The following is a 144,179-nucleotide window of genomic DNA, read 5'->3' as shown; positions in this document are numbered from 1 at the left end:
ACACAGAACATCATAGAGATCTGACTTCTGCAAATTCACAAGCAAAACTGACTCAAACTGAGTAGGTTTTAATATTAACAAATAATAAAAGTGTCCCTGGAAAGAACTAGGGATATTATGGTGTTAGTAGCTACACATGTTCTGTGTAATATCTATTTTCCCTCAGTTTCTCATGATAGGATGTTACCATTAACTATTACCATGTATTTAATAAATTTAATTCATGATACAGCCCTCAAAATATTTTCTTTACTTTTAATTTGTAGGTTTCAGTCTCCATGATATATACTGAACTTCATAATCCTCAAATTATTTAAAGGTTGATTTTACATATAATGCAATGCTTGGTCAGACAACTTAATAGACGCAATCAGATATGCATGCAATGTTTCTTGATTGCCTTTGAGTAGATGAGGACATTATCTATCTTTATTGAGCTACAGTGAGCAGCAGAACATAGGTGAAAACAATGCTCTAGGACCTTTTTGCAACCTTTTGGAGCCTGGATCAGACTTTCATGAGTCTTCAGGTGATGCCTTTTTTAATATTTAATCAAAATTACTATTATTTCATAACATCTAAATGTGCACCACAAGTATTTTCATGCAATTAAGAATCACAGATTCACAAAATGACTGAGGTTGAAAGGGATCTCTGGAGGTCATATTGTCCAACCCCAACCTCCTCCACTCAAGCAGGGCCACCTAGAATGGATGTGGTGTCACTAGAGAGGACCACGTCCAGATGGCTTTTATCTCCAAGGAAATGCAGTTCAACATTTGTAATTCTTCCTAGCAAAATTGTAGGGACACAGTTGGAGTTGGAGGATAGAGATATTGCTATTAGGATCACACAGAGTATGGTGACACTAAATTTCATTTGTAGCTGTGCTTTTTTTGTCCATGCCTTAAAAGTGACAATGTTTTAAAGACAGCATAATACAAGAACTTTCATACTACCTGACTTTGGACACCCAAACTAAAAAGCTAAAAGTGAGTCGAGTGCTCTTAGTGTTTTCCAGTCATTTGAGATAGTTTTAAGGTACTATGAAGGAACCTACCTGATGTCTTCCTTGGATTACAGTCTAAAGGACCCCACTCTCTCTAGTTTTCCTGTAAAGGGAACCTAGGGAGAAAAACCACCTACCATAGCCTGGTAGTTATGACATCTCCCAGTCTAGCCCAGAGATACAATGCAGGAAAACAGAATACTGTGCATCATGTCTGCAGATCCTCACTCAGATTAGCTAAGAAACACCACATCATGCACTTCTGTTCTGCTGCCTGTTAAAAAATGATCTCTAAAATGATCTCTAGTGTCTGGGGTTATATGAATAAAACAGAAAAAAAAAATACAACTGTCATAATATAGATTTGAATGTGACAATCTGTGTTAATTCAAAAGGTCTATATTTCATGCTTATATTCATAACCTATTTAAAACCCCTTTGTACTAGAATAGACTCCATCAGAAATGAAAGGAGAGCTCTCAGCTGCAAATGCAAGAAACATCCTTTCATAAACTTTTTATAAACATACCTTGTGGGTCCTGTAAGGGTTATTTAAAGCAGAAAATTAATCTCTTTCTGATTCCAAACATACCTAAGAGTAGTAAGAAAGCTGTAAATGTACATCTTATTTTTCTTCTTCACTCTTAAGCCACCATAGCCATTGTACAAGCTTTTTCAGACCACAAACCAGATTTGTTTCTTTATCAGTAGTTAGTGAGGAGGTCTTGCTGAGCTCAGGAGGTTTTAGGATGATAGGCTCAGATTAAATTTACCAAAATCATTTAGATCAACAATTGATACTGTGAAGGCATTTCCGGTCCCAAAACTCAAATTGGAAAGGGCTGACTACAAGCAGATGTTTTCTGGGAAGGTGAGAACAGGATTGATACTTGAAAGTATTGCGTGATTCATTGCAGTGTTTCTGCAAGCTGCTATCAGAAAGTGGAAAGACTCCATTTTTGTGTATTGCTGGTTTTGTTCAATAAAATTTACATTTTAATCTACAGAGGAGTTCATGTTGTTCTGTCAGAGTAGCAGAAGATAGTCCAGAAAATGTTCAGTTTACTAGCACAACTACCTTGGCATTATTTTCTTTTCATGTAATGAAATCTTTTTTTTTTTTTTTTTGCCTTGAAATAACAGAGCAATCATATTTACCTTGTTCTTAAATTTTGTATTACAATGTGGCTAACCTTGGACTATCCCTGAAGCACAATTCTAAGCCCCTTTCCTATCTGTGCTTTCCCTTTTCTCACAGCAAGGTGAGTCAGTGTAAATATTTTACATGTCAATATTTTTAATTACATTTACATGTATGTATTTTTTTCTTTAATCATTACTTAATACATGTATTTACATTTTTAAATATTCACAAGTAAATGTTTTTACATGCTGTGTAGGTGCACGGTGAAATCTAATTTGTCAGCTGGTGTCCTGGGATTAAAGGTAGCCTCTCTGACTTCTGTACCCTCTCGTATCTTTTCTTGTTCTTTCCATTTTGTTAAGTCCATGCTTTGCCCTTCACTACTTCAACCCTTCCTCCATTAGACTGTTCAGTGTCACTTTTCTCTCCCTTTTTTTTTTTTGGTCATGACACTCACAAGCTTCCATATCTGCTTCTTAATGTTCCCTCATTACCCTGCATGTAAAAGAAATTGAGCTCTCTGCGGCATAGCACAGTCAGAGCACAAACTCTAATAGTATCATTTAAAAAAATGTTCAGAACAGTATTGCTAAAAACTATGCTTGAACGGCTCAAAACTACTGTTCTCATTAATAGGATGCTTTTCCTGAGCCAACTGAGAGAGAAAAAATCAGTGGATCTTTATAATGAAAGGTGCAGAAACATTAGCAAGAAAATGCAACAGCAACAACAAAATGTTGAAACGTTCTGGCATTGCAAGGTGTCAGTGCTCTGCTCTGACAGAATGGAAGTGAATACAAGTTTTGACATAGACTTTAATGGGAAAAGCCCTCGGTTTGTTGTAAAAACTAATGTCTATTTTTTGTTTGCTCTTTGTGACAAGCCTATGAAAACATACTACCTGCTGTCTGGCAGTGGGGCATATATATGCTATTTACATTAGAGTAGTTCCCCTTCAAAGTCAGTACAATGCATTTTGTGCAGGTTACGACATCAGCTTTGGGCAAGGATATGACAGTTCTAAAAGCATAGTATCCCCATGTGGGACGGCTCTGCTTTTCTTTAGCAAAATTAAATAGTCTGCACAGGATTGTGAATCCATTGTTTCTTTTTTTTAAAATTTCAGTAGGATTGCAGCTGGACGTGAGGAAAATATCCTTGCCTAAACTACTATATCTTATCCAGAAAGCACAACATGACAGCTAGAAGGCAGAATACCTGTGGTTAAAATAGAGATGACATACATGAATGCACTCACTTATTAAGACACCAAATTTAAGGAGGTTTTATTTTAAATCCCTAGTTTCTTTACTGAAATAAACAGGCATCCTAACCCTGCAGCTTCAAGAAAAAAAATGTAACTCGTAATACTCTGTGATGACTCTTTTTTGGCCTCAAAAAGGTCCTCTGGATATTTTCCACTTCATGCACTCTGTATGCAATGAGAGGGAAGGTGAGATAACATGCCCCACAAGCTTACATGTGACTGTGATGTTTGTCAGAGCTGTTACATTTGATGACAGCTGAAAGGTGTGCAGTCATCTGATTGTGCAGGCAAGTGAATCCCTTGTCATCACTCCGTAGTGCAAAAACTGCTTGGACCTATGCCAGAAGTGCTGCAGTTTTAGCAAATGCAGCGGCTTGATATACCAATACTGCTAAGACCTCGCAACACGCTTAGGTTAATGACAGCTGCTCTGTCAAACGCTTCCTGATGCAGCCTTGTTCGCAGATGGAGGAGTAAAGATAATGTTTTGACAGGTTATTTGTGGGTATTGCGTTTCACTATTTGTCCTGTTTTCTCGGTTTTGTTTGGCTGTTTCCTTTCTTGGTTAAGTTAGCACGTGAGGAAACTGGTAAAATATACTTCTATATATCACAAATAGATGAAAGTTGTTGCTATTGGGAGTTTTCAGACAATATTCACTTCTCTGGAACACTAAAACATGATTCTGTATTTCATCTACCCAAGAATAAGGAAAGAATAAGACCCTTTCCATCAGGATAACAGTATAACTATCCAAGTAGATGTTTAAATGCAGGCTGTTAAGGTTTTTTTTAATCTAACTTAGATAGTGGTTGGAATAATGATCCTACATGTACCATTGCTTCCTAAGAAGATGTGAATGCAGAATGAGAAAGAAAAATCTGCAGGTTCTCAAGCAGCCTACAGGGAGCTGCAGCATACGCCGGACACACAGGCAGCCCAAGGCCGCAAAAACAGCTTTTCATCTCTAAGCCCTGCTGTGCCATCCTGCTTTAGAAATTTTAATTACTACATTGTCTGTCTTTCCGTACATCAAAAAGCCACTAGGTTTCACTCAGATATGCTTTATCAGGTGAAAAAAAATTAGTTAGCAAAATATTTCAGTCTTCAGAAAAATTAAGACATGAGTTACAGGTAGGGCACAGCGGACACTAAGGAACTGCTGGTGCCCGAGGCCCTGTGCAGACAGGGAACTTCTGCTGCTGTCCCCGATCTTCCCTTTCAAGTTCTGCAAGGCCAGGGGGGGCCTCTCAGCCCTAACATTTTTCTTCTTCTTCTGATCTACATCTCTGGCTGAATTCATATCTTTCATGCCTGCAGGCACTAACCAGGACATCTGAATGGTAAAGGGAGAGCAGTATTAGTCAGATATGCTGACCCCCTACGAAAGGACCTTAAATAACAGAGAAGCACGGAGAGTGGTAGAGAACTTAACAAGAGTCTGCATCTCAAGATACGGAGGTACTGAATGAGGAGACGCATAAGCAACCTTTCACTAAGCAACACCCAGCAGAGATGAAGATTCTGTCTTGAATCTGTGCAGGAACTGGTTTTATTTGCCATTGGCACATATTGATGTCTACTGCTGTTAGCCAGAAACAAACACTATGCCCTCATGATCAGCAGAAGAAATCTATACACGTGTGATTTTTTTTTAAGTGCTCCTTAAACACTCTCCCCTTGCCCTTTGGTACTGGAATTATACACAATTTCTAAGTGCTTCACATTTTATCAAACCAGTATTTGCTGCCTTTAACATCTTCTGTTCATGATCTAGCAAGAGAAAGAGAATTATGACAGCCTAATCTTACAGGAATCATTTAATATTCTTACTTAGTCAGAATAAATAACCCTAACCAATGCTGAGCCTTCAATTTTCCTGGATCATTTTTTCAAAAATCTAAGAGAATTTTCAAGTGAAGAAAACCACATGTCTAAAACCACCTCTGTAAAAAGTGTTGCTGTCTCTTCTTATTTGCAAATGAAATTACCACCACATTTGCTAGTTTTCCAAACAAAAAAAATAAAATAAAAAAAAAAAAATTCTGGTTTTTTAGCAACAAAGATTCAATCTGGGCCCTAAAAGTCATTCCTCCCCCCGCCCCAGCATCAGTATCAAACAAGAATCAACTGATCGAAAAACATGGTCCTGTTTTTATCAGTCATCTTTTATGAAGTCTTGACTACAGTGATTGTACATAAATCAGAAAGCATGCAACAGGACTTTTTTTGGTCCCAAGGCCCCTTTAAGTCCAGTAGGAACAAAAGCATCTTTTTACTTGCGAAGGCAACAATTTCAATATGTTCTCAGTGGAAAATCATAAATAAGTCACTCCATTCAATCACTTTTACCAAATAATTTCAGCTTTTTTGACATACAGAGAACATGATATAAATAAGTTTTAAAAGTTTTGATAATAATTTGATAATAATAAAATATAATTTCTAAAGAGCTATGTATTTAAAAAAAAATAAATATGTTGAAATGGCCAGACAGTGAAATGGTTCTGCTCTGCCTTGTGCTGGATTAGATGCTGTTAATTTTTTATTTATTCATGAATTAAATGGAGGAATAGACAGTATAGAAAGGAAGTCTATTAACAAAAACAAGCTGAGAAGAACTGCGAATGTGCCAGAACAAAAGCTTCAAATTTTAAATGATTGTACAGTACTCAGTTTGGGGGTCTGGATCATATTGTTATGAAGAGAGGTTGAGGCAGCTCAACTTGCTTAGTGTGACAGTGAGGAGACTAAAGGAGTATCTACAACTACTTCAAGAGTGTTTCAAAGATAATGTACCCAAACTCTTCTTAATTGTGCTTTTTTTGTCAGCAAAAAAGGCAAATTGCATTGAGGAAGGTCATATTCGACATTAGGAAAACGTTTTTCACTATGAGGGCAGTGGATCACTGGAATGGGTTACTGCAAGAAGAATCTTCCTCTGTGGAGGTTTTCAAGACACAGCTAGACAAAGGCATAGCTGGCCAAGGATACACAATACTCACACTTCAAACTGGTCTGGACTAGATGACCTTGGAGAGTACCATCTAATCACCATTCCTGCAATTCTACAATTCTGCGAAAATAATCCTGTACTGACAATAGTATAATGAAAGGTATGCAGAACATGAAGAGGTGCAAGATAAAGCTAGACACTACTCACAATTCTGGAGTCTATTGCAGATCACAAAATAAACATTAGCTAATAATATCAAGCTAATAATATCAACAATATCACAAAACAAGGGAAAGTGTACTCGGGTGCATAAACAGACATGATGTCTGTAAGACATTGGAGGAATTCTTCCTGATTTATTTAACAATGTCTCAGTTGGAATATTGTATCAAGTTTTGGTCACTGTATTTCCAAAGAAATGTAGATTGATAGAGAGTTGAGAGGATGATAGGATAGGAAGTTACAAAACATGACGCCCAAGAAAACTGGAACTAAGATCATGTGGTCTAAAAAAAAAGAGATACATTTTGAAAGATATGTTGATTTGAGCCCTGCTTGGTTTGGGAGGTGAATAAATCTTAATTTCAGAGAAGCCTGCATGGAAACAGGACAACATGCTGTGTCCCTTTGAAGATGATTTTAAAATACCTTAGAGAAATCTTTGAAATTTCTCTTAGAGAGAAAAAGAAGATGACCGATTATTTCAAATAACCAACACTGGTTTCACTTTAGATTATATTTTTTTTCTGGAGTAACTGAAAAAAACCCAAACTTTAAGGAATTAATGTTCATTATTCTCAGGTTATAGGAAGAATAGATTCACACATGAAACAGACCAATGAAAGTTCATTGCCTACTCAGTTGAAGCATCTCGAAACGCTACTGCATTAGAGATACTTACTAAAAATGTCAATTTGACTTAAAGTGTTTTATACATCAGAGGGGTTTTTTTTATTTTATTTTTGTGTAATCCTAATTTCTAGTTCATATTGGCATGTTTGATTATTTTGATAAGAAATAATGCTTTTAGTAAAACATGTCTTCAATCATCATTGTGCATTTACCAAAGAGTAAAGTAGGAGGTGCAATTAAAATTAGATTTTGATTTAAATAACAACTTTCATTATGTTTAAAATGTAGAGTGCTACAAGAACTTGTCACACCTTTAAACATAGAATGAAGCCCTTTCCAATCTTAATGCCTTGATGTCTATCAAATATGCTTTTTCTAGTGGAAGTACCTAATCTTCAGGGTCATTCATGTGCAACTAGAGGAACAGCATTGCAAGAGCCAAACCCAGCATCCGTTGCTTTATTTCCAGTTCCCAGCTGGCCAAAGGAGATCTGGGGAGAAAAAAAAAAAAAAAAATTTACCACAGTTTCTTCTTTTTAAGAAAATTACTTAATACAGGATTCAGAAAATATGTCTACAGTTGAGCTTGCCAAATATTATTTATCAAATACATTATTCATTGATTTTTTGTCACTTTTCATTGACTAATTTATTCAACAAATACTTCTTATGATATTCAACCAATTCTGCAGCAGCCAAAATACTATTTGTCAAATAAATTATTTGATAAATAATGACAGTATTATTCAAATCCCTTAATCAACTGTTTTTCACGTATTTATTTATTTATTTTCAGCTAGCTGCAATCTCTGCCATGGAGTCAAGCTGCCTAAATACAAATTGATGGTGCACATTAAATGATAACTGACATAATGTTTCAGCCCACACATGGCTGTATTTTCCACCAGTCTGTATCTTGCAATTGTTCTTGTTTGTTTGTTTGTTTGTTTGTTTCCTCTGATCTTTCTTTCCTTACTCTTTTCTTCTTTCCAGCTTATCATATTATTTTCTATTGTCTTTTTTACATAGTTGGTATCCAGGAAGTGACTCAATACCATATTTGAGAAACGCTTATGATTTGCAATCTTTAACTATTGTTAAGGATTTAACTGCAATTTAACTACTCAGATACGACTTCATAAAAACAGAATTCTGAGAATGAATGTTATTTGTATACCAGACAATGATCTGAGCTCTGCTTCAGTCATTGCTGTGGCTGAAAAATGAGGAATGCATGATGCAGCAATATACAGGAAAAGAGGCTATTTTGCAGTTGGGAAAATGTTAGTATACACAACTGGACAGAAACTTTGTCCATGGGCAGGGTACTGAGCAAGTGGAACAAGAACTTTTACCAGTAATCATGTCTTCCTCCTTTTCTGCATGCCCAGTGTGAGACATCTGGAGCTACATTTGTAGAATCAGTGAGCATTTTATTATGCAATAAATTTGTATTATTTCTAAGCCACTTAAATGCTGTTTATGAGAGTCTTCTGGGTTGGTTTAAGAAGAAATTAATATTTCTTTGTTCAATGCGTAACTCGGACATTGTGCATTAAATATGGCTCATGACCCTTCATCAATTAAACAGGCTGAAAAGAAAGAGCAAATAGTTGCTTATTAAGACAGTAACCTTCTGGCAATATACTGATTCTGTATTGAAGGAGTGAGTATGGAGCATAACCAGGAAGACACTAATTTCAGCTTAAGTGTGCAGCAGAAGTTCTATGGTGAGGTTTGGGATTTGTTTGGGGTTTTTTTCCTTGTTTGGGGTTGTTTTTTTGTTTGTTTGTTTTTTCTTTCCTTTAGTTCTTTCTCTTTACAGCATTGCTAGCCTTTTGTTACGGGGCTTGGAGGAACAAGCATGTAACATGGTGCAGAAGGCTGAGCCTGGGGTAGAGCTGTCACAGGTAGGGGCCCATCAGAAGGGATGTCTGTTTTCCTGACTCCCTGGTGCAGGTCTGAAGTGGCCATGAGAGGCTGAGGCCATGGGTTGTGTAAGTGCATAGCGTGTGTTTTGTAAAACAGAAATTTTAAAGTAGAAATCACCATTCACCTGCTACACCCATCCTCCTTAATAAATAAATTGCAGGTTTTATGCCGCTGAGCACTGTAGCTCTGTTCTTTTGACTATCCCATCTAAATTCACCCCGGCGATGAACAATTTGACCAGGTTTTAAACACTGAAGTTCCTCCATTCCTTATGGGAATTGGCATTGAAAATTCAACAGTGACTCAAATACCTAAATTTCTTCTTTATTTTTAATAATTTAAAAATGCAATTACTAGTTTTATAATTAAAGGGACATAAAATTTAATATTATGAACAATTATTATATTGAACATTTGATTTTTTTGTAAATTCAAGCTGTTTCTGCAACAGTTAAATCCAACTACATATAGGTGAGGCTGCATCTTATTCGACGCATCTAATTATTCAGTTCAAACTCAAGAAAAATATAGTTAAGATGCTAAAAATATGTAACTGTAAAAGTAGCTATAAGTATCCTAAAATTACACCACCTCACAATCCCAAACTAGACTAGTTGACTTGCTCTGCTGAAAACAATTATAAATTTATTGGGATTTATATTTTATATTGTATCTCTTCAGTGGTTTTATTTTTTTTTTCTTTTAGAAAACTATAGGCATACCTGTTGAAGCAGTAATTCACTTAGCAGAAAATTTGTGAGATCTAACACTATAACCACCAAATAACAATATAAATCGGAGAGATAACACTTCTGCTCTGAGCCAGATAACCTTTCTGCTCTTAGTGATTAGGAGTAACACTGGTCCTTACCTGCAGCATCCTTTTATTAGCTTGTGTGACTTTAACACTGCTCTCAGGACTGGATGCATGCCCAGATCTGCTTTAGATCTTTTTTTTATCTCTGAACTTATTTGCTAACTACATGACTAGCCATCAGCTGTAGCAATCCAATCAAAAAAGTGAAGGAAATACAAAAAGAAATGCAACCCCTTCTTACCTAAATCACATTGTTTTACCCCTGTGCAACTTGTGTGTACTTTTCAATCTGACCCCCAGTGGCTAAGGCACAAATATTTATGTCAGAAATAATGAGATTTGAGCCTATATATCTGAAATATGGAAACCTATACACTGATGCTCTGACTCTAAGATTATCTCTATTTCCATAATGAAAAAATGGATGACTGTGATATTATAAACTCTGTCCCTATTGTATCAGTAGCATACAATTCTACAATAATTATTCATAGAGGATTGATATTAATAATCTCATATCCAAGAAAATCAACAAAATACCTTGATTTTTTTTCTTTACAATAAAATCTTCATGGAAGTTATGAATAACATTTGCAAGCACTGAAAGAATAGACTTTGGCATATATTGTAGGATGGCTCTGCAAGAAAAAAAATGTTATAAATGAAGTCAAAGTTGTTTAAAATGTACTTGATTCACAACCTGAAAGATTTTTCCCATGTGAGTAGGAAGATTTCTCAGAAAGTTATTAATCACAGCAAGTCTCATACAACCTTATATAGGGCAAGAGAAACTATATGGCTCTGCTTTCAGCTGATGGTGTCACTGAAAAGAAAAAGAAACTTCAGCTTACCTGAATATCAGAACCAAACACACAGTTCATGATGTTGTTTCTTTTGAGCTCTATGTATGGTGTTACCTTGAGTGTCAGGCGCAAATGATAATTTTGAGAAACAAAACAAACAAACCAAAACAAACAAAAAAAATAAAAGAAAATTTGTCAGAGAAGACAATAGAAATGAGGAAGAGTGAGCTGTAATTGGAGAAGACTCCAGAGCAACAAGAGAAAGATCTGCATATCCTACTCCTCAGAAGCACCAAGTCGCAAATTATCCCCAGCCGAAAGCCTGACTCTGAGTGACTGAGCTGAGATTCTGGCTCTTGATATTTAACTATGCTAACGATTCAACTGCGGGTAACAATGATCTCTCTCTCTCTGATGCTACAACTCACCTAGCAGTTGTGATGTTACTTCTAAAGATAAAAGTAACTGCACGAACTGAAAATTAAGAGTTATTTAACAAAACTGCTAATAACTATGCTTTAACTTCCTAAGTGGCTTTTATATAGAACTTAGAAACCAAAGTAATCTGCAATATTAGTATGATTTATTTACAAGCTTCTAATGACGTCTGATCATTGTTATACATAAAAAACATTTTGCAAATTCAGCAAGATAAAAGATTGCCTTCTGCAGTAAAAGTCGTCTTTATGAGTTGCTAATCTTTAATGAAAAAAGAAAAAAAAAATAAAAAGACCAAACAAAACAACCAAATCTGAACTGCATTATGCCTGGCTGGCTTGTTTCCGGTGCGTAGGATAATGAGCCATCTGTCTTTTTTCCTGTCCTAGAGAGCGAATAGGCCAGGCAAAACTGACCCTTCAACCCCTGAGCTGCTCTGAGGCTGCATACTGTTCCAAAGCGCAGAGTAAGGGGGAACAAACTGGCGAGGCTATAGCTAGGGAGAGAGAGCGTGCAGAGCGTTGCAACCCCACTGCGAGGCGGCAGTTTGTGCACAGCCTTGTACACAAATGAGCTCCAGGAGGCATCTTCTTCCAAATGACCCGGTGATGGTCTGAGCCGTACAGCTGTATGTCTTGACACTCTGGTATTCATATGCATATTTTTCGTATTTTATGCAGCCTTTGATCTGTAAGGGCACATTATGACACGAAGGGGAGAAAAAAAGATAAGATTCAGCAATTATACCAAGAAAAAAATATTACAAAGATGTAGGCTAATTTTCTTGGTGGGAGTTTGCTGTTTCAAACATATGGCAAATTAAGGGTCTCATTCTACATGTTTTGAAGCACCCTGCACCGCAACCTACGTAAATGCCAAAATACTGCTACCCTACACTGATGTGAATCAGTGGCAATTGTCCTGATAAATGAGATGTCTCCAGATTTGCTTCAGTAAACAAGGACAGCAGAACTTGGCCCACAGGGAGTTGAGGGGAGTCATCATTTGGTAGGAACAGAGCCAAATTCTGGGCATTTCCACAGCTGAAGAAAGTAGACAAAGCATATGCTGCCACTTGCGAACGAAATGTCACTCGTCTTCTAAAGCTGTCTTTACTGTAACGTTGCTATTACTTGTTTCCCCACAGTCCCCATAGTAACTATAAAAATTTCATTTCTACTCCAAATATTTAAATCCCAGTCAGACCTGTTAACATTTTGGAGAGTAAACAGAGAGGAACTGTGTGATTACTTTGCATTGTACCAGGGGTTGTATCAGCTATAATTCTGATTCTGATAGAGATTTCTGAGTAATTTCAAATATAATGTGTTCTGGGACAATCTAATTGTTCCAAGAAAAGCTAGTTACAAAACATTAGTGAACTGTTGGGTACTGAAGTGTTATTTCCTTCATGCTTTTTGTTGTTATTGTTGCAAATTGAAACATTTCTGAATCAAGGAGCATCACCTCATCAGGGAGTTAGACTTTTTCAAACATTTCCAGTGTTTGAGCTGACATCAGTTTAATTATTAGCATTTGTATTGCACATTATGGTTTTTTTCTCAGTTGTGATTAAAATTGAACATACAAGAAAAAACTTTCTCAGGTCACTGGAAGCCAGCGTTTTCTAACAGTCACTACAATTACTGCGTAATTGATCTTACAAGTGAATTCAGAGGTTCTCATCCATATAACAACACCATTGTGCTAGTACAAAAATATATGAAGACATGATGCCTATCAAAAAGGCTTTATAGTCAAATGAAATTAAATAGGACCAAAAAAGGTAAACAATCAAAAAGATTGATCTGAATGTTGAGGTTAACAAGAAAATCACATCGTTTTACAGGTTAAATATAGCCCAAATGTATCATTCCAGAAAATTTAGAAGTGGTTTCCATAGTTGCCTTTTAATGTAAAAAAAAAATGGAATTTATTTTAACAGATGAATAATGAACACCTTTAGCGCTAACAATTATCTGACTATTTTCCTTCTCAGAAAATTTGCATGGTTTATTATTGTTTTCTTCATAAAATTTGTTGGCTTAGTTAATAATAAAGCAAACAGCTGAAAATTAAGAACATTACTCTAAGTGCTTTTATATTGATCTCAGACCAGTCTTACTGAGCACATCAGTATAATATTTGTGCCATAGGCACATGTGTCAGTTGGTACAAAATCAATTTTACCTACTTTCATACTTGAAATCATATTTTATTAATGAGAAGTCCAAGAAAATACTTTTTGAAGCAAAATAACTCTGATCCCTCTTTAGGAGTTCCATTAATCTATGATGTTCTTCAGACCCTGAAAATTGTTCAGTTTTATCCTTTCAATGAATAGGGATTTTTTTCTTGTGACTATCAAGAAAAATTTCTTCAGGCAAGTTTCCCGGGACTCTCTAACACATCAATCATTACTCAAAGTAAAAGCATACTTTAAACAACCTCAGCATGTTTATACCCACAGGCACAATTTGGCCAACAGAAAGTTAATATCTGTGGAAAACAAAGAAATATTTCTGCTTGTTATTTGCATGAAACATGAAAGATGGCTGAAAAGGAACCATATGTTTATTTAAAATATTTTACAGCTTTTATTAATTGAATCTAAAAATTGGCAGCATATGTTCATTTGATCTGTTACGCAGCAGTGCAAATCTACTGTGCTAATATTAAAAAAGTAGTGACTAAAAAAAATCATGACGTTTACATTACTTGCACTATTTTTGGTCTCTTGAAAAAATACTATTATAAAATACTCAGCTGGTGTTCACTGAAGAACATAATGTGGGAGGGTGGAAGGGGAGATGAAACTAAAAACTAGAGTAGTTGAGGCAGCTTTAAGCCCCACCTGTGGCCTCCCGTGGGAGCAGCAGCTTTGCAGTAATAATGACAGCTACAAATGGCACTCGCCTCATCTACTGGCCCATCTTTGCACTGACAAAAATATCTGCCTTGTGCGGTGCACCAAAATTTCTGAGAAGTTCCTTGGTGGACAGAACTGTATACATTTTCTCATCCAGTGATGATATGTGCCAATTCTATTGTTTTACCCACCCAAAAAATGCAGCAAACGCTTTTTGAATCTGATGAACTGTACTTGAAGACTTACAGAGAAGGAGGGAGGGGAGCAGATTCCAGCTTCGCTTGCTACTCATATACTTTTGCAACTGCTTTTGCAGCAGATAATACTCTAGTTTGAGCCCATGACCCACCTGGCAGCTCACTCCCCCCCTCAACAGTGGGATAGGGGAAAAAAAAATAGGAAGAACACGGCTGCGGGGCTCAGCTGTGCCCGGCGGTGGGTCTGTTGGGACCATCTGTGCCCAGCACAGGGCAGCCCCAGCCTCTTCCCTCAGAGGCCACCCCTGCAGCCCCCCTGGCTGCCAATGCCTGGGCACCTGCACCCAGCCACCAGAACCTTACTTAAGCATTTCTCTCTCACGTGCTGGAACCTTTGGCTGTATGCCGCCTCCAATTTGAAACTGAGCAAGGCTTTTCTTCTGATATAAAATAAGCTGTACCTCTTCTTTTTTTTTTTTTTCCTTCTTTTTTCTTTTTCCCCTCAGAAAATTAATAAATCACAAAAAACCAAAACCAAAAACAAAAGACCAGCTCATTGCCTGGCATAACCCAACTGTGTACTATATAAATCATTTATTTTCTACTCATTCCTCCATCCATCCACAGGCTAATCTGTCCCTGAATTTATGTGTGTTTTTCTAGAAAAATGTAAAAGTCTTGATGGCTGATGTAAGAGGGCTGTATGTATTTGAGATCGATTGCAGTACATTGTTTTGAATGCAAGTTACACTATTTACAGAAGTCCCTCCTTGGTGCAGTGCTTAGTCAATGAAAGCCTCACATGTGTGCTGGCATCACATCTAAAATAAAGTAAATATAATAAAGACCAGCAAGTGAAATGTCACTACGTGTTTCAGACAGTTTGCTTGAAATCTACCAGGCCTTCATGCAAGACCATAATTTGCAAGTTTGTAGAGCACGACAGAAGATTACATCCTATAACAGATGAGACATCAGGATTTTGTAACTTTTTAAATATTCTTAGGCATAAGGGAAAGTATAGATTAAATATCTAAATAAATTAAAAGACATAAAAATGGCAAAAAGAAGAGGAAACATTTTATCATAACACCCTCTCCTCCTTGGGTGTCACTCATAATGGAAAAGGTATGCTGGAGAAGAAAACCTGGAGGTAGTTTGAGGAAGATATGGAAGATATCACAAAGAAATACTCTAGAACGGCTAAAGAGCAGGCACTTACATTTGCATTTAGAATCAAAGTTTTTATCATGCACAAAGGACAGAGAGCAGAAGCTTTAGCGTTTCTCTCAGGTGCTATTTGTCTGAATCAGAAACTATTGCTTTAAAACAAAAAAAAACCCTAGATCAATTGCATAAAAGACCCGAGCTGGGGTATAGTAGATGGGTCAGAAAATTGATAATCAGGAATGATTTTTCATAATACTCTGGCCTGAATGTGATTTGAGTTAGTAATGAAGAAAAGCTAATTTCATTTCATGGTTGTTTAGTGGACTGTGAGACACTTATGGAGAATCATTTCATATGTATTAAATTTGCAATGGGCAGTATTCCACGTGAGACCTGTAGACAGTAATCCCAGTAGAGCATCTAAGGATTAAAGGGACAATCTGCCTCCCTGAAGTAGTCCTAGCTCAGGAGAAGGCTGGATGAAACAGCAGCACAGAGATTTGTACTGTTCCTGAGCACCCTCTTTCATCTGGGGAGGTGAGAGGGGAGAGGAGGAGAAGGAAGCAATATTCCTTATAAATGAGGAAGAAAAAAAAAAAAAAAAAAAAAGTCCTCCAGTATGTTTCCTTACCAGTTGACCAGCTAAAAAAGTTTCTCATTCACCTATAATGACAGATGACTTCCGCTGATCTTGACAATTTTTTTTTGGTCCATTGAGACAGCATTCTATAGCAATTAAAGTATGAGTAATGCAAAAAGAAGAAACTTGTTATTTTTTTGTAATCTTAGTGTTTATAAAATTGAATTGATGATAACTGTAGATTCATAAATGAATTAAAATGAATTCTAGACCAATTTTTTGCAAGTGTTTTGTTTTATAATGATAATTATGATAATTATTTTAAATATTTTAAGAAATGGTTAAACCCAGGAGGTAGTCGTTTTTACTAGGAAAGCTGATCTGCTTGTCTGTTTTCACTCTTACTTCGTAAATAGAACACACAGTGCGAGGGTAAAAGAAGGGCAGGAATATGATTAATCTTAGAGCAAGCAGAACAAGCAAAACAATCTAAAAAGTTCTTGTAACTGGTGACACTTGTCAGTCTTTTCATCTTTAAAATGTTGAATAATTAGCAGTGAGAAGGGAAAAAAAAAAAAGATATTAGCAAACGTGAAAGATAAGAACCACTGTTCCTAGAGCAGAACCTGATGAAGTCAGAATCTACTGATTTTACAGCATCTACTTATTTTAAAATAAAAATGAGCTAAAGAATAGAAAACATCTTTCCAAAGGCCATTAACTCAAAATTTATGACTTACATTGCATTAACTCCCCACAGAATCATCTTTATGAGTAAAATCTTGTCAGAGTAGCTGTAAAAAGAACAGATGGAACTAGTATCATTCTTCAGCTTGTGAATCCACTGTTTACATGAGCATCTTTGCTACTATAAGAAGACATTATATCCAGAATCCTGTTTTGATAAAGGCTTCTGGTGTAGAAGTTTATCAGCTTAAGAAGTGAATTTTAAGTATGCAGGCACGAAAATTCTCAAAGACTTTAAAACTTGTATTTTTCAGCATCATCGAAGTATTCCATGAAGGAGTTTGTAAGACTTTAGTGACATGACTGGACAACTAGATGCAACTGAGTGCAAAGAAAGACAAGCTAACCAAATTAGCATACCCGACAAAGTGTTTCAGATATATTTCATAAAAAACCAGAAATACAGTAGTGTACACCCTGACATTCAGAAAGTTAGATATTTAAAAGGGAAAAAGTGGAGAAAGATCTGAAGCTAAGATTCTTTGCCTACAATAATTGTTCCCCAAGATTTTGCTCAAGGGACTGCAAAGATCAGAGGTGGCACTCAAAATGTCTCCTCAGACCTCTCCTTTACAAATTTGGGACTGCAGTTTACCAAGGGATATTCACAAGATGATAGACAATAAAACAAAAATGCTGAAATTTATCTCTTGGTATCTTAACTGACTCTGTGAGTTGCTCCTAACTGCATCCCATCAAAATCAGAGGAAATTATCAACTTAAATTCCTCTCTGCCCAAGAATACACATACAATCACTTTCGGATGTAGAAATAAGGTGAGATCGTAAAGAGAAATGGAGGAAAAAGCAATAGCACGTTGGAGCTTTCCTAGAACGCAATAAGAGCTGAGTGGTCTCTCAGGTCACGTCTGAGTTGTGCAAGGTGTCACCATATGGAGATGCCCCAATAAGCACTGAACACATTGACACAGCATAACCTTATACTCAGTGGTCTTACTAACTCGGATCCCAGGAAGAAGCTAGACATGTTCGCGTAGCAATGAGTAACAAAGGCTGTGCTATTTCTTTTTCAGGAGATGAGTTCAAGAGCTGACTTCAAGAGCTCACTTGGATAAAGCTGTGCAGACGATCTCTATATCTAGCTGCAGTAACCTTCTGTTATGCCTTAATTTACAAAGCATCACAAGTGTGGTAAAATGAAAAGGAACTGGACCAGCCATAGGATTCATGACCTCTCTCCCTTTCTTTAAATATTTAAGTCATAAATGTAGAACTGCAATGATCCTTCCAAAATTTTGTGAAAAAATATGCAAAAATAAAAAAAATTATTGGTAGCTGAGAATTATTATGTATGAGACACAGGAAAAGGTAATGCCTTTTTCTTTTTTTTTTTAAATTCATATGTCTATCTTGATAAAACATTTATATCTTCTTATTGACACTGATACAAATATTAAATATGCATAAACACATTTATATTGCAACCTACAGTTTAGGTTTTAAAGTCCAGAATTTAAGGAGTATGATGGCAGCCTAAAATGAGGGAGCTGCCTAAAATTATTTGGAAGACGATGTATGCTTTTATTGCATCTATAATAAAGTCATGAAAAGGATCAAATAAATTTCAGTAATCCCTTCAAGTACTTTGTTTAAAGATGACAAGATCAAGTATTCATTTGCTTCCGTTTCATCAAAAGATTTTCTGAAATCACTTAATGAATGGAAAAGTGAGAGGAAAAAAAGAGATCAAGACTACAACATGAGAGAAAGATAGGTAACTGAAGTTATACGAAGTGCATGCAGATGTTAATGATTATACTGTGTTTGTGGAATGGTTATAGTTCATTTGTTCTAACTTCAACATTAACAGCTTGTTTCATAATGCAAGTATATTTTTAAGGGGACAAAGAACAAGACAGACACCTATTTTTTCCAGTTATTTATTGCAGAATACAGATATTTGCATATAAACCACACAACATGCATGCATGCGCACACATACATATGCAGAATATGTGTGTGTATGCACATATATATCCCACCATTACAGAAATTGAAAATGCAGTCTGTATAGTAAAGCTTTTTGATAAAGCAGATACAACCGTTAACAGTTCAGATTACTATGGAACTGAATTGTTTAAAATTTTGCTTGCTGGCTAGTCCATAGCTCCAAGAAAAAATTGATCTGTCCGTAAAAGAAGATTCTATAGATTAGTAATACTGTGGATCTAATAAGAAACAAGATTTGACCTACAACCATTCAAGACGGAATGGTATCCGCCCCGTGTTTCTGTACTCATGTCCCATATGCCTGTTGAAAAAAAGAGAAACACCTCTATGGAGTCAGACCTGCGCTTTCTGTTATGGATGGGTAGTTTTACTCACCATATGCCAACCATCCTATGCTATTGTCCTTCCTAGAGTTGACCCACAGGATCGAGCCCTGATACGAATTTACGTTTCCAAATAGCATCTCTATGCTAGAAGGAAAAAGAAAAGCAATTTTACAATGGAAAGAGATTATATAGGTTCTTTCAGCATCTATTATCTAGGAATTTTTTATTCACATAAGTAATAGCTTCTTTTCAACAGCTACTGTATTCTAGGTGTGGTAGCTTCCTTAGGTCCTGATATACATATATATATATATATATATTTCCTTCTTGGCATCCTGTAACTCTGAGAGCAGTCAGTGAGAACAAATGGGTAAGTAAAGAAAGAAATAAAATCTCTCTAGATAGATAGAAATTACTGATATTGCATTGGTTCAGCTTTAAATATATTATTAGGTGCATAGAACCATCTAGAGAAACACTTCTGGGAAGATGTGATGTTTACTCTTAGCTGTAGAAGATGCTATTTTCACTGACTTCTGTTTTCTTAATATGACTTCTTTCATGGCATGAGCCCTGAAAGCAAGCACATTGGAGTACAGACATATCCTGTCCTGATACATCTTTTGAAAACTGAAAGAATCAGAAATCTGAAGATTTTTCTACTGAATTAAGTCCATGGCTATTAGAAGATTGCATTTGAATCATCACATATTAATAATCAGCTCTAAGCAGAGGCTTATAATATAATTTTCTATGCGTACTAAGGCACATTTAAATATTACCTATTAGTAATATGAAAAATGCACATACATTAAATTAAAAGCCTACTAATACTTATCTCTATGCAACAGATGGTTTAACAGAAAAAGAAAGGAAAATAGAATAATGAGTCAAAATTCAAGGTAGTAACATTTTCTCCATATCTGCAACATATTTGATTGCAAAGGTCTACATATCATAGAAAACAGTGAGGTCACCTTCATTGCATGTAACAGAAAACTGACCATAACTGCATCATAGTCATCACATTTCAGATAATACTCTCACAGCAAAACAGTAGCTCATATTTTCACTACATAAGAAGCTGTCTCTTGACAGCAGTCAATAGGAGCTGGATATAAGTAATTGACTTAATAACCCTGAAAGGAAAGCAGTTCAACCAGATCAAGGGATGAAAGAATAATTTTATCTTTAGGCAATCAGGACATCAAATGGGCAGCAGGAAGTGTGGAGGATTTTGGAAACAGTGAGGAATAAGACATATATATCCCATAGCTTTAGTGGAAATTACAGTGAATGAGAAGGTTTTGCACAGGTTTACAATAAGGTAGTTATAACTGGTTTAAGTTCATATTTATTCAAGTCCAATGCATGTTTCGGCATATTTTTCATTCTTTAAGAAAAGCAAAATGCTTTAATTTCAACAAGTGCAAAAATAAAGTCCTTCAAGAAAACAAAGGAACAAAGAAAGAAACATTGCTTTACAGTCACTCTAGCAGCCAGCTCCTATCCATAGCAACCATTTCTTGAAGTGGTGGTAAAAATGTTTACAGAAGTATCAGCTCATTGAGCTCATGTTGCTGCTTGGCACATTAGGAAGTGTGGAAATTTCCTTTAGCATTTGAACATATAAATGAAATGCTTCATTGGTTTTACTCTAGTTTCTTTTGGTACACCAAGAGAAAAGTTTATTTTGTTGAGTTTTATTTCAAGGATGACTGGCTGATGAATGAAGTCAGTCTAATTTCTCCTTAAGAGCTCAGTCATTAAAATGCTAAAGTTCTCCAATGTGTCCCAAAAAAGAATTACTTTATCTTCAACAACAAGAAAAAGAACGGATGTGGAAAGGAGAAGGTGTATGGTAGAAAAGGAGTAAAAGTCCCACTACATGCACATCTCACCAGCTGTAGTGGACACTAACTCTCCGTTGCTCCTTAGCTGCCATCTTCAGCACCCAACAGCTCTAGTTTCACGGTTCAGCCCATATCTTCTAAATACAGAAACAAATACCCCTTCAGTACAAATCGTGTCTATTTATGCTGTGAGAAATAAAGATGAGAAAATGAAGACAGGGCTCTAAACAATATAAGCAAGTGCATGAGTTGTTCATTGTCAGGAATAATACTCATTTTATTGGAACATGTATTCTTACCATAAAGCCAGGTAAAAGCAAATGCTGGGAGATAATTGTCATTGTTACTGTTGGTTTTTTTCAATCTGCAAGCCAAGAAATTACAGATTTGCTAGTAGCCTCTCATAGATAAGACACAAAATTACCATCCAGAGATGAAGTCCAAAATACTGTAGTCAGATTTATCCCTAGAAAGACAAGTGTGGTCCTACCTTGGTTGAAGGAAAGAAGAAAACTGTGCAGATTCAGCCACCACATCTGCAAAGGATGTGGAAGTAGATCCTGATATGGTAAAAGCAAATATTCTGTGAGGTGCCCCCAAAAATCTGCACCTTATGCCACCTTTCCCAGGGCAAAAGTGCAGTATAAGACTCGGCAGCTGATGGTGATCTATCAGAATATGTTTAGCAAGAGAGAGAACAGTTGCTATGATTCTGATCCTGCTTCCTATCTATGAAGCCCCACATATAGGGGGCTTTAGAAGAAAGGACATAAAAGAAACCAGTTCAAGATGTAGTAAGCATACACACATGGAGGCAGAGAGACCAGAGTTTCTTTATGTTAGCACCAAGTGAGCTGGGCATAGAGTTGTTATGGCCTGGAACATAGAGCAAAGATTGCTCAGTATTGGCTGAAACAATTCAAAAATTCAGCCTTCTGACCAAAAGAACACTGGAATGTTATTTTATTTTGCATATTAAGTTAGATGTTTTTCTAGCCAAGTAAGAAGACACAAGAAGCATGTTTTCTATCATGATTATGTCTTTAGTGTCTGGTTTGGATTTATTAAAATCCAGTGACCCTGTTATTGCTGTGGCAACATGACACTGTGAGTTATTATGACGTGCTGGCTTCAGAGCTGTAGTTAATTGGACAAGCAAGAATTCTGTTCCTGAGTAGTTGGAGTGGTTGAATGTGAGTTTGGGTAGTTGAAGAAGAACACAGTATACTGAGTAGCACAATCAATGCTGAATCTTTTACAGTATTCATTTTTATATCAAATTCCCCTGACGGACAAGCTGGGAAGGAATTTTGAAGTTGCAACTGGTGATACTACATAAAAATGATTGGTCATGGAATAATTAAAAGAGCTGACAGGAAGAATTAAGGGAACTGACATTTACACTATAACCTTAGGTTACAAAGCTAAATAGCTGAAGGGAACAGAGTACATCCTTAAATACAGCATTTTGAACTCTCTGTAGGTTCAGGAATGTAAGATCAGCAAGACAGATAGCTTGCCTACCAGTCTCATTTTCAAAATTCTTTCTGTTTCAGAAGGGGTTCAAAAAAGATTTTCCGTTGAGCATTTGTTTCCCCCTTCTAAGCTAAATTCTGGAGCAAGACTTTTGAGCAAGGCCTGAGTCCTAGATAAAACAAGTGGCTAGAAATCAAATGAAAACCTTAATTAGAGTTATGCTGATAAATTGGAATTAAAATGGATTCTATAGTGCACAGAAGCCTAAAGTTAGAAATCTTTAGAGCACTGCATAGTTGTTATTTTAATTTAAAAAAAGAAATACTCTAGTTATTTTAAAGAAACAAAATCTAACGATCAAACAACTAGATCTAAATCAGAAAAAGATCTGTTATACTCTTTGCACATTACAGCCAAAATATATGGTTTAAATTCAGGCCCTCCGTATCATAAATTGCAAGTATCATCAGTTATGGATGAATATCATCAAATGAAGAAATGTTCTTTTCTTGTCACATTATAATATAAAATGTCAACACACATGGATGATTTTTATGAACTTGCACGTATCTGAAATTTTCTGGTAGATTTATGCCATCAATAATACGGAGTATTTTCCAATCTGTACATAAATCCTTTTAAAGGTATAGTATTTTATTACTGATTGACGAGAACTGTTGAGGTTTTTCCTAGCACTAATATAGAGCCCCAAGGTACGAGAGAAGAGATTTTTGGATTTGTAACAGTGGTAAAGTACAGGCAGATTAAACCACCATTAATCATTTTTTGATGTGAATCATTGTTGGAAGCACAGTTTAGAACTGAAGATTAACTCTTGAAGAGCTCCATCCAGGTTCTTGCAGAGCTTTAGCACTACCTGCAGTGTTTTAACAGGGAAGAGTACAGCATTTCCCCATCAGGTGAAGGCTACTGAGGTGACAGAGCCTGCCTTCTGCCCCTCCCCAGCCACCAAGGGCCTCGCAAAGGACCACCTCCATGTGGGAAGAAACGGCAGAATGGTTGCTGTTATCCAGTAGTCTGTACCCTCAGCAATGGTCATGCCCTCTGATTCAAAACAACTACTCCTGAAGCCAAAATAACAGGAGTCACAGAGCGAGGGCCAAAACAGTTGGGAACGATACAGAAGTAAACGCAAAGCACAGATCAGACAGATCAGAAGATCAGGGTTGTATCGTCTGTTCTTTATATTTCTTTGACAAGATTTTCTGTATTTTCTGCTCTGAAATCTAAAAAGCCGATCTTTGTTTAGTAAATGAAAAGCTGACAGGAGGTTTTCAAGAAGATCTAATATATCCATTTGCTTCTTATCTGTAGAAAGCCTGTGAACTTTCATAGTGGAAAACCTTCAGGCTAGGAAAGCATCTCCCTCACCTCACTTCCCCAGTGGAAGAGGTCTTTAGTTTCCTGTGCATTATAAACTCCAATAATTGTCCTTCTGTGTGCATGCATTCCTGAAAAAAGCAAAGACTAATACTGAATGCTTTAACTTGACAAGTAAACAGCAACACAAAACCAGTAACACATCAATAAACATAGCACAGGGATTCCATGTTTTCCCCCCAGATGCTAAGAGCTTATAAATTTAATTTAGTTCCACTTTACACTGGGAAAAACACACTCACAGGTTTTCAACTGTTTTTCATTAAATGTAAATCTTAATAAATTACATAATCTTTCTACAAAAGTATCTTAAATGAGGGTTATTTAGGTTAAAAAGCTCAAATGTTAGGGCATGGCAGATTTACACTTCCTTGGACAATCGTAATTCCTTTGTCGTGCTTATGCAACATGACATGATCTTCAACTTCAGGATCACATATATTTACTACAGGCTGTTGTCTCTCTCAGGACTAAAGCTGCATAAGAAAATGAAAATCTCTTTGCCTTTGCAAACAAAATATTTCTGGACATCATCTTGTGATGTTTTTCAGTTTTCTTTTAGCCATATATTTTTGTGATTAGCAGCAGATTATCTACATTATTTTTCGAATTTACACTCAGGATAAATTAGGCATCTTTGTTTTATTTGATTTCATTTTGTATTAAGCTAGCACAAGCCTAGGAGCTTCCAGGACAAATTATCTTCATGCCTTTCTTAATGCCTCCATAACTGTGCCTGAGTTTATACACTTCATACAATACAGAATAACCAGACCTAAACCAAAATCAGTCAGTACTCTACTTGTTTTCCCTAAAATATTTCTTCCATCTAAACCACACGGTTTTATCAACATTTAAAGCTCATCTCAAAGAACCATAAGAACTTCTGCCCATACAGAAATTTCACGTGATACTGTTTTTCCAGCCATTACACGTGGCTTTCTGTACACCCTGCGAAGATACAAATATTTAAAAAAAACTTGTCAGTGCTCACCAGGTAGGAAACCAAAATGATAAATTACTTTCTGTGCCTAAACTATTTTGATATTCAGTCTTGCCAGGCTCTTCCTTTACCACCAAGAGGATGCACGGCAAGAAACAGTGCCCTTCTTGGGATTTAGAAATGTTATCATTAAAGGGTGCAGAGGGCTGTAGTTTGAAAATTAACACTACTCTGTTCAGTGTATTTTTAGCAGTTTTCTTCTTTCTTTGGAAAGAGAAATTGTAAGGAAATGACGTGTGCTAACTGACAGCTTGCCAGCAAGAGTATCATTGAGAACATTTAATATGAAATACCAAGGTAACATTTCTTTTCCTACAAACTGTAGCAGAAAGCTGTCAAATTCTGGTCTGTTTCTGTGTATAACAAACTTCTGCTGATGTTACTTTGTTCTGACTGATGAGGGGATTATAAATTATTCTTAGGTATGTACTTTTACCTTTGTCATTTGCATTTATTTTGAAAGTATTCTGAACATTTGTTATGCTTGTAACTAAGCTCCCTAAGCTATTCATCCCCTGTTCATCACCTGATGGGAATAAAAAGCCTATGTAAAAGCCACGGAAGGAACTTCTCTGTAAATGTAGACTTTCGGCTGTAACATCAAATTGATTTAGCTGTTTGCTTTATCTTCGCTCTTTTTCCATAGCTTATAGACTTCATGACTTTTAGTCACTTTTAATCTTCTTTCTGTTTACCTTCTATATTTCCCCCCACAGGTATTAAATCTTTTTGATGTTGGAATTTTTAAATGTCAGATAACAGCTTCCTCTCCAAAAATGTTTTTCCAAAATATATCCTACCAATTAAGGCCAAAATTCTTCAAATCAGACATGCCTTGTAATTGCCTTGATTTCTGAGTACCTGTTTATACTTGATTTTCTGAAACACAAAGTGTCACGGCCCTGGTAAACACAAAGGAGATTGTGTCAGAATGGTGCTTATAAAAACCAGAGACAAATGTCTGGCACTCACCTTTATTGAAATGGGCCTTTATCCAGAACCCACTGCAGTTACCTTGGTTAACTTCAGATAACTTGGTTATCTCAAGATAACATGTTAGTGAACACTTCGTTAGCTTAAGATCAAGGTTTCATCAGGGTATTCACCTGGTTCCCTGCTGAAAAAATTAGGGCATCATTTTCAAAACTGATTTAAAATCTACACCATGGAGAAGAGTCTGTAGGTATTAAGATATTTGTGTTCCAGCATATTTCCATCCTTTGTGGTACAGACTCCTAGATCACAACCAGGATAACCTGCACGTGACTCTCTAACCAGCCATTGCCAGCTTAGTATTTGGCAGCTAGTTCTTGCTGCTACATTGAACACAGCTTGTTTCCCTTCCCCCTTCAAAGTGGGAAAATAGCTCAACTTAAAATATTCAGGTTTGGTCATTTTAATTTTTTTTTTTTTTTTAATTTCCTGCATACTGTAGTCAGCTCTGGCTCCCTCAGCAACCTGTTTGCATAAGTAGAAAATGTTGAGTATCAAAGTTTCACTGCTGGCATTCAGTGAGGATGCATGAGAGGGAGGTAGGGTGCCAGCGATGGAAACTGGTTTCATTCATCTCCTCTGTTAAATTAAGCAGCTTTGAAACAAATAAAAAACCCTGGCCATTCTACTGCTAAGCATTTTAAAAATTTAATTGTAAGGGGCTACTGACAAGCCAGAACTATTTCTTTGCCTTATGGAAGCTGCTATTCTTGTAAGAGTCCCTAGAGAAATGGAGACATTCTAGGGTAATTTGTATATAAACCCTCCTCTGCTCCTTTGGTGACTCTTCATTTTGCAAGGCTCATCCTGCAAGCAGAGAGCAGATCTCTCCCTTTGAAATCTAACAACTTCCTTCATGGTCAGCTTCAGGGAGGTCACCACGTGATGCCAGGTACATGGGCAGCACTCCTGCCTGTTTCTGCGGGGCCCAGAACAGCCCTGCTGAATAAAAAAAATTAAAGAAGTAAACATTATCAGCATAGAAAAGAACAAAACAATTGCCAAATACAGCAGGATCAAAGAAAAAAATTGTGACTGTCTGTGAACCACACAATAGCACAAAACACTTTACACTGTGGTCTTTGCTGTAAGTCTGAAAAGCCTCAGAATTCAGAGCAATCGCCTAAGGCGTACAAAAGGATGCAGGAGAATTAACTGAAATTTGTGTAATATTTTAATGAAAAATGTTACCTTTGGTAAAAGCATAAGAGATTTTAGGTTTATTTTTTATGCTCAATAGTTTAACGATAAAGCAGGAAAAACAAATATTAATCTTTTTTCTGTTTAGTCCTTTTTATCAAACCCATTTGTTCTCACTGATAGGTAAAAGAAAGTAAAATATTGAAAGTGAACTATTTAAAAAATCCCATATATACTCACAAATAAAAAAATTCAAGAGAGATTAATTTTTTTTTATTATTTTCACATGATTCTATGCCTCTATTGTCTGACTAATCTGAAACCATAACTTTTAAATGCATTTCTTTATGGAAGGCAAGCTTTTAAAAATTCAGGGCTTTACAAGCTGCCGTAAAATACATAGGAAAGATAAATGTATAATGAATATTAAAACTGAGTAGTATGTTACATCTATTGTATAATATGTAATTACCTGTGCTACAATATAGGTAAGAATATTACCTGGTTATTAATAGTTTCGCAAAGGTCATTACTAACTTTCTCTCCTGACTCATGACAAATTTTATATGACAAAGCTGTGTGAAAAAGATCAACATGTAAATATTCAAGAAACTGAACTTTTAAGGGCACCCAGGCAAAATATCTGACAAGAGTTTCCAGGAAAAAATACTATGCCTTGTGCCAATAATACATTAGGTTCTTCATTGCACAAGCTCAGTATGTTTTGCTGATGAGTAAGTCTATTACAAGGCCATGCATGATTTTGTTGCGGGGTTTTTTTCCCTGTCATGCAGACTTTTTTTCTGAACAGAATTTGATAGCTTTGTGCATTTTCTGAAATCTATGGACATCTTGCAGTTTGGTTTGGTTCCTGGATTTCTGGAGATAATGGATAAGAAGTGACATTAGAATTGGATGCCACACCTACAGTAAAAAAATGTGATGCATTCAAGATCCTTTTTAATTATATTGTATATTCCATGTGCAGGAGTAAGTCAGACACATTAGATTTACAGTACCTGTATCACACCATGTGTAGGCACATAATACTATCCTGGAAATCCTGGACATAAAAATGTCAACCATTGCATTTAAGGAGAGGTACAGTGTGAAAGATCCACCTGCTCTCTGCTCATCCCTTCACCTTTTGTGCAAGGGAGTAGTGATCCTGTAGAAACAGTCTCTCCACTCTTTTTGAGGTTGGCAGATATGTCTATCCAGAGACATGCAGAATACTTTGATGGATTAGGAACTGTTGAATATGGGAGTGGAACAATTGTTATAATTGTTGCTGGTTTTATTTGATTTTCAATACTTTCCCTTTTAATTACTTTCTAGTACTCCAGATCAAATTTTCACAACAGTCATTTCCTGGGATCACAAATTTTACCCCCAAACTGTTAAACAATGAATAAATATGAGAAAAGTGTTACCTGCTTCAGCAGCATAGGTACAATTACTTATTTTCATCAGGTCAGTACCAGTCAGAACAGTGCAAACCACATTATTTGCTCTTGTTAAAGAAAACACTTCACATTTGGATGCACAGATGCGAGTATAGACAATCACACCACCAAGATTTAATCTCATTGGAACTGAGGCCTCGCCTCTCTGTGAACAACCAGCTGAATTATACTTACCGAGGTATATTCCAGGAACAAACTTTCTTTAGACAGCCAGAACTTCTTCCAAAGGAATCTTGAATTTTTATGGGAGCTGAATATCTTATGTCCCTTAGGACTTGTTTAGGTTGCTGTTCTGCTTTTTTATTTGTTTTCCAAAGTTAAAATTCGTACTGTTCCTAGTATCTTGTGTCTTTTTTCCAGTTTGAGATTCAAATCTACAGAATGCCACGTAAATCTGTTCTTTAGTTTGTGAAGTAAATTCCCAGATGCTTGTGAGGCAATCCAGTTGTATTTTCCTTCTTCAGCACAGAATAGGGACAAGGATAGTACATGAATCAGCAGAGAAAATGTACAGTGGAGTAATTCTTTTCTATACATGCATGTACAGTAACATTCTCACCCATGCGCCTAGTACAGAAATTGGCAGTGGAGCTGTGCTTCCTTTCCCATTTCAGCATGTTGCCTTGCCTTGAGAAAGGGGAAGGAGAAGGGCTGTGGTGGGGATGGGGAAGTATTTCTCCCTCTTTTCCATCCCATCAAACATAAAGTCATACGATCTACCTAATTTTAAATCTTTTCAAGCTCTATCCTTACATAAAGGAAAAAAAAAAATACATGCAGTTATAATACTTAGTCTGCCACAAATATGCACTCCAAATTCCAAAAAGCCTCTCAAACTATTAGACTCCATCAGCATCTGTGTACCAGCAATTAGGGTCCTTCAAGAACAGCAGAATCAATAGGACGCTAAGTCAGGAGTGTCCAACTGTTGCCCAAATTAGTATAATTATACTAGGACGTAAGAACAAAATGTCAGCTAGGTAATATTGCTCTCCACTCAATACCAGTCTGACCCGGACACAAGCATACCATCAAGTGTTGGGCGTTCTAATTGAGGAAAAAAATGAGGTTTAGGTAGGCAATGACCAGATGAGAGGAACAAGAACAATTAGTAATAAAAAATATAAAGTACTAGAAAATACTGAAAAAAGTTTTTATTAAGTGTGGGGAAAAAACAACCAACCAACCAAACCCCTCCCCTCTTTGACATGATCATATTTTTCAAATATATGAAAGGCTACTGCAAAGCATGCTCATTTCTTTTCCTCCTGGCCCCTGACGATAAAACGAAAAATACTGTGTGTCAGAAAAATTGTGGAATCATAATGGCAACTCAAGGAAACACTTTCTAGAAAGTACCGGGATAAACTCCCAAAGGAGCCTAAGCATTGGAGAAAGAGCAGTATTATATCTGTCAGGAAACTCCCAATCTGTCTGTCTGTCTAACTGTCTGGCTACTGGAATACAGTGTCAAAGAGAGATTAACTAAAGCACTTTTGTTTCCTCTGACACTGAGATTTTTCCCTTTTAACTCTTTTTTTTATATGAAGAAGCATTTTCAGTCCCTGCTGCCCCTGCCTATCAAAGAAAAACCCTGGGCAACAGCTGGCTGATCAGAAGTCAATATGACAATCAGAACAGAATGGCAATCAACAGAGCTACATCAGAGCACAACCAGTGTAAGATGAATACCATGTTCTGAATCTTGGCTTTTCTAACCATAACACAGTACACTTTTACCTAAGGCTTTCTTTAAGATCAAATGAAAATATGAGACAATGAGCTTAAGAAAAATCTTTCATATGCTCAGCCTTTACCTAGGGAGTTTATACAACTGCCATAGAAATCGAAGGAAACCCAAGCTTTATAAAACCTAACTTTAAGATTTAAGAAATCTTACTTTGATTTCCTATTCCCATATTGCAACTGTTCACAAAAAGATTCTGAATATTTCCACACACAGCCATACCTTTAGTTAGTTCAGACTGACGTACCTTCACTGACTTTGATGTGGAGACATACCTTGATCTGCATCAGGTGGAAATCTGATCCTTTGGCTTTTACACACTTTTGCTGTAAGTACTTGCGCTGATGATAAATTTTCTGGGTTAAATCACATAGAAAGTAATAAACCTTTTTTTTCCATTTCATATTCGTATTTACATCCTTTTTTCTGCAATCTTGCATTACAATACAACCACCTTTAATTTCATGAGACTTGCATACAAATGGAACATATGTAATTACAATTCAACAGAGGAAACAAAAAAGGGAGCATTTAACATCTGAAAAGACACCATAGGATAAGAAGTATGAATAGTCCTAATCTAGTTTTGTGACATGATGAAACATTACTCAAAGCATAAAAATGATGCATGTGGCTTTATTTTGACTAGTTCTGATTTGAGGATATGAGGGAAAAGGAAGATCAGTTATGCACACTGGGCTTGTTGGTGCTTATATGCTATGCATATAGGCCAACCAGACCTGGCCTTCGAATAGTCAGGTGAGATAACTAGCAGAAATATAGATGAATCAACCTAAAATTTAAAATACAGTATTCAAAACTTGTGGGTAACCCAGGGTAAATACTTACACAATCTGACCAAATGTAGACCTCTACAATCTAGATGTTTATGTCTTGCTAGTCATCTGGTTTCGCTTCATATCTAGTGGAGGCACATCTAGAGTACAATTCACCCTAACAAGGATGTCCAAAATGTCAGATGAATTACACCTTGCAAATATCTAGTTCTGTTTACTGACTGTAAAAAAGCCTATGCTGATTAGCTCAGAAGATCTACACAGTACTTATCTAAAATTAGGTGAGATTAATTCCATGATTAATCTGTTGTTATTACCCCAGCTAGCTATTTAAAGCTAGTTAAGAAATCTCAGGAGAGCTGCAAAACATACAAGCTATGCGTTTGTTTTGCAGTATCAACTTTCCCACAGTAGGAAAGCCAGGGCGAGAAGCAGGCCACTTCTCTAAAGTAAATCCACTGTCTCGATTAATGCAGACTTAGAATAAAAACTAATGGCTTTCCAACTCACTTCCAACCAGTGAGAACATGCTAAAATGTGATTTCTTAATGGCATTCCTGATTAAGCTACCTTCTGCTTTTGTCCACGAAATATCTGCAATTTTCTTGAATTTTCTGCTCTTTCAGTTTAGTAGGCAAGATATAGGGGGATTTTTGGTAGGAGACAGACAGAACAGTTAGAATAATAATCTTTCTAAACATGAGAGAAGCATACACTGCAGCAGTAACTAGTCAGCAGAGAGAGATGATGTTCTGTATTTTAGGAGACCAGGCAGTCATTTCCAGAAGAAAAATGATAAAAAGGGCCATTAAATATTCAGTTACAATTAATATTTCTAACATGTCTTTGAAACTCATTTTCCATAAAACTTAGTTATTCAGATGTTCACAGAGAATAAACGCAAAAGGAAATTGAGTAGGCTTTTACAAATTAGTTGAAAGCCTCTTATAGTATATTGATGGACATGTGCAAGAAGCTACATATAGCTATTTATTAAAAAAAAAAAAATCAAATCTTTGCGGACTTATTTTTTCATATTTTACCCAGATGCTACTGCCATGATTTCTGCTTAGGAGAGAGTTCCTTGTTTCTGAAGCATGAAAGTCTGTTTATCTAAACTCTTTGACTTTATTCAGCTGTGGCTCATTTATGTGGAGCTTCCTTATAACATGCTTAGGACAAATAACTTGGGGATCAGTCACCCAAAACCTGCTGTTGCTCGAAGTGCACATTTACAGTCATATCTGGTTTCAGTCAAAATGAAACAAACAAACAAACAAGTTAGATGTCTTAATTTGAGCTGAACTCAGTGCCCTGAGGTATCCAAGGCAGCCGCATGGGGCTTGCCATCACTCAGGAGCTGTAGGAAACCTGTGCCCTTCTGGGTCATCAGCTAGAGGCTGGGTCAGCACCCCAGAACATCTGAAACAATTTTAGATGTTAATCTCCAGGCACCTCCATCAAGGCACTGTTCTAAATAGAGAAATGCAGCTTATTTTGAAGAAGAACAGTTAGGCTGTCCCCTGGATGCACTTCAAGTTGAAAGACTTAATCTGTCTGAAGTCTGTGGAAAATTTCAGAAGAGTGGTGGTCTATAAAGGCTAACAGAGGCACAGGAAGGAGGGACCCTCTGGGAGTGCTCTGTGGCGAAGGCTAGAAAGGTTAACGCTAATAGATGCAACTTGAAATATAATATACACTCAAAGAAGACACCTTGATAAATGTTTTGTTAGAAGAAGAAGAAAATAAAATCATCGGAAAGAGGGAGAAAGGAAGGGGGAAAAGGAGGAGAGAAATCTTCTAATTTGTTCTTAAGCAATTTAAACTTTTTTTCATATCTCTATGTCTTTTACAAATATTCTTAACTGTTTCCCTATTTTGGATATTCTAGGCAAATACTTCTATCAAAATTTTATCTTAATCTGGATTGCAGGGACTGTGATTTTAAGATAAATTGATAACAGTAAGACTATATTGTGTTGAGTATGTAACCCAAAGCACTGAGGCCTCTCAACTGGCAGAGAGCTGGCACTGCAGGAGACACAGAGAAGTCTTTGAATGACGAAACGTAGTTAGGAGGACACTCCAGCACGCAGTAAGATATCAGCTGCAAAGTTACCCTCATGCCAGCCCAGTTCTAAACTGTAAAGGGATAAGGCATTCTTCAGACACAGCATTAGCTGAAAATTTATACTGTACAATACGATATTTTACCAAGACAAGTGCAAAACATTCTCAAGCGCAAGCAACACAGTTTTTAAATAGGTTGACATTTTTTCATTGCTTTTTTCTCTTCTTCATGCCCTTTCAGGAGGAACATATTTGCAAGTACCATATTTCATTCCTTCATTTCTGTGTCAGATCTATAACACTCCTTCAGATTTCTTCTTAAACTCCAAGGCTGATCCCTTTTATAATAATAAATTGTTTCATATCTATTCTGGTCTAGGAGTTATTAGTTAAAGTGTATGCTTTCCTCAACTGCTAAGTCAGGAGTTTGCTTTCTTGCCACAGTCAAAGCATTTCTGTGTCAGCCTGAAAGACTGTATAGCACCATCCTGGTTAACAAGCTACCAAAGTTCAATGTAGCTTGAATCAATCGTTTTTCACTTACTGTAGATTTTACCTGTTAAAGATTTCTTGGAACACTAATTCCCCAAAATTACCATCTGAGGAGTTTAACAGGAAGCCTTTCTATTATGAATAAAAAAAAAAAAAAAAGGAACTAATGCTTGCACTAAAAGTGACTTTTAAATTAATTTCAACAGGAAAGTAAAATGTGCAGGTGTGAGAGACTGTGGTGATACAAGATGAGAGAAAATTAACAGGAGAAGGATTCTTGTCTGGCTGATTTCATATTATATACATTACAAATGGGTCAAAAATTCCACTCTGCCCTGTGCTGAAGTGTTCTTTACAGTATAATTTAGGTTGTTTCTTTAGAATTGAGTTTCTATCAGGGACCTTATGTGTTCACAGTATTACTTCTATTACTTTATATCTTGTCAACAAGGAAATTGAATTTCATATTTGTAAAGAAGGCCTGCATTTTATTTCATTTGTTTTCATATTAAGCTGTTTAATTATATCATTAGAAAATAAATTAGTATTGTACTGCCTCTTTACCAGTTCTACATTGAAGATTAAACTTGCATATGTAAGACATAGTGACACTGCGTCAGCAAAGATTCTGTAACCGTGATCCTTGGATGTCCAAGTAGATTTGGTTTGTAACATCCTACTGAGCAGCAAATCTTTATATTCACTTGTCACATTCCAATAAGAAACATCTATTTCTGAAAAATATATTTTTAGAGACTAACCTCCTAACAGGGGCAGAACAATAGAGAAGTATAATTTTTTTTTTTCTTTTAGGAAGAGGATGAATAATCATGGAAAACAAAAATAAAGTATTAAAAATGCTCCCAAATAATCATCGAAATTTTTCCCTGCTGCTTTTCAACAAAACTAAATACATATCTATGTTTAAAAGTTTCATTTCAAATAACCTATGAAGAAAAATTGGTAAGTGGGAAAAAAAAAAATCAAACAGTAGAAGGAAAGTGACGAGAGAGATTAAATAGAGTAATTCTTCAGAGAACCAAATATGGATTTAACCATTCAATAATTCATATATATATAATAATATATTTGGAATTCCAGGGTTATAAATTATGCAAAAATTATAAGGTTTCTCTGACTATGTAAATATTCTCATTTAGTTGTATCTTCACAAGTAATCATGCTCACTGCAATGGCATTGGCACTGCTATTAGAATTCTTTAACAGATTTTGTTCTTTTGTAAAATGGTAGTAAGCCAAACATGTTTTAAAAGTTAGTCAATGAGTGTTCCTGCATGTTAAACATTAATATATTACATGTAAATGACTAATTACAGACACTGAAGATTTTAACTTTCATTAGATATTTATGATTTATGCAGAAGATTAGATGCCATTGATAGAGAAATGAATTAAAAAGCAGTATGGCTCAGTAATATGCTTACTCAATGCACTGGTAACGTGAGGTTATGGCTAGTCGCAAACACTTACAAGAGATGATCAACTTAAGAAGTTCTGTTATTTCCTCTACCAGGTTCATACCTGAATGCCTGGTTCCTATGAGCACTCTTATAGTTTGTCTGGTAAGTTTTACATAATGTTGCTCAATGACATATGCCAAGTGCCAAAGCAGATATTGAGGGTCCTCTGTACTAGGCACAACAAGGAACATGAAGATCAGGGCCAAAGGGGAGGAAAAAAAAAAGAATCTCGGAAATCCCACTTCTCATGCAAGAATCCACAGCAACCCAGAATCCCTAAAAACTGTGCCCATGGGCTTTTTTTTTTTTTTTTTTTTTTTGGCCATTTTCCACTAGCATGAGACCTACAGAGGGAGCTGGGGGACAGATTGGGGGAAATGTTCTCCCGCATGTGTAGTTTGTTCACATCCTCTAAATACTGTTACAGTACTGAAAAGGGACAAGGGCAGAGAAATAACTTGCTCTTCCTTAAATGCACTCAAGTGCCAAAGAACTTCCTTTCGAAATCAGTGTGATATGAATGTGTTATAGCTATTACAATTACTGCTAATTGCCAGTTATGGATCTTCTCCCAGCTTTATAGTTTGAGCTTCTGCCTGCTGCTACACCAGTGCACAAATCTGAAACAAATGAGCAGAGAAGCTATTTCCTCCTGTCTGTTGCATGAGAGAATAGACTGGCTCTATCTATAACACAGTGAAATACACCAGGAGGGTTGCCTAGCTAATGAACCAATCCAGCCAACGTCTGGCATGAAACAGGGCACAAACTGCTGAAAGAGGTACACATCATCTCCTGGCAAGCTAGCATATCGTCTGCTATAAAGCTATCTATCACGCTGTCAAAGGTATGAGATCAGCCCTGCTGTGGAGGGATCTCTGCCACTGTGACAGAGACATTTTCCTACCGTGTAGTGCCACCTAACTATTAGACAGCTAGCTTAGATTTAACTTTTGGTCCAATGCATACCCATCACTGCTTTTCTCCCTTGCAACCTTTCTCCTTCCTCACATTTCTGGGAAAAATTTCCTGAAAAAATAGGAAACAGTTTACACTTGTTGATTAATCACTCAAGTCAGATATTAATCTGTTAATGGAAAATTAACAGGCAACATGAAATAATCTTTGAAATCTATCATCTAAGCAAAAGCTGTGGACATTTCTGCTTTTGCTTTCTGGCAGGTAGCTGAAATAACTTAGAGTAAAACTGAGATAACTTTTCCAGGTAATAAATCTAGTCTGTTCTGATGCTGACATATTTCATATCTTCTTGATATTAAATTTTGAAAATAATTTTGTTTGGGAGAATTTTCTGGACAGAGGTGTTATGACAGCTTTATTTTTTTTAATTTTGAGTTCTATAAAGAAAATTCATTAAATTCTGACAAACCGAATTGCCAACATTGCATAGGAACTAACCATAATAATGGATAAAGCTCATGTCTGATGCAGAAAACAAACTTGAAAGAAATTTGGATATGACCCTCTTGTTATGATGTTATGAGCCATTATATCAATGTAACAGCAACCTCTGTGTGAGGGAGAGGAGCAGTCTGAAGATAATAAAGCTGACGATGCAAAGCGTGTGTGGGAGCTTAACCAAGAAATACAGGCCATTCAAACACCATATGCCGTAACTGGAGAGGTGAGTTCTCCTTTTAAGCCTTATGAGTTACTCTTTGGATATGTCTGACTTCTCTCTTGACTGCTTACAGAGATTAAGTTCCCAGCTAATAATTACTCCACCAAGCCAAATTCTTATTATTAAGGGATCAAAAACCATAAATTAGTCACTTTGAGTAGAAATTGAGAATACAGACTTGTAATCTCAGCAGGCACTACTTCTGTTGCTGTCTGTCTTCACTGCTTCTACCATCTTACCAGGATGAAAGGTAGCTATCATATTTATTAGCGTTTTAAAGAAGTTTAAAATCCCACATGTAATAAAGACATGCTTGCTGACAGCTACTATCGGTCTAGTAGACTAATAAAGTCACAAATCTGGCCTAAATTACCTTCCCTAACAGAAAAAAAAACCCAAAAGATACACACATTTTCAAATACGTTTGATAAAAAAGCCCATAATTAAGTGCAATGGTTCATAAGATCAAGGTTTAAATGTGAACACTTGGTGTTGATACTGATATATTTAAGCATGCACTTAGAATCTTAACTGTCATTCACTACTTTAAATCCATTAGAATTATTTAGCCTTTTAAAATTAGAGTTAATCTGGTTGCCGTGACATATACTGCGGATGATCATTTAAGGCACAGCTAGTGTTAAGTGCTGTGTTAACAGTTCAGTAGTTTTGATATTGATAGTGTGAGTATCATCCTTCTAAAACAGCAAATTACATGATATTAGCATTTTAAGATGAGGTTTAGATTATTGAGTATTGAACTAATTAAATTGCATGACAATTTCTTGTTAAACCTTTGAACATTTCATGCTAAATGAATATTCATTGGACAAATTTATGTCACCTCTGAGACAACAATGTGTGCCGCATGGAGGGGGTGGAGGGCAGCACCGGCTGCATAGGAGAGGTCACAGAGCTTCTGCACTACACCTCCATGTGCACCAGGGAGGGTCCTGCACACCGACGTAGCTGGCACACTTTCTCGCACAGACCTGGAACCAGGCAGACAGAAGGGATGTTGTCTCTTAGATGTAGCCTCTTTGACAGCACTCAGACTCCTGGCGTGGTAACCAACACAGCCCTTCTCCTCCTATTCTGCAGTTTATACAACTATACAAAAGAGGTTTAATCTCAGCAGGCAAAAAAAAAAAAATCTTACTAAAGACCAGTCTGGGGAAAATTTGTTAGAACTGATTGACTTTGAGACTCCCTGACAATCCTGAGTATTATAGCTAAATGTCCTTCCCTGTCTCTGTCTCTCTCACACACTTTCCCACTTACTAGCAAACCAAATAAATCAGTAGAATGCATTAACATATAATAGGAATCAGAAAACTTCACTTCCTGCTCCCAAGTGATATCTTTTCTTCCCCAGACTCTCTCTTTTCTCTATCTTGTCCCTCGCTCTAAGAATCTAGTTCTTGCTGCCTAGTGCTGCAAGTTCAACAGTGAAATTAAAGCATCTCCTATCAGCTTAGTGGTTACAGCATTCTCAGGAGCAGAAGCAGCATACTCGAGCAGAGGAGGACTAAAAACTCGTATTTCACTTTCTAGGGATGTGCTCTGACTTTTAAGTTGTTTTAAAAAAGGTAACAATTCCAATGCTGGTTTTGTAACTATTCTGAACCAAACTCTGATGCCTCCACCCTGGCTATGTTACTTGAAGTGTCCACTCTACATGCTATTGCTGAGCAGCATATTTCTGAGAGCAAACAGGCTTTACACTGCCTTCACTAAGAAGGCAACATGTTATTGTGTCTGAACAAATAGCCCAGCTTACATTTTTCTTTAAAGATTTTGATATTCCTTTTAAGACATATAGAAACACACCTTGATAATAAGAAACTTAATGCTTCTTCATGACAGGTGTTGCTCTCCCAAATGTGCTCATTTCTTTAATTTTATTTTATTTTTTCCTCTTAATTTCCTCAATTTCCAGTTAGCAATTCATCATATATCTCATATTATAACCCATGACAGCTATCCTTCACCTTCCTAAGCCCAATTCCAGCTTTTACTGGTGCCAGCAAATGCCTCACCTAGGATTTCCTAGAGGCATGAAATGATTGTATTTTATGTTGAGTTCATTGGAATAGATATGCTTTCTCCCTTTTCAAGCTCTAAATATGAGATGGGATGCACAAGTGCCTTCCTTACTTGTATATCCTGGCAGGTGATTTAACTAGCCAGGTTCTGCAAAACTATATGACCAACTTTGCAGTCAGTCATATAATGCAGTCAGTGCTGTATACTCAGTAACAAATACTCAGCCTACAAGCTGCCACTTCTTTTATAGCACGTCTGCGGTCAAAAATCTATAGTCCTGAGCTTAGATATCTTATTTACTTTCCATCTACCATTTGCCATATAGGGACTCAGAATGATTCTACAGAGGCAGATGCTCATCTATTTTTTGGTATCAGTAGTGGGTAGGCTGAGTATAATCCTGAGAAACTTAAGTTTGATTTTATATAGATTTAGAGGATTGTCCTTACATAGGATGATTCACAAAAGAATTGCTGCTTGGGAACCAGAGTGTACTGCCTACATGTTTGCTGCAAGGCACGCTTTAGGTCTCTCAGGTTTTGCTGGTGTACATGCCAAGATGCATTATTTTCTTGGCTGAGCTGAAGCATACATCAAGCACATAATCACATTCCTATGACTGAACAAGTTATCAAGTGTCTTTTAATCCACTAAATATGTACATGTATTTACTCCAAGCTTTCAGTAAATATGAGGAAACTTGGCTATGTTATTAGACTTGTCATTAGAGAAGAATATACGTCCATGATCGATATCACTTCCTCCATTCAAAAGACGTACTGAAGAGCACCTACTTAATATTCCTGGCACTGCCCAGGAGAGATGTGAGAGCGAAACCCACAGCCAATACAGTTAAGGTTGCAGGTGCAGACCATGAGTGAAAGGGCATCCGGAATGGAGGCAGGTGAGACAAACTGCCTCAATGCTGCTTACTTGTGAGCATTTCACCCATTGTATCCTAATGGTGTATCCTAATAGATGGATGCTATGATCTTCCCACATGACAACTAATCTCAGTTTGGGGTTCATTCAAAAAAGTATATTCTCTTTCCTAGATAGAGACAGGAGGAAAAAGAGGCTTCATACAGCTTTTCATAAACATCTTAGTTGCAAAAATGGATTTCTTTGCAAATCCAGACAAGGGTGATTTGCATCTAGGTTCCAATGCAATAGATCTCCTATCTCTAAAGAAGAAGGAGATATTACTGATATGCAGCCATATCAGTATCAGGCTGGAGAGCACTCCAGCCAAGTGTTTTCACAAAGAACAATGCATGGTTAGACATGTTTGGATGCCTAACTAAATAACTAAAGAGAAATCATTTGAATACTCCAGGATAAATGTTGTAGTTATAAAGGCTGAATCCACAAATGAATTGCTAAGAAGCTTTTTAGAAATGCTGTATTATACCTAGCACTGTTTCAGCATATGCCCAGCTGTGAATTGTTCTGATGTCTCTCAGTGCGGGCTGCCATTTTAATGCAACTTCCTCAGCGGGAATTCTAATCTGTGACCCATGTTTTCTGCCAAAGGAAATGCAACAGCAATCACCAGATGAATAGATGTAGGGATCAACGGATGAATGATGGAGTATTTCACTGACAGGGTTTTAAGATAAACTCTGTTGTTGACTAAATTTCCTACACTTAGTTTCTTTACTGCGTTTTCGCAGAATAGCTTGTCAAGCAACGTAAGTTGAAAAAGTAGCCAAGAACCATTTTATTTTTCTCCTGGATTACCTGTATACCTTCCTTGTTTCTGCTTAATTGTTGCTTGATAATTTCAGAACTTCATATTTAGCCAAATACAACCTCACAGACACAGAAATACAGACCTGTCTGAACTGCCTTCTCCATCAGTGCCTAGTGACATAATAAGTAACAGAGATGAGGAGACACATCACACACTCATGGTATGCAACACAGTAATAGGTCCACAACAGGACTAGGTGCCTAAGGATGTTCCTTAGTGCCTATATCCAATGTGGGTGAGTCGATGTCATTCAAATGCCCTTCTTCTTCTTCTTCAATCACTTAAGCCTGGGGTCAGATGTTAACTAGATCAGATCATTGAATGGTGAGATGACCAGGCAGTAGAAATGACAAAACTGTGCACTTCGGTGCATCAGAGGGAAGGCACATCCACATCACACAGTATACTAAAGATGTCATTCATGAGTTATGCACTGAGCTCATCACTTACAAAGGCAGGAAACTAATATGAAAGTAACATAAAACTTTAAGGGGATAGCTTGATACCTGCATCTTCTCTTCTCCCTGACAATTATATAAAACAAAATAAGAACTGGACTGTGCCATACCAAAAGGTTGATCAGGCCCTATATGCTGCCCAGCAGTCCCTACAGAAAGTTACGTGAAAAAGACAAGCCCAGTACAGCCTGTTCAGGTTCCTCACCATAGCGCCCATGGGCAGAGTCACAGCAGGCTTTGCTCGCATGGAATCTCCCAGGAGGCCTCTGTACCACACTGCTGCTTGTCCGCTGTGGGATGCTAAGAAGGATACATGAGCCAATGGAATTGCAGCTGATGACAAAAGGAAGGTAACAAAATCCTACTTAACATTAACTAGCATTGCAGATGATGTCTTCTCACCTAAATGAACTATTCCCTCTCTGAACATGACTGAGCAGTATTTTCAGTAAAACATATGACATTATAGGCTTGCTGTGGCCAGCTCACACCATCCTTTTAAACATTGCATACATTTGCATAGTGTAGGTTTTATCTCCTCTAGATCAACTTACCAACTTCCGGTCTTTCTTCAAAACATGTTCATCATGCTTTTGGTTGTTGTGTATAGGTATCACAGGGATGTAGCTTCATTCAGAGTTACTGAAATTCATTAACTCAGAAAAAAAAAAAAAAAAAGAAAAAAAAGAAAAAATGTAAAAAAAGTAAAAAAGTAAAAAAAAAAAAAAAGTAGACTTTTGTCTCTCCATGCTCTCTTAAATTCATCATTGTAGCAGACACCGAAATTCCCAACCTGACAGATGAAGGGCTAGATCCAAGGATCTCTGAGGGATTCAGGGAAAAGGTGAAAGCAGACACTGACAGCCTAACTGATGAACTTTTTGATACTCTGTTAGAAGCTCTCAAACTTTATGATGTAGTGATGAACCTTTTCACATCAGGTCAGCAGAGAGACCCTAGTCAGCGTGTCCTGTGGGCATCCCTAATGCGATCTGATCCAATTCCTCATAGTAGAGCCAAAACAACAAACTGAACTGAATCATCCACTGTTATATAACAGCAATCCCACCATTATTCCTGGATTTTTTCTAGATTTTTCTCAAAAGCTTCACTGTGGCTGTATAGAGCTCACTAAACATCCACACTAAAATATTGGCAAAGATGGCATAGTACATCATACCACCTCAAATGACAGCCATGATGTCTCCCTGCATGAATACTTTCCCCTACAGTCTCAGCTGGTTACGTACCTTACCCCAGAGTGACCTTCAAGCATATCATTTTCTTACAGGCAATCATGGCTCTGGGTTCGAGATGGTCTCTGACTATAGTTTCGGTTTTAGCTGAACACCACTGTCAGACTGTGCATTGAACAACAATGCCATTTTAGTAGATACAGACATACACCAGCTTCACAGGAAGACTACAGTCTTGGAGCACAGAGGACAAGAGTCAAAAGAGTACACTAGCAAAAATAAATAAATAAATCCCATCTCAAGGGGAGTCTGTTTAGAGAGGCCATTCAACACTTAATATTTTCATTGGTAGGAGGACAGTTTTAGTACTCTCCCCAGTAGGTTTTTTAAAGGTTTGATGTGTTGGTTATTTTTTACATAAGCAAAGAAATTTACATCATACAGAAGCAGTCCTCATAGCGGTTGCTCTAGAACCAGACATTCTACAGTTGTTGCATTATACCAAAGTGAGCTCTTGCAAAAGTAAGTTTTCAAAGAAATACAGACAGAAGAATACTATTGAGAGGGAGAAGTAACTAAAGTTCTCTGGCAATACTGCAGAATCATGGACAAGATTTAAGCAGGCTTTTGAATCTATGCATGACCAGCTGGACTCAAAAACAGTCACAAACGGTAGCTATTTTTTGATAGAAGTATCTGAAGTTCTCCCTTTCTTTGTCAGTATGGCACTAAAAGAGAAAGGAAGAACTGCCTCTGAGATTGTGCAGGAAAAACATTGTACTCCTAAGAAAAGTGAAACTTTTGAAGGACATCATTGTTATCATACGCACCTCTCAAAGAACAGAATTTCTTTCATTTCTCTAAATTTGAGGAATGTTTGACTGGCAGTCACTTAACAAGTCAGCCGTGTAATTATGGCATACTGACTGATTCCATTAGAAGAGATCAAATAGTGATTGGAATCAAAGATACAAAGCTACTGGAACGACAGCTACAAAATAGAAACCTAAATCAGGAAAAGCAGTAAGGGCATGTCAAAAAGATGCTATAAGAAAACTGAGATGCAGTTACACTGGATAAACAGATTATCACAAGGGGAAATTGGAAAATGGAAAGACAAAATAAAGTGAGAAACATCACAGAATAGCAAGAAGCTGTGATGGACAGAAAGTGCATTAGCTGTAGAAACATGCACAGATCCAAACATCCAACATCTGTATTTAGATGGCATGAACTTAACAATTTTACAATATTTTGCAATTTAGCAAGCATATCACTGCTCAGTATTAAGAGAAAAAGTGTGCAAAAAATCTGAAAAAAACTTCTAGAGGGAGCCTAGATTTCAAAAGCTGAAGGCAGGAGTGACAGAGGGCTGATGTCTGGCCCTACACACTGAGGGAACACTTCTGAACTATAGGTTGGATATTGATAGCAAAGCAAATATTGGACAGGAAACATAGCTGTGAGCTTTTGAGTGAGAGAACAAGTCCGCTACAATCCCCGTCAAAAATACCTTCAGGGGGAAAAATAATTCTTCCTGAAGAATAACATGATCTTGAACTGAAAATCAAAAGTGAAAATCAAGCTGGTTACATTTGTTGTAATTTCTAAGTCCATAAACATGCTAAGAATTTACCAGTAGGTTAAATTCAAAAGTCAAGGAGAGATCCTGAAGCTGTGATGCACAATTACAAATTTGGTCTATGTTTACAGATACTGGCTAAAACAATTTGATGTTGTATCATTATCCACATTTGTTTGAGACTGGAATCTTGGAGGACCAAACATGAAAATCTTAGTGTACATTTGTGTTATAGTTAAGGGGCATAGTGTAATGTGTCATAAGTGTACATTAAATCTGTATTTACAGTACATGAAATTCCAGAAATTTTTGTCTGGTGATGGTTCACATTTTAATGAACAAAAGAAACAATTTCTCCTGGAAACTGTTTAAACTTTCACAATAGCCTGTATTTCAGCATTTATCATAACAGGTATCTGTGACTGAACAGTTTGATGAACAAAGAAGTGAAGACTGTTAAAAGATAATTCAAAAGGTTACAGAGGTTGGAAGGGTTTAGCTCTGCTAAACTTAAGGGCATCACCTTTACAGCACAATACATCACCATTGAAATTGCGTTTAGTAGGGGAAAGCAGATTCTCAATTTAGCAGAACTGCAGCAGACAGTAGAACAAATTGTAACGTGCAGCAAGAAAAACTGATAAAGACATAAAAAAATGCATGGTGTAACAGGGATTCAAAAGTATGAAATCCATTATAAATTGGAGCTACAGTTCATATCTACACAGATATTTCATGAACTTTAAAAGACTACATCTATCAGAAAGGTTACTCCTTATTTCTGTGAAGTACAGAATTCTGAAGATGAGATTTGGGGAAAACAAGAAGTAGATGACAACCAGTTCTAAGCAACAAGCAGATAGACAGGTAGAATTTGCAGATACAGCCCCACTCAAAGCAATGACTCTACCGAGACCCCAAAGAAACAGTAGCAGAGACGGCAAAGGAGCAGAAACAGGAACATTTCATAGGATTTCAACTGGAATTCAGTAAAGATTCATTTAACATTGCTAAAACAGTCAATGGAGCTGTAGTGGTGTTTGACAAAAGGAATATGTACTGTCATTTTTAGTAACTGAACGACATCGTCAGGAGGCAAATCAGATACATAGTTAACATGAATATCTAGTCAGCCTATGCCCAGTTTTAAGAAACACAGATTGAACAACTCACAAATAAAGAAGAGCCTCCGTTCCCTTGTGGTTTTGTGGCATTTTCCTTGGGGCGCTTATGTCACATTGTCCTCCTTTCGTTAAGTTATTGCATAGTCCTATCAAACTACCTTGGCGAACTCTTTTCTTTAGGTCACTAAGGTCTCAAGTTTTTGAGACTGATTATTTTCCTCTTTCTGCTCCTTAAGATGTGAATTGCTGGTTCAGCTGTCCTTTGACTGCTGCCAACTACCAGCAGACTCCATGACTGCTGCTGACTCCAGGCAGGCAGTTTTGCTGCTGGATCTTGCCCTGCCTGTTGAACAACCATGCTGCTTTGTGTTGCCGACTCAGCTCACCTTATTCTCTCTAATGACTCTTGCTGAGCCGTGCCAAACTCCCCTCAAACTGTGACTTCAGCTGCAAAAATGTCTAAGTTTTCTAAATAAATGTTATGTTAATTTACATTAAATTTTGCTGTGAATTATGCAAATTATGTAAATTACAGGGAGCCTTAAATCCTCTGGAAATGTCCTCAAGTGTCCTACAGTGTCAAAATATTTGCTTGATCTAGGCCTATACATGTGTGAAGAATCTCTGGGAAATGTAAATTTATCCGTAATTCATTTTGCAACATGGACAAATTGAAACAGCATGAGAATATCTTGACTGTGACAACAAGTGGGCGAGATATTCCAACATTCACTTCCAAAACACTTCATCTTGAATAATTTATTGCATGTGATACAGGTTTAGGAATTTGTATCTTAAATGTCTAAGTACAAATGTAGGGATCGCTTAGTAAATGTTAATATTCATCTGGAAATGCATACTTCAACAATCAAGGAGTGTGCCAGCCTTGCAGAACAGGTCTGCTTTTATGCAAACTGTGATGTTTTCAACATGTCAGTCAATTGGTATAGAAGGGACTACAGCTGAACTGAGAAAAGCAGTGAAAAATTCATGCACAGCTTCATCTATGTTCATTATAGTTGTTTTAGAAGCCATGATAAGGTTATCAATTACTGTAGATCTCTCCTGTCTGAAACATGGGCATAAAGTGTGATAGTTCAGATTACTGTGATGCTGCTAACTATTAAAATATATATTTTAATTGTGATCACTCTACCACTGCATTAGCAACAATAACAAGTTCAAAATCACAGTTTGAGTAAGGGGGAGCTCAGAACTGGACACAAGACTCCAGGTGTGGCCTCACCAGTGCTGAGTAGAGGGGAAGGAGTAGTGGGGAAGGATCACCTCCCTCAACCTGCTGGCAACACTTCCTGATGCAGCTGAGGACACCATTAGCCTTCTCTGCTACAAGGGCACATTGCTGGCTTATGGTCAAATTGGTGTCCACCAGGTCCTTTTCTGCAAAGCTGCTTTCCAGGCACACAGCCCTGAACATATATTAGTGCATGGGTTGTTTCTCCCCAGATGCAGGACTTTGCATTTCCCTTTATTGAACTTCATGAGGCTCCTGGCAGTCCATTTTTCCAGCCCGTTAAAGTCCCTGTGGATGGCAGCACAATCCTCTGACATATAAGACATTCCGCCCAGTTTTGCATCATCAGCAAATCTGCTGAGGGTCCACATACTCTGCACCATTATTCAGACCATTAATGAAGATGTTGAACAGTTTTGGACCCACTATTGACCCCTGGGGTACACTGCTAATTACTGGCCTCCAACCAGGCTTTGTACCACTGATCACCACCCTCTGAACCAGGCTGTTCAGCCAGTTTTCAATCCACCTCACTGTCTGCTCATCCAGCCCATGCTTCTACAGCTTTTCTATGAGGATCTTAAGGGAGACAACATAGAAATCATTACCGAAGTCTAGGAAACATCTACTGTTCTCTCCTCATCTACCAAGCCACCCATTTCATTGTGGAAGGTTATCAAGCTGGTCAAACATGAGTCCTCCTTGGTGGATCCATGCTGACTACTCCTGATCACTTTCTTGTCCTTCATGTGCCTAGAAATGGTTTCCAGGATTGGCTGTTCTATCACCTTCCCAGGGACTGAGGTGAGGATGATCAGTCAAATATTTCAAATGTTTTCCTCATAGTAGCAGAGAATGGCTCTTTTGGTGATTCTTCATGGAGGGTCGATTTAGATTAGATGTTAGAAAGAAATTCTTTCCTGTTAGAGTGGTGAGGCACTGGAACAGGTTGCCCAGAGAGGTTGTGGAGGCCCCATCCCGGGAAGTGTTTAAGACCAGGTCAGATGAGGCTTTGGGCAACATGATCTAGTGGAGGGTGTCCCTGCTTGCAGCAGGGGGGTTGGAACTAGATGATCTTTGAGGTCCCTTCCAACCCAAACCATTCTATGATTCTATTACTGGACAATGATCCCCTAATTCCAATATTTCTGTTCATGTTAGTTCACACCAACAGCTTTTTTACTTGTTATGTTTTAAAACACTCTTTGTCTCCATCTGGTTGCTAAGCCATAACTTACAGATGCACAAAGCCTTTTTATGTGGGGGAGCTAGTGAAGAAATTTCAGGATGAATACCCTTGTTTGCACAAAAATATGATCGTTCATGCTCCAGTAACCTTATTCACATGCATAGAAGCTCTTCTCCAAATATTTGTGTGAACAAAAGGAGTTTGTATGAATTTTTATGGGAATAGTGAACAAATAAAGCTGTGTCCATTGCTGAATCGTAGAGAAATTAGAATTTGTAAAAAATACTCATGATCAAAATTATTCTTACTATACCTCAGTTGAGATAGCAATCCTCAAAACTTAGCCATTTTCAATAAGTTCTGGACTTCATTTCTATGTATTAATTATACCAATATCAGTAGAAATTGATCTCTTACCTGAAAGAAGTTGGGCTAATCCTTGACATTTGTAAGGCCACCGAGCTATGTCTGTCCAAATCCACCTGTTAGATATTAAATTCCTTTATTCAGATCCCAGCTCTAGATCAGTAAATTTGTAACCTTTTATTAATTTGAGGAGATTCCACTGATGTGTCCATCAATTTTGCCATGCAGCTCCTGGGCCATACAATTTCTGGATATATATTTTGAACACAGATTCAAAGATAAAATCTATCTTACTTTAGATACATGAATCTGAAAAACAAACAAGAAACCAAAAACCACAAAAAATCCCAAAACAACAACAACAACAAAACCCCACAACCAAAACCATGATGCCTGCCAGAGCAAGCTAGGAAATTATTTTTATTATTTAAAATTACTTTTACTCTCCATGAAATGAAACTTTCACAATAGAAGTGAGGGAAAAGACAGGGAGAAGAGCCAGAAGAAAGAAGGTTAGTAAGAATGCAGCTAGTCCAGCTGATTTGGGGAAGCTGGAAGTTCAAGTCAAGAAAGTTCAGGGTTTCACATATTGAATTACTTACAAAAGGTGGAAAATCTCCAGCAAAGATGAATGAGCAGATTTTATTCTGTGATGATCTATAACCTAATAGGAGAAGTATTTGCTTGAAACAAACATAAGAGATTTAAGCATCTATTGCAAGGCATGACAATTCCAAGTGTGATTCTCTCACCTACCAAGTAAATACCATGAGCATCTGTGCATTAAGCCATAGGCTAATCTGAGTCCTTACTCCTTTCCTCATTTCAGGTCCATCCAAGCCTGATACATACATCATGTGGAAGTTATTAAGCTTTGACACATACATATTTCACTAAAACAACAAAAAGTTTTCCAAGAAAATGCTTAGTTGTCTCGTCTCTGTGTCCCTCCTTTTCTTTACAGTCCTTATCACCCTGGAGGCAGAGGAGATCTCTGCCACTCCCCTCCAGAAAACAGCTCATGTGTCTTTCTTAAATCATGATGTTACCTAGGCCTCAGTAATTATCTGACAGTTATGACCTATCCTTAAGGCAACATTTCCTATGATCCTAAAGTAAATCTCTTTGTCTTTCTTTGTAAATCCTTCTGTGATTTGGAATGATAATAAGAAACGCACTGTTCTACTTTTGAGGAACATCCCTTGTTCCTGGTGCAATGAAACTTCCACCATTTTGTCTGGTCATCACCCGCAATCATCCCACGTTCTAATTTTCTGAGGAAGACTGATGTACAGCACAGGTCCTTGCATTACACCAAGCCTTCAGTCTTGGAACATACCACTGGGAACTGTTGACAAATTTACAGCAGCCTTGGTGCAATAATATACAGTCCTTAAATCCTGTTTAGCACCAGGGAGTGCCGCCTTCCATGCCAGGCCATGCACCCCACAGTCATTCTCAAAACGCTGGCAGCTATATTTGAATGCACATGCTGCATAGTTTGTGCCCAAAATTACTGAACTTTGCTTCACTTTAGGTGAATAGGAGTCCCCGAGTTCACTGTGTTCTGGCCCTCATCAGTGTTGAGAAAGACCATTTTATTAGCAGAGGTCACAGAGATGTAGCTTGGGAACAGCTTCTAACTCGTGGTCTAATGGCGTAACATTGGTTAGTGGTTACAAAATTGATTTGTTTTATAAGGCAAATTAATTGGCCGTGAAAGGGAAGAAAGGAAAACTGTACACTTTAGTTAATTATCAAATAAAATAGACTGAAAGTTCCTTCTATAGGCAGCAAAACACTTTAATAAAGTTTTCAGTGCTAAAGGTTGGCAGCTGATTCAGAAAACTACAAAAACTATATTAAATAGTACTAACTAAAGGCAGCCAGATTTTTCTAAGTCTTCTAGTCCATTTTTCCTTTTTTTTTTTTTTCTCCCAGAACTGTAAATGCCATAATGTATTGGAAAGTCCCTATGATACACTGTGTTACACTGCATATTTCTCAAACTGCAGTGAAAAATATTCTAATGGTGTCTCAGCAGTTGTATGAACTATGCACCATGTGATAATACTGTAATTCCAACTAATGCCTCTAAAGTCAGTAAGGTTAAGCTAGGCTGTGATTAGTTCAACAACACTAAGTCCAAGGTTTTCAGAAGCAACAACAATAAAAAACGCTGGGTTTAAGTGATGAAAGGGGGGGGGAAACCCAAACAAATTTATGTTAAAGGTTATTTAATGCTTGGTTGATAGATTTTTTTTTTTTTCCTGTTTCATGCTGAAAAGAAGAGGTGGCAGTTGTAGTGCCTTGCTAAAAGGAAATGGAAACCACTGTGTTTAATGCTTGCCTACAGCTGTGGAACACTGCATTTAAGGGCTCAGTGATTACTTTCTTCCAGTCTCTGCTCCTATATAAAAAGCTAGAACAACAATTTTTTAAAGGATCATTATTACCAGTGAGAGGGGTGAGGGATCTCCATGCTCAATAAACAAACCATGTATTTAGGTGCTTAAAGATTAAGTAAAATGTTTGGTTCAGGTGACCAGCTGAACATCACATATGGAAGCACTATGAATAGGACTACTCTGGCAGATAGATGGATCTAGAAAGTTTATCTGCCTGTTGCCCAACAATCTCTGCTCACCAGAAGTAACTGAGAGTTTAGATCAAACTCTGTTGTTATGGGCACAACAAATCATTCTAATTAGCGTATAATTCTAGGTGGTTTTGTTAATTTTATTGTGTTTCTTAACTGTTATTGCATTGTTATACAGGCAGCATTTATATGTTTTCTTGCTATTTTCCCTCATTACATACTTCTAAGATGAATGTAAATGTGATAAAGACCATTATTTTTCATGCTAATGAACAACTCAGACCGCTGAGAAACATCTGAATTATTGCCAAATTCATATCAAACTCAGTGTTGCTTAATTATATTTTATTGCACTATGAAAATTGCTTTAATGTTACAGAGAATGCCCACTGTACAGTGCCTGGGAGGGGTTTAGACTTTTATTGCACTTTAGCAAACATGGGGCAATCGATCAGTACTATGGCTACTACCATGTGACTGTGTTAGCCCTTCTATGTGTACAGAAGTTCTTTCACTCTGTCCAGCTTCTCAAATGTCCCATGAAAGGACCTGAAGTGATAGCAACTTCTGCATTCATGTCAGATGCTCTCAACAGCTGTGAGGAAAATCCAGCAATTCCATCTACTAATTTTTAATGATGAAGAGCATGTAGTGAGAAAAGCCGCTCCCTCACGGCAGAAGCCTCCTGTTGTATAAGGAGCGCTCTGGAGCTGTCGCTAGGTTGAACAGCATTACTATCTGTACCTAAATATTGCTAAGTAAGTCAGTCCACTTCACCTTTTCCAAGTTGTTATACCTGGCTTCCTGAAGAAACCACAAACATTGCTTTATAGCACAAGTGAAGTTTTACTGGGTGGTTTCTTGCTTTCAAGAGCAAGTTCCTGCATTTACTGTTGCTCTGGCTCACCTCTTTCCATGGGTTGTAACTAATGATGTCATGGTAGTTAGCTGTAACAGTTACCTTACGTATTTTTACAACACTCGCTAAAAATGCAAAAAGTTCATAATTACAGTATTTACTTCATTTTCCTCTTTTCATCTTCATGAACCTTATATGGTTACATGACATGCAACTAATATATGCAGAAAACATGAAAAAACTAGACCTTACCCCTAGCAACAAATATATATCAGAGAAACATATATCCATGATCTTTGCTGCTGTATAAGAAGGTAAAAATAAATCAATTTCCATTTGTAGAAACATGTATGTAGCAAGAACATGAATCCACATGCAGTTAGACCTTTTTTTGAAAGTCTGAAATCAGTTATTAGAACTGATGTTAAAACTAAAATCCCACCTCAGATTGGTATTCGACCTAATCTTTCAGCCCACTGAGTCTCAATATGCATATGTGTCTAACCATAGCATGTATCAAACATATGACCTGTTAAAATTCATACTATATTTGGATTTTTGCAATGAAGAAGATAAAGCACCAGTACATTGTATCATTTGAACAACATATTCCCTTCACGTGTACAGAAGAGATCATAAAGTAAACTTAGAATATACTAAGGTTGTTCCTCATAATTTTTCAGTATTTGTCATGAATACTAGAATCATGGACTTCAGTATTATTTATCTTTCCTGTTCTCTGAAGTCTTTCTTTTAATAATGAAGTAATTGGTTCAAAGTCTTGTTGCCATGAAAATCGGGGGGGGCAGGGCAGAGAAATCACAAACTCACTCAAAGGTCATAAAATCTATAAATTCAGTGCTTTCTTACATTATGAAGGTCACCTTTAGGTCACAGTTCTATGCTCAGGTGAACAACAAAATCTAGAGACTCATTTTTTGTTACTTCGTCAGGAGCGCAAATACCAAACCTGTCAGAAACTCTAATAGCAAGAGCTATGTTGCACCAAATACAGCTAAACTAGACTTGCTATCACCATCTCATTTTACTGAAAAAAAATATACAGTGTCCACTGTATGAAAATGTTGTCCAAGCCATCTACTTTTGGGCAATATTCATGGTGAGGAGTGAAGTTATCTAGAATATTTCACATACTGGAGGTCCAACAGTGCTTCTATTAATATCAATGTCTAAATTCACATCTACTTCAAAGACAGCTGGAGCCATGATGTGTTAACTAGAATAAAGGAGTCTAAATGTATCTGTGGGAGGAAGAAAAACAAAAAATAATCTCGGCCTTTGGGCTTCATTCATTGTTTTCTGGCACTCTGGTAGCACTCAGGGCTCTATGACGTGTAAAATGGTTCCACATTACAGAACTTTGTCTCCCCACTACCTGCATGACATGAACAGATCTACAATTTTTTCCTTTTTTTAATGAAATGTTAACATTTTAAATAATGAATTAGAATAAAGTTTTTAATATACTGGTACTATATGTTACCGGTAGGTAATGTAGTCACTATGAAAAAAATCAGGGTAGCTTTCTATTCCTCAGTGATAACCAGTTTGGGGTTTTGATGTTGTTTTTTTTCTTAACGTTTCCTCATTTGAGAGCAATCCAGCTATTCTCTTTGTTATATTCAGATATTATTTATTATGTAGTTGCTAAAAATACAGTAGAGAACAATGACAGCAAGGTCTGCTACAGTGACAAATGACATCCCATTTCTCATTAAAAAGAAAGTGGCTGCTAATCAGTGTGTATAAATACTTCTTAGTGCCTGTGGCAAAATGACATTTTAAAGGCTATCTTCCTTTCTCTACTCATAAGCGAGGTCTTTGCCACTCCATCCCAAATCACAGTAAAGAAAAATTCCCTAGACAGTAGAATGTGAGTCTGTATGGCTTAAGAAAAGTGAAAGTTTAAAAAAAAAAAAGAAAAAGTATTATTTGTCTTTGCTATCTCCTTTTCAATCATTCTCTGCCTAGGTCACACCTTCCTTGATATGGAACAGGTTAATACACCTCTCTGGTTTTGATCAGGTTCTTGAAAGTCTGACATTCTGCTCATATTTGAGATTATGTCTACTCATTCCTGCCTCCACCCCTTTTTCCCTCCAGACCTAACTTATTGCCAAATAAACAATACAGTTCCCTGCTGTTTAACCACAAGGATTATTCTGACACTGTAATAAGGAAGGAAGAAGAAAACCACTGCAGAGTTACAAAAAACATCTAGGAACTTGCTAGATCAACTAGCAATTCATCTACTCTGGTGAGGGGTTATTGCATATAACAGAGGCAGCATTTCATGCAGAAGGGCACACAGAAGGGGCCAGAAACACACCTGAGGACAGCATATGTGCTGCTCAGCAGTGGTGGAGACTGGAGCATTTCCCTCAGCACATCTGAGGTCTCAAGTGCAGATGGATCTCTTCAGGTCTGGGGCTGCAGGGACGCCTGGGCTCTCTCGCTGAGGCTGGGGCAGCAGGAGGTACCTGCTCCTTGCCCACAGGAGGAGTGCACTGGTGGAGGGTCTGTCTCGCCAAGTAAAGGAGCTGTGACCAGAGATCAGCATACTGCGCAGCATCAGAAATGACGAGAAAGAGTCTAAAGTCCTTGTCAACTGCTCTGACCTTTTGCCTGTGCTGGTTTGCTGCTTGCCAGGCCTCAGATTTGGGATACTGCAAAAAGATTGATGGGGCTTCCCCTACCCTTAGGCTATTAGCTCTGCTGCTCTTCCATGTGCCAGGAAAGACCTGGAGCAGTACATCAATTGTGATTATATGGCTCTGGGGTGAGGGTGATTTTTCTCCTCGATCCCGCTGGTGACTCACTGATTCTGTGGGTCAACAGCCAGCTGCACGGCTGGTGTTGTAAAGAAGGGTATGTTTTTTATGACCATAGGACTCTCCAAGGATTGAGGACTGCTGGGAAGAGACAGGATCCACCAGGTCAAAAGCATCTTTGCCAGGCTGTGTAAGTGAGTGAGGAGACCTTTAAAATAGGAACAACAGGAAAGAGAGTCAACAACCAATAATCAAGTGAGGAAATGGTAGACCAGGTTGACAAGCAAAGGGTTCAGAGTGGTGTGGACTGGAGCATCCTCATGATCAAGAAAACAAGGTTGAAAGGGGTCCATTTCAAACATATGCACAGAAATAAAGGAGTGCCTGCTAGAGAAGACAGTATGATGGGGGAGGCATTTGTACCTTTTCTGCGAAATAAGCACAGCTGGGTGCCTCTCTGAAGTACCTGTACACTAATGCGTGCAACTTGGGGAACAAATGAGGAATTAGAGGTCAGTGTGCAGTTGCAGGGCTAAGAAGTCCTCACATAGGTGTAGTAAGATAACTCACACAAATGAAGTGCTGCAATGGATGAATACATGTTCCACTTTAGAAAGGGCAAGCCAGGATGGGGTGAAAGGACAGTCACTCTTTATGGGAAAGGAGCAGGAATGCATGGAGCTCTGCCTTCAGAAAGATGGTGAACTAGCTGAGACCTTATGGGTCAGGATTAGAGGCCATACCAAAGTGGGTGATATTGTTGCGTGTGTCTGCTGCAGAACACCTGATCTGGAAAAAGTAGATGAAGTCTCCAGATAGCTTCACTTTTTCAGGCCATGATCCTCACAGGGAACTTGAACAACCCCAGTATCTCCTGGAGAAACACAGAGAAGGACACCAGCAATCGAAGAGACACTAGTTGTGTACCCCAAGGGTCAATACTGGTGTAAATACTGTTTAACATCTTCATTAATGACTTGGATGATGGGACACAGTGTATCCTCAGCAAGTTTGGACATGTTACAAAAACTGGGAGAAGTGGTTGATAAACCATACATTCATGCTGTTATTCAAAGGGACCTCAACAGGCTGGAAAAATGGGCTGAGAGGAATCTCGTGAAGTAGGGGAAAGAGAGGACTTCCTGAACCTGCATAGGAATAACCCTATGCACCAGTACAGGCTGCAGACTGGGTGGAAAACAGCTTTGCCAAAAATGACCCAGGGGGTCTTGGTGGACAAGTTGAACATCAGCCAAGGCCCATGGGCCCCTGTGGCACAGAAAGCCAAGAACCTCCTGCACTGTATTAGGAAGAACGTTGCCAGAAGTTTGAGATGATACTTCCCCTCTGCTCAGCCTTGGTGAGACACATCTGAAGTCCTGTGTCTAGGTCTGTTCTCTCCAGTACAAGACAGGGACATACTAGAGTGGGTCCAGCAAAGGGCCACAAAGATGATTAAGGGACTGGAGCATCTGTCATACAAGGAGAGGCTGAAATTGCTGGGACTATCCTGAAGAAGAAATAGCCCAGAGATCTTTTCAATGTTTATAAATACCTGATGGGGAAGTAAAGAAGATGGAGCCAGACTTTTCTCCACGGGACCCAATGACTAAACAAGACGGCACAAACTAAAATACATGAAATTCTTTTTAAACACAAGAAAAATCTTTTGTTTTATTGGGAGGGTGACAGCACTGCACAGGTTGCCCAGACAGGTTGTGTAGTGTCCCTCCTTGGCGATATTCAAAAACCTCACCAGACACAACCCTGAGCAACCTGCTCTAGGTGACCCTACTTGGAGCAGGGGTTGGACTAGATGATCTCCAGAGGTGTCTGTCAAGCTCAAATGTTCTGTGAATCTGTGATATAGTAGCAATAGTGATATAACGTAGGCTGCCAAGGTGCATGTAGAACTGTGTGCACAGTAAAAGCAAATTTTGAGACTGTAAACCAAACATCTACATCTGTAAATCTGTAAGTATGAATATAATATATCTGAAAATAAATATGGTGAGAAATTGTCACGTGGATTGTAGTGGTAATCTGTTTAAATCATTCTTGTAGATGGAGGAAAGGGGAAAGGGAAGGGCAACGGGAAGAAAGGGAAATAGTTACAGTTTGTCATTGAACCAGACACAATCAGCAGTTTGAGTTTATCAGGTGTCATGACAGCAATAAAAATTAAAGGATATAATAGGTTATATTTTATCACAGATATTTTTCTTTGTATAAGCTGTGCTATGTAGAAGAGATGCTGACTACCAAAAAAAGATGCTGATTTCTCCCTTTGTCCTTCAGCATGCCTCTATTTTATGAATTTTCAGTTGTTGTGTCACTAATACCAAGGCTTTCCCTATGTTCCTTATTACTATGCACAGTTCAAGGAAGGTGCCAAAAAACGGAGGGAGGGGTTTTTTTTTGTGAGGGAGTATGTATGTGTATATATATACGTGTGTGCGCGCACATTTCTGCGTGTGTGCGTGCGTGCGTGTGTGTGTGTGTATATATATATAAAAGTTTCATCCTAAATCTTATTGGTCAGCAGCTAGCTAAATTTCTACAAGATACAGGCATATACTTTCACATACAAAAATTTAAAAAAATCTATAGATATAGATAATATATCTAACATCTAACAAATTCCTGGACATTTTCACCATCAGTATAAGTATCTGATTCTTTTCTGAATCCCAAAACTGCCCTCACTGTAGAAATACTTAATGACAGAGTGTTCCACAGGTTAATTACAACATGTACAAGGTAGAGGGTTTTCCCTAGTTTTAAGTATATCACTTCTATCTTACTGAAGTGTAGCCTGGTACTATATAACAAAAGGTACATCAAAATACCCTTTTCCTTCTCTTTATCCTTTTGCATCTCTACTGTATAGTCATTACTGAAACTTCTCCCTATCTCTTTTTCCATATTTTTATCTTTTTAACCTATCATATTCTTATAGTATTTCATCATACAGCATTGCATCCTCTTGCTTAATCTCTTTAGAGACAGGACAATCAGAACTGAATGTAGCATTCGAAACAACTGTATAACATCATGTGTTAGAATTGTACCCCCTTTCTTAGGAACACTAGCAGGATACGATTTTGGGATCACTGCTATGCACTGTGTCAATACTCAATAAGCTGTCCAGGTGTTTTGGGGTGTTTTGAGTTTTTTTTTACACATAGATCCAGTTAGTGTTAAAACCAGGAATTTCTTGGATCTGGGATCATCAGCTGTAGGCCTGCCACTAGTCCTAGAGTCACATCGCACGTAATCAGCTCACAGTGTACAGGCACTGTTAATTTAGCTTTGAAACCAGAAACCTCAAAGTGACACTTGTCACCCCTTTGTCCTTCGTATCTCTCATCTATGAATTTGCAGTTGTCACGCTAACAACCCCAGAGCTCCCCTTAAACTCTTTACCCTGTTCAGAGCTGGATGAACTCACATAAAGCCACTTGATGCATGTCCATGACCTTCCTCCAGGTTCACCAGCCTCTATTTTGTTGCTTGCACATCCTAGGAGCATTCTGCTTGAATAGGGAAGCACACATGAATTATGCTGAGAGGGTCCATATGAGCACTCGTAAGTTGGTTGAAATTGCACATCTTGGATCTATATGAGAGTTCTCTACCTCATCACTAATGGACAAATTTTTGAAAAACACACAAAGAAATTAATGCTTTCACATTTCCAACAGTCTTGGAAATCATTATTTAATTAATATATTCTCTCAACAATAAGTGGATGCTTGATGGAAAGCTATGAACAGAAACAGTAAATGTTGCAGGAATAGGAAGCCAATTAAGTAAGGTCCATATGGATTACACTGTGAGCACAGTGGGATGCAGAGCAGAGGGACTGAGTGCCATATGGAGTGTAGATGGTGAGCCCATCTGGGTGTTTTCTTTACAAAGGAGACCCATAATTTTATTATAACCATTCTGAGCTTCAAATTACAAACATCTTAAAAATGTCTGAATTATTTTTATTTTTACTGTGATTCATTTATGGGTAGACACAATACATGTCAGTTGGAAGTATGTGGTTTTCAGTTACAAAGAATAAATCTCTGTTACCAAGATTCACTAATGTAGAGTCAGATTTGAAAGTTCCATGGCAGTCAGTAGCAAGAGACAGCAAAAAGCTATACTAACACGGGAACAGAAGAGGAAGAAAATTATGTAAGGGCATAGTTACGTCCCTGGTTCTTTTTAAACTACAGGGGAGGAATTAATCTGAAATTTTTGTCAACTTGTTACCATTTTTTACTCTGTTACTTTTCTAGTTTCAGTATTTCAGCTTGGTTTGTTGGAGTTAATTCTCCATTCAGTTATGCAGTAAGGGGAAGGGGAGAGGAAGGAAAGATGCTCTGCAAATCTGCAAAAAAATGCTCTGCAGTGTCTCTCTTAAGTGTCCTGCCTACAGGAAGAATGAACCTCCTTACGCCTGTTTACACAGGATAAGCCATAACCATTCATTATGAGGGAGTGTAGTGATAGGATGAGGGGTAATGGGTTTAAGCTGAAGGAGGGTAGCTTTAGATTAGATATTGGGAAGAAATACTTTACTGTGAAGGTGATGAGACACTGGAACAGGTTGCCCAGTGAAGCTGTGGATACCCCATCCCTGGAAGTGTTCAAGGCCAGGTTGGATGGGGCTTTGGGCAACCTGGTCTAATGGAGGGTGTCCCTGCCCGTGGCAGGGGGGGTGGAACTAGATGGGCTTTAAGGTCCCTTCAAACCCAAACCATTCTATGATTACCTTTTCTTTAAATCAATAAGGGGAATCTATATCTCCAAAATCTGGAATGTACTTTTTGTACACAGAGAACATTTTTTTGAGAGCACATTTCATTTTGCGCTGCAGCAGAATCACACAATCAATTACATGTCTCAGCTGAACTTTTAAAATCAGCATATCAGGTTCTCAAGCACTTACCTGGTCGTGCTCTGAGTCTTACACAGTGCTTTTCTTATTGCTGGAGCTGGATATTTCTTCAAATATAAATAGGTGTGTTGCCTCTAGACAGTTCATTAATATAAAGGCTGCAAAACATACATTTTCTGTTTCAGCCCAGAACGTATACAGCCTGTTTCAGAACACTCAGTACGTATAGCTTTATCCACTTTTTACATGCCCTATCCACCATCAAAAGGAACGCAGACACTGAACCAACCTGTGAAGGATCATACTTATTTTCTCCTATGGTTAACCACATTAAACCCATTTCTGTGTCTGACTGGCTCACCTTCAAGGTATTAGTGAGTGATTGCTCAGAGACCTGAAGACATGCCAACAATAGATAAAATTGTTTTTGTGGAGTTTTCTCCACCAACAATACTCGTACCTGTGATAGATATAGTGTGCTGAATTAAATACATTTATCTTCATTCAGAATATATTCGGACATTTCTTCATTTTTCAGCATAAATCTGTTTTCTCTGCTTATGGATCAAAATATATGCAAAACAAGTCACCGCTTAAAAACAAAATCACCAAATGAAACTGTAATATCCAGCTACAAACCTTAGTTAGAATTTCAGATGACCAGACCAGTTTTTGCCAGCTCAAGGACAACAAGAACTTTCTGTCTTGCGCTTGTCATTACAGTGTGCTTGATAAATTGGACTGGACAGTAATAAGAAACTGGAGCCTTTGGAATTTGGCATCATGATAACTTCGAATACAGTAGGAGAGGCAAGTAGTTGGCACTTTTGCTGACATATATCAGAAGAAAAGAAATATATCTAGGTTCAACACAACAGCAATTGTATTACTGTTGCTTCATACAAACACAACTGCAAGAACAGTGATATGACTGCAAGCTCAAGGCATTGTAAGTTTTGCTTCACAAAAAACCAAAGCATTTATTTTCTGTTTCATACAAGAAATAATGAGTTTCTAACCAGAAAATAAATTTTTGTTGAAATAAGAATATGGAGGCCATTCTTTTGTAGAGGTTTCCTGTAGCAGAAGAGAGACATGAAAGCAATTTAGGAGATGTATACAGGAATATGCATGTTATTTTTATTCTGCTATAAGAATGACCAGAATACAGATGTGTGAGTCCATTGGAAACAACTGTCATTCTCAAAACATGGAAAGAAAATTATTTTCTACATCTGTAAGTATTGTGGCTGGATTTGAGAACACTTGGTATTCATGGTTTTTAAGCTTTCAGCAAGTTTCACTGGGCCAGGATGTCTCTCTCATCTATGTCTTCAGCCTCAAGAAGTGATCTGCCTAAGGTAAGTTTTTCCTTTATCAGTGAAGGTCTGATGTAGGCCAGAGGCTTGCAGATTTGCCTGAATCCTTTGAAGTAACCGGAAATAAATTCTGACTGGATTTGCATAAAAAACTAAGCATACCCTCCATACCACTATTAAAAAGCCCCAATGACATAGAATGTATTTATATGATACTGATTTGTACTTCAGGTTAAAATCTGCATGTTTTATGTTTTTCTATAATTTTCAGTTCAACTATATTATTCAGTAACTTCTCATGCAAAATCTCTTTCTAGAAAGTCTCTTACAGTTTTATTGGAGTTTTCCTTACCATTGAAAATGTCAGGTGGATCTCTCTTTTTCTAAAATTTATTTTCATATATAAAATTTTATTTATGAGTTTCCGAGAAAAAGTAGCAAAAGTAGTTACCATACATCAGTATAGTACCCCCAAAAGGGTAACAAATATTTTCTGTGAAAACATCACATTCTTTGTTCTCTATGCTATTTTTTCTGCTGCTTCAATCTAGTATTTTACACTTGCTATTGATTGTTCTATTTATTTCATATTCCCCGAGTCTGGCTGCTTGGGGTTTTATCCTCTTTTTTTTTTTTTTTTTTTTTTTTTAAACTACAAAACAAAAGTTCAGTCTTTAGCAAGTATAGCCAAACAAGAAATGAGCTGGAGCATTTTTAGATCAAATCTATGACAATGGAAAAACAAGCCTGCAAAGGAACCAGGGCACTGCCTCCAGATCCAAAGCCATAAAAAGAGAAAAAAAAACCCACTCAAAACTGAGAAAACAGTTTTAAAAGTTTAAAAATGTACAAGCTCTTTATCAGTGAATATGAACAAAAGTCTCCGTCATAATTTGGAAAGTAGAAATGACTCAACTAAACTAAAAGAAAGGCATTTTCATTCTGGAAAAGCATATATGCACTGAAATATACCATGATTTAATAATTAATTTCAAAATTAATATGGATTGATTTTCTGGTGGACGAGCTCTGTAAGTATCATTCCTTAGATTGACCTCTCTCAATGGTAGACTGTGTTTCTGTCACTTTAAATAGTTATAGTAGGGGGGGTTTATTCGTCTGTACTAATTATAAAATATCCATTTAAAATCTGAGTACCAGACTGTATGCAATATTCCACTCTTGATTTTACCAGTGTTGCAGGCAGATGGATAATGACTTCTCACTCCTATTCACTTTTAACATGTAAGAATGATATTCACCCTTTCAGCCACAGCCCTGTGTTGTGGTTTTCTTTCATTCTCTTACCTTCATACTTCCTGGAGCTTTCTCAGAATTGCAGCTTTCCTCACTCTAAAATCTTCAGTGGTCCTTATTCTAAATGCTTCACTTTGCATTTGTGCATATTACAACATTTTTTTAATGTGCTCACACAAATCTAGAGTGAGGCAACTTCACATGATCCAGCTAATCTTCAAATTATTATTTTCAAAAATTAGCACTTTTCCAATTTTCTGGAATTTCCCTGGTATTCCAAGAGTTCATTAAAGAAAAGACTATTAGGATGATAAAGATGACTTCAGTGAGTTAGGAAGTCAAGCAATTTTCTGAGGAGAAAGCCTGAAAGACCTGCAAAATATTCAAAGTCATCATGTCAGGCGGCTTCCAGTAACTTGTTTTCTGCTGTGCAGATGGCGTAGGAGTCAGTTCTGTCATCTTCTCTGTTTTGAGCCCTTGTGCTCCATTGCACTACTGGGACAAAGAAAATAAGTTTTCACACACAAACCCCCAAATATGCAGCATCTTTTGCCTCCTTCCTCAGGGTGTATTCTTTCTGCTCTCTGTTGTTCAAGTCTTCTGCATGTTCAACAACTGGTTGTCTGGTTTTTGTTTATTTTTTTGGATTATCTTTCCCAAATTTGTTTTTGTTTGTTTAGCACAGATCTCATTTGTCTCTCTTCATGCCTGGTTAGGTGTATTTACTGACAGAGCCAAATTAACCTTTCAAGTTAACACAACTTTGATCCTACCACCTACAATAAACATCAGCTTAAATTTATGAAGATTTCTTATCTTTTTACTACTTTATGAAGATTTCACATCTTTTTAGTACTTTAAAAAAAATGTTACTTTGGAATCTTTTTGCTCAAAAGATTGAATACCAAGAACTTCTACTAACTTTACTTCAATTATATCACAGAGATCAAAAAGGTGATTACCATGAAAGTCTCTTTAGGGTAGACACAGCTTCAACACTGTAGCCATTCTCCCGAAAATAGAAATAATCAATAGTTACCTTCTAAAGCTGTGTCATTATTAAATCAATAATTACGAGTGAGACAAAGTATTCATTAAATAACTGTTCTACAACAAAGGTGAGTTGATCAAAATATGTATGTCATAATTGGAGGGAACAAGTCTTTTTCTTCCTAGCCTAAATGCAACTTCCAAGCTTTTCTATCTGTACTTTTTGGCATTTCATAACACTGAGTTATTTATAAGGTTAAAAAAAGAAAAGAAGAAGAAGGGGGGGAAAAAAAAAAAAGGCAAAAAAAAAATAGCCAAAAGAACATGGACTTTGAAATTTGACTTGATTTGTTCGCTACTCTCCACCACCTGACCTCCAAAATGAAACAGAAGTATTTCACTTAAGGCCAGAAAACATGGGTTTAACCCCAAATTACAAACTTTACATACATTAATTGTGATAATTTTGAATATAAGTTTGAACTTTACCTAAGGCATTTCTACCAATTTCCACTTCAGACCTCAAACAAAGAAAAAACCCACCAAAAAAAAAAAAAAATCTCACTTACTATGCAACTCCATAAACAACATAGAAGGCTAAAAATATACTTGCTTTTTCCTAGCCTTTTCTTCCTTTCTTTCTAGCATTCTTTACAATGAAATTGTTCCAGCTGTGGTAAATATTGTTCAGGCATGGATCTGCAATACATTTTGCACTTTGATATTCATATGTATACATTTTCTTCCAAGCTGAAGACATTTATCGCAGTTTGACTGGCAGTTAGAGACAATTTTTCTAGAAGAAATATACTATATATTTGGCATTCTTTCCCACTTCTCACTTTTGTTTGTAACTAGATTATATTCTTTTTTTATTTATGGGTTGGGTTGCTTTGTTTGTTTTGTGGGTTTTTTTTCCCCAATTATTTGTACATCCTACTGCAAACTACCAGTCCAGCTCTTTCACTTATTTTCTTTGGATGAAAATGTGAATCAAGTTCTATATCTTTATTCCAATAATTCGGTACTTCTTCAAAGAGCTTCAAAGCACTCTTTGATCAAATGGGAAATGATCAAAGACTAAGCTTGTTAGGGGGAGAAAAAAAAAAACAAAACAAACCACAAAGTAGAGATTTTGGTGCCTTTTTTCACTTTTATCTTAGCTCCCTGCTTTGATTATGTGTTTTATTGTATGAAGAAGGTTGATGGTAGAATAAAGTAAAACAGAAATTGAAGGCCAATGGAAGTATAAGTATTACTGAAGTGCTTGACTGTTTCATGCTCTTGTTTTCAGTGCAACGCTAGCTTGTAGAATAAAAAAGAGTTATTCCTTATTGAGAACTCCATTCTCATGTACATACATAAGTTTCCACCTCAGGTTAAATAGGACTTCAAAACAGATCTACCAGTAGGAAAATAATACCAGCTGCATGTTCCTGATTAACCTAGTAGTGCACCGGAGTCCCAAGTACTCCGAGAAGCTGATGCAACTATTTTATGTTTCTAATCCAGCCCTGCTGTGTAGTTCTAACTCTATTTTTGCAATGTGACTGGTCGCATTCCAGCTAAGGTGATTTGAGATTGTTAATTCAAATATAGATAGCTTGAGTTATCACTGCACTGGAGATAAGCTGTTAAATTGACAATGAATAAGAAGTTGAGGGGGGGGTTTCTTATTTTCATTAGTTTCTTAATATGTACCTTGTCCTGAATTAGGGCCCCATAATTTTCTAAATTTACCGGAAAACAAAGTTATCATCATACAGACTGTACACAATACCTAAATGTATATGCTACAAGGAATGTTTTAGGAAGGGATTAAAGGAATCCCTTTAAAATTTTCAAGTACAGGAATTTATCTTTCAGGCTTGGTTTATGCTATTTTAGATGCTTGCCATCTATATGCTTGTTTACTATATCTTTTATTAATTAAACCACAAATACAGAAATTGAGGATGATTATAGTTCAGGGCTACAGGTCAAAACAAAGTGTTCAGACAGACTCATTCACCTTCTGAAAATTAACCAAAAATAAGAAAAGAGTTAATTTGTAAATCTATGGGATGCTAATTAAATCTAAATTTTTTGAACAAATATTACTTACATAATCCAAAATTCAAGCTGGCCAGATTGTCAGCAAGAAAAAAAAAAAAAAAAAAAAAAAGGCAGAAAAAGGCTGAAATTATCTTTACACTCTTTATTTAGTCCCAGCACAGGAACTCCCATTGCCTCACTCCTCTCCTAGCTTTCCTTCTCACATTTTTATCATCAATCTTACTCTACAACATACATCAACAGGAAGGAGTGAATAAAATCAGGTAGGTTTACAGATGTATTGTTGGAGGTAGACCTTTGCAAGGAGAATCCAGACTGATTTCTTAGAGATGAAATGCAGATTGAAAGATGAATTGATCATAGTTTACAAGTGAATTCACACAAAGAAAATACTGGCAGTTCATCTAGCAAAGGAAACATACCAAAGACAGGATTAATGACTGGAGGCTTAACTCAGAAAAACTCAGGAAATAATTATTAGCCATGTTTTGTGTGATCAACCACTGTAATGAATTATCAAGGAAATTTATTACTATCCAGTTCTTAATATCTTCACATTATACCCACTAACTGCTTTTTGAGAAAATGGCCTCAATCTAGTCATATCAGTTATTGACAAAATACAGGGATAATTGGTTGATATGTAAAATACTGTGATATATAGAAGTCAACTAAATGCATTCATACTTAGAAAAAGATCAGGGAAAGTGTTAATTTGGTAATGAGTGGAGGAAAAAATTAGTAAGTGGCAGGTGATGTTGAGAAACTGAAATGTTTCACTTTTTTGCGTCAGTCTTCACTAAAACAATAAATTGGAAGAATGTAGCTACCTAATACTAATTGATAGTAACAAAAAAGTGGTATCAGCCCAGAACAGGGGAAGAAAAGTTTACAGATTAACTTCTACATTACATATTTTCAAAACTTTGGAACTTGATTAATTTCTTCCTGACATACTTAAACAATGATCTGAAAACTCAGACAATCATTCTCTTTGCATTGAGGAGGAGTTAGGCAACAATAGACCAGAAAAGCATAAATACAATATCAGTAAACATAGTAAGTGTAGTGTCAATGGAAAAAACTAAAAAAGTGAGCAAAGGGAAACTAAAGAAATATAGCCAGCTTGTGCTTAGTTCTGAGAAAACTGTGACATAAATATTCCAGCAAACTATTTGCAAACATTCTGCAGAAGCAGTACACATCATATACTTCAATGTCATAATATATGCTCATAAGAAGCCAGGAAGCTGAATTTAATTGCCACACGTAGTTCTAAAACTACTTGGATAACCATAGCCAGAGAGCAGCTAATATAATGGCATTCAAAGAGTGTTTTGAGGGACATGTAGAAGTCTATACTGAGTTAGGATCTATTCAGTGACTTCATTAATGACATGGATGGTGGGGCAGAGGATATTTAGTGAATCTGCACTAAGGGGGATGGCACCCAAATTGCAGGACAATGTGCAGATGACAAACTGGAAATTGGTGCAAGACATTACACTTGGCCAACAGCAGCCACATACATATAGGATAAAGGGGACGAGATGGGAAAAAACAGGCTAGGTAGCAGATCTATGAGAATTATAGGGCATCAGAGTCTAAACATCTAAGCATTCCCTGCTCTAATTATCATGCACGCAGACCTCACAAATAGAGCAGACTTGGTTACTGCAGTTCAAGAAAGATAGGAATTAACTGGATCCAGCTTAGAGAAGATCAGCAGGCGGTCAGAGCTCCAGGAAACACAGGAAGACAAGACTGGATGGCTTTTTAACCTAAAGACAAAACAGAATGGGGATATAGGATAGGTTTTAATTATGTTAAAGGTGGTGGAACAAAGGGAAAATAATTTATTCCTGCATTACAGTGGTGTATGGGACAAGAGGTAAGAGGTTACAGTTGCAGCAAAAGGGACAGGATATTAGGAAAGAACTGAGATGATAAGGACTGAGCCGATGGCACAGGCTGATCAGTAAACTAACGGAATCTCTGTTATTGGAATGATTCACAGTATAGGTAATACCTAGGCTTGGGTAAAGCAGAAACTAATACTACTGCTATAGGTGATACTGATATAGCTGATGTGGCTGATACAGTGATAGTCCATGAAAAAGCCCACAGTACCTGGGAAGATGATGTTATACAGGTAGAGTCACATCAACTACATTGAAGTTTATATAACAAGTAAAGGCTGGGGCCTCCTTTGGAAGGTCAAGTGACATATTGTTAAAGTGCTATAGCAGGTAAATAGCATGAACAGTGCTATTCATGTGACATTTCCACAGAACAGGAACTTTACAAAAGGATCTATAAAATCATATTAAAAGACCTTGAAGAAAAGACATCTACAGAGATAAGTTTTCAGCTACATTTGCTAAAGCACTGGATTCACTCATCTGATTTTATTAACTGAAGATAATTAGATTTAAACCAGGCCACTTCATTAAAAAGCTGCTTTAGAATTACTATTCAATAAACTAAGATTTCAGAATTCTTAATAAAACTGGGAAAGTTTGACTTTGATATTCCAAGTACCAAAACCATAGAGGACTATTATGCTTTCCTCTAAGTTTTTTGCTGAAGAATTAAAAGACTTACAAAGCTGTGTATGTGCTATTTGACACAAACTAATTCAGTATGATTGAAGGGATATTCTGTGGGGTTTTGCATTAAAAATGCAAATAAAATGAAAAAGGTGTGCAAAGGAGATAAAATGATGACCAACTGATTTTTTTTCCAAGTACATACTTGACAATATAGCAAACTCAATTCCTCCCAATCCACATTTCATGCTTATATACACATAAAATCCATTGTCTAGTGCCCTCAATGGTTTTCAGTTGTTATTTACAGATTTTCAAGATGACAGCAATGTAGCTATAACTTTTTGCTAGACTTCAGTTCATTAGTTTGTTCCTCCCTATGGTAATTTCATTATGTCTTCAACCTGTGTTTTAACTCCCACTGCTACAATTAGATGTGAAATTTAAAGCTACCAGATTGTAAAGTTATGCTACCTACTACCTACAACCCAAGGGTAATTTAACCATTAATTACTGGAGCACCAGCTAACATTCCTCCCTTCTAGTGACGAAGATGCTTGGAGCTCTCAAACTTTCCTTCATCCCTAGGTGTATACTTTGTTGATCTGAGGCTGAATGTCCCCATTAAGCTCACAATGAATAACAGGCCTTAAAAGCACCCTTTAAATTACTCAGTAATTTCAGTGGAAATAAAATAAAATTTGGAGAGCTGGAATGAAAAACACCATGGAAAACTGCCATGGAGAGCAGGACCTCTGTGATTCTGGATGCTTTTATTTGGCTGCATCTGTCCATGGATGAAAAGCCTGAAGGGGCTGTATACTGAATAAACACAAACATAAATTCTGGTCTTGACATCAGTGGGACTATACTTATGGAGCATAAGTCTCTGAGGATCGGATCTTTTAACAAGCAAAGGTAGGGGAAATGAATGGGAAGACCACTCGCTCATTCTGTTCTGATGCTGCTATTCATCATCAATATGTTATAAACATAAAGCTGGTGGAAAAGGGGAGTGAGGGGTGGTAGTGACTTGTTTTTAAGTATTTTGTCAGTTTATGGGGTTCAGAATCCCACCTGATCTGTCTCAACACTTTTGCTTGGTTTATAAAGAGAAAGCCTAGAAACAGGAATCAGAAAATCCAGTGTCAGGGTGATTAGGAGGAAGTGATGAGGCAGAAAGGAAGGAACCCAAGTTCCTTAAGTGAGGTGCCTAAACCAGGACACAAATCAGGAGTAACTGGTTTCTGTACAAGATTCACAAGTGTAAACCTTCTCCTGCATTTAGTCATCTCAGCATCCACAAAGAAATTTAGCCTTTTTTCCAGGCACTGAAGTACTACTTAAACAAAGAACATCACACACTTCTTAGGCTTCTTTCCTTCTAAGATGTTCTTTCCTGAAAAGTCTTTCCTTTTAAAGGATTTCATATATCTATTTCATCAGTTTTGTTTTATTTCAATATCTGTCATTCCATTAGTGCATTTTTTGCACTACCACAGTGGACCCAGTGGAGCCCTTCTTTTACAGCACCCAGTGGTTCAGCAGGGAGAGAGGAGGCGACAGGCACTCTTTCAAGTGCATGGAATATCATGGTGAGCACGGTTCAGCACGAGCTACAATATTGGGGTGTACCCATTTTAGTCACAAGTCTAAAACCATGTACCATAGGGGTTGCTATGAAGAAAATTAACTCCATCCCAGCCAAATCCAGTACAATTAGTCATGAAATTTTAGGTTAGTTACTCCTGCTGTAATCACTGGCAGGGCAATACAGGTAGTTCCTGCTTCAAGCATTGCATTGATGTAGGACTTCTTAACTCTTACTTTTTCTTTTTCTTCCCCCTGCTCCCTTTTTGGTTTGTTTGTTTGGGGTTTTTTTAATATCCTCGGAACCTAGCTTGCCATCCAAAGCCAGCAGAGGCACATAATATATTATTTGGATGTTGATGATGATGCTGCAAACATGCTACTAAATTCATAGTACACATAAAGCCTAGAGGCTAGTGATATTGCCATTGTTTCTGTGGCAGTAACATTAGGCCTAATCTCTTCTATCTGAGCTGGTTTCTTTCCTTTTTGATAGAAACAAAATCTTCCATTTTTTTCAAGGTAATACATCTTTACTACTAAGACCCCCCTTTACCCATGTCTTTTTTTTTTTTCCTTCCCTTTACTGCATACAATATATACATAGTAAAACCCAAAACTATTTATAGGTTGATAGATTATGGATTTTTGTAATTTATATTAATAGGTCCTGATTTCATACAAAGGACAAAAATGTCAGGAAGTGGTAATGAGGACACTTCACCCCTGAACACACAAGAGGAGTGTCTGAAAAAAAGATGAGGGTGAACATCTTTAGGAAGAGAAAAATGGAAAATGAGTTTCATGCTCTCCAGGTACTTGAGCCCAGGATGCCTTCTGTATTAATGGACTGAACTTATTCTTCATGGCCAAAGAAGGACTAAAGCAGGAAAGAGAAATGTTTCTTTTCTTTACACTAGAAAAAGACTTAGAAAAGTACTGAGCACATAAGTTCCACTACACAGAACAACTCACTGATACACTACCACAGAGCATCTAATTTTTCATAACACAATTTACTACCTTGTGTTCCAATCCAAAAATTTTGTTCTCTCCAAATGTGGAACTCCTGTAGCAGGTCATTCATTCAGGTCAGTCTGTACTTGGATGTTACTCGTGAGAGATTTATTTTTCATTCTGTCCCAATAAGGTTGTTTTCTATTTGACTGTCTATTAGCATTGACATTTTCTCCCTAAGGCCTTTTTCTTCTTCTTTTAGAACTGGATTGGGAGAGTTTCATGGAGTTTGCGCAGCTTTTATCTCAAGGAAAATGTTCTGGTTTATTTTGTGATTATTCTACTGCTGACATTTGGTGACATTTTCTCTTCTTGTTGACAGTTTTGTATTTCGTTAAAGAGTAAGCTAGTCTAGTGAAGGTGTTTAATTTGCTTTGTCCAGCCTTTATCATATCCAGCACATACAGTACTCTTTATTTCATTCCTGCATTAGCTTTCCTCTCAGATTGCTTCTTTTCTGTACATTGGTTTCCTCTATGCCCTCTGTGTGAAGTCTCTTTTCATTTGGGCAGCAGCTGAATATCTCTTTGCTGCTAGCTTTTTTTTTTTTTTTTGCCTTTTTTTTTTTTTTTTGTTTTTTTTTTTTTTTAACATCATTCAGCATTATAGCAGAACATTTTGTGGATATTTACTTTAAAACTGTAAGTAAGCAAATCTTGTAACATTAAGATTTGGAAGTTCCTGTTGGAAAAGGTCAAATACAGTCTTTTTGTTTCTCCTGCTAGCATGCCAAAGCTGAGTGATTACTCATCTTTACAAAATACTTAGTGTGCTGACTAAAATCCAAGATATTTTTTCTAATACCTGCTGCAAAGGTGAACTAGAAGAACAGACTTCTGTGCCAAAATGGATGTGATTGGACCTATGGCTTCACTGCTAATGGCAAGAAATACAAAATACTACTGAAGAGCTTTCAAGCAGAGATGTATGATCTATCTCACAGTCACCAGAGATGAAATATCTGCCAAGCTGCAAATAGCATTGTGTCTTACAACTGCAGGATCATAAACAACTGATGTTTATAACAACATCTTTAAAAGCTGTTAAAGTCTGAGCACTAAACAATAAAAGTAATTGGTTAATTGCAGCTAAGCTATTGAAAATTAGAAGCTTTAAGGTTAAGTTTTCCAGAGGTGATACTCTCTCTTCTTAATCAGTGTTAGATTTCAGAATGACTTTGGTGGGGAGACGGAAGATGGCAATTGCAATTAGCAGTGCTAAGAAATAAAAGAAATGATGTTTTCTGAAAACAAAGGCTCAGCTATACAGCTGTACTCTGGATCATGTCATTTAATTTTTAACCAGTTGTACCATGGTTTTGCAGTGTCAGCTTTTACATTCAATGCAGAGCAAGTGGTCTCCAGTGATGTATACCAGAGAGAAACAAAAAATTTGGAAAGCAACTAGATTTCCCATGTGATTAAAATCTTACAAAATTTTCCAGCCCTAACTTAGGCTGAAGCCAAACATTTTCAATACTTTTTTGTAACACTTTCCCATGTGTGTTTTGAGTGTAGATGGCAAGGTGCCAGCCAGGGGGGCTGCAGGGGTGGTCTCTGTAGGAGGCGGCCAGGGGCTGCCCCGTGCCAGACACAGCCAAGTCCAATCAGTTCCAATGGACCCAGCACAGGACACAGCTGAGCACATCAGCCAAGCTGATGGCACCTCCATGAAAATATATATTTTAAAAATGCCAGACAGAGACGGTAGGAGTGAACAAAAAGAATGAGAAACAGCAGAGGGAAGAGCATGTTCAGACAAGGAGGAGGCAGTCCATGGCAGAGCAGGTACCCCCTGTGGGGAGCTTGTGGAGGGTCCTGCTGGAGCAGAGAAGTGTGAGGAGGAAGGAGCGGTAGAGAGAAACTACCATGTACTGACCGTAACCCTCCTACCCCCCGCACCACTTGGGGCAGGGACAGGAGTCAGGAAGAAAGACATGTTGAGCATGGGAAAGATGTTGCTTTAACATTTGTTTCCCACTACCCAAATTAGTAATTATGTATTTATTTCAATTAGCAATAAATTAGGATGAGTTTTCCAAGCTGAGTCCGTTTTGCTCGTGACAGCAATCTCCCTGCTTTTATCTGACCCATGAGCTTTCTCCCTCCTGTGCTTCCTCTTCTCTCCCCTGTCCTGCTGAGGAAGGGGAGTGAGCGAGCGGCCAGGTGGGTGCGTGGCTGTTAGCCAGGGCCACCCCACAATGTGCTGGGAGAAACTCAGAATGCATAGCCTAGACTCACACAAAGCATGATCTGAATGTTGGTTTCATTCAAAAGTGAATCAAACTGAGCTAGTTGTCTTCCTTATGTATATGCACTCACATACTTTCACTCACATGTTCCCTTCACCCATGGATCATAGAATCATAGAATGGTTTGGATTGGAAGAAACCTCAGAGATCATCTAGTTCCAACCTCCCTGCTGCAGGGTTCATTTCTCAGTGAAGTCTCAAACCTTCATGTGAGCAATCAACAATCTCCTTTTTCTATATGTAGTCAGAATGCTTCGATTTCCTAAGTTTGTTTAGTAGTTACACCGCATCTTTCCATGCTTACCATTTTACGACGCAGATAATGAGGATAAAAACTGAAACATTTCTGTTTTTATCCATTTTGTGGAATACTACAGTTCTAACCAAGTGTAACTAAATTTTAAAATGTGTGTATCCGTCTCTCCTACTGTGGATTTACAGGCCTTAACAGGCTATCAAAATGGATTAGGAAATTGAGCATTTGCTCAATACTTCATCTCTGGGTTTTATTACTCTTGTTTGGGGTTTTGTTTGTTTAAATAATTTCCTGAATTTTAACATTTCTACTTCTCTATGTATTTGGGTTATTTTCTGTGCTTTCTCAGTTCCTGGAATGCTAATAGCTCTGAAAACAACAGCACCCATCTGCCTGGTGCTCCTGTCTGTAGCACCAGTGCTAATACTGTGTGGCTGCCAGCATTGAAATAAACCCCGCAGTAAACTTGTTCCATCAGATTTTGACACAGACAGCTGACACTGAAAATGACATGCAGTTTGGTTTTGACTGAAACAGTAATTTCCAATAGAATGGATATTTTCTTACTTGTGTAAGTTCACCTTTTGAGTGATAGCTTACCTTGCATGAAGCCACCAGTAACTGAAGAAGATACAGGTACCATCCCAGTCTCTGCTGCTGGTTGCCACCATTTCTGGCATACATAAAAAGAAAACAATCTCCTTGACATTGCTGAATACCTTTCTCATTCCAGTGAGGTAGAAGAACAGAGAGGTGTTTGAGACTTCATATCTTGGGCCTTCCAGAACTAAAGCTACACTGCCATGCAACAGGATGCTGAAAGCATCAGGAGGTAAAGAATCTGACAGGAACTATGCTTCTACAGTTTCATGAAGAGGCTCAGAGGTTATTGCCCAAGACCCTCCCAGGTTATTCCATTGACAATGTAACATTCATTTGCTGTGGGTAAAGGTCAGATATTGATGATCTGTCCATATAATTTGTCCTTATATAATTTGTGCATAGGGATCATTAATGTATTCATAGTTGCAGTCATGTTACATAGCAGTTACTCAACCCTCTCATCAAGAGAGGTGAGTGGTTGCCAATGTAAATTTGTCCTGGTAAGATGAATGCTTTCCCCCACATAAACTTTTCTCTATACCTTTGCATACATTCTTACTCTGAATATCATCTCTGAAACAATGCTGTTCCCTATTTTTTACTAGTCTGTGATACAAAGCTACTCCTAGATATATGATCCCATGAAGTTCAAAGACCCCAGAGATGTCATGAAATGTCTAAGGCTGGTATACAAAAAAGAAAACCCCGCGTAGTAAAAAGGGATTTTGTAGAGATATTGTGAGGAAGAATTGATGACTAGAACGTGCTATGCGCTTTACACTCTCTTTAGCTTTAACTTTGTTTCTGTTTTCTCATGGGAAGTACAAATTATATCCACGGCTACCATTTAAGTGACATTTTGCAGATCACATAGAGCTAGATAAAAAACTTATAAAGTGAACTTTTGGAGCAGGTTTATTTCAGGTTTGATCCATTTCAAGAAATTGCATTCTCTCACTATAAATCATGATTTATAGCTTTCCCCATTAAACCTTAAGGTTTCCATAACAGCTGCCTGGTTTTAATTGCACAGTCTTTTCCAAATGAAACCATTGCAACTTGCTTGTTTTCTATTAACATATGTTTAAATTGATCCTTAATTTACCTTATTATTTTTGTAATATCAAATAAAAGCAGACATACTGAAAAACTAACCAATATTTACATATTTATTATGCTAAGGGTGGTTCTAGAAACAATTAATCACATGAATTTTTACCTTAAGGTACTGCTTTAAGTCTTTGAGCAGCTGTTAGAATTCAATTGCCACAGGTAGTGGAATAAAAAAAAAAGTACAGAACTAATTTCAATAAAACTGGTGATGTTGGACTGGATGTCATTTTAACTGTTTAGAAACATAGAATTAAATCTTTCCAAAATTAGTAAAATTCTTTTAAGCCAAGTTGGTGTTTCAAAAGGGTAAAAGGTTTAAATCTTCACTGATTTAGACTCTTACTACCCTTTCACTTCATCAGTACTAATATGGGACTCAATCCTGAGTGAGTTTATATCACTACAATCTGAGTAATACCTGTGCAACATCAGTTACATGATAAGGTTAAATGAACTGTAAAAAACCCCCAACAAACCAGATTCACACCATAAAACCAGTATAAATTTGGTCCAGAGTTTCTTAACTTCGGAAAATTATTATTAAACAGACATAAAACACTACCCTTTGCTACGTCTCCTATAGAACAATATTTCCTAGCCCAGAGCTTCAACATATTTCTATTACTTCTGTGGCACAAGAGAACTCATTTTGACTTCAATTCATGTCTAAAATCATCTATAAAGTGTCATTAATTGCAACCATTGAATTTACATGTATCTCCTTGGTGTTCCTCAACAGTAACCCAAAATAGCTATATCACTTTGATCAGATATGCTGGCCATCCAAAGTGGTTACGTGCTTCTGACACTTTTTTTTGGAGGGTCTTTTTCTTGGCTGCAAAAGTTCAAGTGAAGCAATAGTATGTTAGAATAAAGCTTATGCAAATATTTATTCATACGTTATTTTATTAACCGGGCATCTCATGATCCATATGGCATTACTGTGCTTAAATACAGGGAACAGTAGAGTACAAGAATATCCTTGGGATCATGTAAGACAATGGTCTGACATGGTCTTTTTTGGCTGCAGCTGAGCTGGGTTAAGCCAATACCTTTCTCCACTTTTCATCACCCTTTCCTTCCCATTGACATCTCCTCAGATATATTGGCTTAACCAAAGTATCCGCACTCCATATTAGCATAAGCTAATACTAGGGGTGTCTTTTAACCCAGATAATTTTACAGAAGCAAGTTAGTAATGACTGAGTGTGCTCTTTGGTTGGCAAACAGAAATGGTGATAACTCTCAGAGGTGACAACATCCTGGGAGAAGCTATGAACTAACATTTTAACCAGCTGAGCTGCATCTAGAATAACACATCTGACTGCAAGGTCAGAAAGACTGTGAGTTTGAGAATAACTGTTAGCTGAACCTAGAGTTTGCAAAGGGTTAGATATGTTAATATCTATATAGATAATACATAACTGTGCCACTAGATAATGCAGTTATTTATCTTTCATTTTTAATTATTTATTTTTTGGGTATTAATTATTAAATGAACTAAGCTTTTTTGATTTTACACTGCTCAAGGGTCAGTCCTGAGAGTTGTGTATTTATAAATTCTGAATATTCACACTTCAGACTTGAGGATACCAGTAATTTCCAAAACATTAATATTAATAAACTATTTTATGGCATGAGTGTTAACAATAAAGGATTTGACTCAAACTAAATAGTGATTTATAATGAGAGTGAAGGGCTTTAAGTTCTGTTTTTTATTGAATTTGACCCTCTATCATTATAAACAACTTTGATAACGAATGTCACAGATGCTGTAAGTTGTATATTATTTTTTGTGTTTTAGTCTAGACAGATGGCTGGAAAATGAAACAGCTGTATTTGTTCTGACAGCCTGGAGGCACTGGTTCTTAGGCAGCAAAAATTCTTATGATGGACAGGTTCAGAATTTAGGGACAAGCCTACAAACTCTTGTTGCAATAAATGAGCTTGGATTCACCTACAGACCCCAGTAATGTCAAAGAAGATAAAGACATAGGAATCATTTTGTGCTGGAATGAGACTTTTCAACTTCCTCTCACTGTAAGGGCTACTTCTAAACATTTTTTTAAAACAGATAAAGTTTCAAGGTAATCTAAAGTAATTTGAGACAAACATAATTTTATACATATATATAGTCTGAACTTGGAGATTTTATGAATGATTGAAATGTTTGAAAAGTGATGTGCATGCACTCTCCTGTTCCAGAAGGTCTGAACTCACAGCCCAGAAAGCCAAACATACCCTGGGCTGCATCAAAAGAAGTGTGGCTAGCGAACCGAGTGAGGTGATTCTCCCCCTCTGCTCTTGTGAGACCCTACCTGGAGTACTGCATCAAGCTCTGGGACCCTCAACATAAGAAGCGAGCTGGAGCGAGTCCAGAGGAGGGCCACGAAGCTGTCAGAAGTCTGGAGCACCTCTCCTATGAAGACAGGCTGAGAGTTGGGGTTGTTCAGCCTGGAGAAGAGAAGGCTCCGGGGAGACCTTATGGCAGCCTTCAACTACCTGAAGGGGCCTACAGGAAAGCTGGAGAGAGACTGGTTACAGGGGCATGGAGTGACAGGACAAGGGGTAATGGCTTTAAGCTGAAGGAGGGTAGATTCAGATTAGATATAAAGGAAGAAATTTTTTACAATGAGGGTGGTGAGGCACTGGAACAGGTTGCCTAGAGAGGTGGTAGATGACTCACCCCTGGAAACATTCAAGGTCAGTTGGATGGGGCTCCGAGTGACCTGATTGAGTCAAAGATGTCCCTGCTCATTGCAGGGGGGTTGGACTAGATGAATTTTAAAGCTCCCTTCCAACCCAAACTATTCTACGAGTCTATGATCTCTATTTGCTATTAGATTATTTTAAAATATCTTATTCCCTGAGGGCATTTGCCAATGAGACAAAACAGAGCTAAGCATGTTTGATCTTAACATGACTTCTCTTCAGGTCTAGGTATGAACAATTTGATTGCTACAGAAATGTCATTCTGAGAAATTTGTGAATTACACACAATAGGGCTGAAAGGGATTAGAACCTTTTTGGGAAAAACAGGTTAACAAGAACCTACAGAGAAAGTTACAAAGAAAAACTATAGAAGGGTAAAGTCTCTTCTATTGCAATGAAGCAGCAACGGTGATGAAAAAAGACACAGTTTCTAAAATGCCTTTAGGAAAATTTAATGAGTAAAACAGCAGCACTAATGCTTTGTTAAAGCTATAGCTGCATGGTGTAATGAGCACTGGGTAAAGTACTAAATTTTCAATTGAATACATTGATTAAGATCAACACAGTAAAAGATTTGTTAAACTGTGTAAGAGAAAAAAAATTACTATTTCAGAATACCAAAGCTGATAAAAATCATAGTGTAGAGAACAGGAATCAATGCAGACCTTAAAAATAATTAGAGTCATAAACATATTCTTGCTATCAACATCTAGATTGCATATTGATGCAATGACAGAATAACTCAAAATTTTGGCTTTTAATGAGAAAATATATGAAATCATACAAAATTCCAGCTGCCCAACCAGAAAAAGCATTCTCCAAGATTCATCCTTAACTTTCATTATTACATAGACATATTGAATTTTTAATCTTCTTTGCTTGAAAGATGTCACATCAAAAATAATTTTCTTCTTACCCAGCCCTTTGATATCAATCTCATGTAAAGATCAGTAGGATGAAGCCGTGCAATTGGACATTCGGGGTGATTCAAAATGCAATTGCAGATGTGCAAAAATTACATAAATCTTCTGAAGTGCATCTTGTGTAGGCCATTTGTGAAGTTAGGCATAGTTACCCAAACTGTTTAAGCACCTTTCTTAGTGAACCTTCCAATTCCTACAAGCATAAGTTTTGCATGACTAGATAAAAAAGAACTGAACATTTGGATCTGTGTATGAACAGATGGAAGAGGAGTCTAGAAAGGTAGTACTTGGCCTAGTTATAAACTCACAGATGATAAAGCTGCACTGGTGAGGATATCACAAGATGAGATACGGCCAACAAAGCAATGGAATGAGACACTCAAAATTTTACATTATAAACAAAAAGACAAATGTACGAGAACGTGATGAGAGCATAAAACAAAAAAGGAAAAAAAGTTAGGGCCTTAGTGCTTTTTAGGAATAGCAGATGTACATTTTTTTCTACCTTAACAGAACTTTGTTAAATAAAACTTCATTGTAGATAACAATGTCCAGAATACTGTATCTGATACTGGCCAAACTCACATAATCATCATCAGAAGAATTTCCCTCACAGAGTCAGAATATTTGTAACACATTTAGGAGTGACTGCAAATAAAACATCAGCAAAAATACAGAACCTGAGTTTTCTGTCTGCACTATTGTGAGACAGAAAAGAAAGTATAGAAGATTATTTAATCATTTCATTTACTGGAATTAGACATGTAAGGTTGAATAGCAGAAGAGAGATTGTACTCCTCTTATCCAAAATCTGCTTTGCAGAGTGAGAAGTAGGTATTTCTGTTTTCATTATCATTTTAAAAATTTATAATTCAATTATCTTCATATCTACACATAATGGTTATATACCCTAAAATCCTCTGTCATGTGCTTAAGGAAGATGATTCCCTTATATCTTTTAAATACCAATTCAAACCAATGTAAAATGCCTGTCAAGATGAGACTTCTGTATTATTACTTCCACCATAATATACCTAAATTTCCTCTCAGAAGGTAAGATGAAAATTAATAGGTTTTATTCATATATTGAACTAAAATCTAGAATAAGCTGCAGAAGTGAGAACCAGCTTGAAAATAAACAAAACAGTACCTCTCTTGTTTTGTTTTCTTATTATGTTAAATAAAGACACGTGGGAAGGGGGTGGCATTAAAAAACCAAACAAACCAACCCACAACCAACCAAAAAAAACAAATAAACAAACAAAGAAAAAACCCACAAAATATCAAACCACAATCATCATCTATAAGTTTCTTTCCTGGAAAGGTACTCTAAGAATGCAGCAATCACATGATTAAAATAAATTAGAAGCACACACTTCTATAAAAATAAAGTTTTCACACGTAACTGTAACAGTAGAGCACTGATTCCTTACGTTTGAGAAGTGTTTCCCAGTATATTTTCTTTGATTAGGGCTCTCAATACTAAATATGTAAGGTAAATTATAGTGGTCTGGGCATGCTTGGAGCACTGTATTTTCCTCCCATAATGTTCTTACATGCATAGTATAATACTAATACCTGCTAAACAACAACATCATAATCAATATGATACTATAGAATCCACATTTCACTTGATGTTTTTAATCCTTTTTTTAAACATCTGGAAAAGTGAAATTAAAATCAGGATATTGTAAGTCAAATTTTCCCTGAACTAACACTTCGGCTGTTAATCAGTTATCATGTGAGAAATTAGGACTGAAAAAAATAGCGCAAAGTAGTTTTGACCTTTCTTTTGAATTAAAAAAGCCAATCTCTTTCCATGAATACTATTTGCTACTCTTCTTTCTTTATATGAAATTCTGTACATAATTTGACTATTATTCATAAGGCTGAAGAAAGAACAATATTTCAGTATCTTTATACTATAAATTCTCATGTATATATAGTTGTATATGAATTTGTATTTTGTGGACAATATATAGGCCAGCCATGGATCAGAAACAATTTTGTGATAAAAAAAATCCTTACATATCACAAATGGAGGATAACAAATACTAATGAATACTAAAACCAATTGTAGACTGGCATCATATAAGAACAATAGTTTGGAAGAAAGAATTTTCGATCTACTAATTGTTGAATAAGATTGTTTCAAGCACCAAACTAATTAAAAAAAAATCAACCCATTCATGAACAGAAGAAAAGAGAATTCACTGAATAAAATACTTTTAAATGAATGTTTAACCCATTTATATTCAAGATCATCTTCCTTGATTTCATATTTGGAAATGCTATCTAATGAAGCTTTATTCTTACCACTTTGTACTGATTAAATACCATAATCCTCTTATTTGTACAGATCCCTAGTGTTCCCCACTTTTATTAAAAGCAGGGTTCTAATGAAGCTCATGAGGTGTCACTAGATAATTACTACTTACAGTCTGAAATGAAGCTCAGTTCCAAGCCATTTGCATTTATGTGCTAAAACTAAATGATTAATGTGGATTTTTACACATTTTTAGGTTTAATTTTTCAGTCTAATGAAACCATAAATTTAAAGCTTTCAAAAATATTCCTATCTCTTATTTAATTCAATATGTAATTGAGAACATGCTTTTGCTACAGATGGAGAGTCCTTTTTGAAGTTTGAATTAATTTGGTGTTTTGCTGAGCTAGTAGATTAAGTACTACAGATTGCCTGATGTTCACTATGCTAAATCTTAGCTTTCAAATTAATGGAATGAAATTTTGGAAATTCACAAGGTCAAAAATATTTTCTGCAAAGGTGATAGCAATATTTTCTGGCCACACTGTGGGCTTGGAATGACACCCTCAAAGTGGTGGCAGCTGGAAACAGTGAAAGGCAAAATTCTACTACACTACAGGCAATAAAGTCCAAGTTCAGTTGAATATTCAGTATATAGTATGTATTCAGGAATTATACCTCATTTTAAAGAATTGAATATATCATGTTTAGCTGGTAGTACAAACACCCTATGCAAAATTATTACAAAAGGATTATCTTTACAGTTCAGGGAAGTATACCAAGTTGTGAACACCTGACTGACACAGTGGCTTCAGTGAGACACTTTTGGGAAGGAATAAAAGAATGCCAAACCAAAATGAACTTTAAAATAGTCACATATATATGAAAAAAAAAAAAAAAAGAAAAAAAAAAAAAGAGTCCAGTATACTTTCCTCAAAACTTGTACAAGTAATTCTGCCACTGATATCTCTCTCATGGAAATGAACAGCCAAGACAGGGAAAATAACCTCAAACACCAATTCAACACTCTTTCCACATCAATATTCAGCACTTTTGAAGAAAACTATTTTCTATGCCTTATATAAGCATTCATTTAGTCTTCTGCTTCTCTGAGCTAGGAAGGGTGAGGATATGTCACTACCTTGTCTATCTCAGCTTTCACCACCAGTTTCTACCGAGCAATCATACCACTTTTCCTTGGGCATGACGAGAGGCCCCAAACCGTTCCCTGACTCATATTGTTACTAATAAAGTAATGCCCAACTCTCTAGTATACCTTCTACTACACACAGTATATATCTAAGGGCTACTTTATCTATCACTATACAGACACTAACTCACAAATCTTTCTGTATAGTAATGTGTCACTATATTTGCTCCACAAATAAAGCAATTGCTTGATATTCAGAATTATCATATTTTACCCTTGACAGAAGAGAGTAGTTATCATTAGGAAGATGTTAAAGGGTTAATCACTATATCCAGTTACAAAATCTATTAAGAAAAAACATCTCCAAAATGCTCACAGTAATAACAGTAGTTCACAAAATTGCCATGGATGATTACAGCTAAATCATCAAATCCCCAGGTTCAAATTTTCCAGTGATGGGGGTATAAAATTCAGGGCAACACCTCATTTTTGCTCCATAACATCTGTGACAAGGTGTAATGCATCACTGACAATCTGGTGATTCATGAAATGAAAACTTCTTCCTGTTTACATCAACACAGACATTCCCCAGGGGTTCTTCACAAAACACCTGTCCGGTTGTACAACATGCAAAGCATAAGACATTAGCTATCTTGTAAATTTTTATTTTTTTTCCCCCCAGAAGTGCTAGCCTTAGAGAAATTGCAGTATCCATTTCACTTTCTGTCACTAGGATTTAAAGATGCTCTCAGTGGGCAGAAGCAGTAGACTGATAACCTCAGCACTGGTGTTCTCCACAAATCTTCGAAAGACATGTGCAGCATCACACACAATCCAAATGGTTGCTTTGCATTTATTTCACCAACCTTTTCAAATTGCCTCTTCAAAAAAAAAACCCTCTTACCTTAGGCAGAACTATGCTTCTGAAGCATTTCTTACAGCTATGAAACCAAGAGAGCCCTAGTTACTCCCATCCCAGAGAACACAAAGACCTACTGGGTTTCCTACAGGCAGATGGAAAGAAATTAGCCACCTGCTGAGGATAATCCTAATGCCCCTGCTGTGAGGAGAAAGCAACCTGGAGCAAATCAATGGAGAATTATAAACCCATACACGTATCTAACTTCCTACTCTGCCTTAAAATGTGGTGCCTCTGTCCATTTTGAATGCAGCGTGGAGCCTATTCTTTAGAGTGTAGGTCTACAAGCACTGTTTTCTTCTCTTTTTCCAAAAAGGGTAATAACGTTACTGGACCATGCTGAGTGGCTGCTGAATTCCTTCTGACTGAAGAAGTCACACCTCGTAGGTGGGACAATACCAGCAGCACTGCATCAGTCACAGATTATGGATGTTGGTGCATCCATACTTTTTGGAAAACACTTATTAGATTGGGTTTCTCAAGGGACTGCAGTCCTGCTCTGGCCAGTTTTTGAGTTATTGACAGACCTAATTTTTCAGAGCAGAGCAGTTCTGGACATGCACACAGAGCACACAAGAGCTTTTGCAGATTCCAAGTCAGAAAGGCAAATATCTCACAAATGGAGGCATTAGTGAGCAATTTTAATTTTAGGCCATTAGCACCTGCATAAACCCCTTCAGACACCTTGGCCTCTTGCCAGGTTCTGCTCTGTTCTAGAGGTGCTGAAGCATTGCTCTAGCTCCCCCTTTCTCATCATTCTTGTGATGGCAAAACTATGAATACCTTTCCAAAGCCTCTTTGCCCCAGAAACCAGCCACAAACAATGGCATGAATCTTGCCTAATCCGTGTTGCTATGATGAAGCATACATAAGATTTTAGGGCACTTTGATAACTTGGTGGTTTCCTTTGAGATTTAGATGCTCGTTTCACTTTCTCAACCATAATCCAATATTCTCCTTTTGTCATCCATAAGTTTTTGCACTTATATTCCAGTTGTATCTCTCAAAAGAAAATTCAAAGCCATAGTCCTTAATGAGGCAAACCTAGACATTTCCAAGAACAGCCATGGAAGTAAGATGACTGTGGAACTGCCACATCTGTTATTGCTTGCTATTATTGGTACAGTGGAACAATTTAGTGCTATACACTCTGTAAAAATTTTGCTATACATATGCTCTATAGCTGACTGACTTGCATAGCTTATAAAACAATAGAAAGCGCTCATTAAAGGTTTTGCCCTCTTTTCACTTCTAATGAGCATTCTCTCAACAATGCTTCAGTAACAGACTGAAATTGAGAGCACAGTTTTAACTCTGAAACCTGCAGAGAAGGAATGATTGCAAATAAATTATATTAGACACTGTTGTTTTAATACAGTTCAGGAGCTCTTGCATTTCTTCACAGCTCTGAAATAGTCGAGAATTAATTCTTTACTGTAATGGGACTATTCTTCATAATTGTGGCAGTACTTGGTCCAGAGGGACAAATTTCTGGTGAAAACATGCTTTCCCTGAAAACTAAAAATTATTTTTCTTTACCATAGAAAGTAGTATCATCATGTTTATACCTTAACAGTCTGTCTCTGGGCTACCCATATTCCATGGACATTAAATGAAAATATTAGGAATTTAGTCTAAGACAAATTACTTTCTGTACCACATTTGTAATAATGCACAGCATGGAAGATGACTGATAACGTAGCATGAATCGCACTCTTTAGCCCCCACGTAGAGACACGTTTGAACATTTCCTTTCATCTTTTTCATTCCTCAAAGTGCAAAAACACTCTGTTCCCAAAGCATGAGCTGCTACATCAACTTCATGGTGAGAAGTATTCCTAAATCCACTATAACATTAAAACCGAAACTGTAAGTGGGGTTAGGAATTGGGCCAGTAATTATATCTACATTTGAAATTATGTGACAACTTTTGCACTCTAAGAAAAGTGAATTAATTTTGATTTTCCATTCCTTTCATAGTCTCATAGTACAGACTTTACAAAGAACTGCATTGCAGTTTTTTGTCATAACTGAAAGCTGTTTCTTGTAAAGACCTTAAGAATGGGACTGAAGAGAGTAGCACTTAAAGCAGATGCTACAGTTGTCAGAGTTTAAAACATGCAATTTCTAAATCTATTAAATAATTTTCAGTTGCATGAAATCTATTGAAATTTGGTGTGTTATACCTAGCCACAAATTTATGTTGACTTTTTGAAAAAAAAAAAGGCAGTAATTAACATATTTTTCAGAAGTCGCTACACCAGAATGCACTAGGCTTGGTCTGTGAGCTTGTTATGATTCTTGTAATTATGCCAGCCATGTTGTAACTGGGAAATGATAAATGGTTTCTTGCTGGTTTTAGTGAGAAGGGTGTTATTAGGTTTTCTCTTTCTTCTGATTTTGGGAAGCTCTAATAAAATACATTGATTCATTCTGCAGATAGTGACTATCATAGGAACATTATTTTTCACCTAAATTGTTATTATATGTTACAGAAATCTTCACTTGTAACCTTATCTTAGAGATAATATATGTTAAAAAAATTCAGCAAGCATCAGATTAAGCTAAAAGGAGCTTTCATGAAGGACTGTCATTAACAGTCGATGCAAGAAGATTTTGTCACACATGCAATGCAATGTTTCTAAATCTTGTGGTGGTTTTTGATAATGCTGTTTCTGTAGCTCTCTCAAAACAAGTCACTTTGTAGAAGCTAATTCATTCCTCTTCATCACAGCAGTACTTCTTTGTCACCTTGAGTAAGTGTTTTTCTGATCCTGTTCCTGCAAATTACGGTGCTCCCATGAGCTTTTCAGAGGATTTCTTGCTGTTATTGTGTAAGTTATTTTTCTAAACAGAAATTGAGAGACATTATTTATTTATTTATTAGGACAAACAAATATAAAGCTGCCCTCTAACAAAATCCCATCTTAACTCTTCAGAGAGAGGTTACCAAAATCAATGGTGTAGAACATTTTTTAAATAAATACAATTACACTGAAAGTTTGTAAAGTGCTGCATTTGAAATGATACTTCAACATAAAATATTCAGAATCCTACACTAAGCTTTTTTCCCTTAGGTTTGGATTATGTAGGATCAAACTCAGCTAGTAGATAAACACATAGAAGTCAGTAATACTTTCAATGAGAATTTCACTTCCATCTTAGCTAGATGTGGTTTATTGTCTTTAATTATTAGCAGATATGTACTACAGCTGTAAGCAGCCAGCTTGAGAATTTTCAATTTGGTTTTTCCATTAAACTACCCAGCTTCTAAAACCAAAACTATTTGGATTTTCCTAGAACAGAAGTAAAATTAAAATTATTTATGATTCATATTCCTATGATTATTATCCATATCTCACCTCAGGATGTATTTCCGTATCTCCATGTTCCATATTTTAAGTGTTAGGATTATACAAATATCTATAGAAATGTGCTTATAATCAAAAGTTTGTTATTTATAACAGATAACAGATAAATATTGTTGACCTCAATATGAATCAATTTTAGGTCTGTGAATGTTGTAACACTACAATATGTACAATGTTACCATAAAATATTAGTTTCAGAAACCTGAACAGCACAATTATTCACCCACCTGTTCATCAGCACACCTATTCAAAAGATATTTGCTAAACATTTCTTTATAACCAAAATATGATTGGAGTACTCAAGACAGCTCCACCTAGAAAAAGTGATGATGTCTTAGGGACCTCTCCTTGGATCTTCTATTTTTTCCAAACTGTAAAGTTTCTCACACCTACTGGACACTCACGAAAAATGCATCCACAGGTAAACACACACACACTGCATCCAAAGAAAAAACTTCATTTGAAGAGTCCTATCATGTGAATTCTTGTAGAGGGCCAACATTCAGATTATTGTTTTCTAAGTCAGCACCAAGACTGGGTTTTTTACATGCCAAGGCCAATATCCTAAAATATCTATGAACTTCAGTTTCAGATGAGACAAATCTTACTGCTAAGGACTAACAAGTTGTTGCATTGAACACAGAAACATTCACCAGTTTATACCGACTCAAGGATGAGAAACAGTGCCAGCATACTGCACATTTGTCTACTGAGCAGAAGTTTGTTATTATAAATCATCATAAGGAAATTATTTTTCCTAAACAATATTTGTTATAGGCACCAAGTAGATCTGTTTGCAATGTTAAGGCCTATGAGCTACTAAATGAACTGCTGATATGGTAGGTACTCATCTATCTCTGCAGCTCTACATCCAGGGGAAAAAAAACCAAAACCACCACACACAAACAGCCAAAAATCACAAAAATGAATGGAAAATATTTATGACGAAAAACATCTGTAGAGGTTGTCATTCCCTAAAGAGTATTCCACCAAAAGGACACTTCTCTGCATTTATGACTAGCCCATTTTAGACTCATCCCTTTTGTAATTTGTCAGATATTACACCAGACATAGGTGTCTCTTTTCTTCCAATAAAGAGGATGGAATCATATTACAGTTTCTTTACAAACTCCAACTTTTTATTTTTTATTATTTTAGGAATAAAATTGTAACGGCGTACATGGCATTAAAAGTAATTCAGGGCATATGATTTTTCTACTACACTCACACATTGGTGCTACCAATTTTGTAGCTACTGGCTACAAAAGCATACTTTGTACAGACATTGGTAGATGTGCTTCTGTATGTATACAAGACAGAGAATATTACTTTATTTGAGGGGGTTCATAAAGACCTGCCCTTGTGATATCCATAAAGTAGATTTTTCCACTCTACAGGGACAGAAATGTGTTTGCGTTAGTGCTTAGACACTGTTTAATTTAGGGTTAAATGCACTACTTGCTTTGCTGACGACTATATCTTTGAAGAAGAGCTGAAAGACTGATAAAAAGCATGCTTTGCTAAAGAGTATCCTTGAAGAAGAGCTGAAAAACTGATAAAGAGGAAACATCCTGCCCCAGAAGGCGCTGAGAGCTGGGCAATTGCCAGAGAGGCCTGAAGTCAAACAAGAATTGCCAGTAACCACGGGATGGGAAAGGTGGCTGGGGGGGGCAGGTTTACCACCACCTACCTGATTAAAGGACTATGCAAGTTACACCCCCCACACCCTCAAGGAGCATGCCTGCTAATTTAAAGATGCTTGACCAATAGTAGACGATGCGATAATTAATAACCAATTAGTGTAAATTTAGGCGGGTTTTTCTAATCTTGTAACAAGATAAATATGTGGTAGATTCTGTGCGTGGTGTGCTAGCTTTGTGGAATTACCGCCTAGCACCCATCTCTGCGCAGACATGAAATAAATAAAATACCTCTGCTCTGTGTGTATATTGGCGTACTGCACACCAGGTAAATGATCCCACTTTTGGGACAACACTTGGATGATTTTCTAAATCTATCTCAAGGAATTTTCAACGTTTGTCTTCCTCTTGCTTCTACCCTCCATTTCCAAATAACCCACACTCATGCTTTTAAGGCTTCTAACTATTCAGCTTTGATGTCACTTTGCTCTCTCGTTTCAAGAAACAGGATATACTACAGCTCAAAATGCAGCTCTTCAGTTATTTGGGTTTTTTCAAGTGATGAGAGCATTTGTAGAGAGCCCAGACATACTGCAATATGAAATGGACAAAATATTGTCATGGTTTTTTTGCAGCATTTTGTAAAGCAATTGAGAAAGAATTCTGCACCTTGGCACCTAGAGCAAGCAGCTACAAGTGCCTGCCTTATACACTGCTCCTCTCCAACTGGGAGCATTCTGGAAATGCTTCTTAGAATATGGTACAGCATGTTTACAAAAATAACCAGCAAAAGCACAGTAACAAAAGGCTTGACTCAAAATACTTGAAGCCAGTGTAAAGACCCCTAGCAACTACAACAGATTTTGTAGCATGCTGATAAAGAGCTGTCTACACCAGGCAATGCATTTACCTAGCATCTGGCGTAATCCCATTTACAGTTCAAATAACTACTTAAATATTTAAACTGAAATTCATGCTTCAAAGTTTTTCATTTTAATTAAAATGAACATTATGGTTTATGCTATAGTATAATTTAATAAGGGTTAATATGTATTTCTGTCACTGTAAAAGCCTTCAGATGATTTATTGCTTTTGAACAGAGGATGTCCAATACAAAATGGCAGACAATCACTTCTGTGTCTCATCCCATTGATTTCTTATCAATAACTGAGTACAGAACGAGGAAGAGATGAGTGTAAACTCTGCCATGTAGTAGGAAAAATAGAATCATATCACTTGCCATTTGAATATTTGATTTTGAGTTCTTTATCGTTGGATTAAATAGTCAAGGAAGTGTGATGATGAGCAGCACAATACAAAAGCACCACCTTCCTTACTATCAAAAGACGCACAGGGGAGGTATGAACAACCTCTTGCCACTCATCCTCTGCTTTTTATTTTCTAACACTAGCAAATTTTTGCTTAGTTTTAGCTTTACATTATCATGATACAGTTGGGTAAAAAACAACTTGCAAAATCACATTTTGCTGGATGCTTTTATTTCTATTCCTTTTTCCCCATTTATGTGCGAAGAGTGCCTGCAAATTAGAGCAAAACCAAAATGCACCACTTTTTTTTTCTCTTTTCAGATTAAACAACGTTCCTATTTTCTGCTTTCTGTCTCCATTTAAGAAACAATTATTGTCCTTTTTGAAATTGCAAAATGTCAACATACTAACTTTGTTGGATTTTTCAAGTGCACTCTACTTGTTTAGTAGTGAAGTGTGTCTATTTTGTTTAGTTGTGCAGGCAAGAGACTGTAGTGCCTTTGCACTAATGTTTTCTAATGCACAGTGTCAGACTTATGCCTCTGGAAAAGTCAAATAGTATTTGAAAGTGGTGATTTTAATCTATTGAATATATATAAATAAGGATAAAATAAAATTGTTTTCCTAAAATATTGCAATTCAAGAATTTTAAAGCACTACATGTAAAAAAAAAAAAAAAAAAGCAAAATTTTAAATCGTTGTAGTATAGTACAACTTATACAAAGCACATATGGGAGAATTTTCCAAAGGGCAATCTTAGGTATGCAGCATCAGTACCAGACATTCAGGCTGGGGCATTCAGAGGAAAGAAGATAACTTTCCAAAGACAATTGAGCACTTGGGCATCATTCTGCTCTTGAAATATGCTCTCAATCATCAAGATGCTAAGGTGGAAAATGAGTACTTAGTGAACGACCTTTTCAAAATCTCCTCCTGCAATGTGTGCTGCTTTCACTGTTCTGCTCATGATATCAGGTGGAAAATGTTCTGACAGAACAGCTTTACTCTGGAAATGCTGATTCAACAAAGCTGGAACCAGCTGATTTCCAATTTTTGAGGCAATGCTGTCTGACTTCTTGCCAGCTGCCAACTTCCTCATGCTAGAAACAACTCCCCAAAAAGGAGACCCACTTGATTCCTCAGGTTCCCAACAACTTGTTTTGTGGTACATTCAGGGAGACAGGGCTCCCGGTGTTTCCCGGCTCCCCACAAGCAGGAGTGGCAGAAGGATGCTGCAGCACTGGCCTGCGCAGTGCCAGCACTCCCAGGCACACCATTTGGCTAGTTAACCCTCCCAAAATGGACCCTGACCTCCAGCAACAGCCAAGTGAGCCTGGAAGCTAGTAGCAGGCTACACAGAGGGAAACAGTGAAGCTGCCTCCTGGAGGCTGCAATGCCCAAGTGGTTGCAGATATTGAAAGCCTGGTAACCTTGATGACGCCAGTGCTGTGGCAGCTTTGTTACGTGTGAGCTGCTGAGGGACCTGGCTTGCTGCTGCTCCTCTGCTCACCCGCTCCCTGACCACGCAATGTGGTGCCACTCTCTGCTAAAAGGTAGAGAGGACATTTTTGGACTACGAGCTCTGAAAACCAAACCTCATGTCTATATCTTACAAATGGTCTGTACTAAAAGCAAGCCAGAAATTGCAGATTTGGTGATATGCATGTTTAGTGAATCGGTTTCATGATATTACAGCTATAAAGCGTTATAACAGGTGAAAATGTTGTGACCACTAAGAAATTCACTTTAGCCAGAAAAAACTTGTTAAGAAAGACAATGAAATTTTAAGTACAGGGATGTCCTTGGAGAAGGTATTGACTATGTCTGCCAGAGGACATAAGCAATATAAAAAGCATAAGTGATCTCAGCCATAGCTGCATCTGCACTATGGCTAGATGAAAAGTTTTGAATAAAAGCAGAACAGGAAGTGTGACAGACTTGAACGAAAAAGAAGTATATCAGAAGCCTGCTGTGCCTATTTCTGAAAGCTGGTGTCCAGGAGACAGGGTGCTATTAAGCAGTTATCTCAGCTGCAACTGTTATTTTAAAGGTCAGTATAACTAGACATTAGCCATCCAGGGTAAAGTTCTTCCGACAAGTATTAATTAACTGGATTTCAGAGCTGGTGACTGAGTGCCCTTTAGCAGTTATTTCTAAACAAGTCAACTGGTCAGTGTCTTAGCAAGAAACATCCAAAGCAAGCCCTCAGTGCTAGCTTGTTTTAGATGCCCATCTCCTGGGCTAACTGGTTGTTGGTGCTCTCAGGCAGCCTGTTAGCCCTGCAGTTCAGGGCACAGGCCGTTGTCATTCACTGGAGGTATTTCCAGCAAGCTAAAAAATTCCACATCAGTTGTTACAATATTTGGAAACCCCACAGAAGACATTGTGTAGGTTGACCTTTTGTTCATATCTGTGATTTTAAAAAATAAAACGAAACTAAATTATGGGCTTCTTAACAGTAAAGATTTGCCTTTGCTGGTTAGCTCTATTGTCCATCACTTCAGAAAGTTACACTAACACTCAAGGCAATGTGTAGTCCACTTCACATGCAAGTGATAATCCCTTTAAATATGAATGTTATAGGAAAATCTGGAGTGTATAAACTCACAGAAGACATTTTACAATTTTATTATTCAGCGCTCGGTTGTTGCAGAACAAGTCAGTGATTCAATAAGGGACATCATCTACAGCTTCTGACCCCAAATGAATACTGCTTATCATCATTCATTATTTGTCAACCTATATCTCAAGACCCCATGGCTAATCCAAAGCCACAGAGAGAACATAAAATATTTGTTTCTGCTTGATTTTTCACAAAGCCTTTTGCAGAGTTTAGTGAGCAGAAACCCACAGCACTTTCATAGACTGAGGAAACAGAAGGAGATACAATTTCAGGAGCAGAGTGGGACATGACGAGACCTGAGCTTGGGAGCCATTCCACCGTCTGCAGAGAAAAATAAGCTGTCTAGTGAATATGATAAATTACTTGCCAAGTTTGTGTTCAACATTTCTTAAAAGAACAGCTCCTGGTGACAAGCATGTGTTCTTCCTCTCTCTCTCTCCATGTATGCATATACATAAATAAAGCCCTGATAATCTCTGGTAGAAGGTGGGATCAGAGAACTAATATTACTCTTATACTGGAGGCACACAGATAGCTAATGTACAATTTTGTTTACATTTCATCAAAGATGACAGAGAAAAAATAAGAGCAGGGCACACTGAAACGTAGGGAAGTGATATGTAGTCACAATGTGTCCCTGCACTACCTGTCTACGAATCAACATGATTAATCCAGCACACGTAGCTGCCTGTCGTTCCCATGTTCAGTAGTCACAGACAATAGCAAGGATTCCTCTGCTCCATGTATCCCTATTCTCCTCAGCAGTCATTTGTTCAGAAAGCTCCTGAACTAGCTTTATAAATACAAATTATACATCCTGTAGTAACAAAAAAATATAACACCTAAGTACACTAGTTGCAAATGTCCTACAATTCCATTAACAAAAAAATATATATTAGTGTCAATATGACTTTGAGCAGGGTAAAAGTTGTTGGATAATTCTACCTACGCATACTTTATCTCTTTGCACTGTTTCTGGCCTGTAGTTCACAAGCAAACTTGGGAGCAACCAACCTGTCCCACATCACAGGTCAATACTTTGCACTGCCCACCATCCATGCTTACTTTCTCTCCTGCCTCCTGGGTGACAGCATTAACACAGAAAATATAACTTTGTTACCCTTTCTGACAATTGCCGGTACTTACCTCTGGCTTCTTCCACCTTTCTAGCATGTTAGTTGACTTCTTCCGAGTCACAACTTGGGATAACATTGCACTGCTTTTATATTCAATAACTTGGCATCTATGTCATCACCAGCGTATTTTCAAAGGTGTTTGGAAGCCCTTACAAGCCTCTTGTCTTTTAGGTAGAATTAAGAATGAAAAATTTTCTGTTCCAGGAAACTTTTCTGAAAGTTCCAACATTAGTTTCCATTCTTCTCATGGACAAAGGCAAGGTATTTAAAAGTTTATCACTAGGAAAGAGTAGAAGAAGAGAAAATTACACTTTAAGGTTGCTCACAGCTCATAGATAAACCATTAAACCACATTTTCAGTGGACTGAGGAGGCTTAGGTGTGGTCAAATGGGCAACCAGCTTTTCCAGAAGTTCAATGCTTTCCTCAATCAACCAAACACATTAATTCTGTACCAGCTATGAGCCTAATGAAATGGCATGGCAATATATACATAAATACTAAATATATAAAATATTAAAAAAAACCCCAAACTGTCCTCAATATTGTTGCAGTACAGAACGTGAATTTGTAGCATAACACTTTAAGAAACAGAGAACCACTCTTGTACTGGCCCTAAATTTGGAAGTGGTTCCTGCATCCAGCTGGAGTGAAATTGGCCTACAGATTTAATTACTGCTTTAGAATTTGCTGTTGAAAACTACTAGATAAAACAAGCCATTAACAATTTAAAAGCTCCAGTTTCATATGTTTTTATGTGTGAAGATTTTAAACACTTTCAAGGCTTCCTTGCTTAAGAGTTTGAAACTTAGATTTAAAGACCTTGAATCTAAAATAATCTCAGGAGAAGTATTACAGAAAGAATTATTAATTGATCCTCAGCCCTATCAAGACCTATTTCTTTCTTCCAGTAAATTTTCCTCTTTCCCATCAGGTCTTGTTCAAAGACATTAGTAAGTTACTATAAGCAAATTTTCACTCCATCATATGAGTGTTGCTCACACATTTGGTGTGATTTGGTCTGGTGTTTTTAAGACCGAAGGAGAAAAGCCTCTTCCTATCTGTTCTGTCTTTTCTTTATTAAATACAAATTTCACCTGGGTACTACATAATACCTGGTGTTGAACATTATTGTGCATCAAACACCACAAGGAGCAATATGGTTAAGAGGAACAATCAAGCTGGGTGCAGGGAGTGAAGGAAGTGCCCTCATTTATATTTAAGTTTTGCACATAGGACAAATCCCAGCTAATATTCATGACCGAATTGAATAAATTATTTTGCTTTGCTTAACCAAATACCACAAAAATTCTGAGCACCGAGGATAAGCTTCTTCTGGAAGTAGCAAGGGCTGAATTTGGTTATCTTATTTTTTTAAATGTAATCATGCAGCTAATAGCTTGTTTGTATAAATATTGAAGCTACAAAAAGATATTAAAAAGCTTTTAGTTAGGACAGGAAGAAACTTTTAATCTGAATCAAATTGTGGTTATTACTTCATTATACCACTAAATGGAAATTAGAACTTAACATTGGCTCCTTTCCAACACTTTAAAGTCTATCAATACAATACAAAAGAAGAAACAATAATGGATCAAGGAGCCTCTGTTAATTTGACAACTTAGCTAATATTGGCAGCATGGTTTGACTATGATGATCTAAAAGATGTTTTGAAATAGCAGGTCTGCCAGTTTTCAGTAACAAGGTAAGTGAAATGTCTTCATCTTTCTAAAACCTGCTAAAACCATTTAATCATAAACTAAATGTGTTATTTTACTTTTTTTTCCCCCTCTATAACAATCTTGAAAGCAAATCCTGCTTCACTAGCTGGAAGTGATATAAATTTCCCAGTTTGTTAAGCTTTTCATTGCCGAATCTGAGCCACTTCTTTATTCTTGGCTTTCCACTAACACCCACAGTTTAGGGAATATAATTGATTGAATTACACCAAACTGTAAAACAGCCACTAACTCCATTTATTGTGAGAGAACAGTAGAGCACTATTGTGATCAAATTAAAGCTTCCATGAAGAGCAAAAACATTTGTACAATAGAATAAAAAGAGAATGAATACTGACCAGAAAGTCTATTTCTAAGAACAATGTAGGTCTTATCCTCACAAAAATCCCAAAGAAAAGCAGTCCTCAAATCCCATACTCCGTCAAAACCAGACTTCAGTGATCCCAGGCACTTACATCACAAGAGTCTAAATTGAAAAGATCCTTTGATATGGCAAGCTACTGTTCTAAAACAAATTATATGTATATTTTTGCATAACGAATGTGATACTCTTGAATTTTTAAAATATGTGACTTTATTCTCCCTTAAATCTGCATCCAACACTTAATCTAGTTTCTCATTTTGACATCCTACAGATTTAAGCTTCTAGTGGCTTTCACTTGGCTCCTACTTGCTTAAAACCACCAGAAATAAAGTACTCATGGGAGATTTCTGTCTAAAGAAAGAGCTCAGTGGTGACACAAAATCATCTTCTGAGCTGCAAGAATAAAGTACACTTCAGTTTTATAGAAAACATGAAAATAAAGCCCTCATCCTTCATCACCTTGCTACCTTAAAAACAATATCAGACACAAGGAACTAAACTGTTCTAAACGGTGAATTATATTTTGGTACTTATTAAAACTGTAATACAAAGTGTGGACTACTCCTCAATATAACCTGGTTTGCTTCTTAGCAGAGCTAAGGCTGCATGCAGACAGATTGGCCAGCCTGATGTGACTTGCCTTTGAAAAACCATTTCAATGGGTTCAATTTTCACAGCCACCTTTTCACCATACATTAATCTTCCCTACACAATATTACAAAACAATGGACTAGTCTTCTTTTAAAAGGATATAAAAATAGTATAAAGATAACAAGGGCCAAATACATTGTGACTGATACATTACAGAATCCATTTTGAACTGTATTGTTTTTGTTACAAGCCACTTGGATGTGTTTTCACCTTCGGTTTATAGCTACTTTTTTAGAGAGTGCAACTTGTCTTGAATCAGTCCTTAAAAACAAGAGAAGATTTCATGCTTGCTTATTTCTCTTCCTAGCCAATTTTCTATACCTTCAATACATCCTGCAGAACAGCTTGGCATTGCAGGAGCTAAATCAAAAAATACTTACATCTGCCCTTCACCTAATTAACCACCAAATATCTTTATTTTCTCTCTGGTAATCGCATCAGTCCAAAATATCACATCTTAAACAAGGACAGAACATTGCAACAAAATTTCAATTTGAAACTTATGCCCACATATATGATTTGGAAATAGAAACATGAATCTAGGCTAGATGCTTAACACCAAGACTAAACTTTTTTAACTTTGGAGCTGGGCAAAGACTAAAAAAAATGAATGCAAAAAGTTTTTGATTAAAACAAACCCAGAAAAACAAGAAACCACCCTAGGGGTCTTTACAACCATGCTAAATGTCTTTTCATAAGATTTGTGGAAGCAGTTGGAAAGCAAATTTCAAGAGAGAAAAACTAATAAAGTAAAATTTCTCACGTATGTGAAAATTCTTTTGGGAATAAACATTCACAGCTGATTCACAGACAAAGAGTGGGAAAGCGCAGGTCTATACAGATGCATACAAGCATCTCTTCTTATGCAAGCAGACATTTAGAGACAGTTAAAGACTATAAAAATATATTCTTCAACCTTTGATACTATATTCAGGAATTCATTCATTCTCCCTGGTTTTGTCCTCTGTAGCTCCAGAGAAGTCAGTTCCAAAGAGGTCGCCGGTGCAAATATAGCAGGAGTTGTCAGAATACACATTGTCTTGGCCAACCTTGTTTTCCACTATGCTAAAACTGTTTCCAGTCATTTTGACCTACGCTGCTTAAATCCAGCAATGCTTACTAGCAGTAAAAGGTATCCCTTAATTTTTATTAAATATTCTTTTTCAATTTTCTACATGCTGTACCACATGAACATATGGGTCAAAAAGTTCTATCCCGTATATTCAGAATAAAAAGGACTATGCTTCTTAAACAATTTCTTATGTTCAGCCTAGCACACACATGCCCCTGAAGTCACACGACATTGGGTTTTTAACAGACTTGTCTGTGAAGGCTGACAGTACTTACAGTCTGGATATTTTGCTTCTGAACCAAGAAGCATTTCTTGTGAGTGAAGAGAAGAATGTGAACATAATGAGAAAAAAAATCAATAGTCAGCAGAATTATTTCAAGTAACTGAGTAAGTAGCTTTTATTTTTTTAAAAAAGGTGGTTTTAAAGTGTAATTCACTTCAAGGTTTTAACTGAACTGCAAAAGGTCAAGATTTTTATTATGGTTACTTACAGTATGTTGCTAGAAAGTCAATAATCTTTAGTACTGATACCTATTATACTAGAGCAAAAAGCTGCCTTTCTACATCTGTCATTCCGACTATAATCTGTACTATTTCTTTTCAAAAGGCTTAGCTATTAAAAAAAAACCCACATAAAGAAATCCCAGAATCTGGTATCATTACAGAATGTTTTACAGTGTTTAAGATATTGTCAGCACTTGCACTATAAACCCTTGCTTTCCAGGGTTTATGACTGAGCCATAAAAATCAGTCCATTGTATAACTTCACTTATTAACTCACATTTTAGGAGTCCACTTTGCCCCACCCTCCCCCCCCCCCACCTTTCCTCCTCATTAAATATCCAGAATATTTTTCTTTACCTAAATTACAGAAATATATTTTGAGAAATACTCTTTTATGAGTTACTTTCTTCCAATTCTTTTCCCTTCACAATTACACAGCATGACATTTTAGAGTATAATGTAACAAAACTTTTAATATGATCTCTCAGCTTTCAAAGACATAGATTATTAATAACTCAATAATTCTAATACATTTAATCCCCAAATCCTGAGCTTCTATTTTAGCTCACCACATTCATTATTGAGAAATAAGTTCCTTAGCTGTTGCTTCTCTCTGCTGTTGCCGCAAGCCTCAGCAGCATCCCCACTTGATTCTGTATCAGTTTGACAACATATATAGAAAGCTATGAAACAGAACCACATTTTCATGAAATATTTGCAGAAATCCCACATCTTGGTGCTTGCCTTGTCTCTTTGTATCTGTGTGACACAGACACAGGCCATATCACTAACCTCACATATTCTTCGCAGGTTTTGGTGTTACATTAGCACCAGCATGTCTGGTAAGAGTGATCCCCTCTACATTGTGAAGAAATTTCATTAGATTTCGTATGGTATCAGAAATTCTTAGCATTTCAACTCCTCAGCTGCAAGCCATGAGAACAGCTGGCAGCCATAGCTGCAATAACCTCCCACACGTACATTCCTGCACGTGTGGGGTCCTGATCCTACACTATTGCCAAGCACCCAGATTCACATTATCCAGAACTCCCCAGCAACTCGCTTTGGCTACTCTATCACAATCATCATTGCAAGGCAGAGACTGACCTGGTTTCTTCTGGCTCATTTGGGAGCAACGCTACAGATTAGTGCTAGGCCTGGCCTATAACACCTCATTTTTTGCAGATGATCTGCAAAGGATTCACTTGTCAGCAGCAGTCATATTCTGATCTTCTGAAGGCGGCCAAACAAAGTGAATAGCCCTGAAATACACAAAAAGCTGCCTGAGATGGAATTATTGGTGGGGCAAGGGTAAGGGTAGGAGGAGAAAAATGTTCTCATATAAATATGTCTCATCAAAGACAGCTGCTCATGTGCTAAACCTTGTCCATCTTCTTTTAAGCACTCTGAGGATTAACACATCCAGGTAGATGTGCAGTGGCTTCAGGAACTACAAACAGAGGAGAGGATAAACGTCTATGAGGTATGAGGGCAAGTGACTCACCCTTTAGTCTAGAATATTTTTTATTCTCCTCTTTCTCACACTAGATCCTTCTCCCTGATTTATTCTAGATATTAAATCCCCTGTCCAAGGATCTCTTAGACTCATCATCCTGCTGGAAGTACTCCTGTCCTCCTTTGACTTAGGACTCCAGGTGGCTAAGGAGGAGGCACAGACTCTTAAGAGGAGCTCTTGGCCCTCATGAGAATCCATGGCATTCTTCCTCCTGGTGTTAGTTTGTTCAAAACCCCTTTGGAATGACTAAACTAGCTCTTCACTGTGTTCAGCACTGGCATCCAGAGAAGGTGTTTTTCCTGTTCTGTGCAAGCTATTGAATGCCTAGCCTCATTTGACAGATCTGGTACATCGGCACAAATGGGTTTTGAGAAGCAGCAGGAAAGTTCCTGGTCTGACTTTTAATTCATTTTTTCTTCCCATCACCCTTTTCCTGTGAGGCACTGTTGAATAATAGCCAAACACTGGCAGGTCTCCTTTTGACCAGCAGCAGCAAGGGACGCGTATGAAAACTCACCAAGGGGAATGATGTGCCTGCTCTAGACGAGTCACGCTTTTTAAAGAGTGCTGCTGGGTGAGAGTTGCAGAGAGACCCTGTGGGTCTCAAGAAGGACATGGCTGAGCATTACTACATGTTCACTCCCAATGCTGCATTCCTGAGCAGTAATCTAACAGAGCACTGGTCCTTTTTCAAGGAGGATGTTGATGTAGGGTAATAAAAAGGGATGTATTGATTTGGCTGTCAAACACACAGATAAACTCACTGACATTCCCAGAAATAAGGCAGAGTTCTCTTGTCCCTTTTTGTCTGAAGAGAAGGAAAAAACACGTCATGCTTCCACAGAGTGAAACTTCCTCTTTCAATTCTTCCTTATTTATTCATCTATTTACTTGCTTTCATCCATTTTTAACTTTTTTTTAATTTTTTTTTTTTTTTACTGTTTTCTTCACTTTACCTCAACTTTCTCCCCTGAGACATGATGAATTCAGCTGGCCTGTTGAATCTAGGTTTTTTCTCAAGAAAGTGATAACTGAAAGCAAGTAAAATTAGACTGTCTACTTATTTGTTTATGAAGTATTGGCACTCCCCTAGATTAAGTCCTCTTCAGAAAGAGAGATTCATATGTCTATATATGTCCCAATCGTTCTAAATAACCATCCGGAGAACTGACATAAAATCAAATAGACTGATTGGTTTTAGTTTCTGTACTGTCTTCTCTTCATGTAGTCCGTTGAAAAGTTTAAACATCACTGGGAAGGATATCGGATTTGTATATAGTATTTCTAATAGCACACATATGGCTCAATGAAAAGCAGAAATAAGATATTCTAGACTCTCACTGCTTTTTCACTTAGTGTGATCTACAGAAGCTGCACAGTTTAGACTCTTTTTGTAAGAGTATCACTAACTTTCAGAGCAACCTTCAGTAAATCACTCCACCACATTTTTCCTTAATTATGAAATAGTGAGAGTAATATTCCATAAACCACAAAGCACTTTAAGTACTAAGTGTAGTCATTGTTATATAATTAACTTCATTTTCCTCTCAGAAATATATACATACAAAAAACCAACCAAAACAAAACAAAAAAAACCTACGAAAAAACAAACCCAACCCCAAAGAAATCTGCAATACTTATGATCTTCAAGGCCTTTTCCCAGCAATTGATAGACACCAATCCACTGGTCATTGTCATGTAGAACAAGGATTCTACACTTGCAAGTAATCATCAAATGGCAGGGGAGGAATCCAAAGAAAGTTACTGGTTTCAGAAGTCCGTGGATGAGGCCATGTATTTTTATTTAATTACTTAACAGGGCTGTGTTGGGTTTGCGTGGCAAGGTTTTGGTAGCGGGGGGGCTACAGGGGTGGCTTCTGTGAGAAGCTGCTAGAAGCTTCCCCTGTGTCTGATAGAGCCAATGCCAGCCGGCTCCAAGACGGACCCGCCGCTGGCCAAGGCCAAGCCAATCAGCGCCTCTGTGATAACATATTTAAGAAAGAGAAAAACAGCTAGAGAGAGCTTTTGCAGCTGGAGAGAGGAGTGAGAAGATGTAAGAAACTCTGCAGACACCAAGGTCAGTGCAGAAGGAGGGGCAGGAGGTGCTCCAGGCGCCGGAGCAAGATTCCCCTGCAGCCCGTGGTGAAGACCATGGTGAAGCAGGCTGTCCCCCTGCAGCCCATGGAGGGAGGATGAGGGGGTGTAGAGATTCCACCTGCAGCCCGTGGAGGACCCCACGCCGGAGCAGGTGGAGACACCTGAAGGAGGCTGTGGCCCCGTGGGAAGCCCGCGCTGGAGCAAGCTCCTGGCAGGACCTGTGGCCCTGTGGAGAGAGGAGTCCATGCCAGAGCAGGTTTTCTGGCAGGACTTGTGACCCCGTGGGGGACCCACGCTGGAGCAGTTTCCTCCTGAAGGTCTGCACCCCATGGAAGAGACCCACGCTGCAGCAGTTCGTGAAGGACTGTAGCCCGTGGGAGAGACTCACGTTGGAGAAGTTCGTGAAGGACTGTCTCCCATGAGAGGGACCCCATGCTGGAGCAGGGGAACGATGAGAGGAGTCCTCCCCCTGAGGATGAAGAAGCGGCTGAAACAAAGTGTGATGAACTGACTGTAACCCCCATTCCCCGTCCCCCTGTGCCGCTGGGGGGGGCGGAGGTTGAAGCCGGGAGTGAAGTTGAGCCCAGGAAGATAGGAGGGGTGGGGGGAGGTGTTTTAAGATTTGATTTTATTTCTCATTCCTCTATTCTGTTTTGCTTAGTAATAAATTAGATGAATTCCCTCTCTAAGTTCGGTCTGTTTTGCTCGTGATGATAATTAGTGAGTGATCTCTCCCTGTCCTTATCTCGACCCATAAGCTTTTCGTTATACCTTTTCTCCCCTGTCTAATGAATGAGGGCAGTGACAGAGTGTCTCTGGTGGGCACCTGGCCCCCAGCCAGGGTCAACGCACCACAAAGGGCACAAGAGATAGTTTTCATTAGATTATAGAGTAAGAATACTTGATCTTCAATTGTATCTCCCATTCTAAGAGATTAAAATTACTTTGCTTCTATGGGAAACTGCTCCGCTATAGCTGCAAGGTTACATTCCTTCTAAAAGCACAAGAAACCTGAACGTAGGCCTTTCTATGAATAGATGTATACAATGGATATGTCACAACTGGGAAAAAAAGAAAATAAAAATTGAAGCTGATAGTAAATTTTCATATTAACACTTACACTGAACAATCAGATTTCAGGATGAAATGCACGCGAAATAATATTCTCTTAATTTACTTACCAAGTTTAAAGTTCAAAGATAGTTTTCCATATATAAAAACTGCATCCACTCTTTAGAAATGATAAAATTATAATTAGTACTGCTGGATCATCTATTAATGTCAGTCACTTTTCTAAAAATAGTGTTATCTGGACACTAGAGAAACAGGAACTTGTTAATAATAGACTTGAAGTACACATCAGCTGGCTAGGATACAAGAAAGCATACAAAACAACTGTTTAATTTTTGAAACATTTTCCTAATTGTAGAGAGAAGTAAAGAAACAAAGGAATCAGGTTTCACAGCTAAAATTTTCCTGCGCTAGTATCAATAGATATTTTTCTTTTAGCAAGTCAACAACCAAAAGAAGCTGGTTCTGTTCTGAACCATCTGCTTTATTGTATTTAAAATTACATATAATGATTATATGAATTTGAACATTTAACATTTCTGGCTACTTTGAGAGAAAAACGCCCAACTTTTTATTTATAATTTGTCTCATGCAGTCACAAGGGAGAGAACAGTTGCTCTGTAGCAGTTGTTCAAGTCCCCAATCATAAAGTTAGTCAAGATTTTTGAGAATAGAAGAGTTTCAGGATGCCTTTGGCCTACACTGAATTGCCAATAGCACCAAGTGAACATACAAGTAGCCACAAATGAGGCAAATGACTCAGGGCCAGTGCTCAATTCAATCAGATAAACTAAATTTATGGTAACCATCATTAGGGACTTAGTGTAGGGAAGAATGTGACTTTCAAATATTGATTTCTACAGAGAAATCATTACTTTGAAGTCTAGCCAAGTCCAAAACTATGTCTGAAAACAATATCAGGCATTATATATGAGTCTTCCTTGACTTCATTTTCTTGATTTCCATTTTCCTTTGTTTTCTTCTCATCCTCTCCACTCTAAATATCACCAAAAGCAACATAGGAGAGTAGTTGAATAAAGCACATTGTCAAAAGAAATTTATTCAAGCACATTGGCAGAAATAATGTAAGTAAAGTAATTACTAGCCATTTTATTCCTAATTTTTAATCCCAGCAATCCTAGAAGTACACCAAATAAAAAAAAAAAAAAAAAAATTAATTGAAACATCTCTGTAAACATCTTTGGTTTTAACTTTTACTTTGAGTAATGTAGTTAATTCAGTGATTGGTTTGGTGTCCTAATATTTCTTTGGATCTGACCAAAGGTATTCTTACTTTGAATTCTGTGATGAGTTTGATGAGGTGCTACTGCAGATTAACACGTTTGCTGGGACTAAAGGAAGTGGACCACAGCACAAGGGGATTCACTACACAGATGTCTTGCTAGTCAGTAACTCATTTAATCACTGGTTTAACAAATTTTGTTGGTGAGTCAAAAGAAGGCAGAAGGTACTTTGGGCATGAATAAAAGTCTGCTAAGACAACCCATGCATTATGGCTAGTCAATTGTTGAGACTGTGAGGAAGGTTTGGTGCAGGAGTTGATGCATCAGGGGACTGTTGCCTGAGAAACCTCTCAACTCAGGGCAGTGACGTTCCATATCCAGCTTTTTGGATAAGGGAAAAATTCTATCCTTGCATACATGCTACATATCATTCCCATATTTTTCACATTTTTAGAATTACATTTAAATTTCCTGTTGAAGATTTCCTTGTCTTTATATGATTAGAGTGCATTTCCAAGTGAGGGAGTTTTTCCTGCTGCAAGAAGGTTACGGAGTACAGTTACTGGGGTTGTGAGGCACAAGGCAGTTTATTTATTGATAAAGAGTCAGATTAAACATGTTGACCTAGGGTTTTTTTTCTGCTTCTATGTGGCAAAAGAGCTACATAGATGAACTTTTCTCATAAAATATTTATTGGTAGAGTGTTGTGGATATTATATTTATTATAAAATAGTATTGCAATACAGTAGTAGAACTATAATACTATTTGACAGAAGAGTAGATAATGACTAGAAAAAATATATCCATTGCCCATTTTGAAGTGTTTAAGCACTGTTTTGGAAAAATGTGATGATCTTTACCCTGATATGCTGCACTGTACAAATGTGCAAAGGAGTTAGTTATAAAACTTCTCTGGATTAGCAGCTAAGGGGATCTCTTAATGATGTATTGATGGCACAGATGTCACTACAACATCCGCTTTTTGTGGCAATAAAATATAAGTGCAGGCTTGATGGCAGAGGCATGCCAGAGTGCCACTTCACTCTAGCTGACTTCTAGCCTGTGTAATGACACTTTGGATACACTTAGAGACTGACATCATTTGTTATGATGGTACCAAAATGAGGCTAACAGAAGGTTGGCACAAAAACTTTGCCCCCAGTTGCCTAAAGTCAAAATGTGTTGAAGCTGTGAGGAAGTTATTTTAAGATTTTGTAATACAAGCACAGTGAAACTGAGTTAGAATTCTAAGCATTTCTTAGAACTTTTACCAAAATAATATTACTTAAACTTTTGCCTTCAAACATCATGTTAAAAGTATCCAGCGCACATAAGAAAGAATTAGGATAGTGATGAACACATAATCTAAATGCAGGAACAGACAGAAAGCTAACCAGCACAGATTAATTGAGAGGATTAATGGGTTTTTTCCTCACCATATTTTTGTAATCTGCTAATGTATCATAACACCCAACTGTCTCAGTCAGGGAGATTACTATTTCCTATCTCATCTAAAAGGAGTAGAAGTAAAGAGTCACTTGAAAATGTTGCTTATAAAACTGAATTATATTTCTCCTTCAGGAATCTTGTCAGTGCTTTAAAAATTGTTATTCTCCTACTGCATATTTTCACATTTGATACACAATTATTATTTACAAGCAATGTGAATTCATTAGCTTTATGAAACTGGTAGTTATTATGCATGAGTTTCTTCCTATCCCCCAGGACTGAAATGAAAGTGAGATACTGCATCTAAAGGCTTCCCTAAAAAGAACATTCATAAGTAAATAGCATAACTAAACATTTGTTAATTTGGCACCAACGTACACTGAATCATGTCTTACCTTATGTGAAGAAAATCTTAGGAGAATTTGAAAGAAAGGATGACTTGGCTCCTTAATTTCTAGTGTCAGTCTAGAAGACCTACATGTAGTGATGAGTTTTCTCAGAATGATTTTTGTGTGTGTCTGTGTGTGACTACAGACTTGTTGACACCAGAAGTCCTTCTCATATTGATTTTATGGTTACTAACAGAATTCTTTTTATCAAAGCAACACGTTTCTGAGAGTTGCATCAATTTTGAAAGTTTCTGATTGGAAAGTTTCTGCAGTTGGATGTTTTCTGAGAAGAGTAATACAGAGAGATCTAAGTAAGAAACCTGTCTGTTTCCACACAGAATACATATTCTAACATGAATCTTTCATGAAAATAATTCATTATTTCCATCACTGAACAAAAATAAATGTGAGCTATCACAAAAATTTTACAGCCACCTTTTCCAGTGAATGGCCTTGTGATGACTAAGCAGGTAGTTAAAAATAAAACCTCATAGAACAGTTGTCAATAAAATAACTGCTGATACCCTCTTTACAGGTACCAGGAAATAAAGTTTAATGCAACATGACTTAGTTTATGTCTTAAAAACCAATATTCTACCATTCTAGCTAAGTCAAGTCACTACAGTCTGAAGAAACCTGTATTATGCCAAGTCTGGCTTCCAACTTTAAAGCTTCTTTTACATATATTTCCATTTCCCTTAGCTTATGTTCAGCTGTTGCAGCACAGGAATACATTTGCTGAGGTGATATGAATCTTGAAAGGCAGGACTAGTACCTCCTTCAGAAGGTTTAAGATGAAAAGCCATTTAGCCGTGTTTCTAGAAGCAGCACAGATGACTTAAGTATAGGAAACAGTGTTTCTGACTGCTCAGTTAAATTAGCAATTTTAATTAGGCGTACTAACCTCTTTCTCTTATGAAGAATGCCTTCTGGCCTCATAATTGAACGGTGGGAACAAGACAGACAGGAATATTTGTCTAGCAGACCTTGAGAGCATCAGTCAGCTCCCTGTCACATTCAAGCAAGTACCACCCATATCTCCTAGCCTACATCCTCCTATGCCAGAACGGAAACTCAAATGCAAGGACTTGACGAGATATAGAGCATACCCCAGTTAGGTTCCCAGTCTTGATAAGCACTGAATATGGATTTGTAGGTCATCCACAGATGTCCTGAAATCTATATAAAGCTTTTTCCTGCTTTCATTTTCTTTCTGAAGTTTTTGCCTTACTCTTAATGTAAGACTCAGCATCATAAATATTAATGACTCTTACTAACTCATTAATGATCACGATACAACCACACTCAACAATGCAATGGAAGAGAACAAGCAAAACAAATTCAGCATACAAATAAACATGCATTTTCAAAAAAAAAAAAAAGGAATCAAGATAGAAGTGAACCACTTAGTCACACACACACACACAAACTAATTAAAAGGATCAGTACAAAAGCAAGACAGACATCCAGATAAACTGGGTGCTGATAAATCAGTTGCACAGATTGGCAACTGTATGGGCTGAATGGGTTGACAACCGACCCTTATTACATAAAACAATGTTCTAGAGCTAGTATTGCTAATCTTATTTCTAATGCTTCACTTACACACAAGCAGTATTAAAACTCATGCTTATACAGGTGACGTACACAGTTCACACAGGCACAAGGTCACTCCAGCTGACCCATTCCTACAGCACTCCTCACCTTCCTGGCCACCAGCCACACCATGTAGCAACGGCAGGGAAGTCATGCTCCTGCACACTGCCTGACAGCGTACCCATGCACACGATGCTGGGGAATCTGTTTGATCCCCAGGGGACATACACACGGCTTCTCTGCCTCAAGCTCACTGCTATAGCAAGCTCTTCTCTCCTCCCTTCAGCGGTCAGTGCTGCCATCAGGTGTCCTCCAGGATCTTAAAAAGATATTCAGCCAAACATCTGCCATGGATTGTTCTTCTGGGTCTAGGTATCTCATGAGGCACCCAGTCAAGTGATTCCTCATTCATCTCACCGTGATTTTATACAGTCATCCTCAGTGCCCAGCAAACCACACTCTTCTGCTATTTGTTTCAACCAACCACCATTAAGATCAACAGTTAATTTGCTTTTTGGTTACACCAAAACCTTACAGTTCTTTTCAGTTCTGTTACCATCATTTTAAAAGCCAAGGTTTACACATTTGTCTCTGGCAGAATTCAGGCATCAAGGGATGGCTAAGCAGCCTCTTCCACACAAACGCCTTGAGTACTGTGGGCAGTCCTGCACCTCAAGAAAAGCATTGTAGAGTTAGAAAGGTACAGAGGAGAGACCTTAAAAGGAGAGATGAAAAAGCCTGGGATTCTTCAATCTGGAGAGAGGGATGACAGGGTATGCTTGAGGGTCTGTACAATCACAAGGGTGAGTGAATGCAGAACTGTTTCCTCAACAAGTCCACAACAGTACCTGTCAACACTCCATGAATCCAATAGATCAGTTAAAAACAGTTAAAAGAAGAGATGTCTGTACACAGCAACAAGTGAAGTTCTGAAATTTGTTGCCTTGGGAATCTGTTGGAAACAGCAGATTTAAAAAATAATTAGACAAATTTAAAGACAACAGGTCCATAAACCTGGTACTAAAGGTATTAAAGTGAATAAGCAAAATTCTACCCTCTAATATCCTTAATCTAATAGTTGTGTATTTATAATTTCTTCAATATTGAGAATTTGTAGGTTCTTACAAGTTCTTATCATTCTTGCTCTGTTCTTATAAATTTTTATAAGGTTTTCAAGACCTAGTTGGATAAGGCCCTGAGTAACCTAGCCTGAACTCATAGTTGAGGATGCTTTGAGTAGCAAGTTGCACTTGAGTCTTCATGATATCCCTTCTAGCCTGAAATATCATGTGAATTTATGATTGCAAGAAGTTTAAGAATTCAGAAAAAAATAAAACTGTGCCAGTAACCTCTTCAACAGAAAGACCTCATAATAGGAAAAAGTGCAGCTGTATTCAAAAGCAGAAAAATAAAATTCTGCTACAATGTTTAGCACATATTTATGTTAATGGGACGTAGTTTGAAACAGCTTAAGGTCCATTCGTCCCCAGTCCCCACTGTTACAGTTAAAATGGGTAGAGGATCAGTCGTAACTTGGTGATATTTCAGGTGCCTACCTGAAGGGCAAATCTTAGTGCACACAACTGTTCCCTTTTTCATTCAGAAGGAAAACAGTTGAGACTGCTTGCTTAACAATAGCTTCATTAATAAAGCTTTAAAGTGAGAAACTTACTTGTGCACTGATCCAAGGGTAATGTAAATGGAGAAACCAGGCCGTCCATGAAATAAAACTCTTTCACATCTTGTGTAAGCAGGATTCATAAAGGACTATCACTCTTGTTTTCCAGCGAAGGGATAATTCTGTTTTGCCTCACACTTGCTTTTTTCCTCCCTGCTCATCTTGATATTGAAGAAGAAAGTTACAGCAGCATGTTTGTTTTTTTTATTTTTCATGAATATTGCCAAGATAAAATCCCTATAAATTATGTCACCTTTGGTCAATCAGTGCTTCTCATTATAATTATCATAGAAAGTGATACGGTGATTGTTAAGTTAAAACTTCATTACAATATAGCTGTAACCAATATTGCAATGGCCACGATAATTAAATCCTTTCAATTCAGTTACAAAATTTAATGAAAAATCTGTAGGATAATTTCTCTCAGAATTGAAAACTATTCAAAAGAGATGATTTTCAGAAAAAAATATCTTAAGCAGACTATTAAATATATGTTTTAAAATATATTGGATAACTTACTTTCAGACAGAGCTCATTCCCATATTCAGTCATAAAAAATACTCCACATAACAGCCTAAATATCACTGAAAGTGAACAAGAATCTGCTTGCTTTCCCTATTTTGACAATTTTTTTTGCTATACTGGCACTTTACATTTGAAATGTACAACTTGTGAAAAAACTACAGACAATTCATATAACAAAAACCAAGCCAGCATATGTCAGTATCATCTTTTGGGGTTTGTTTGTGGTTTGGTTTTTTCTTGGTTTGTTTCTTTTTTTCTTCTTCTTTTTTTTTTTTTTTTTTCAAATTAAATAACTCATGCTATTTAACTTCCTATAGTGTTCACAATAATGCCTATAGTTTACTGACAGATATCAAACTCTTGACTCTGTATAACAGCAACCTTTTAAAAAGTTCCAAATATAGTCATTGTAGAGTTAAGAGTTAGCATTTCCAGTCGTTACTCTGCTTACAACCCATGCACCAGAGGAAGCAAAAGCCCATGGAAAAATTAAAGATACGTATTCATCATTATTAGCAATTATTTAACTACCATTCCAGAGACCACCATGCATGAGTACTTTACAAGGAACAGCGATACTCAAAATAACAGCTAACAGAAATGAAATTTATTCATATAATAATGAACTACTGACTTAGTCTGATCTTTCACCTATGCTGATGTAAACTTGGCATTGCTGGCAGACAAACACAGGAAAAAATACATGTACCTGCAGGGAAAGCAAAAAGTGGCCCCTCTGATTCCCTTAATTTCAGATAAATTGGTTACTTTTCTGCTTCTTATTCCAGATTTTGTTTGCGTGGGGGCTTCCTGAGCTTGTAGTAGGAATTTCTGAAATCTGAAAGAAGATCTAGAAAAACCCAAAGCTGCTTCCCCTTCATTCCAAGCCCACTCAGGCATCCTCACACGTGGATTTGACTGTTGCTATTGCCACATCCAGTTTGGAAAATGGCATCCCACACCTACCTTACAGCAAAATGACAGAAAGTGACATGCATTTTATCAGCTTCAATGGTTTTACTGAACTTAGTAGTTAAAGCATCCATCAGTAGTCATATTGCTGACAAGGGCTCGGTAGTACAATTCAATATGCGTCCCATAAGGAATGAAGGGAAAGAGATTTGATTTTCCCCTTCTCTGCCTGAGTCCTTAGGAAAAGCTAGATTTCATCCTAATGCTATGCAGCAGCCCACAATTTACTCCAGCCACAAGGAACTTCACGTTATTCTGCTACTTTCTACTAAGCTCTAATATGAGTCAGGGTCAAAGCAATACCGGATGATAGAGGGAAAACCTATGGATTCTCTCAAATCCAAAATACAGTACCTCAAATTGTCTTGGATTTTGAATACCAACATCTGTCTTTGCCATGTCAATAGTTCATTGTAAAAGGTTCATGACTGAAATATTCATATTATTTTATTTCCCCTGGGAGTGAGTCACAAGCTGGTGGTGAAAACTGGTGTCTTTCCATTGATTTTAATGCAGCTATGCCAGCGGGCACCACCTAAAAATTTCATGCCTTATCTCAAATTCCACATTTCTTATGACTTAATTCATAAACAAAGTGAAACCTTGCGGGAAGAGGCCATGCCTCTCTGCTGCACTGTCTCATTACTAACACTTACAGAAGATTAGATTTTAGAATTCATAACCTGCTTAGTACTTCAGAAAGAAACAAAGCTAAAACAGTAATGAAAAAAAAAAAAAAAAAAAAAAAAAAAAAAAGCTGGTTTTATTACCCAGCTTGTGTGCGTGTACTGAGTGCTCAGCATCTTGGCTTCTCAGTCCAAAAGTATAAAAACTAAACAGATGGCAAATAAAATTCTACAAGTGTCTTTGAAATACTACTGTTACATCCAAAAAAGATATATTTCCCAAGGTCACTCATGTCATAAAACATTAAAGATGAGTGAAGAAATAACTTGAAAGAACTTGTAACTAAGCTCTTAATGTATAGCAGCCCAAATTTTAAACTTCATTTTTAGATCATCTCCAGATTTGTAAGATCAGTTTGAACTAACTATTTTGCCCGAACTGTAATTGCTCTGATTTCTGTTGTTTAATGAGGTAGAGAAATCTGAGCTCTGTGTGTGTATATTTTCATGTCTTCCCCCCCCCTCCCCAGTTAGGACTATTCATGAAGAATTCATTATTGTGGAAAGCCTTTATATTTGAGACAGATCTTAGATCTGTATCTAAGAGGGATTTAAATTCCACAGCACTGAAACATCAGATTTTACTTGCTTGCTCCCTTTAACGAAATCTATACCTTTGGCTTAGTTTCCCAAAGTCAATTTAAGAAGTACAGGGACAAAGAGCTGTCTCAAAATCACAAAGTACAGCTGGAAGCCAACCCCATAGAATGTTTCTAAAGTCAGTGGACAAGATAGTGAAAAAGATATTCTGTAGCCTAGAGCCATATTGGAACAGGTTTACTGGCAGGACTTGTGAACCCATGGGGGACCCACGCTGGAGCAGTCTGGTCCCAAAGGACTGCAGCCTGTGAAAGGAACCCATGTTGGAGCAGTTCGTGAAGAACTGCAGCCCGTGGGAAAGACTCACGTTGGAGAAGTTCCTGGAGGACTGTCTCCTGTGAGAGGGACTCCACGCTGGAGCAGGGGAACGATGAGAGGAGTCCTCCCCCTGAGGAGGAAGAAGCGGCAGAAACAACGCATGATGAACTGACCGTAACCCCCATTCCCCGTCCCCCTGTGCTGCTGGGCAGGAGGTAGAGAAATTGGGAGTGAAGTTGAACCTGGGAAAAAAGGAAGGGTGAGGGAAAGGTGTTTTTAAGATGTCGTTTTGTTTCTCATTACCCTCCTCTAATTTGTTTGGCAATAAATTAAACTAATTTCCCCAAGTCAAGTCTGTTTTGCCCATGACAGTAATTGGTGAGTTATCTCTCCCTGTCCTTATCTCAACCCACGAGCCTTTCACGATATTTATCTCCCCTGTCCAATTGAAGAGGGGAGTGATAGAGCAGCTTTGGTGTGCACCTGGCATCCTCCCAGGGTCAACCCACCACAACAGCAAACACCCAATCTTAAGGATGCCGACTTATGCTCAAATTCCCTCCAACTCTTCTCTTTCCCTATAACTTCTCTCTGTCTCTTCTGCTTTTCCCTCTTCTGTTTCCACACTACAAAGTAGTGGTCATCTAAGGCCACTTCCACCAAGCTAATCAGATAGATACAGAGCTGGTATACAGCCAGATAGACAGCTGATATTCAGAGAGTGCAGAATTCTTTGGTGTCCAGTCCACAAGTCATAAAACAACTCTCAATGCACAAAATATGCCTCAACATCTGACCACAGAATAGGGCCTTTAATATACAAGATCAAAAGCCTTTAAAATGAAAACATGCCAAAGGAGGAAGCCTTTGGAAGCAAATTCAGCATACTGCCTACGTCTTGAGATTCTGCAACAGAACAGAAATTTTCAGGTGAAAATACCCAGAGGATCCCTGAAACAAGCTCATATAAAACAGTACAGAGTAAACCAGTCTGGCATAAGGGAAAATTCCTTCTTTTCCCTACATTTGTTCATAGGTTTAATCTGGGGCATTGAATTAGAGACAGTCCCACCAACCAGCTACAGGCAGCTAAAGGGTTTCTCAATGTGACTGGAACGACAGCCTTTCCGTAACATCTGACCTTGACAACCCTTAGCGTAGCTCCACTCTTTCAGAGGAAAGCAGCGCAAGCCATTACCCCAGCCACCGCCCCAGCACTTCTCCCCAAACAAAATCGCATTTCAAATGAGAAGATATTTTTTCTAGCTGGGCCAGAAGCTTTTAAAGACAGCAGTAATTGAAAGCAACACTGATGGGGAGCAAGAAAATAAAAAAGACTGATCATATCTCCTTTCAAATTCTGTTTGGTACTCAGATACAGGGTCTGAAGCAAGTTCCACTGTGCCTTCCAAAGTAATTGACAATGAAGAAAGAGGAAAGGAGGGAATAAAAAACATTGATTGCTCAATATGCCATTACAATCAAGAAGTGACCATACATCCATCTAAAATGCCATCTCCTCCTGAATAATATGGCAGCACTGATCACTGTGTTTCAAAAAATGTGTTAAAAGAACTGGCAGAGGTTCAGAAAGGGAGTTCAAATCTCAGAGAAAGATTTGGAGAAATGATCAAAGAGATGGAAAAATGCACAAAAACATTGGACTTGATTTACTTAAAAAGGTGATAGAAAAAGGGTATTCTTTTTTTAGCATGTATACCAATCACAATAAAAACATATGCACCAATAGTCTGGAAATGGTTGGGAGATTCTGATCTCCATTTCTTGTAATAAGTGGACAGGGGACAAGATTCAACTAAAGGGTGGTAGATCAATCATAAATACTTTTCCTTGCACATAGCAGAATACAAGTCTCTGTTCCTGGAAGCTCCTGAGCCAAGAACTCAAAGAAATCCAAAAAGAAAACATATGTAGCTGATTGATGAATATCCTGCATTCTTACACATATCAATAATCTTTATTTTGGAATATGTATAAAACCTCAGGAGTAAGGGTAAAAGCTTTGTATCCAGCAGAAGTCAGTTTAAGACCTAGAGGAACAGAAAAAAAAAACGTATTCTAGATTAACCACGCCAGGTATTTTCACAATTTTTTTTTCCTCCGCCCCTGCAGCTACAGATATAGTAAACGATATCCTTCCTAAAGTCAGAATGAAAATACTAGACTAGATAAACCTCTGGTCTAGTCCAATATGGCTATTCCTAAGACTGAAAGGAGATTAAAATTATCTAGAAAACAAGAGCAACATGCATTTGTGGACAAAAACAAATCAATAGCAACAATGGTATCTTTCAAGTAATCCTACTGCTTAAATATCCAGGTAAACAGAATGCTATTGGTTATGTGACGTTTAATATTTTATTGAGTGATGCTTTTTATATGATTTTTTTTTTCTTGCACTTTGAGGTATGATTTTTTTTTTTTTTTGCATTTGAGTTCAACCACGCATCATATACTTTATCTTTACTTTAGCTCTACTTTGATAAAAACTTTATTCTAAAAAGCAGCTTGCTGCATGATTAAGTAAATTATAATGCATGGTGCATACTTTATTGCACATACTCATCTATACATCGCAGATATTAGGCTTTTCATTGTTTTAATAGCAGTATAGCTATTGAATAAAAACCAAAGAGATGTCTTTGAGTAGGTAAAGAAAACATTTATGGCCTCACTTCCAAAAGTTATATCCCAATAAATATGAAGAATAGGAGAATAAAGTGTCATGAATTCCACAATCATTTGCTGATATTACAGTATGCCTGTGATAAACAAGGCTAACTAGACTGTTGAAAACACTATTTTTGTACTCTTCACAATTGTGTGATTTTATACATTGATTCATTTTAATGAAATGTAAATTTAAAATCTTATTTTTCCATTTGCCAGTACATAACTAGAGCATTTTTCATATGTCCATTACAACCCTTTATTTCCTTTGTCATTTAAAAATTCATTCTTCATCAATATATCTGGTTTTCCTCAACAAGTTTTTTTTAATGTATTTTCCTTATATGCATCCAAATTAGTTTTGCTATTAAAAAAAAAAAGACATAAAATAAGCCCGAACGCACCAAATTTCTTAACATTTTGCAAAACTACTTTTATTTTTATTCAGTCACTTCAAAGCATATACCAGTATCATTTCCTTTGGATGATTAGAAATTTCAGACAAGCTTCTAAGCCTGCCTGCAAAGAAGTGCATAGTCCAAAGGTATTTCACATGCAAAACCCTATCAGTTGTTATGAACTGTATTGCAGTCACCACGTGCCCCAGTTAGGGCTTATTATTCCTGAATTACGGTTTATATATCCTGCAACATCTTATGAAATGAAGCCTTTGGGTTTTGTTTTTTTTTTAAAAAAAAAAGAGAGGAGAGGAGAAGAGAGGAGAGGAGAGGAGAAGAAAAGAGAATGGTTGAAAGATCATCATGAAACTTTACTCTTTATAAATTCTATTTGAAACTAACTAAAATGAAACATTCTTCCTGTGCAGCTCTGTTAGCACACAATCTTTCTTACATTAACATTTAAGCAGGTATAGCTTTGACTTTATATCATGCTGCATTTCTGAATGTTTGGTAAAGTGGCTTCAATGCACTTTTTTCCTTCACAGAATATTATAAAGCTTTGATTTTAAAACCACAAATATAGAACATCTATTGGCTTCAATTTGTTTTTTAAGGGAAGCAAAGCAATCACCCAGACTTGAAATGGGATAAGAGAGGAGTGTTTTCTCACTTTTTCCCTGTTAATTTATAAACTAAAAAAACAAACAAAAAACCCCAATCCAAAACCAACACGTTATTGTATTGTTAATGTATTATTAAATGTTAATTTTTACAACTAAAAATTTAAAAACTTTTAATTTTGACTTAAAATTTAATTCAATTTTATCCACGATTTATGCTAGTCTTTAGAAAATTAAACCTGGGAAATCATATTCAGATATATTTCTTTGCTAATATTTTAAAATGTTTTTGTATACATGTGGTAACAATTCTGCATTGTAGTCACTGAATTTGTCCAGAATGCCACCATGTATAATCTCTGGATAAGCATGTGAGTTTTAAAGTGCTCTTCAGAATTAATTAACACTCACAGATGAGAGTTACAGGGTTGTGAAAGGATGAGAGCATCTGCTATCTCACAGTAGCTGTAAATGAGTCCAGACTGGACTACTGACAAAATCTTGATCTCACTCTAATCAGTGACAAAATTTTCACTTTAGTGATAAGACCACAGAGTCTGAATCAGTGTAACATACACATTCCAGAGCAGCATAATATGCAATTTACACAGATTTGGTTTGCTCTTTCTTTCTTCAAATTATGTTGAAAGGTATCTTTCTAAAGATCAATACTTCTCTTTCCTAAAGCATTTTTTCAGCACACCCCCCCCCCTTTTTTTCTTTTCCCCTGTGTGTTCTGCTTTCATTTGTTAAATAGTGTTTCTGTCCTGAGTGGCAGACTCCCCTGGCAGACCTTCCCAAGACCTTATTTTTCACCTACATTAACCCTCAAACGCACCATCCATAGTATAACCTGAAACTAGGCAGCTGTACATTGCTGCAGCTGTAAAAGAAGTATGGCCAGCACAAGAATGAATAAGTTGGAAATTAATTACAACCACTTCTGTTCTACTTCCGTTCTAAACCATCCATTCTCCTGCGCTCTATAACTCAGCAATTCAGATACACAGGAAACAACAGGGCTCAGGGTGCTCCCATACTATCAGGATTTTAGATCGGAATACTCAGCATCGTGGGTTTTTTAAGCTAAACCCTTTTACTATGTAGTTGAGCCAGATTAGAAACATTATTACATCACAGGTAACCCAGGAGACGACAAGACTTTCTTAGCTGTTGGACTGTGCCAGTGCATCGCTGCATCGCTCAACGCCAAAGTACTCCCTCACCACATTCAAAGGCAAGAAGATCCCTCTGAGGAAGCTGGGCATCTGTAGAGGGAAAGAAGCATTTCTGCCACCACAGAAGGCTCAAAGGACTTTCAAATTTCAAAAATGCATCTTCTGATCACTCCTGCTACAAATACAGAGAAGAGCTATAGATCAGACAGAGAAACAGATATTATGGGAAAGACCTAGGCTTTTATGAAAACTCAAGTCCAAGGTTTGATATGATTGCCCACTGCAGATATATCAAGAGGCAATGTATCAAAATGAGAGAAATGCTATTTCATATCAAAGGCAATGTGGGACAAGAACAAATGAGTGTGAATTGGGCATGAAGAATTGAAATAGTTCTGGAAATTCAAAGCAAGTGCCTTGTTAACAGTCACAGTTCTGAAATACTGGGAAGCCCAAACATCAAACTGCTTTTAATGTGGATTTTAATAAATTGATTAACGGCACTGCATGATGCAATTTCTTGGAATATTATTTAAAAAAAAAAAAAAAAAAAGACCAAAAAAAAGAAAGAAAAAAAGAAGTTGTGCTTAGCTGACCAGGATATAAATAAGAACATCTGATATTTCATTGTTTGCCTCACAAACTGCAATGATTAAAGTCGCTGATTCGGGCACCTTTATAGTCAAGTCGATCATCTTACTTGCTTAAGACACCACTGCTGCAATTCATTGGTGAGTGTTCCTATTCTGGTGGGCATCATCTCCGTCTTTTCAAGGAGTAAACATGCAGCACAAGAAGAGGATTCACGTTTCCATTCTGCTATCAATAACTGCCAAGCAATATAAGAAGCCACCTGTACCTTACTCTATAGTTATAAGAGACTATAAAGGTAAAATAAATAACACTAGGTCACTCATTTTATACACACAAGTGGATTTTTTTTCCCCACAGACTGTTATTATGAGAAGGAAATACTAGATCTCACCATCTTTGATGGTAATGCAGTACAGATTTGGAGTCTTGAGAAATTAAACTTGAAACAACAAGAGGTTTTTATAGAAAGGTTTGTTTGTAAGTGTATCACTCCAAGCCTTGTCTTCTAATGCGATCTTTGAAATCAGCTTTTCAACTGAATATTATATTTTGTCTTAGTTTTATGTGCTTACTAAACACTAATACTATAAATTATACATCTTTCTCTCTAGTGTGCATTTCTTTTATGAAAGCTCAATATTTTTATGAAAGCCACTTGGATTTATTAGGAATTAAGTAAATAAGTTTTGCAGAAGTACAGGAGTCCTATGGACAGTATTCTAAAAGCCAAATGAATTTACTAGAGAATTATGGGTTTTCCATAGAAAATTCTGTAGAATATATACAATTAGCAACAAAATTTTATACAAAAGTTGAACACACTGGGAACAGTGCCATTTTTCTCAAATTCCCTAGGACATTTCTACAAGGTAACTGCACAGTAGCATATTAAAATAATTATTCTTCAATGATTACATTTTGGTCCCATTGCAATGTGATTGCACTTTGTGATAAACTTTCGCTTCTTTATAACACTGCGTTTATTCACCATTTCAGACACATACCATATTTTGGACCATGATGTATTATCAATATTGAAAAGACTACATAGTTTTGGGGGTCAATCATTCTTAATCTGGTACAATGATCATATCATAAAAGAAATTGGAGATAGTTTGGTGATCAACGGGTAGACAAAACTAATTAAATGAGAAAGAAAATTTAGGAATACACGTACAATTGAGTTCAAAAGGGAAACGTGTTTGAAGTTGTACCTGAAATGAAAGCATAGGCATATATCAAGCATTGTTAGAGACAGTCAGTTTATCGATTGTGCTAATCACATCCACAGGAAAATGGACTAAATAGGTAATTAAACTATAGTGGACACAAAGCATTGCACTACTTATTCACTCAGTACTTACTCTCTTATTGGTCTTTAGCCATGAGACCACCTTTGCTTTTGGCACCTGTAAAATTGCCATTTAAGAAATCACAGAATGCAGTCATAATGATCCAAGGATATGAAAACAAATGCATGATTAAATAGGGAAATCTTAGAGAGGAAAATAATGGAAACATCTTTCTTCAATAGGCAATCTGAACAAACCTTTGGGCAACGTGGTCTAGTGGAGGGTGTCCCTGCCCATGGCAGGAAGGTTGGAACTAGATGAATTTGAGGTGTTTTCCAACCCAAACTATTCTATGATTCGATAGCTGATGCCTATACAGATGCTCTAACCCAAACGAATAATTACACTGACATAAGTTACGTAAACTTAAAGACAACAGGACAGACATATAGAAGCAGAGATTTCTAAAAATTTATAATTATATAGGGAAAAAACCTGAAAATTCTTTTCAAATCTGTGGACCAAATCTAGGAAAAAAACAAGTTGGTAACACATATTAAAAGCTCTGAAAAATGACACACATTATAATTGTTACACAAATTGTATAATCTTCCTGCAAATTCATAATCTAGCTTTGAAATTGGCATTCATTGGCAGTGAGACAAGTAGTAATTATCTATAATGCTTACTGACAAATTGGAGCATTAAAAACCATTAGGTGCCACTTTTTTTTATTATTATTCTGCAGGTTGCATAATATAAAAAGAAAAACCTCTACTTTTTCTAGCAAGGTTGAAATACATGATAGCACCTCTTTAATACATACCTGCAAAGATGACATACATTTCATAAAAAATTAAATGTGCCATATGAATCTATTCATTCTTAAGAATTACTGATGTTGAGATGTCTTTTACCCTATCACCAAATCTGATCTTTATGTTTTCTTTTGCTTGGTTTGGGGGAATACATGTCGAATTCATTATGTCTGATACAAGACACTAGTCAAAAACTATCTCAATTGTTCCTTTAAGGTATATAGAAAAGTGAGATTTTGGGAGTTTTAAGTCAGTGGCAATATTGCCATTGATCTCAGTGGGGACCAGAGAAAGAAATGTCATTGACTATACTCTTTTAAGAAAGAGTAAAAAATTACACAAAATCCATAAACTATTGACAAGTTTTATATTGATGAAGGAAAATGTGCTTCACACACAAAGAAGAAAACAGAAATTAGCTTCAGCATCTCAACTGGATCAAGTTTCCAGTAGTGATTACCTCCAACCTACTTTTATGCAGTGGATAATGGAACTGAGTCACAGTATCCTGTTTTGGATCCCTGGCTTAAAGATTTCAAACACACAAATGTCTGAAATCAGTGTGATTCCTTAATGACACAGTTTTTTGTGCTGAGAGCGCTAAGTATCATTAGCACTTACCACCTGTACTTACTTAATAGTTTTCAGTGTTTGAGGGCATGTTGGCAACTGTTTCAAGTCATCTGTAAGAGTTAGACGTACTGCATTAGAAGAAAAATTCTGGAGAGACAAAAAAAAAAAAAAAAAATAATGAGGGAGGGGGAGTAAGAACCAAAAAAAGTATAGAAATTCAAAATAAAGTATTCAGCTATACAAAGAATATATTAAAATCATAGAAGCCTATGAAAAAGAGGACTGTAAAAGCACCTGGCAATTATATAGCAAAAATTTATCTGTGCAGACACAAGTCTGTGCATTTCTCTTGGTGCTAAATTTTACCTGATTCTGTTAAAGATACCTTTTTTCAAGATTGGAAAATAATTCAAGTACCCCAGATGATAACTGAGACAGGAAAAAAACTAATTAATTTTGCATTCCCTAATAATCCTGTTCCTTAATTAGTCTCTAGATGTATTTTGGAATGAAACAATCTTTTAGAACCACTGGTGTAAGTAGTACAGTCAAAGCAATACCTTCCATCAGCAGCCCAGAATATGTCTGACTTCTCCCCCCCCCCCCCCCCGTTCTTTCCCTGTTTTAAAGCTAATGGAGTAAACGCTCCAGCTTTTCTGGGATCCCCTCTATTGTATTCGTAGCCAGTGCAACATCAGGAGAAAAAATACAGCAGTATTCCTGTCTTGAGAGGCAAAAGGATACCAAGGAAGGATGTTTCTTGTTATGGAAGGAACGTGGGTCCAGTGCTCCTCCTCTGTGATACAATGTGACTTCATCAATGTTCCATCTCTTTCAGCTGAGGATTAAGCTACAACAGATTCTCTCTCTTCAGCCAACCTTTTTCTCTGCCCTCCATCTCCTATCTCCATCTACACAATAGGTGCTGATCAAGTAACTTACAGAGTGGTGAATGAAGGGAACAAAAGATCTAAAGAGCAATATATTGGTCTGTTCCCTCCTATCAAAGTTTTGGCTAATTTTATACCATTTGACTTGTTTTAGCTAGAAATCATTTTCCCCATTTTATCTAACCTAGGAAAGTGATGTTATACATTCATATACACATTTCACAAGGATCTCAAAAGTCTTTGTAAATTGAATGTATACCATACAAGAATCTTTTCAGACATCCAGGAATTGCAGTTAGTTCTGGGGTAAATTGCAGGGGCTATACTGATTTTACACAATAGTTTATAACAGGAACTGAAGATTTCATCCATTTGGAACTGCAGGGGAAGGTAGGTAAGGAAGAAGTAATTAACCAAATTGGAATTTGAATAGAGTGCTAACAACTCTATTCCTGCAGAACCATACTGACATTCTTTTGGGTTTGTCACTCATGTGAAAGACGTAATCACCTCTATAATACCGAGCCCCTTACTCACTGCTGAGCCATAGATTCAGAATTGACTCAAATGAGTAGGTTAAAAAAAAACCCCAAACAACCTACCAGTTGATTTTCTTTCTGGTTTTACTAGGAGGGAATCAGCCTCTTTGATCATGTTCTTTTGTTCAGGAACCAGCCTGTTTGATTACACAACTGAAAAAAAAGCAGCCGAAAGTGGATTTTGCCAATGGAAAAGCCATTTTAGATGCATTTCTGTGGTTAAGCCCAGTTCTCTGTAGCAGCAGTAACATTATTTCCTTTGTCTTCAGAACAATCCCAGGAGCAAACACTCTTTCTATGTACAGCACAGGAGCAAAGACATGACTTATGTGTCTGTACTGCCTTTAGGGTTGTCCTAAGGTTGCTGTCAACTGTGGACTCATGGTCTGACAGTGAGCGCTGAAAATCCAGGATCAGGTGAAGTACTGGAGTTCAGGACCTTGACATACCTAATCAAATCAGTACTCTGACAGACACGTCCAGTTTGGCAATGTAGAGAACAGGAGGATTGCTCTGCCTAAGCACTGCGAAGTCACTGTACTCTTTATGAATTTCCATATTTTTTATGTACAAGGAATTAGTTGTGAATTTGCTATGAACACTAACTGTAATTTCAAAGACAACAAATTTCCATCCAAAAAATCGAAACTTTTTTGTTTTGTTTTAGTTCTGCCTTTACATGAACTCAAGAGTCACTCTTCTTATCCAGTAGACCCTCTATGCTGACAGATACTATATCAGAATTTTACATGTACCTTTCACAGAATGTTAAAATCACATCGATTTTTCTCTGTCACTGAGAAAGCCATAATTGTAGTTAAGCTTGAAATTAACAAAATCTTTAAACATTACCAGCAATTATATTGAAAAAAGCTGCTTATTGTGGTGGTAATAAACAAGACCACAAAAGACTCAGACATGCTTTTTCAGTTCCCCTTTTGGCAATTTTTTCTGTCTGAATTAGATATATCCGTTGCAATTATCTTGTATAGTATAAGAAATACTGAAAGGAAAATACAGCATGAATACAGACAGCATATGTGATTCAGAGACGAGGCTTCCAAGAATAAAGTACCACATAACCAAAGCTTCTACATCATGCTTCAATTGATGTTGAAACAGGGCAATACTTACTGTATCATCTATTCATAAGAGATGAAGACGAATATATACGTATCCCTGAACTATTTCTGCAGACTTGAGAACAACAGCAGAAGAGGTCAGAAATAGAAGGAGTTTGTCAACTTTCTCATTAGCCAAAACCAGAAGAAACAAGTTTCCAAGGAGGTAATAAGTATCAGAAAGAAATATACTGAGATTCAGCAGCAGAAGCTCTCATTTCTATTCATCCCATCTTCTGATGGCATTGTCACACCATGAAGAAGCTACTGTAATCCACTCCTTTACTTAGTGGGACCAGGACCCAGCAGATGCCCAGGTCACACGGGCACTTTGAAGCTGGTACAGTGAAGGGTCCCAAAGGAGCTGTGTGCTCAGGGATTCACCTCTCTTGGTAAATTTTTAGACCCAATTAGAGCAGGAGGATGGAGCACAGAATAGGAAAGAAACTGTTATGAGTTATTATAACATTATAGTAGTTGCTTCTGCTCCTGACATTTATAACATATAACTCAAGACGCTCAGCATTAGAATATTATTATTCAACTTTTCTGTACAAGCCTTAGGATCAATATTACAGCAATATGAAGAATCTATAACTATCTACCTCTGCAATTTTCCTTCAAGATTTTTACATATTTTCCAATCATCACATTAAACTAACATATTAACTTGATCGGTTTTGTTACAAGTTACAACTTTTGTTACATCCACTTTCCCACTGCCTTGACATGCTTCTAAAAGAATAGGGCAAAACTGTAACAAAAAAAAAAATCCTTAAATCTAATTAAACCTTAAATCTAATCAGCCTATCACTGAGAGTTCAAATTATTTTAAGATATACTATAGGACTCTCTGAGTCGGGCTCTCGATCCACTTCATTTAATTGTTCCTGTTGAAATCAGAAGTAAAATTCCCACTGACTTCTTAGAGAGTGGCATCAGTCCGAAGCTAAACAGTTTTAGCAGATTAACTACAGCTGTACTTTTCCTCCTGTATTCTACATTTTTTTCTATTCCAACTGCTCTCCTGCCCTTTCTTTTCCTTAGGATGATTTGTGTTCTGACCTACATCAGTTTCATGTTATTTCACTTGGACTGTTCCTAATCCAATCTCAGTTTTTAATCATGTTTAATTTAATCATGTTTAAATTGATATTCATATGTTAAACATTAATACACTACTGTGCATGATGAGGGGTTTATTTTAAAATTGCTATCTTCAGTGTCTTGTTTGTTCTCTCATCTCCTCATTTAAAAAGTAAATTGGAGTAATTAGCAAGCAACACCCATATGGAATTTACTTGTGACTGACAGGTGAATTGTGCAGCTTAATGATGGGTGAACTGATGTAAAATGGATAAGAGAGAAGACTATCAATTCTGTTCCCTAGGATTAACTCATCAGTGAATACATATTCTTTAAGAGAAACAGCTCAAACCCATTTTAAAAGCTTTTTCCGCTAAATAGAACTTGTGAAATAATTCTAACTAATCTAACGTTCAGAAGATTAGCCCCCAGTGTGGACTTCTGAACCATGCCATACATTCATCTTATCTAGAAAATGCTACTACTGAAATCTTTGTTCGACCTCCTTCTTTCTGTCTTTTCAATTAAGAATTGTGTTACTTCTAGTTAAAAAAAAAGATTTTCATTTTCCTGACACTTTTGAGTCTGGACTGTCCAGATATAAACCTCAATACGGCACACCTTAATTAATTTCCTTGCTTCCATTTTAAGTTCACAGCTTCCAAAAAGTTAAAACCTCCACATTTTGGGCTTGACTTCATAAATGCAGATTACTCTTTTAGAAAATGTTAGGCTGAATGCAAGGGAAGTAATTTTTCTTTACAATTACAGTACAAGTCTCATATGTGCAGTATACTAATCTTCACTTCATTACACAACTGCAGTTACATAAAGTACTTTACACACAGAAAAACAATAATTTGGATGTGTTTTCATGCAACAGAACAATTGCATCTACAAGACATTTTCTATTTAGAATAAGTGCACTCTAAATGGGTTTAATTTTGGAGCTACAACTAGAGAAGCTGCTGTTTAAATATTATTTCCTAACCAAAAATCTGCAGCATATATCCCTTTTTATGTAACATTTAGCAACTGAAATTAAAGTTATGTAGAACACTTGTTCGGTTCTATCACCTCTTGTTCACAGTGAGTACAGTCAAGGTACAGAGTGAGATGGATCACTCTTGCCTTCAGACCCAGCAAATAAATCAACAGAGTTCTGCAACTGACAGGAGAAGTATTGGTCCTTGTCAGAACTAACCCTAGGAATTTTCTGTGGATCTACTGGGAGTCAAAAATAAAGTCCTCCATAGACAAGTAATTTCCAGAGTTAGAGTAAGATTTGGGAAGAATTAGGAAAAAGATTGTCTGGGATATACTCAAGTGGGACACTGTAAGATGCATTAAAGTGAAATCTATGGCTACAGAGTGAAAAATGAGATGTTTATTCTAAGTCAAACCTAGAATGGATTCAGATTAGAGATTTTTTTTCCCTAATATTCTTTATCACACTTGAGGCTAGAGCTGAGTGGTGCATATTTAAAAGGCAAAATTCAGAGCGCAAGAGGTAGGCACATATAATGGATCTGTCTCAAAGTCTGTATCAGAGGTTTTAAGATAGATTTGTATCATAAAGTTTCAAATTAACTCAAGATAGCTTCCTGTAAATTCTTAAACTCAAGAGAAAAGAATAGGGTTTTGTAATTATTAAAATAATTCTACAGCAATGTACTAGACAAGGGTTGGATTTTTTTAAATTTTTTTTTTAATTATTACTAGCTCTGTATTTGTTGGCTGTAATAATGTGCTGGGAAAAAAAATCTTGAATGCTAGAGAGCCAGCTTTTTAAAAATCAGAAGCTTTTGAGAATGGCTTTAAATCCTCTGACACTTTGTGTGTTTGCCTTTTGATTTTTTCTTTTAAAATTATTCTCTTTCAAATCTGGATGTCAATTGAAAGACCTAATTTTAAGCATGAGGCCAACGTGGGGCAAGAAAGAAGACAAGAGAATTGAAGCTGACAGACCCTCTGGTAAGTGCACCGAAGAAGGTTTAAGGCAGAAAAGGATACACTACTACACAAAAGAAAAGCTATCTGCTTTCAAAGTCTTCTAAATAGGTTGATGTAAGTGGCACGCCTTTTTCATTGGCCTTCCCCAGAGGGTTCAAACTGAGAAAGGAAAGATTAAAAAGCTATATTGCTATCTGAATAGCCCAGAGTTAATAGCCCAGAGAAATGCAGATCTCTTAAAACTTATGATGATCACCAGTGCACCTGTGTGACCACCTTTTACCGTTGCCACTGCAAGGCGTGATCCTACTGGCAGTTACCTCAAACACTCACTCAGTGAGAAAATGTCCACAGAGAATGGAACTGCTCTTCCACAGTTTTGCTGGGGGCCTGTGGTCACTCGTAGGCATGTAGATCTCTGCAGGTCAGTAATCAAAAGTCAAACAGTCATTGATGACTAGCTCAGAAAAACAATATCTTGTTGATTACTGCTGTTTAACTGAGCCTCTGTTTAGTACCACAAGTATAACATAATTTGAGGCACAGCCCTAGCAGCAGAGTTCTGCAAATCTTCTCTTCCCAACCATGAAAATCAATTTCAAAAGCTAAACATGGAAAACCACATATTTATAACAAACCTATTATTTAAATCAGCTAAATTCTGTTAGAATCTGTCAAACACTGTGTTGTATGATAAAGATCTACTGAGCTTTAGCTGACTGATGTATGTAACATAAGCCTTTATATAACAACTAACTCCTAACAGCTCAAAGAGCCTCCTAGAAATATAACCCACCATCTACCTATCAGCTGTTTGAGGCTTAAGTGCTGCAAAGGTCATATACCTTCTCCTTTAGTGAGGAATAAGTTACTGTATGCACACATCTGTTCTTATTCCATTAGTGAAACTTCTCTTCGATTGATTTACTTGTTGACATATAATATCTTTAAGACCTTACAAGCTATATGTCAGATTGTGAGATGTGCATATATAAAGAAACATGCTGTTGGCAGGAGTGAAATATAAACTTCAGGGGTAGGAAGGTAGCAAGACACATGATCATTCTTTGCTCCAGCCTTAAGAAAAGATGGGTTTGGATATAATAGAAGTACTACTAAATTTGCCAAGATGAATTATAAAATATAATACCATTATCTTTGGGATACAAATCAGAAGAATTAAAATGGTGAACTTTTCCACAGCAGTCAGTGCTGCAAAAGAATTAGAAGGCAACATTTTATATTCTCCACACCTTGTATAATTTAGGAAGGTAAAATACCAGAGGAGGAATTTACACCCAAGGCAGCTGCACTTGAACAGCCGGGCAGGGTGTGCAAGCACAATCAGAAGCTGTCTGCATAGCAGGGTGGAGGGAAAGAAGAGCAAATTATTCTACTGAAAACAAACTCTACAGAACAACTGTACTCTGTGGAGACTTAGGTGATGAATGAATGGTTTGCACATACAATAAGTACACTCTTAAGAGCCATAGTGGCATGAACACTACAGGTCTAACTGAAAGGTTTGGAAAGGGTATGAAACCTCCAGAACATCGTGTTTCCACACTGCTGTAAGGAGTCATTGAGTAGCAAATAGAATTGGATTCCCCCGTCCGCGCTTCCAAGATGCTTGCAATTTCTCCATCCCAGATACAAGGCGTGGAGACGATTGATCAACTACACACTACTTAAGATCTACTTTGAGTTTCAGTGGAAATACAAAGAGGATATAAGGTTTATGTGAATCCTTTTAACCTGGCTGCTTAGTGGGGTTCCCATAGCAGAAATCAAAGCTGAAAGAAGTATGAGCACAGTTTTTCAGTGGGGCACAGATCAGTCCAGTGGAGGCTACTCATTTGTACAGTCCCAAGCTACCAAATTGTCCTTATTGGGAGCAATAGGTCATCTGCCTCAGGAACTCATCAGGAGCCAGGAGCTGCTGTCCGAATAAGATTCAGCGGCTCTCACAGAGTTTTGAGAGGTGGAAACTTGTACAGTGTGCAGCAGTCTGGTTTACAGCTCCTTTGGTAATTCAACAGAAGCCGAGAGCAATTGCTGTATATGAAGGCAAGATGATGGCCCATTAATCAGTAAATCAGTGCTGCAAGGTGGAAGAGTGAAAATTTTTAAGTTATGGAGGGTAGCAAAATACCTCATACTAGCCATGCCTTCTCTTCAATTGAACTTTAGTACCAAAAGCATATACTTTTGAAAGTCTGAATGGATGAAAAATACAGGAAGAGTATACAAAGGTGAGGAGAAACTTTTCACTTATGTGGAGAAATTTTGTCATGGGCAGATTTCTAGCAATATTTACAGAAATGTAATTTCTGCAAAAGTAATAGAAATTAATCATCTCAGTCATTATTGGATGCGAGGACACTCACTACACCAAATCACAAAATTGCACAGAAATTTCATCATAGCTGGCACCTAATCAAAGCTGCCAAAATAACCACTCAGATTAATCATTATTTAGGATAATTATCACATACAAAACAAAACTAAATAAAAAAACCCATAAGAGTATAAGTCCAGTGAAGAAGAGTCAGGAGCTTCAAGTTTCAGCAAGGCCCAGCACAGGGTGAAGATTGTCGTTACAGTTCTTTATACGTTAAAATAACCCAAGACATACCATGTTAATTCTCACACCTAAACTAGTCTCTTAGATGGGCGGTTCAATGTTTAGCAGCCTGTCCCATTGCTGTCATAAACCAGCCACTTGTTTAGCTACATTCTGACATTTTCTGTGCTGGCTTGTAAAACAGCAAATACTGGGTGCGCCCAAGCCATGACGGTGCCTGGCAGTGACGTACAAGGGGAGCAGCGCCCATCGTCACTGGTGATGCCCAGCAGCTTGACAGCACTGTTGGTTTACACCTCATCCTCCAGGAACTGCTGAGCTGAGAAGGAGCATCGCAGCTGGAAGTTGCCCTTTGCTGCAATGCCACCGGCTGTGTCTGTACGAGATTCAAAAATGTTACGAATCTTATTTAGATCTTATGGAAATATTTCCAGAGACAGCTGGTGAGTACTGCCTGATCTGCATTTTGTTTTTAAATGAATCAGTGCACTGAATTCAACATTTGGGTTGTTCAGAGCTGATAAAAACGCTCCCAACTTTACTACTGACAACTCTATTTTATAATAAATCCCTAGACGTGAAATAAGGGTGAGATGGAAAGGGCCAAACAAACCACAGACTTACCTCATTAGCCTTAAGATTCTAGGAGCGGGGAATTTCATGTGCTCCCTTAGGTCTTCTACTGCAAATGTGACCTACTCTGTACCTTCCTGTTGTATACGAGGCAGAGCGCTCAGTGTCACCGACTGTGTCACAGAGGGCACAAAAACCAGCACTGCACGTTAGCCACTTTTGTTCTGCCTTGCTATTAATGAATGTGTACAACACCTAGTTTTGCTGCGCTATTGACAAAATCTGCACTGCCTTAGTAGTAATAGCTTGCAAGACTGCATCCTTAGGCATCGCATATACTTTTACCATCCTCAGATTAAAGTTAATTATATTGTGCCTCACCTGATTTATTATTGCTTTCTTTACCATTACTATTGTATTCATAAACATCCAGAGCCCATTTTTGAGCTATAAAAAGCTTTTTACCTCCTTGTGCTCCCTAGATTTCCAGCTTGTAAATTAAAAAGTAATATAGCAGCTATTCATTCCATTCTGAAGAAATTAAAGTTACAGCATTATGATTACAATTATTAATGAATCCATTTCCCAAAATTACTTTTTTATGGTGTACATGAAAAAAGCAAATAACAGCATAACAAATAGGTGCAACAAATGGTGAATGGAGCATGGCCAGCATTTGATTCTGATAATTAGAAATACTGAAGAAGAGTTATTTATCAAACTCAGAAAAAAAAAAAAAAAAGAAAAAAGCATGATGTTAGAAGCCAAACTATCTTAATATTCACAAGAAAAGCACAGAAAAAATGTTATGGCTGTTACAAGTTTTGTGCATAATTTAGGTTTCAGAGTCCCCAGAAATGAAGGAAAACCATTTAAAGAACTGCAGTCAGAGTAAGAAGCTGTTGCGTCTTGAAGGGATAGAAGTTTCCCTGGCTGCATAGACTCCATCCAGTCACTTTTCCTCAGTGTAATGGCACCTGCTGAAAGACTTTATTATATTATGTTCTATCATAACTGCTTTCTTAGGAAGGTGAATTATAGTCTGTGGTACAATGATAGGTAGTTAATCACTGGTGATATTTTGTGCTCAGTATTTTCTACACATCAGTGCACTGCACTGTCATTGGTTTATTATAGTGACTGATTTAATTTGACAAAGTGTGATGATTTATTAAATGTTTTTTTAAATTTTCAGACTATATTTCAACGGTTAGTGACACATTCTGTTGCCATTACCTTCAGCTAATTAGCACTCCTGGATTTTTTATTTTTTTTTTTTACCCAACTGACTGAAGATGAAGCACAACACCACAAGGAAATTGCATGACATCAGAAAGCCTGCAGTTCAAATGCTTTGGATTGAATTCAAACCTGCTATCTCAGCCACTGGAATTGTACTGGGGAAGCAAAGTTCCTCTGATTGTATCACATCTGAATTTGGTTCCTTAATATTAAACTATGCTGCTAGTCTTGATTCTTTTTACAGAAGAGCTCCACTACCAGGGTAAAATTCACCTCAGCACAATAGGTCACCATGAAGCCCATGCATTAGTTGAGTCCCACTTGTGTGTTGCTCAAAATAGAACTATAATGTAAATGGTCTTTTAGTCGCCCTCTATAGAAAAGTAAATTCTCTCCCCCCCCCTCCAATTTCTCTCTCTCTCTCTCTGCATATTCAGAGGTGTACTTTTCTGAAAAATAAAGATTTTTTTTCATGCTAATTTATATAGCCAGATAATCTAAGACCAAGGGTATCAAACAACCATGATCAAATTAAATGCTCAAACAGGCAAGTTCAGTATTTGACAGGGGAATAAAGGGAAAGGGTTAGCAATATCTTTAATAGCATTCCTGTCAGTAGCAATAAGGAATCTGCAGTCATGACTAGCAAATACTCCATAGCTGAAAATATTTTATATCTCACTCCCATTTCTACTTGTATCTGTATCATCAAATGAACTGTTGATCCCAAAGGAAACGTGATCAAAGCCTAAGCCTGGAGTTTGCATCTTATCTTCCATACATACCATGTCATTTTCTCTAACGGTTGTTGTAACTGCATTGTGTTTCGTGTCACTTTTTCCTTGCGAAATGTGGATGACTAGATTGTTACCTTATGCTTCCATTATATTGCCTTTTAGATTGGCTTTTCTTTTCCTGTTACCTCTTAAATTGACAAGAAAAATAATAAGTATAATAGAAACTCAACCTACTGTGATCAAATTCCTGCCCTTTCCTGTTCCATTCTTTCTTGCTCAGTCTTGCTCAATGAAGGCACAGCATCATACAGTCAGTTTTATAATCCCTAGGTGTTTTCCTTTAAAGCCACAGGATGGCCACAGGCAGCATACTTAAATCCACAAGCAGAATCAGATCAGTAGAAAACACTTGATATACCAGCTTTATAGATTTTTTTAAAAATAAATGTTCCACTAATATAATGTTTCCTTATTTGGATAGCATTTAATTAATAGATATACTTTATTTCCATAACATATTCTCAGCTATGTTTATATGTAATATTTATGATATTTTATAGATATAGGAATCCTTGACCTTTATTTCCAAAGTTACTTGTAATATTTAACAATAGGCAATACGAATAACATTTATGCTCATAACATGTTTATTTTTATCGCTATAATATACTCTCTGATGGTGATGGCACTGTGATGACATCTTTTACCAAAGTAAACACCAATTGTTTGGTTTTGTGGGGGTTTGGGCTTTTGGTTTTTTTTTTTTAATTATTATTTATTATTAGAATTATTAATGAGAAGAAAAATAAAAAAACCACAAAAAACAAAGGATGATTGTCAAATAAATTTGTATAACAAATACAAATTATACAAAAATATTTTTTCTATAACATGAAATGCCAGGAAAGGAATTAGAGGTAATACTATTATTTAACAAATACAAGAAGGACAATAAGCCTGATTGTTTTAAAGCTAATGGTGAATTAAGTTTAGATCAGAATTAGTTTCCAAATTGGAAATATATCAGAATATTGCATATACTTCTGGTCTACTTTATTTAAGAAATGTGAATTTAAATCGAAATGGGTTGCATAGCAGTACTAATACAATGATTAGATGACTGGAGAACTATGTCTTTCATTGAAAAATACATTAAGAGAACCAGGATTGTTTAGTCTCCTGAAATGGTAGTTGAAAGTGAAGCTGAGGAGGTCTGCAAATATTGTAGGGACAGGAGTAAATATTAAGAAGAGAGAAGAATTATTTCAGTTACGAGACGTAATGGTCTATGGTCACACTGACACCAATTTTTCTTGTAATAACTCAGTAGAAATGAAGGATGCTTTCCATGCCTCCACAGAATAGAATTTAAATAGAATTTAAAATTATTAGGAAGAACTTACAGTCTGTACAATTGAGAAAAGCATGACAATATAAGTGATCATGGAGTAGATAGGAAGGCTTGGATTTAAAAGCCTTTCCTAGCCATTGTTTTGACCTCAACAGTAATGTTTGCAGGACACTGAGTTGCTCCTTGAATGTCTGATCTATCCTGCTTTAATCTTGTGAAAAATTACAGTTGATGCTTTTGTTTCTTTCTGTAGATCTCAAGTTTTTCACAGTACATTGACAAGCATTTTATTAACTGTGATGAGGGGCAAGCAAATGTTTAGGAACATAAACATATTATGTGGTAACCTGAGAGTGGGAAAGGGAATAGAGCTAAGTTCCTCAAGAAGTCCATTCCATCTTTGTTCTTTAAATCATCTTTTTTTCCTCCCTTTCTAGCTGTACATACACAATTTATAATCTTAATCATCAACCCCTCCTCACACCCATACGTGTGTGCTCTAAAAGTTTTGTTTTGACATTAGGGGGTCAGAGTTAACGGAGGAACCAACAGGAACACATCAGTCTCCTTCTCACACTGTGTGCTAGAAATCCATTAGCAATTTGCCAGTCTCACCAGCAGGGGAAAAAAACCAATCCCAAACCACACCACACCACACCACACCACACCACACCACTTTCTTTTCTTCTAATGCATGAGCAGCTGACAAGTTTCCCTTTCCTCCTACTACATAGTGGTGTGTACGTCTGTCATACAAAAAAAATTACCCGTCCCACTCTAATGTTATCTGCAGCCTATGTTTACTTACAGGGCAAATTATCAATTATCAGCTCTAGTAAGTTTTCCAGTCTCAGCATCAGTGCTCAGATGCCTCACAAAAACAGAAGGAGAATTGTTCCTGAGGTCAGAGGGACAGATTGCACAAACTAATTTATGGAAACAGAGAAACATAAACCACAGAAAAGCAACAGTGTGCAATTTCACTGAACCAGAAGGAAAGGCAAACGTAAAAAGGCTTTTTTGAATCTGGCCCAATAATTGCTTTCTTCAATATGGCAATGATCAAAGATAAACATGCAAACATTCTCCTTCTTGCCATATTCACTATCAATTGGCAACTGAAGTGAATCACAGTACTGAAATCATTGTACTGTTTTACTGGTGATATTAGGGATTAACGTGAAGTAGTGTCTCTAATTTCCCAACGGCAAATTGAGACAAAAATCTAGTTATGAAAAACCATGAATTATATAATACAGTCCTATCAACTCAAGGTAAAAATTCCTCTCTGAAAGAGTATGAACAAACTTGGGTTATAATAGATTTAGCAGTTTGTGCAACTGTATAGGAAGTTTGTTTTTTTTTTCCCCTGAAGATATTTTAAAAAAATAAATCACATAATTTAACTACTTTTTAAATTATTTTCCTTCAAGAATGTACAGTACTTTATAGCATTTATGGTAGGAGAAATTACTTTTCTAATTTGTTCTGTAAATAAATGTACTTTAACATTGGATATGATGGAGTACATGGCAAATAAGGCAAATACACTTGGAACAGGAGAAAATCCAACCAGTTTTTTTTCAGGGAAGAAGAAAGTACATTTCCTTTGAAGATTGTTTGACATTAGCCTGATGAAATCGTTTTTGGATAAATGATTTGGACTAAGAGGGGTCTGGTTTTCCCCCTGCAGTTTACTACACTACTCATGTATTTTCTTTCCTATCATCTCTGTGGCTCTGAGCATTACAGCTGTCTAGGATGCCAAATGCCAGAAGCTAATTTATTGCTCTGCTTAATTAAAGTTGCATTTAACGTCGAAGGTAAAAGAAACTAGATCTCTGTTAGCTGCCATTAAAAACGATACAACATTTGCATTTTTGTTCAGAAGTGCCCTTGCTCCCCTAACTGTTGCTGTAACCTGCTGGAGAGATTTTACAAATGATTCACATTTCCCTGTGCAATTACCAAATATCAACAGCTGGCGTTTCACAGGTAATAGACTTCGGCTTTAACATGGGCACCACAGTTAGCATGTGCCTAAAATAGACATACAGAAAAAAGACACGTTGCTGAAAGACTGACATGCTCACAAAACTCTGAGTTACAAACACGCTTAGAGTTCCATGTTGCAATCCTATTTTCTGTGTTCAACCTCTTTATCCTTAACAATAATAAAAAATACATCAATATGAAAGCAAGAAGCAGATTCAGCAGGAAGGCATTTACCTTTTCAATTTATTCCTCCCTGAAATGTCTATCCAATGTTTGATCTTTCCAGAATTATTGCCGTTTGCTTTTTTCCTTGTTGCTGCTTCTCTTAGGCGTTTGTGGACTTTGAGAACAGTCATTAAACATGTGGAACAGGATGCTGCCACTCACAGACGTATAATAAAAAGGGATGGCAAAATACAACCTCGCAGTAGCCCCTCTGCATCATGTTCTTGTTGCACACGGATGGTATTAGATTCTAGTCAGCAAGGATCTGCCCACACATCCTAATGGACTGTTGTTAAGGTCAACTAGAAAATAAAGCAACTCCTGCAGAAATGGAACAATATTCAGAACATTTGTTCAGATTAAACAGGAAGGAAATTTATTTTCTGGATTTGTTTTTACTCATTTCTTGACACCAAAACCACTGGCATTTTATGATATGCTGCTGGCTGTTGAGAAAGCAGGAAGGATGATAGCTCTGAGGGATTATAGAATCCAAACTGCCTGACCTGAAAGGGTTATGGTGACCTGGGGTCCTTCTTGTCTCCCACTTGCCCCAAAAAACAGTATGAATAACAAATATCGCTTCATAACTGCAGGTCTTTGCAGGTGTTTACAAGGCAAAGAACGTAACAGCAGAGCTAGAATCTGAAAGCAAATAAATCCAGAAACAGTCTATGCAGTAAAACTACTGCAGAAGCATGACTGGAAGATCACTGTGACAGCAGCATTTAATTAAATCAGGAACAAATAATTGCATCTGATTTGTTCTATTCCTTTTATTATTTCTGCTAGCAGAATCACAAATGTTTACTATTATATTTGCAAAACATATTAAAAAGGTGTATGTTTCAACCAACCGTGTACTTTATATGTATACCATGTCAAAGGTGATTTCTTTGATAGCAAGCAGTTATTTCATTGAGCAAGAATTCTGTAATTCAATAGTTCAAAGGGGAGTAAAATATAATTAGAAATATAGGCATATATTTAGAGAAATAGGGATTGCTATGAATTATATTTTTAATGTATTTTATTTTGAAAGCCCAGGGTACTTACTAGTCTGTGAATCTATGTGAGTCTCCACTGATTTGCAGGGTATCATGTTATCCTCATAGGAGGATTAACTACAAAAACCTAAAACCCATCCGTTGCCTCCGCGGATCACAATCATACTTGAAGTATTTTAGTGTAATGCCAACAGCAAATAAAGTTTCTATATTAAGTGCTAATGCTTTTGAAAATGGAGTGAATTGCTTTTGTTCCAAACTCTTCTGATTGTCAATTTAAAATCTCAAGCTTGTCTGCTTCAGAGTCTTAATATTCTACTAGATTTTTATAGAGTTCTGAAGCTTTGCATAAACATAAAACATTTAAATCCTAATATGGTTAAAATACTTAATATGAAAGTTGTTCCTTTTTAATCTGATGCAGTCTGCTGGACTCTGCTGACCAAACTGACCAAATCCGAGGATATGGGTATTTAAATCCCCGATCAATTCCCATGTTTGCATGTCTCCCTAATCTCGCCTCATGTAAGGTATAAAAGTCCTCAAAAGGCTTGGGAGCTGCACCTGACCTGCATTGTCCAGATTCTCTTTTTCAGCTTCCTGACACCTGAGGAGAATTGTAATTCCAACTTTGGTAACTTTTCTACGGTTCTTAGATTTCATGGGCCAAAACATTGCAGAAAAAATCTATTATCAAGTCACATAACCTACACAGTATCTGTCAATCTTTTTTACTTTAAGCTAACTCTACTAATCCCATAGATTTTAGCCCTCTTCCAATGAGTTTGCACACAGAGTTTTCCAAGTTCATGTTCCCCATATTTCTCCTTCTCTTAAATCAATACAGCTGCAATGTGTGTTGATCTGATCTCCTCCTGTCTAACCACCAGGATAACCAGTCGTATTTGTAATCATGCTCTTCTCTTTCAGTCCCAATAACCTTAGTATTCTTTCTGCGTTGGCCTAAGAAACATGAATTTAATTGCTTCACACAAGAAAGGGAAATGGTTCTCTGCCTTGCACTGTTTCAATATGTATTCTAAATTCTGGACTTCCAAGCAAAAGAAAATGTGGCTGAGAATCGCTCATTTTTTAAAAGAAAGCCATGATCTCCCCCCTTCGGCTTCTTTTTCCCACTTATCCCTGCTTCACTCCCAGTTTGTCAAAGAAAGTAGATCGGCATCTACCTTTGAAAAGGGTTCATGGGCCACAGTGTGGGCATGATTGGGTATAGGCTGCTTCCTACAGTCTTCTGCAGGTGTGTCACGGTTTAACTCCAGTCAGTAACTGAGCACCACAGAGCCGCTCACTCACACCCAGCCCCTGGTGGGATGGCGGAGAGAATCGGAAGGTTAAAAGTGAGAAAACTCAGGGGTTGAGATAAAGACAGTTTAATAATTGAACTATAATAATAATAATAATGATGATGATGATGATGTAATGAAAAGGAAAATAACAAAAAGAGAGACATAAAACCCAAGAAAAACAAATGATGCAAACAAAAAACAATTGCTTATCACCTGCTGACCAATGCACAGCCAGTTCCCAAGCAGTGATTACCCTCCCGCCGGCCAACTCCACTCAGTTTATATGCTGAGCATGACATCATATAGTATGGAACATCACTTTGGCCAGTTTGGGTCAGCTATCCTGCCTGTGTCCCCTCCCAGCTTCTTGTGCACCTCCAGCCTTCTCTCTAGCAGGGCATGAGATGCTGAGAAGTCCTAGACTTAGTGTAAGCACTACTTAGCAACAACTGAAACATCAGTGTGTTATCAACATTATTCTCATCCTAAATCCAAAACGCAGCACTATACCAGTGCAGATGATGTGAGATATGACAGCTCCAACCCAGACAGAAGTTTTGAAAGGCAAAGTAAATCCTATAGTGAATGCACAAAATCCTTATTTAATTACTTTCATAAAAGCATGAAAAATGAAATTAATTAAAACCAGAGCAGCAAATTTACTGCTGGCAAAGAGTCAGACACTAGAAGGCCCTAAATATGTAAAATGGGAACAAAATATAATGGACCAAATTTCACATTATTTGTTATCTGTTTGTTGCCATTATGCAATAACGCAAATAAAATGAATTAAAAACAAAAGATGAGCACATAAGGCTTAACAAGATTATGAGAAGAGAATGAAGGGCTTAAATTATGGACATGCCAAAACTATAAAATATTCACATTTCTGCAATATCAGAGTACACAAGACAATTCTTCACTTAATAGAATTTTCCCTCTCTGTAATTGCTTCAGTGTCTGGGTCCACAGAGAAAATACTTCTGGTACACAAGTGTTTTGCAATTTCTTTCCTCTTCCTTACAGTTGATTGTTGCTTGACTCTATTTGTGTTAGTAAGCTCTACTTTCTACTGTGCATGGTGGCTAGGGCCTTCTCTTATGCACTGGTATAAGCAAAGGCAAATCTGTTCTATTATTTCATGAAGTTTTTTCTCTATATATAAGTCAAAGAATTTCACTAGATTAAGAGGTGGATTGATTTGGACATTCTTAATTCTCTTTCTTGAGAATTCTATTTATTAATTTCAGATCTTTTTTTAAAGTATTGACTGTAACATGATTCATTATTTCCTATTAAATCTTGCTCTACTTTGATACACTATTAAATAACCACTTCATTTTAGCATTGAATGGTGTGATCTTGCTAACATTTGCACCCCAGGTTAAGTACAAATACTGGTAGGTGCTTACTGCATTTGTAAGCAGATTTATCTTAATATTTAAGTTGATGAAGAGATCTTCTCTAGCCTGCACTACTCAAATAGCTGCCTCCTCTCATTATTGTACCTTGTACCTTGCACAAGCCAGCTCTTGTTTGTCTTATTCACAAAGGAGGCTTGTGCTAGAAAGCTGTTTGTGAACCATATTCTAAATTCATCTGTTCTTACAGAGGGAGAAAAAATGAGAACGAAGGAAATCTGGAAGATGGGAATAAGGCTCATTGCCAATAACTCCGTGCTGAACAAGTAGGCTAAATTTCAATCATTTCAGAGAATCAACCTCCTCCCCAGAAGCAGAAAACTTTGACTTCTGCTGGATGTTGAATGTAGATCCTTACATTACGATAGTTGGCAAGTTTCCATATGATCTTATGTGTATACCAAAGCTATGCAACATGCTGACTAGGACCCACTTAGGAATTTGCTCTAGGAACAATTGGAGAGAGATTACAGTTTCTTCAAAATTTACATTTTCCAGTGTTTTGACTGGGTTTTTTTGTTTGTGGATTGTTGGGTATTTTTTGTAATTTTGCAAACATTGCTAGCATCTTCACATTAAATTCTAAAAGAAGATTCTTTGTATATGGAAAGTCAAGTTAATTCAGCTTCAAATTGCATCTCTCTATAGCATAATTCATAGAAGTTAGTTCATGTCAGAAGTGACTACATCTTCTCTTAAACAATGTGATGGAACTGGGCAGTTACTACTATATTGTAAGAAAACTAGCCCAAAGAGGAAAAGCACATGCAATCTGAAAAAAATGAGGGTCACAAGTACATGAATATGAATATCTACTTCCAAGTGGAAATATGGTACTAAAAGCACAAAGATTCTAAAATCAAACTTAAGCAAGGAAAATTGTTTCAATTCATGCTTTAAAGTGGACAAAAACATTATGGTTCTGAACTCTCCTCACAGCCTCAATCAAAAAAGGAAAAAAAGTGCTTTTCAAAAACGGTTCAACATTTCCCCACATTGCAAGGTTTGTTTGAAATAAAAGGGACAACAAAAAAACAAATTACTAGTTACTACCACTAGGATCAATCAATCAGTATTTTCCAAAGGGAGGGAAACAAAAGCTTAATCAAAGTATTTTTTTTTTACATCCATAATTTTTCTAAAGCAAATGAATTAATTCTTAATTTTTGCCAGTGTAACTCATAGTAGCAACTCCGATCTTTGCATTTCCAAATAATAAAACATAAAACACGCAATATGCAGCTTTACCAGCCTATGCAATTTGCCTTAGGGAAAGTAAAGTTGCAAAGTTTTCCCATAATGACAGATAGTTCTGTTCTGAGCACAGGAATTGATATGGGCTACTCAGAGTACTGCTCAAGGGCAAACATTTGAGGATGTATCCTACTCCCCTATAACTTTTTTTTTTTTTTTTTCTGGTCACTCATTTTTTTTCATGACAATATTCAAACTCTGGTCACATCTCCTTTCCTAATCTCTACACCACCAGGTCTAATAATTTACACTCTAGATCCACAACAAAATTGTTTTTCATGACTTAGTATTTTATTCTACCTCAAAAAATAGTAATCTGAAGTAGTGAACTACGAAGAGTGGATTACAGCAGAATTCAGAATGATAACGATGATCATAAATTTTCTTCTTCTGTGGTGATGTAAAAAAATCACATAAATATCTTCAAGCCACAAAATAACCAGCAAAAAAATTAGAAGAAAGTGCTAAATGTATTAAAGTAAAAAGAATCATATTAGAAGAAAGTTTCAGAAGGATAATCTCTGTGAGAGGAAACTGTTTTTCTCAGCTGTTTCAATATCGTATAATATCATAAAGCCATATGACTATGGTTGCATGGTTCAGATTTTTGGTTTTGCTACCAACTAAAGCTGGATGATACACTATTAGGTAAATTATTTGAGCAGATCAGCAATATTTGTTGTATAAATGGAAATTATTATTTCATCTGGCTAACCAATAATAATGGCTATCCTGATATAAACTGAGCATTTTCATATACACATTTCAGATGAAGGTCACCTTAGTGTTAAGCTCTATGATTTTATTGCACTGTAAAACATTATTTATAGAATCATTTAATAAATCAAATGGAATACTACCTATAAATAAGGCTTATAATTCTCAGAAGAGTAAAACCAAAATGTTCTGAAAATAGTGTGATTTATTTTTTCTGTCTTCTTATTGAAGCTATGGACCACAAATCTTCCAATACAGAAATCTAAATGAAGATGTGTATCTCTAATAAATGGTCAATTAATTTTCAGCTAGTTAGATTTCACTTTCTATATTTTATCTTTTCAACAACAGATCTTAAAATCAGAATTACCTGAGAAATTTGTTGTTTACAGTATTTCTATTTTATGTTCATCTGTTGACATCTGCTCTCTAGCAACAAACTCACAAATACTTAGAAATCTATAATCAAGCAAACCAGTACAGGCAAGGTAGTTTTTTAACTTTAGTACTGAAATTGTATAAGAGCAGTTGCAACAAATATTTTACGGTTAAACAGAAATTTGATTTTGCTCTCTGAATATTATTCAAACCCAGTGTCAATTCTTCAATATGATGACTTTTTAGAGGGATTAAAATAAATGACATTTCATAATGACTGATTAAAAAGCAATTAAACAATACTTTGTATTATTGCACAGAAAGTTAATATCTCTAACATCATTACTATGATTGGAAGAAAGGCTTTTTACAACTTCACATTATTTGAGATTGTGACAGGATTAATGGCAGGTTCAGAGTTTCCATCAGCAATCAGACTTTTCAGACACCTTTGAGGATTGCCCTAATCTGACCTTCCAATACAGTTTATGGCTATATGGGATTTCTACACTGTTATGAAAGCAACATCTCTTTTATTATGTAAATCAGCAAGCTATTTATATACATTCTGCATTAATGTGAGGAAACATCGTTTATTCTTTTGTAGTGCCATGATGTACATGAAATAATCACATCTCTCTGAGCATTGTTCCATGGCTCATTCACATTCCGTTACTGCCTGAAGAAAGAAAAAAAAAAATCCTAAATAGTTTCCCAAGAATTACATCCTCTACACTCAGAAAACAGACTCAGTACTTTCTGCTTGCAATAATGTCTTTAGCTGCCAATATTTTGGGGGGTTTATGGTCCAGCTATAAAATAAGAGAATTTCAAGAATTGATCTTTGTTTCACTTATGAAAACAGAAGTAGATATGAGTATTAAAACCCGTGCTGTCACTTCTATAACATATATATGTTTGGGTGTATAATCTAGCCATAGAAGCAAACATACATGCATGATATACTGTCACAATATGATGTGCAACAGCAACAAAAAATAACTTCTCTGAGTTGACTATGTGAAAAGACAGTGAACAGAAAAAATACCATGTCAAGTTTAGTAAAAAGGATTCACCAATATTTTATCCAGATATAGTACTCATCTTTTCTTTTCTGAACTACTGAATTTCTGGAATTAAATTGGTACTTAAAAATAAGCCACTACCCAGATGCAATTAAACCAGGTTGTTTGCTTTGCATAAAATGTAGAGACATTTCTTCAAGGTTTGCTATTCTGAAGATGCAGAAGAGACCACACGGAAACCAGAGGCTTCAGAAGGTAACCAACATGTCTATTGTATCAAGAGAAAAAAACCCAAACAATTCTTCATTCTGAGCAAGAGTAGAAGGAACTGAGATACCTCACATTTCCCATTATCCTGTTCTCACCCTGCAGAAACTGCTATTGTGCTGGGAGCACCTGAGACAGCAAGGTAGAAAAATACAGGAGAGGGGCAAGGATAATTTCTTTCCTTTTATTGTCTTCCCCTGAGGGAAGCTGGTGGCTCAAAGCTTGTTATCATCATCCATTGCAGAAAAATGTTCCAAAAACCATTTTAATGGCTTTGACTACTTTCAGTGGGAATGTAGGTTCGGATGCACCCATTGATCTGAGCAAGAAAAGCACATTTTGGTCTCAAGGTAAGCTCAGAATTTAGGTAGAATTGGGGCTCAGTAATTATTTAATTTAAATTTGCAGTGGAAATTCCACTGCCTTTCAGTATCTGAAAGAACATGAGTACCAATAACACACTACAGTCCTCTATCCCAAATATTTAGCTTGTGACAGGCAGCCAGAATCTCTAACTCTGTTTTATACCATTTTAACAGCATGTTGCAACAAACAAAACAAGAGAAATAGCAATTTCTTGTGTGTACAGCTTCAATCTTCACCTACGGGCAAAATACCCAAAGTTTGACAGGATGGTGAAAATGTGATTTTTTTTTTTTTTTAAAGCTAAAATTAATTCTCTTTTAGGAAAAAAAAAAAAAAAAAGATGGTTAAAAGAAAAAAAAATAAAGTCCAAAATAATAAGTGCAGTCTACTTTCATTATTTACTCATCTTGTACACCTGAATGAAAGGAAACTAAATTACTTGGGGCAAATACCTATCAATTATATGTCACCCTGTCCATTTAGAAACAGGTTTATAAAAGACAGAGAATAGAACTTTCCTTTTTCTTCTAAAAACTGTATTTATCTGAAGGTACAATTAACTATCCTATTGAATTGTCTAAGTTTTAGACTGCATGAAATTATAAAACCTTCTTTAAAGAGCCTTTGGAAACCACTATAACATAAGAATTTGCTATACTGTTTTTCAACATATTCATAATAAAATTAGGTTGGTCAAAAAATACTTAAAGTGGGTAAAGTGAAGATCTGGATCCTTTTTTTAATACATGGAAGCAGTACCTCTAAAGCCAATATTCTCCTAATAGCATAATTTTATGTTCCCATTAAATCCTCATCTTAGATCCACCCCAAAACATGAGTGTACAACTTTGGACTGTAGAAATGCTTGGGTTTTATCTGATAGGGTTTTGAGAGTGCACAGATGGCTATTATAGATTACTAAAATGGGACTATGCAATAACGGTGCCAGCTGTGTAACAACCAGTCCATCTCTAAAAGAGATTGCAAATTCAAAGGGGGAATCCTTTCAGGAAAGAGCTGAGAGCTGCTGCAGATGAACTGAGACCCTACATTAGAAGGACAGAATTCTGGTTTTACACAAAGGACAGAATGTTTCTAGCATATTTGCCATTAAAATTGTGTTTCAGTGAGTTGTTTAGGGAAATGAAAGAGCTGAAATACTCCCCTTTATATTACAGCAATTATACCATTAAACACTCAGCTCTGATTTATTTTAATTTTTCTAATCTGGCCATAAAAAAATTAATTCCAGAGAGACTAGATTGGTGGAGAGAGTTACTAGAGGGCTAAGCTGATTTCCAGACCATTAGTCCTAGCTGAGGTCTGGTCCACAGTGCCTGAAAACTATCTCTTGAGGAATCTTTGCTAGTTTATTTGAAAAGATATGATGTCCTTGCTCTACATCTCATTGAACTAGTGGGGAGAAAAAAAAAAAAAAAAAAAAAAAAAACCTGCATTCAAAAGCTGGCCGCTGAATTCTTAAACCTTGAGATCATTTTATATTTCTTTCAGGAGGCAGCAACTCCCCACAAAATCAGTCATCTCTGCCATTTCTTTTCCCATTCCTGTTTCTCTGGCTCACTGACACATTAGCAATTGGAGATTCACATTATGCTAAATGCCTTTTTGATTATTACTGAAACAGTTATTGCATGTGTTTGATATCCTAGAGTTCAGTGCAATAGGCATTGACAGGAATAAGTATCTTGAAGAGCAGGTGCCTTGATATCAGCCACAATTAATTAAAGTAAAACTTTAAATAATTCTATCATTATTATAAATACAGGGCCATCTTCACAGAGATGTTAATAATGCCACATAAGGCTCTGCACAAAGGAGAAGTCAAAATTACAGCAGATACTGCTTTCTGGTGCCTCAGCTGAAACACTAAAGACCAAAAAACGCATACAGTCAGTTTTTTCTCCTACATTCAGATTTAATCAAAACTCTTTCTCCATACTGAAGCACTGTAGTACTGTCATTATACTTACCGTATTTCTACTTAACTAAATATATGAATCAATCAATATATCTTCCAGTCTTTTGGCCTTCTTTCCTCTCACACAAAGAATTTCATCCAATCCTTACTCAGCACAAGGAATTTGATCCTGGGAAAAGATCAGTATTAACAATAAAAACAACTGGGTTAAGGATCCAGTTCTCACAAGGAGAGATCAGCTGGATCTTTTAATTGTTTTTACCATTATTGCTTGAAAAACTGAAATAAAATTTGTCCTCACTGAACTTAAGGAGAGTTTTTAATGAGATTTGAATTTAATGAGTTTCACCAGAATGCGTTAGCTACAGAATTCAGCACTTTGTGTTTTCTCAAACAAGTGAAGACCCTACTCCAACATCTACGAAAGGTTTATCTATTTTTTCCACATATGGAAAATATGTATAGATATGTAGATATTCCTACAAACATCAATTCAACTGTTTGTCAAAACAAAAATTTATTCTCTATTATACAATAATAGTGTATGCTATTAGCATTTAGGAGGACCAATATTAAAAATTGAACTGTTATGAGGAATTTAAAATTATGATACCCACACCCTGGACAGCTTTTCATCTAAATTTCTTTCTTTGTTTATGTACTATCTAACATTGGTTTGGGGCTATTTCACCCATAAGTTGACTATTTTAATGCAAGGTACAACTAGTCCAGTTGTTTTCGAATAGGAAAGTAAAAGGAGGAGCACTTACTTTCTAAGATACACTTTTCAACAAGTTTTAAAGAAGTTAGATCTGCAAGGAAAAAAATATCATAAACAGAACCAGAGTAGGGAAAAAATTAGTATTATCAACAACAATAACTGGGTTAAGGTCATAACATGGCAGTATGATTCTATCCTTCCAGAAATTATAATTCATAAATGTACATATAAAGCTAAAGGTGGAAGACACAAACAAGTTAAGAACCTCTTCAGCAGATCATACATAAAACATATCGCTTGAGGGGATAGAAAATGTTCTTCTGGCTGGCTAAGCAGGGGAATTGCTTCGACTACCACCGTCTTCTTCGAGTAACAGAAAGAGTACTAAGCATAAAACCTTACAGTAGTTCCTGCAGCAATGTCAGCTGGAGTTCAAGCAGTACCAGCGACTGCTGAAGTGTCATTTACAAGGTGAAGTTACTGTCCTGTTAATGATCTGTTGTGTTTTCCTGATAATGTCATTTGTCCTGGTTTATGCCTGACTTATACCACTATTAAGGAATCAAATCATAGCTTATTTGTAACAATATAATATTTTAATACTAGTCTTTTTCCAAAAGTTCATGTATTTTCTCAGTGAAGGAGGTCATTATTTAGTGCTTCTATTAGGGTAGACCCAAGCTTCTGAGCTGAGCATTTTTGTTCAGATTTAATGGCTCTTTTACAGATAATTGTATCATAAATTGTTTTAGCTATTCTGTTTGGTCCTTTTCTTTGTTAAGAATTATTATTGTGCCTCTGGCTTAGGAGCTTTACTTGCTAATTCCCCAGTTTTCTTACATCAGTTTTAGGGTTCCATTTCCTGGAAGGCTCCTAAGATTTTATGGGGTGACATTTTTCATGATCCAACCTTCATCTGTGAGGTGGCCTCCATCTTAGTTTGAGGTGAATTGTTTAACTAGAGCATTAACATGACATACATTGAAGATCACTTTAAAAAAAATTACTGTACTCAGTCATTTCCTTCTAAATCACCCCACCGAGGGAGTTATCAGAGCTGAAATCAGAAATAATCTTTGGAAGTTGCATTAGATTCATACCATTAGAGTATGGCTTTTTCTGTTCACGTGGGTGCAAAACAGTCT

Source organism: Balearica regulorum, chromosome 4 (assembly GCF_011004875.1).
Source record: "Balearica regulorum gibbericeps isolate bBalReg1 chromosome 4, bBalReg1.pri, whole genome shotgun sequence".
Taxonomy (NCBI): Eukaryota; Metazoa; Chordata; class Aves; order Gruiformes; family Gruidae; genus Balearica; species Balearica regulorum.
Note: the sequence above shows the minus strand (reverse complement) of the source record.